At 38.0% G+C, this 144179-nt stretch overlaps 10 protein-coding genes, 3 long non-coding RNA genes, 7 other non-coding genes and 2 pseudogenes across 22 annotated transcripts; 12 read left to right on the forward strand and 10 right to left on the reverse strand.

Annotated features, from left to right (window-relative positions):
* Positions 1-14830: 14830 nt before the first annotated feature.
* LOC141653104 (putative disease resistance protein RGA3) lies at positions 14831-24950 on the forward strand. Of its 3 annotated transcripts, none has more exons than XM_074460753.1 (3): positions 14831-15523; positions 20403-23856; positions 24528-24950. In XM_074460753.1, exons 1-2 carry the CDS (start codon positions 14878-14880, stop codon positions 23843-23845), a joined length of 4089 nt encoding a protein of 1362 aa, XP_074316854.1. In that variant the 5' UTR covers positions 14831-14877; the 3' UTR covers positions 23846-23856; positions 24528-24950. The 3 variants fall into 3 exon arrangements, with proteins under 3 accessions (XP_074316854.1, XP_074316855.1, XP_074316856.1); XM_074460754.1 differs by lacking the exon at positions 24528-24950 and having other exon boundaries at positions 14834-15523; positions 20403-23040; positions 23108-23508; XM_074460755.1 differs by lacking the exon at positions 24528-24950 and having other exon boundaries at positions 14834-15523; positions 20403-22985; positions 23060-23508.
* A 1945-nt stretch (positions 24951-26895) lies between these two features.
* LOC141653956 (U2 spliceosomal RNA) lies at positions 26896-27106 on the reverse strand (annotated as a pseudogene).
* Positions 27107-27823: 717 nt separating this feature from the next.
* On the reverse strand, positions 27824-28019 carry LOC141654445 (U2 spliceosomal RNA). The gene has a single exon (XR_012548004.1). It is a non-coding gene; the product is annotated as a U2 spliceosomal RNA (small nuclear RNA).
* Positions 28020-29443: 1424 nt separating this feature from the next.
* Positions 29444-29998, forward strand: LOC141651118 (PHD finger protein ALFIN-LIKE 4-like). The gene has a single exon (XM_074458841.1). The coding sequence runs from the start codon at positions 29444-29446 to the stop codon at positions 29996-29998; it is 555 nt and encodes a 184-aa protein (XP_074314942.1).
* A 133-nt stretch (positions 29999-30131) lies between these two features.
* On the forward strand, positions 30132-31009 carry LOC141651119 (uncharacterized). The gene is made up of 2 exons (XM_074458842.1): positions 30132-30918; positions 30999-31009. Exons 1-2 carry the CDS (start codon positions 30132-30134, stop codon positions 31007-31009), a joined length of 798 nt encoding a protein of 265 aa, XP_074314943.1.
* An 11000-nt stretch (positions 31010-42009) lies between these two features.
* LOC141651120 (F-box protein CPR1-like) lies at positions 42010-42909 on the forward strand. The gene has a single exon (XM_074458843.1). It carries the CDS (start codon positions 42010-42012, stop codon positions 42907-42909), a length of 900 nt encoding a protein of 299 aa, XP_074314944.1.
* Positions 42910-47130: 4221 nt separating this feature from the next.
* Positions 47131-47326, reverse strand: LOC141654376 (U2 spliceosomal RNA). Its single transcript, XR_012547936.1, has one exon. It is a non-coding gene; the product is annotated as a U2 spliceosomal RNA (small nuclear RNA).
* Positions 47327-49509: 2183 nt separating this feature from the next.
* Positions 49510-49705, reverse strand: LOC141654569 (U2 spliceosomal RNA). Its single transcript, XR_012548125.1, has one exon. It is a non-coding gene; the product is annotated as a U2 spliceosomal RNA (small nuclear RNA).
* Positions 49706-61149: 11444 nt separating this feature from the next.
* LOC141654387 (U2 spliceosomal RNA) lies at positions 61150-61345 on the reverse strand. Its single transcript, XR_012547948.1, has one exon. It is a non-coding gene; the product is annotated as a U2 spliceosomal RNA (small nuclear RNA).
* A 15493-nt stretch (positions 61346-76838) lies between these two features.
* On the forward strand, positions 76839-78222 carry LOC141651121 (uncharacterized). Its single transcript, XM_074458844.1, has 3 exons — positions 76839-77110; positions 77250-77381; positions 77664-78222. The coding sequence occupies exons 1-3, from the start codon at positions 76839-76841 to the stop codon at positions 78220-78222; spliced, it is 963 nt and encodes a 320-aa protein (XP_074314945.1).
* Positions 78223-78634: 412 nt separating this feature from the next.
* LOC141651122 (uncharacterized) lies at positions 78635-79084 on the reverse strand. The gene has a single exon (XM_074458845.1). The coding sequence runs from the start codon at positions 79082-79084 to the stop codon at positions 78635-78637; it is 450 nt and encodes a 149-aa protein (XP_074314946.1).
* Positions 79085-81239: 2155 nt separating this feature from the next.
* LOC141651123 (uncharacterized) lies at positions 81240-82049 on the reverse strand. Its single transcript, XM_074458846.1, has one exon. The coding sequence runs from the start codon at positions 82047-82049 to the stop codon at positions 81240-81242; it is 810 nt and encodes a 269-aa protein (XP_074314947.1).
* Positions 82050-84187: 2138 nt separating this feature from the next.
* Positions 84188-88039, forward strand: LOC141651126 (uncharacterized). Its single transcript, XM_074458847.1, has 3 exons — positions 84188-84329; positions 86548-86567; positions 87458-88039. Exons 1-3 carry the CDS (start codon positions 84188-84190, stop codon positions 88037-88039), a joined length of 744 nt encoding a protein of 247 aa, XP_074314948.1.
* On the reverse strand, positions 85563-85758 carry LOC141654490 (U2 spliceosomal RNA). Its single transcript, XR_012548048.1, has one exon. It is a non-coding gene; the product is annotated as a U2 spliceosomal RNA (small nuclear RNA).
* Positions 88040-89636: 1597 nt separating the features above from the next.
* LOC141651127 (putative mitochondrial protein AtMg00820) lies at positions 89637-89981 on the forward strand. Its single transcript, XM_074458848.1, has one exon. It carries the CDS (start codon positions 89637-89639, stop codon positions 89979-89981), a length of 345 nt encoding a protein of 114 aa, XP_074314949.1.
* A 2233-nt stretch (positions 89982-92214) lies between these two features.
* LOC141653106 (uncharacterized) lies at positions 92215-94656 on the reverse strand. Its single transcript, XR_012547340.1, has 3 exons — positions 94435-94656; positions 94227-94334; positions 92215-92403 (listed from the first exon to the last, which is right to left on the reverse strand). It is a non-coding gene; the product is annotated as an uncharacterized LOC141653106 (long non-coding RNA).
* Positions 94657-95913: 1257 nt separating this feature from the next.
* Positions 95914-96109, reverse strand: LOC141654501 (U2 spliceosomal RNA). Its single transcript, XR_012548059.1, has one exon. It is a non-coding gene; the product is annotated as a U2 spliceosomal RNA (small nuclear RNA).
* A 3451-nt stretch (positions 96110-99560) lies between these two features.
* Positions 99561-99642, forward strand: TRNAS-GCU (transfer RNA serine (anticodon GCU)). Its single transcript has one exon. It is a non-coding gene; the product is annotated as a tRNA-Ser (tRNA).
* A 4800-nt stretch (positions 99643-104442) lies between these two features.
* Positions 104443-106445, forward strand: LOC141652107 (uncharacterized). Its single transcript, XR_012546973.1, has 3 exons — positions 104443-104532; positions 105627-105715; positions 106261-106445. It is a non-coding gene; the product is annotated as an uncharacterized LOC141652107 (long non-coding RNA).
* A 4668-nt stretch (positions 106446-111113) lies between these two features.
* Positions 111114-112301, forward strand: LOC141652108 (uncharacterized). The gene is made up of 2 exons (XR_012546974.1): positions 111114-111564; positions 112117-112301. It is a non-coding gene; the product is annotated as an uncharacterized LOC141652108 (long non-coding RNA).
* A 22974-nt stretch (positions 112302-135275) lies between these two features.
* Positions 135276-135454, forward strand: LOC141654067 (U2 spliceosomal RNA; annotated as a pseudogene).
* A 591-nt stretch (positions 135455-136045) lies between these two features.
* On the forward strand, positions 136046-136573 carry LOC141651128 (uncharacterized). The gene has a single exon (XM_074458850.1). The coding sequence runs from the start codon at positions 136046-136048 to the stop codon at positions 136571-136573; it is 528 nt and encodes a 175-aa protein (XP_074314951.1).
* The last annotated feature ends 7606 nt before the right edge of the window (positions 136574-144179 follow it).

Genomic DNA, 144179 nt, shown 5'->3' on the forward strand with positions numbered 1-144179 from the left:
CTAAATCCATCATATTTCTTCGTTATACAATATAATTCGGATATATAACACGCATTTGGTTTGTTAATTAGAAACTATGCATGAAATTAGTATTGGCTTTTTATTATGTTTGTTGTATTTAGGGTATTGGTTTTTATTGTATTCCATTAAAAAACTTGGATCTGTACGTGTGTCTCATCTTTCGTATCTTTCTCTTCAATCTCCTCATACGCTACTTCTTTCATTACAATATTTACTAATTGAAATTCAACAATTAATTATTATAGTTACATTCAATTACAAAACAACAGGACTCTACCTTTCATATAGTAATAATGGTGGAGTTGTAGGGTGTGGTTTTAGGGAGATGGCTAATCCAACGAGTGAGATGGGTGCTTGTCGGCAATTCGATGGTGGTCGATGAGATGGTGGCCGGTGGGGTTTAAGTGGGTGGGCATAGTGGTTGCAAGTGGTTGGTGATGTTAAAATTGGACTATTAAGTTTTTTTTTTCTTTTGCGTAGTACAAGGAGAGAAAAGATAGAGAGAGATTGAGGGAAAGGCAAATGGGAGGGGCAATATTGGAAAGACGTACTTTATTGAGTAAAAATCGTACTGCGAAAATCAGCATCCAAAATTTATTATATCAACTATTCAAGCATTTAAAATTTATTCCGCTAGTCTTTATTTGTATCCGTCTTAATATTAAAGCGGGGATAGATCTTTTAGTTTTGCAATGCATTTTTTTGTTGTCTTATTTATCCCACGTGAATTTATGCGACTCCTTTTGTGAAATGTAAATATTATTTGAACTTTTTGTAGAATTTAATTTATTTTGTCAGAAATAGTTAATCAATCATACCTGCAAATTGAGGTGTATTAATGCAATGTACATATAGTAATAATACAGTAGGTCTCCCTTGCGACGGGTCGGATATTGCGACGGGTATTATGTGAGTGGAAATGGGTAGAGGGGACAAGGTGGGCACCCACCCCATGTGCTTTGTCTCTCACCCTTATGGGTTTTTTGTGAGATGATATGGTATCCGTCGCGACGGATACCCTCCGTCATAAGGGAGAATTTGTGGTAATAATAATACTTAAGTTGGACTTGTACTAAAGGACAATATTAAATCCATCATATTTGTATGTACATTGATGAGGTGGGGATTCAATTACTTAATTACTTAACAAATCGTTGTATAAGAATGTCTTGCGTACATAAGCAAAGCAATTTTTATTACTAATTATTTAAATCTATATTTCTTGTAAGTATTGAATGCCAGTTGAGGTTAATCTCTGTCTATTAGACTATAGTATAGTTAGTTACACTACAAGACAAAATAGTAGTTTGTTATAAAGTTAGTTAGCAATCTGTTGTATGGTAAATAGGTCGGTGTAGCTGATACTATAAATACTCAAGGTCATATGTTGTATAATTTACTTTTCTGTTTTGATCAATTCAATATACAATGTTCTCTCTCAATACAATTTACATGGTATCAGCCACCAAGGTTGATTGATTCTGTTACGCTTCCGCATACATTCATACATTCAATCACTTTTCTTTGTATCTTCAACATCTTCTTTGTATCTTCATACTTCCTCTTCTTCGTATATTCAAACAAAACATCAATTTTACACATATATCTTCACATAAAAATTCATCAATCATGCCAGAAGTTGAAAATTCTGTTGCTTCTTCATATGAATTCTATGATGATCCGTTGTTCCTTTCACAGTCTGATCAGCCGTCTGCAAAGTTAAGTCCAACCTTGTTTGATGGACATGATTTCTTATCTTGGAAGCAGGATGTTTACATGGCTCTTGCATCCAAGAATAAGGAAGGGTTTCTGGATGGTTCGTGTGCTGAACCTGCTCAAACTGATAAGAAGTACAGGCAGTGGGCAAGATGTAATCTGATGGTTCTGAGTTGGATCCTGAATTCAATGGAGAAGTCTTTAAAGGCTAATTTCAAGTACGTACGTTCTGCTAAAGTTCTTTGGGCAGAATTGAACGAACGTTATGGGTTGGCGAATGCCATTGAAATCTATCAGATCAAGAAGGACATGGATGGAGTCAGTCAAGGGAACTCTTCTCTGGTGGAGTATTACAGTAAGCTCAAGAATTTTTGGGAAACCCTTGATAATCTTGATCCTCTTCCTCTTTGTACTTGTGGTAAGATGGATTCTTGCACATGCTCAGTTGTTAAAAGAATGTTTGAAAGAGAGCAAAATGCTAAGCTCATTCAGTTCTTGATGGGTTTAACAAATGTTTATGATCACATAAGAACTCAAATTCTCTCAATGGATCCTTTGCCCACAATCAGCAAAGCTTTGGGTTTGTTACAAAAGATTGAGAGACAAAAACAAGTTGCTGAAATGGTCATTAACATCCCTGAGACTAATGCTTATGCTGTCTCTGGTCAGTCTGGTTACAATCAGAATTCTTGGAAGAATTTGCAGTCTGGGCAGTCTGTTGATGCACCAGTTGCACCAAAGTTTTGTGTCTCCTGTAAAATAAAGGGGCATGATATATCTGAGTGCTATAGGCATACCACTTGTGCTCATTGTAAGAAACCAGGGCATAACATTTCTGTCTGTTATGATATTCATGGATTTCCTGGTAAAGAGAAGGGTAAAACTACTGCAAAGAACAAGTTTAATGGGCAGAAAGGGAAACGTAGGGCTAATAATGTTGATGTGGTGGAATCAGAAGACTCTCCTTTAGAAGATTATGTGACAATAGCTGCTTCACATGGGTCTGCTGCTCAGGTTGACACAAATGTTGCTTCCTCTTCTTCTTCACTTGATCCTGCTGTTATTGATGGTTTGGTTACCTCTGTGGTGGATCAAGTTATGAAAAGGATAGCTGATTCTCATTCTAATGCTACTGCCCATTTTGCAGGTATGATTCCTGTTTCTTTGGTGCATTCTGTTAATAGACATAATATTTTACCTAATTGGATCATAGACACGGGTGCATCTGACCACATGACTTCAGATTATTCTTCTCTTTACAATATTAGGCAATTGAATACACCCATTCAAGTAGGTTTACCTGATGGTACTTCTAGATTTGTGCATACTGTTGGTGATATTCAATTAACTGATCATATTACATTGTTTAATGTTTTTTATATTCCTGAATTTAAGCAGAGTTTGTTATCAGTAGGAAGGTTAATTGATGATAATGCTTTCAGTGTTTTATTTTCATCCAACAAGTGCATTTTTCAGGCCCATTCAGGTAATCAAATAATTGGGATTGGACGAAGGGAAGGAGACCTGTACAGGATACAACAGTTTCATAAGACTTTGTTGAAGGACACTGTCACTAGCTTAGTTATAGAAACACTGCATAAGAAGTTGTTGATTAATAATTGTAGTTCTAATAGTCTTAGTAAGCATGAACAACTTCAGTTACTGCATATTAGAAGTGGCCATATGTCTTTGGATAAATTGAAACTTGTAATACCTATTTCAAATAATGATAGAAAGAACTTTTATTGTGAATCTTGTATTTTGGCTAAGCATCATAAGCTTCCTTTTCCTATGAGTTCTTCTAGAGCAAGTTTACCTTTTTCTTTGCTTCATATGGATGTTTGGGGCCCTTATAAGGTTCCCACATTATCTGGTGCTAAATATTTTTTGACATTACTGGATGACCATACCAGGACTACCTGGGTGTTTCTTTTCCATAACAAAGACCAAGTTGCAGGGCTTATAAAAGATTTTTTAGTTCATATCAAGACTCAATTTAATGGTATTGTTAAAATTGTTAGAACAGATAATGGGACTGAATTTGTGCAACAAACGTGTGGTAGATTGTTTAAAGACAGAGGTATCATACATCAGACTAGCATAGTGGGTAGGCCACAACAGAATGGGCGAGTTGAGAGAAAGCATAGACATTTATTGGAGACAGCTAGGGCTTTAAAGTTTTATGCTAATTTACCAATAAAGTTCTGGGGTGATTGCATACTCACAGCTGCATATTTGATTAACATGATGCCTTCTAAGATTATAAACTGGAAGACACCACATGAATTGCTTTTTGGCACAATTCCATCTTATGATTCTTTAAAAGTGTTTCGTTGTACATGTTTTGCTACTATGCCTCCTACATTGTTTGATAAGTTTGGTTTAAAATCTAGAAAATGCATTTTTATAGGGTACCCTTATAACCAAAAAGGTTATAGACTGTATGACTTAGATACACATAGAATTTTTACTGCTAGAGATGTTCTATTCAAGGAAGATCAGTTTCATTTTAGGAGTTATTCTGATGATAACAGTACCATTGATACACCACTAGATATAGTCAATCCTGCTTCTTCTACTTTGCTTGTTCCTATAAGTACTTCAGATAGCTTGGAGTCTCCTGTTCATAATGATATTGGACGAATGGGAGAGTTCAATGGTCATTCATCTCAGGCCAATCCTGAGACTCAGTCTTCTGCTGGACAGACTCAGGATAATGATCAGGTCACCACTGGTCCTGTTCTTGTTCAGTCTCAAAGTTCTTCTCCTCAAAATGACACTCAGATTGTCAATGTTAATCCTGTCACTGAAGTCAGGAAGTCCAGTAGACCTAGGCAGCTTTCTGTCTTGCTCAAAGACTTCCATTGTTCACAAAAACTACCTAGTGGTAGTAGTTATCAGGCTGCTGTGTTGAGCAGTTTACAAGGTTATCATTCAGATTACATTGCATCATTAGCAAATGTATTCCAAGAGCATGAACCATACACTTACACCCAAGCATCAAGAGATCCACGATGGGTAGCAGCTATGGAAAAGGAAGTACAAGCCCTTGAAGAGAATCATACTTGGGAATTGGTGGATTTACCCACTGACCAGAAAGCCATTGGTTCTAAATGGGTTTTTAAAATAAAATATAATCCCAATGGGACAGTAGAAAGGTTTAAAGCCAGATTGGTTGCCAAGGGATACAACCAAGTTAAGGATAAAGACTACACTCATACATTTTCCCCAGTGGCAAAATTCACTACAGTTAGGACTTTGTTAGCCTTAGCTGCTATTAGGGGTTGGATGCTTCATCAATTAGACATTAACAATGCTTTTTTACATGGCTATGTTGATGAGGATATTTATATGAAACCTCCAGAGGGTTACAAGGTGGAAAAAGGGAAAGTATGTAAGCTAAAGAGATCCCTCTATGGTTTAAAGCAGGCATCTCGTCAATGGAATAAAGAGTTAACAAAGTATTTACAAAGTTTGGGTTTTCAGCAGTCTAAGCATGACTACTCATTGTTCACCAGATACAATGCTACTTTGGATACTTTTATTTTGGCTTTAGTGTATGTAGATGATGTGTTATTAACTGGGAATTCTGAAAGGGAGATTTCTGATGTAAAGAGAGGACTGGATGCTGCATTCTCTATCAAAGATTTGGGGTTCATGAGATATTTTTTGGGTCTTGAAATTTCAAGAAATGAGACTGGTATACTAATTAATCAACGAAAGTATATCTTGGATATATTAGCTGATTTGAATATGGAAGATTCTACTCCTGCTAAATTTCCTATGCAAAGAGGATTAAAATTATCAATTGATGAAGGAGAATTGCTTGAGCAGCCAGAAGTTTATAGAAGATTAGTTGGCAGATTACTCTACTTAAATATGTCAAGACCAGATTTATCCTACACTGTTCAGCACCTTAGTCAATTCATCAGTCAGCCACGAAAGCCACATCTGCAAGCTGCTATGCATACAGTCAGGTATCTGAAAGCCACCCTTGATACAGGCCTCTTTTATAGTTCAGCATCTGATTTACAATTGACAGCATATTCAGACGCAGATTGGGGTCAGTGTGCTTTTTTCTGTCGTTCCTTAAGTGGTTATTGCCTATTTCTGGGTAAATCTCTTGTCTCTTGGAAAACCAAGAAACAAGTCACTGTCAGTAAAAGCTCAGCGGAATCCGAGTACCGTAGTATGTCATATACTACATCAGAAATGGTATGGCTGTTCAATTTGCTGCAAGATATGAAGGTTACAATTCCCAAACCCATACCATTGCTTTGTGATAATAAGGCCGCTGAACACATATCTCAGAACCCGGTATTTCATGAAAGGACTAAACACCTAAGTATAGATTGTCATTTTGTTAGAGACAAACAACAAGAAGGATTCTTGATAACTCAACATGTTAAAACTGGCTTGCAGTTAGCAGATTTAATGACAAAACCATTGGGATTTGATCAGCATATGTTCCTATCTCGCAAGCTTGGATTGTCTTTTCCATCCATTCCACCTTGAGGAGGGGATATTAGACTATAGTATAGTTAGTTACACTACAAGACAAAATAGTAGTTTGTTATTGATGGGGCATATTCTGCACCCGCTGACCAAGTCAACATATTGACCAAGGTCAAAGACATCCACAATAATTCGACATATCGACAAACCTAGCCGATGCATTTACCCATCGGCTGTCTCTTGGGTCTCCGCCGGCAAACCACCACCGGGGCACATATCCGCGTACTCGTATCCAAGGCCCTCGGCCGCCCGCCATAGGTCCATCGGCCGAGGGTAGAACGGTCTTTCCGCCTGTTAGCCACTTGGCCACTTGGCCACTACGTGACAAAAGGCGAAAGTCTATAAATACTCCTCAACCCTCATTGAGGAAAGGATCCACGATTTAACCTAAGAATCACTATTCATCTGGTAATATCTTCCTTATCTCTCTACAATACATACTTAGCCAAGTAACACACAACTTAATCCTTTAAGTTTACTGACTTGAGCGTCGGAGTGAGTTCGCTCGGCCCAAAGCCGAGCCCTCAGTTCGTTCCTTGTTTCAGGATACCGCAAAGGAGATTCAACCAAAGACGTCATTCTACAAGCACGGGTGGTACAAATAACTGCTCTGGAATTACATCCGGAACAATTGGCGCCGTCTGTGGGGAGAGATACTAGAAGCTAGTCACATTCATTCCCAAACAAAACAAAAACCCACCCAAAAAGCTAAGAAGATGTCGAAAGAACAAGAGGTATTCGTGACTGACGAAACCGAATTCTGCCCAGATGATACCGTCCATAATTCTGGAGTTGCGCAGCCCTCCACCGGCCGGGTAATTCAACGGAGTACGGATGCCAATAGTACCAGATCGCCGCGCGCCCACCAACCAGGTCACCATCATGGGACATGTGGTTGATGCAGCAAAACTGAAGCTACTCTTGGACTTAATTGGTAGTACGCCGGCTCACACTGTCACACCGACAAGAGCGGCGGAACCCGTCCAGGAGATCAGGGTCCAAAATGTGACTCCGAGAAATTTGAACGGAGCACTAGGAGAAGCTGACCCTGTCAAGACGCCGGGGGAGCCCAGAGTGCTAGTGGTAGACCTTAGTCCTTCCCGCACTCGCGGAAGGACGTCGTCGCCGCAAGACCGACGAGGCATGCCCCCTGGAGGAGTGAAAGAAGTCCGACTCACCGAGTCGGAGAAGAAGCCCGACCCGCCACGGGGAACGAGCCGAAAGATGCAATCGAGCAAAACCTCGATCATCTCGGCCAAAGCCGGGAGTGACGGGGGAACGAGCCGAAAGATGCAATCGAGCCAAAACCTCGATCACCTCGGCCAAAGCCGGAGTGACGGGGAACGAGCCGAAAGATGCAATCGAGCCAAAACCTCGATCACCTCGGCCAAAGCCGGAGTGACGGGGAACGAGCCGGTAAATGCAATCAAGCCAAAACCTCGACCACCTCGGCCAAAGCCGGAGTGACGGGGAACGAGCCGAAAAATGCAATCGAGCAAAACCTCGATCACCTCACCCAAAGCCGGAGTGACGGGGAACGAGCGGTAAATGCAATCGAGCCAAAACCTCGATCACCTCGGCCGGCCGGAGTGACGGGGAACGAGCCGAAAGATGCAATCGAGCAAAACCTCGATCACCTCGGCCGGCCGGAGTGACGGGGAACGAGCCAGTAAATGCAATCGAGCCAAAACCTCGATCACCTCGGCTAAAGCCGGAGTGACGGGGAACGAGCTTGTAAATGCAATCAAGCCAAAACCTCGACCACCTCGGCCAAAGCCGGGAGTGACGGGGAACGAGCGAAAAATGCAATCGAGCCAAAACCTCGATCACCTCGGCCAAAGCCGGAGTGACGGGGAACGAGCGGTAAATGCAATCGAGCCAAAACCTCGATCACCTCGGCCGGCCGGGAGTGACGGGGAACGAGCCGAAAGATGCAATCGAGCCAAAACCTCGATCACCTCGGCCAAAGCCGGAGTGACGGGGAACGAGCAGTAAATGCAATCAAGCCAAAACCTCGACCACCTCGGCCAAAGCCGGAGTGACGGGGAACGAGCCGAAAAATGCAATCGAGCCAAAACCTCGATCACCTCGGCCAAAGCCGGGAGTGACGGGGGAACGAGCCGGTAAATGCAATCGAGCCAAAACCTCGATCACCTCGGCCGAAGCCGGAGTGACGGGGAACGAGCCGAAAGATGCAATCGAGCCAAAACCTCGATCACCTCGGCCAAGCCGGAGTGACGGGGAACGAGCGGTAAATGCAATCGAGCCAAAACCTCGATCACCTCGGCTAAAGCCGGAGTGACGGGGAACGAGCCGTAAATGCAATCGAGCCAAAACCTCGATCACCTCGGCCGGCCGGAGTGACGGGGAACGAGCCGAAAGATGCAATCGAGCCAAAACCTCGATCACCTCGGCCAAAGCCGTGAGTGACGGGGGAACGAGCCGGTAAATGCAATCAAGCCAAAACCTCGATCACCTCGGCTAATTAAAACCGAGGGCGACGGGGGAACGAGCCGATATGCCTAGATATTTACAACGGCGGTCGTAACGTAAACTCGATCACCTCGGCTAACTAAGACCGAGAGTGACGAGGGAACCACGACTTGCCCTCGGCTAATTAAGACCGAGCTTAAGAATGTATAAGTACCGTTGAGACACAAATCTGACACCTCGGCAAATTAAGACCGAGCGTGAACGAGGACGCAATCAATAATGGTCTATAGATACGACTTATTTGTCGCGCCAGAACCCCGATTCCCTCGGCCAAGGCCGGGAAGCAGCGGGGCCACAACGATCGATACGCTAACATGTTTACAGCGGCGGTTGGGACACGCTCCTTGCTGAATGCCAATCGACGTATCTTCTTCAACACGCTCCTTGGTATCTACTTGCCAAACGGTCCACTCTCAACCCTGGTCTCGGCCAACGTCTCTCTCTTTTCCACATCGGATGTCCATTACACATCCATGTGGAGGGGGGATAGGGTACGGCCTAAGCAGAACCAAGCCGAGGTAGAAGAAGCCGGGCAGAAAATTTTCAACTTGCGCAGAATACGCTCAACATACATCGGAGCCCATACCACGGCATAGACTACGCTGGGGGCAAATTGATGGGGCATATTCTGCACCCGCTGACCAAGTCAACATATTGACCAAGGTCAAAGACATCCACAATAATTCGACATATAAGACAGCCTAGCCGATGCAGCCCATCGGCCTGTCTCTTGGGTCTCCGCCGGCAACCTTGCCAAAGGGGCACATATCCGCGTACTCGTATCCAAGGCCCCTCGGCCGGCCTGCCATAGGTCCATCGGCCGAGGGTAGAACGGTCTTTCCGCCTGTTAGCCACTTGGCCACTTGGCCACTACGTGACAAAAGGCGAAAGTCTATAAATACTCCTCAACCCTCATTGAGGAAAGGATCCACGATTTAACCTAAGAATCACTATTCATCTGGTAATATCTTCCTTATCTCTCTACAATACATACTTAGCCAAGTAACACACAACTTAATCCTTTAAGTTTACTGACTTGAGCGTCGGAGTGAGTTCGCTCGGCCCAAAGCCGAGCCCTCAGTTCGTTCCTTGTTTCAGGATACCGCAAGGGAGATTCAACCAAAGACGTCATTCTACAAGCACGGGTGGTACAAATAACTGCTCTGGAATTACACCCGGAACAGTTATAAAGTTAGTTAGCAATCTGTTGTATGGTAAATTGGTCGGTGTAGCTGATACTATAAATACTCAAGGTCATATGTTGTATAATTTACTTTTCTGTTTTGATCAATTCAATATACAATGTTCTCTCTCAATACAATTTACACTGTCTTTAGAGAAAAAAATTAAACCAAAATTACTCGATAGAAATGATCGATAAATTAATTAATTTGTACTCTGTATTTTACATCTTCCTTATGGTTATGATTTATGTATTATATTAAGTACACTTATTATATTATCGACAACAATAAGTCAATTGCAATTTCTATAACGATTTATGTATTATTAAGTACTCTTATTATCGACAACAATAAGTCAATTACAATTTCAATAATAAAGAATTACTTAAGGAGAGCTCCATTTCATCTCTCAACGCTATTTTAATTATATTTACTATTTTATGTAAGCTTTGTTTTTTCATAACAATATAAAATCATACAATCATTCTATAATAAAATTGGAGTCATTGATAAGAAACGGACATACATACTTTCCAAGAAGTCAAGAAATAAATGGAGAGAATGAATAATAATTGTACACTACATGCACGGTGCACCCATGGTTACTTTACCTTTCAACATTCATGATGATAAGATGCTAGAAAATGAACAAAAAGGGATAAGAATAACCATCAAGTTTTTCCTGATAAACTTGCGACGGATCAAGTATTACTCATGTGAATAAATAAGACAAAACTTACTGCCTAGGTACTCTGCTTTTGTCTTATTTACCCACACATAAGTAGTACTTCATCCGTCGTAAGTTTGCGACGAATATACTTAAGAACAAGTTGCATAAGCCAAGTAATGATGTCATTTCATCTTATATTGTGATATTTGAAGCCTTGACAAAAGCAACGTACATGCCTACAACTTTAATTTACATGACTACATGTACATGCATGCTTTGCAATTGCAGTAGAGCGAATCAATGATTTCATCACAACCTCACGGACTACAATTACATACATACATTGCAATTTTATTTGTTGCTTCTCTTGACGACAACTTTGACAGAGTAACGTACCAACGTCTGCCAATTTAATTTAGAGAAAGAAAATTGGGTGATTGATAGTTACTTGGCAGGCATATTGTGGGTGTATGTATGTAGTCCGTGAGGTTGAAACATCTACCTTCGAAGGAGGTTTTCTTGCAGATGACACGATTAAGTGTACTGTATATTTGGGGGGTGTCCATTCCTTACTGAAAGTTGTGTCAAAGATGATGTCTCTGATTGGACCAAGATCTCGCATATCCCATCTATTGAGATAAATCGTAAGGCAGTTCAAAATATGTCCAATTTTGCTGGAATTGTCATTTGAAATGCTTGTTCAGGTACAACTTCTTCTGAATTCTTTCCATGTAGACGTATTCTTGAATTTTGTTCTTTTACTCTGATTAAAATTCTTTCCTTTTTACTTTTATTTTTGTAAGGATTGTTGGAGATTGTTGAAATGGGCGAGGATTTATTATGGGTTTGTAATTGTGGTGATGGTGGCCGCTGACCGGTGGGCGTAGGTGTTTGGATAAGTTACTTTAGATTACTTATGGGTAGGACAGTCGGCCACTCGACATACCCGTGTCGGACACTCGACACTTGGATATGGGTAGGACAGTCGGCCACTTCATTTTAGACCGAATACCTGATTTTTTCCCCCTAAAATAGTCGAGTCCGACACTTGGACACGCACACCTGTCGGATACTTCTAAACAAGTTTTAGCAACATAACTTTAGAATTGATGGTTGTGGCGGTAGTGTTGGAATCGGTGAAGCTTGACCAAGGATCGATGATTGTTACGGCAAAGGTTAAATTGAAGAGGAGGTTTGAAGTACGAAGCTGGTCGAAGAAAGAAAAACACAAAATTAAATTGGAGATGCACAAGACTTGAGAAAAAATTTCTCATTAAGTTTCCCATGGTTATTGTTAAAATGTTTGCCATTTAACTTATAAAATTAATGCAAAGTTAAATCACAAATTTGAAGTCGGAAAATGCAATGAACAGAAGATTTTTTTTAGGTGTTTTTTTTTTCTCCCAGTTATTTTAATTGTCATAATAACTAGGTAGGTAAGTTATATTTTGACTTATCCTGTGTTGAAAATGAAGATGCACACAGCGGCGGATTTGGGGGGGAGGGATGGGCACGTGCCCTCACGTGACGGAAAAAAAGAAGAAAAAAAAACTGAAAATCTATGTTTACATAAAAAAAAAACTGAAAATCTATGTTTACATATTTAGAGCGCCTATTTTTAACATGATGATGCTCTTGGTCTGGTGGTAAGAGGCTTATAAACTTCCCTGATGGTCTCGTGTTCGAATCTCACTATTGTTAGGTTTGGCTTATTTTTTTGTATATTCAATGATTGTCCAACACACCAATTACATACTAATATTGTTTGTTAAGCATATATATTTTTATATCTATAGAATTATATACTTTTAGAAGTAGTTCCATTTAAAATTTCCCACTGTCTTATAAATAAAGATTATGGTACTCTTTGGTTAATTTTTTTACTATTTTCATGACGATAATATATGAAATTGAAGGGGTCTCTCGAATTTTTTTTACACAGGACCCCCAATTCTACCGCCGAAAATGGATATTCCCTCTAAAATAATGCACTTGGGCTTGTTGGTATTTGGTTTGGCCGTTTAGGGTTTGTTGATATATTTTTTCTTTACGATTATATTATTATGTATTGACGATGAAAAAATTTTAATGTATAAAAGTTGTCCGCAATATTTTTTTTTTTTGGGTGTGCCCCCCTTTAGTCAAATCCTGCATCCGCCACTGGATGCACACATAATGTTTTCGAATGATCCAAAATGAATTGTCTAGAATTGCATGGGTGAACATTATTTCTTTCCCGTCCCATTCTTAATTTGTTTTGCTACTTCACTGAATGCAGACTTATACGTAAACCTTGATGTAGGTTTTTCTCTTGGTTGGAGCAGGTTTTTTTGGAGTTGATGTGTTTGGTGTGCTTTCTTGCTGCTACTTATAATGGAGTTTTTTTTTTTTTTTGCTTACATTATGGTACAATTAAATGTTGTACCCCCTCCGCACATAAGTGTTCACCTCATTTCTCTAATATGTGAGGAGTATTTTCATAAAATGGGGTGGACATAAGTGTATAGTGGGAGTAAATGAGTAATATATTTTTCTCACTCTGGTTCAAAGTGTTGTAGCACTATTGTTAATGTTAATGTTAATTTTTTTATCTTACTATAATTATAAGAAATAATGTTAATAGAAAATAGTGAAACTCTATATTAGAACAAAACCTAATAAATCAACGCGCGGATAATAATTTTGATTTGAGATTATACTCCCTTCATTGTGTCAAAGGTTTTTTGTCAAACACAACCTTTAAAAAACTTTTTTTTCCAAACACGACCTTTAAAAAAAAAGTTTGTGAAACACAACCTTTAATAATATTTTTTTTGTTAAACACGACATTTTGGCTAGAGTTTGAACACTTTCAATGGGGTGACTTTGAGTCGATGTTTGAGATAGCAAACGGGGTCGGTTTGAGGTGTTTTTAGACTCGTTGGAAAGGTGGGAGTACAAGCTTTCCCGGCATTATCAATACGGCGGTGATAGGTGGCCTTATGCGGGATTTATTAGTGTGTAAAGTAAGGTTGGTCAAGGAGTGAATTGGTGTTTTTCTGATTTGTTTCTCTCTCCAATTCACTCCTTGACCAACCTTACTTTACATACTAATAGACCCCACATAAACCCACCTATCACCGCCGTATTGGTAACCATTGGAAAGCTTGTACTTCCACCTTTCCAAAGAGTCTAAGAACACCTCAAATGGAACTCGTTTGCTACCTCAAATATCGACTTAAAGTCACCCTATTGCAAGTGGTTAAACTCTGGCCAAAATGTCGTGTTTTACAAAAAAAAAATTATTAAAGGTTGTGTTTTACAAACTTTTTTTTTAAAGGTGGTGTTTCGAAAAAAAAGTTTTTTAAAGGTTGTGTTTGACAAAAAAACCTTGTGTCAATTGTTATCATTGTTTGATATCTCACCTGTTTCAAACCTAACAAAAGAATATGAGCGCATAGTATCGTGTTCTAACCACCCTTAAGCAAAAACATAAAAATAAATGGTAAAATATGAACCTTTATAGTATTGAAAAAAAAAAAAAAAGTAAAATGCATAGAAAATCACAAATGACTTGTCTTTATCCTAATATTTTAATTTTATTTGACCCGTCACAAGTTTGTTACGGATATCGACCGTCACAAATAAAAATTTGTGTATTTTTACATGTTATTATTGGAAATGGATCATCTCCATTTCCTTTCTCTCCATTTCCTCTCACAATCTATTTAAATAATAATTACTCCTTCATTCTTATTTCTCCTTTATTTTTATGCGTAAATTTATAACCGTTAGATGTTACTAAAATACGATCCGGACCCTTCATAGGAACTTGTCTCTCCATTTTTTTTTTAGGAAATGGAGAGAAATTGGGCTCGTTATTATTGATGGGAATAGAAAGGGTATTTGATCTTTTCCAAACGTTCGTGACTTCGAGTTAGTTTCTTAAAAACCGAGCGCAACTTGTACATTTGAAATTTGGCGATTTTTACAAAGGTTGTCGAGATCTCCAAAATTTGTGTCTTATTCCAAATTCAATGGGAATATCTAGACAGTAGTCAATATAGTAATTTGATGTGAATCCGACAACTTACTATCTACTCACGTGTTAGCGTGTTGATCGTACAAATTTTATGTCTGCTCACGTGCCTCAACGGCAAAAATCCATTATTATATTCCAAGATTTCCAACTATATTTCCCAATAATCCATCAGTTCTCTTTACTCACTCAAAAATGAAAAGAGGCTGTGTATTACAACAACTTTATAAATAAATAAATAAATAATCGTAAAGATTGCGATGGCTGAAGCGGCGGCGATCAGCTTGGCGAGTGATGCCGCAAAGGCCACGGGTCGGCTTTTAATGGGTCGAACCATCGAAGAGATGAAGATGGCGTGGGGTCTCAAGGATGATCTTCAAAAGCTTAAGACCAAATTCTCGAACCTCCAACTGTTTCTCAAGGACGTAGAGAGCGCAAAGCATGCTGACAAAAGAAGTCAAGTCAACGATTGGGTTTTAAAAGTAAAGGATGCGGCTTATGTTGCAGATGATATCATTGATGATTACGACTATGAAATCATCCGAAGGGAACGCGAGCAGAAAAAGCAATTCCGAGGCTTATTCAGTGGTAACAACAATCCCATTGTATTTCGGATTAGGATGTCTCGCAGGGTTAGGGATGCCTTAGCCATGTTTGATGAACTAGATAAGAATGCCCAAAACATGGGTCTCAAACAAGTGGAAATCACAAAAGATGGGATCGCAGGGATGTCTTCAAACAATGATGAAGGTAGCGAGAGATTGAGTGAAGCTCGACAACATGCAGCTGCTAATGCTAATGAATTTGTGGGAAGGGAGGATGAGATGCAGAAATTGCTTGAAATAATGTGCCGCCCAAGTAATGAGGAAGCTCTCATTTCTACGGTTGCCATCCGCGGAATAGGAGGTAAACTTACAATATGACTTCAGACTTCTATTATTTGTATTCTATAATTGGGTTTCATTATGTCGTAACCAAAATTAGGCCATATTGTTTAATTTCATATAACGAGTAATATATACTTCATTCTATTCACTCATTTCTTTCCCTTTATTTTGCACAAGAAATAAGAAAATGATTTTGTACAATACAAAATACTCTACCCCCTTGTCATAAAGAAAAAAAAAAAAAAAAAATTCTACCCCACATACAATTAAATTTAGACCACACAAAACCTTCCAAAAAAAAGAAAGAGGGAAGAAAATCCGACTATCATGAAAACGGAAGGAGGGAGGAAATGAGTGAATAGGAGGAAGTATATAATTCTAGTCCATTTAAAAGAGATAATATGTTTCTATTTGATTAGACATATTAATAGAATATTCTTATTTGTTACATAAATAAAATTGTACTGATTATAAGTATGACTAGCATAGATCCCGCAGCGCGCGGTATATATAGAGTATTTATTTTTTAAGGTGTTATTTATAATGAAAAACTAATTAAAGTGAACCGAGTAACGTTATGAAATGTGTATTTTTATGAAATAAATATATTTTTTTACCATGAAATTAATGATTTTTTAATTTAAATAATTCTCCAATTGTTTTAATGAATTTTCTATTATCACAAACTTAATGGTAGGTATGCGTCGAGTTATTCTCTAAAATAAAAAATGAAGAATTTACGTGTAGTTTATAGTTTAACATCAAATTTAATTTATTTTGATGAAAAAATTATAACAATTAGTAAAGTTAATAGTTTAATAAAAAAAGAGAGTTCATAATTTTAATCTATACTAAATAGTTTAATAAAAAAGATAATAGTTTGAAGAAGGAATATTTTACTTGTTTCTTGAATTAGATAGATGCATTTGGAGAAAAATAAGAGAAATATTATTCTCTTAGTAGTAAATAAAGGAGATTTTATTAGTAAATATAGATAGTGAATACAAATTAAATAGGAAATAAATATTATCTAGTATAATTCACTTGGGCGGGAAATATAAGCGGGAAAATTTAGAGATGTGTTAATCTTTTAATATATAGGGAATGGAAAAACAATATTTTACTATTATTATTTTTAAAACTAAACTTGATGACTATAGTAATTACTAGTTTGGATGCCCGTGCGTTGCAACGGGGTAATTAACTTAGTAACAAAAAAAATGGTTATAAGGTCTTAAGATTTACATCTTATGTCTAATCATTTATTTAGCTACAATCAAAAGTCAAAACATCTTATTTAAGAGACGCAAAAGATATTGGGTTGATACCTAAGTTTCAAGGATGTCTCATATTTATAATCATAAGACCACCACATCTTATGTTAATCTTTCGATGTGGAACAATTCTATTATTTGTATATAATCCTACATTATTTTTCAATGTGGGACATATAACATACTAAGAAGCATACAATTTTATATATGTACAAATTATATGAAATCTATACGCTTATGAATTATGATAGCATTTTTACCACAAATCAAATTATGTTATTTTCATAATTTTCTTAACGATATTTTTTTGCCAAATGAACTGTAAAAGTTTTTATATAAAAATTAGAAACATCACTTGAATATAGTATAGGAAATAAATATTATAATAATTAAAAGATTCTCCACTTTATTTTTTACATCAAAAAATATTATTTATGATATTTTCCTAAATTAATTTTTAGAATCACCCCCACCTTATGATAATTTTCTGAGGTGGAACAATTCAACTATTTATATGTAGTATATTTACCATACCTACATTATTTTTCAATGTGGGACAAATAACACACGAAAAAGTACATCATCTTTTTTGCACCTATTTCGATATCCAACCCGATTCAATAATGAGAAAATACTATACTATCTATTTATATTCGTACGTTTTTTCCATTTTGTCATAATTAAAATATGTACAAATGATATGATTTAAATTACATTTTTTTCCTAACACGACTTTTAAGATGTAATTGAGGGAGCAATAAAATGTATAAACAAATGCAAAAAAAATTCTGGTGCGATTTTGATTAATGATTAAAAATTATGATGTGTTTTAGTTACTCAAATGTAATGAGGCATAATAATTACCTATATTTGAAAGTTAAAAAGATTTAATTCTACTATTTATCAAAGTAAAAAAGCTCATTATTGATTTGTTTGTGGATTCAAGATCTTTTTATGCAACACTTGATTGTATTATAATTCATAAATTTTCTATTTTAGTGCAGAGATTATCATTATATATGACACATTAATAACCAATTTATGTATATTTAGCACCCATTTTATTTTTTTAATTATGATTTTGTCTTAAATAAAGTTATTATACTATCGATTGTCTTAAAATAAACATTATAATATCATTAATATAGTAATATATAATCACTTTTATAAATATCTACGTGATTAATATTTGCATGGTATTGTTGTAACTAAGGTTTGCCGTTAATACAAACTCTTATAAGAACTCTCTAAGATAATATTTAAGCGATTCAAAAGATTTTGGGTTGATACCCCTAAGTTTCAAATATGACTCCTATTTATAATCATGTAATACCTCACCTCATGATAATCTTTTAATGTGGGACAATATGTGAAAATAATATGATACTATATTCTAATGTTAGCATTTATCTGCCACGAATCTAATTATATAATTTTTCAAAAAAAAATTATGGGATGTGAAGTTCATGCTTTGCTTCGAGTACTAACCTCATACGCATCAAAATGAGACTAAGGGTAGCTTAGTTATTTATCCCTTTTGTTTCTTATTTCCCAAGTCATCAGTATTTATATAAGGGCATTAGCTACCTTGTAATATTCATTCAATGAATTTTATGAATGAACTTGTGAGATTTCATTTGTATAATAGAATCTAGGTGATTCATTCACTACAATTCTATTATTGGGTTAGCCTATCATTCTCGTAATTGAACAAATGTAGTTCTATCCTTTTTGTTTCCGTTCTTAATTTAGATTGTATCATTTGGTTATTAGAGCCAACTTTCCTCAAAAATACAAAAAAAAAAAAAAAAAAACAAATATATCCAGAAATTGTTGATCGGCAGTAATGACACTTTCTGACGACGTTGCATCGCTCAAGTTGGATAGCGTATTCCTGCCTTTGTTATACCACAAATTCTCATTATAGACGGACATTATCCGTCTATACGTATAGACGGATACCATTTCCCCTCACAAAATATCCATTTGCCATAAAGTGGAAAGTACATGGGGGTGCCCCACCTTGTCCCCCCTACCCATTTTATTAGAGGTTTTTACCCGTCTGTTCGCCCCACCCGTCTACACCAAGACCTATTGTTGTTATACTGGGCATTCTACCTCTATGCTTCTGTTTCTATTAAATCTGCTCTCTGAATATTCGACGAGTCCAAATCTCCCCTACTCTTAAGAGAATAAAAATTCTCTTAGTTTTCCCTCCAAAAGGCATCTATCTAAATAAGGTAACAAGGAAAAAAAATTTCATTACATTATTATCTTTTCAATTAATATATTCTTATAATTAAACTCTAATTTTTTTAATTAAAATTCATATTTATAACTTTTTCATTAAAATCCATAATTTATTATGCAATCATTTCTATTTCCATAGATATTATTCTTCATCAGTTTCACTCTAAAATTACGCAAACCTGTTTCTTATGCAATCTTTAACATAATTATTGACATCACTTACACCCTAAAACTACGGAAATTTGTTTCTTATATTATCCTCATCAGTTACACTCTAAATATGGTGTATATTTTAAAGGACGTAACCATTTTTATGTATTTTTTTAATTAAAAAAAAATATTAGTCTAATTATTCGTAAATTGTCTTTTTAAGTGCGTGCTATACTTTATTTACATGTTTTTGTTATATAGTTTATACGCTTTTTAATTAGATTTTACATTTTTACATCACTTAATTGTAATTTAATGTCATAAATTAGTTTCATGCAATGATATAGCATTATAGAGTTAATTTTTATAGTAAAGTAAAAATGGTTTAAGACAAAAATAACTTAACTTAAAGCATCTTTTGATGGTAATAAACTCTCATTTTCTACCTCTTACTAAGATTATATTAGTACATTATAACATTAAATGTACAGTTAATTTATGCAATTAATTTAATGAGTTATGCAATTAATTTAATGAGAATGTCTCTTTGTAAAACAAAACAAAAAAATAGCGTGCTGTAACACGGGGATCTACACTAGTTCTTTCTTAATTCATTTCATATGGTAGTAGGAAGTAATATTCGAAATATTACGGTAATATTGATACTTAAGGGTAGAATATTATTATGATCGTATTCCTGAAAATATGAGATTCACGTTGTACTATATATTGAGACTTTGATACTAAATAAAACAAAATCGAAAGCTTCGACAAAACCATTATATTATATCGTTAACAGCATACATTTTTCAAAATTTCGCTCACGTATTTTGAAAACGTATAAAACCACATGGAACCAAGGAAGTATAATTTTTTAAAGTTGTCTCAGAGTTCAATTTACTTTCCTTTAAGAAATGGTGTTTAAATGATTCTTCTATCTAATGAATTGCCTTAAATATCATTCACGACTCATAAGTTATTTGTGAAGCAAATTGACACCATTGTTTATCTCATTGTGTAATCAACCTCACATGATCACATCCGTAATACTTTGTTTGTGACTTAAATTTTTGAGAGTTAGTAATATCGCATTGTGTAGTCGACAAAATTTATCAAAATACAAATATGAAAAGTTGAAGATAATTTTTGAGAGTTAGTGTATATTTTGGTACTTTGTTTAACACTTTGACCAACTATTTGGTTTGATCCTATACGCGCTAATAGGTCTTGGCAAGACAACCTTTGCAAGATGCCTATATGACAGCGAGGACATTGAAGCTCATTTTGAGAAAAAACTTTGGATAAGTGTGTCCGATAATTTCAGCATCCCGAGAATCCTGAAAGAGATGCTTGAATATGTTCCATCAAATAAAGGAAATATGTCCAACATAGCAGCAATGATAAATGAACTTCAAGAAAATTTGAAGAATAAAAAGTATTTGCTTGTCCTTGATGATGTATGGTGCAAAGACCAAGAGTTATGGAGTTCCCTTAAAAATGCATTGCAGAGGATCGGGGGACTTCCAGGATGTCTGATTTTAATCACCACTCGTCTCAAAGAAGTCACAACGGGATCCCAAGCTGTAACACACTGTTTAAAAAAACTCTCAGAAGAGCAAGGTTGGGCTCTTTTAAAGAAGAGAGTGTCACTGGGTGGGATTTCTCCAAATTTTATAATTTTAGAAGAAATTGGGAAAAGGATTGTTAAGAAGTGTGACGGTGCCCCTTTAGCTATAAAAGCAATCGGAGGTATACTTCAATCGATGGAGCTTCCACATGAATGGGAATTAATAGAAAAAAGTGAGATATGGGATTTGCCACAAAATGATGAAAACCAGATCCTCCCATCACTAAGGTTGACCTTCGACCATTTACCATCTCCTGCTATAAAGCAATGTTTTGCTTACTGTCCTGCTTTTTGTCGTAAAGGCAGCTTGATGAGAAAAGATGGGTTGGTGGCTATCTGGTTGGCTCAGGGTTTCCTTCATGGATCTGAAATAATAAACTTGACAATGGAGGAAATTGGCGAGAAGTATCTAAAGGTTTTGCTGAATTATTCATTGCTAGATGAAGTAAGGGAGTGGGGAGCACTGCGATATAAGATGCACGATTTAGTTTACGATCTTGCGGTGGATGTTTGTGGGAAAGACTTGTTGTTATGGAAACCAGAAGATCGTCAAAAAATTGACAGTTGTCGCCATTTAGTTATTGATAAGAAAGATGTTGAAGCTCTATCCAACATTCCTATAACAAAGACACTAAGGAAGCTGAGAACAATTTCTAATGGACTGCCACACAATGTGATGGCCCATGCAAAGTACCTGCGTACACTTACAGTCGACCGATGTGAGATAAAAGAATTGCCTCCGTCCATTGGTTTGCTTAAACATCTCAGATATCTCAGTCTTTCAGGTAATCCAATCGAAACATTGCCAGATTCAATCGGGAAACTTTACCTTCTACAAACACTCAGACTTCTTAACTGTTCTCATATGAGGGTCCTCCCAGCAATATTATATAGGTTGACTAACTTAATTCACGTCCCAACAACTACTCTTATGCTCGCACCAAGGGGTTTACTAGAGTTAAGTAACCTCCACACCTTACCTCGTCTTGCTTTGCGTGATGATGAAGATGGATGGTCTATTGACGAACTTGGGGGTCTGCATAAGCTTATGGGCGAGATCCATATCTCTGGTCTAGAACATGTGAAAACAAAGGAGAATGCAAGGAAAGCTGACCTTGCTAGAAAAGCTAAGGTTTCAAATATAACCCTAGATTGGAATTACAGAGTTGGAATTAGTGGTGGGAGCTATGATGAAGATGTTCTGGATGGCCTTCAACCTCACCCAAACATAACATCTCTGGAACTTCAAAACTTCTTTGGTCTGAAGTTTCCTTCCTGGATGGTGAGGATGGCAGTTGTGTCCGAGGGTGGAAGTTCCCCCTCGCTGCTTAAAAATCTCACATATTTGAAGCTAGTGAATTGCAGTAGATGCGAGATGCTTCCTAAACTAGGACATCTACCTTGTCTGAAATATCTGTATTTAAGTGGACTCAAGGTGGAAAGCATAGAAAACGATTTCTATGGTGTTCCTCTGAACGAGAGCAATAATAAGGTTAAGCGTGAGTCATTTCCATCTCTGACAGAGCTTGAGATATCCACTTTCTATTCACTGAAGACATGGGTCTTGCCCTCCGCAGGAGAAGAAACAACTATATTTCCTCTTCTTGATGTTATTAAACTTACAAATTGTCCTGAGCTAGAAATATTTCCCGCCTTGGATTATTTCCAATCCCTTAAAACACTACAACTTTCAAATGTTGGCATCCAATCGTTGGAGATTACGACACAAAATTCCTCGTCCATGTTGTCACCTGAAGTGAACTTGAAGCTTGAAACACTGGAGATAGATAACTGTAAGAAGCTTGTGTCTATACCCAGGGAGCTGCAGTTCGATGCACCTCTCAAGACAATGATTGTGAAAGGTTGCCCTGCCTTTACTTCCCTGAGCAACCTCTTTATTAGTAGATGTGAAAAACGCGCTTCTTTAGCAACGTTCACGATAGAGGGTCGAACACCAGATTTCAACAATCGCAGTGTCAATCATGTATCATTTCCATCTCTGATAGAGCTTCAGATTGCTAATTGCAGAGCGTTAAAGACATGTGTCCTGTCACCCTCAGCAGATGCAACAAATGTTTTTCCTCGTCTTGAGATTCTTCAAGTTAGAGATTGTCCTGAGCTGGAAACATTGCCTACACTGAATGCCCAATCCCTCAAGAAAGTAGAGATAAAGAATCTTGGTATCCGATCCTTTTCAATAGCGTCGCCAACTGTGAACATGAAGCTTGAGGAACTGCTATTATGGTATTGTGAGAAGCTTGTGTCTTTACCTAGGGAGCTGCAGTTCGCTGCATCTCTCAAGATAATGAGTGTGACTAATTGTCCTGCTCTTACTTCTCTTCCAAATGATCTTTTCAACGGACTCGCTTCCCTAAGCGGCCTCCGTATTTGTGAATGTGAAGCACTAAGTAATATCCCTACCAGCTTGGAAAAATGCGTGTCTTTGGCGACGCTCGGAATAGAGGACTGTCCATCTATAAAGGGCCCAACGCCAGATTTCAGCAAGTTGAAGGGTCTAAGATTGCTACGTAAACGTGGAAATTCCATAGAGTTGATGATTTCCATGTTGAAGGCGGTTGAACATCTTCCTAACCTAACGAAATTGAGAACCGGCAGGTTCAGTGACGAAGAGGAACAAGAATTATACTTCGCTGATGTGTCTCCCATTCAACAAAATCAATCTCTCCGTGAATTATTTTTGAATGGAAGCCCAAATATGAAGTCTCTACCTGAACAACTTCAACTAATCACTCAGATTAAATCTTTGTGGATATGGGAGTTTGATGACTTGGAAGAACTTCCAGAATTGGTGGGTCGTCTTTCATCTCTCGAGGAATTAAGGTTGGGAAAATGCAAGAAATTGAAAGATATACCATCAAAGGAGGTTTTCTTACAGATGACCCGATTAAGGGAACTGCATATTTGGTGGTGTCCAATCCTAGCTGAAAGTTGTGTCAAAGATGTTGGCTCTGATTGGACCAAGATCTCGCATATCCCCTCTATTTATATGGATCATAAGGAAATTCAAAACATGGAGTGAATCGTAACTAGGTAAGTATATCATCGTGGAATTTTTGTTGTTCTTTTATTCTGATTTAAATTTCATTCTTCTTTATTTTAATTTTTAAAGGAAGGTTATAGATTGCTGGATGTGACCTGTGGGGGCTGTGAGTGTTAAATTTCATTCTTCCTTATCTGATCATCTTTTCTTGTGTAGAAGTTATTTTAAGAGGGTTAATTAATAAGGTCAATTATCCCTTGTTTTTATATTAAGAGTGATTTAAAACCGTTTTACACATTCGCCTTTTATTTTGGGCATATAAAAACTTGGGATTACGATTATTAAATGGAAGATGCACAAGACTTGAGAAAAAGTTTCTCATTAAGTTCCCATAATTATTGTTAAAATGTTTGCCGTTTAACTTGCAAAATTAACGCAAAGAAAAGCTCGTCAGTAAGGTTATATTAAAATCACAAATTCCAAGTCCGAATATGCAATGACCAAAAGATTTTTCTTGGATGTTTTTTTTTTCTCTCAGTTAATATCATCGTGTCATAATAACTAGGTAGGTAAGTTGTATTTTGACTTACCCTGTGTTGAAAATGAAGATGCACACATAATGTTTTCGCGATGATCCAGATGAATTGTCTAGAATTGCATCGGTGAATATTATTTCTTGCCCGGCCCGTTCTAATTTGTCTCGATCCTTTACTGAATGCAGACTTATACATGAAACTTGATGAAGGTTTTTCTCTTGGCTTCTGCTGGGACTTATATTGGAGTCTTGTTATTCGTTGGGCAACTTGATGAAGGTTTGCGTACTGGTTGATTTGTTTTCTCGTTGAAAGAGGAAAGACCGAAGAAAAGATGAATTAAGGCGTTGGCAGAATGAAATTATTCAAGGTGTGCTCTTTTGTGTTCGGAAGTCTTGTAGTGTGGTTTGCGAGATGATTTTATTAGTGATACCTTTTGGGCGACGTGAAAGGTATAATATGTGATGTTTGTTTATTGAATATTGTATCTCTCTTTCAAATACATCGAAAAAAAAGACAAAAAGGAAAATATTAAGGATTGATTTGTATTTCGTGAAAATGTGTTTATAAATTTGGTAATATGATACTCTGTATGATGTTTGTTTTGTTTATTCTGATTGAGGAGAGAATTTGGGGAGAAGATATGTTATTTGAAAAAGAAGGTATGCGTGCCCTCATAGCTGGATAGTTCTCCGTAGGATTCGAACTTCAAAGGCTATAATTCTTCTCTATGTACTAATTTTTTTTTTTTTTTGTGTGTGTGTATATGAATTGCTCTTGTTTTATGTATTTATTTATGTGTTATTCTTCTCTCACAAAAAACTAAGTCAGTCCATCCTCGCTGTTTAATTTCAGATTAGATTCGCTACCCTCGCCATCAAGACCTTATGAACTGCCTCACTCATTGACGTCATTGTTTTCATAGCAAATTTGTATGTTTTTAACTCAATTCACTAAGTTGTAAAACAATCGATCATGGAACATAGAATTCACACTTTATGAAATTAAAGACACAACCAAAATCTTAGAACATGAACTCGTCAACTAGAACTAGTAGTCATTAAACTAAAGGGTAGGCACAAATTCACGGAGTAACTAGATTACTAGACGGGGAATGTGGCTTTTATACCCGGAGTAGCCTTTCAGGTGTACTGCAAGTTTCTGTAATTGGGAACCAAAAGACAACTAGTATAGGCATGACGTGCACAATTTCCGTGTCCTCGTACATCTACCCCGTGGATTTATGGGTGGCCTAAACTAAAATCTTACTTTACAAAACTTATACTAGAAGGTACTAGCCATAATATATTAAAAATTCAATATTAAAATTGTTAGTCTTGAAGTTAAAAATCTTGATTGTTAAAATAAATTTATGAGCTAGATAAGTAAAAAATTTGGTGTAAATATATCATAAATCATAGGTTGAGTATTTTAAAATTTTAAAACCCATATGCTTAAATCAAAGAACAAAGTTTTCAATCCAAACCATTGATTATTCAAGTTGAGACAATAGTTATCAAAAAGTTATTAAGATGATCCACAATCGGTATGTTGGTGACTTGATCGGCGTTCTTTCTGCTATGCGTTTGGTTCGTGGAATGGAGAGTCAGTGAATCGCAAACACAGCGGAGTGGTGGTGGCAGAGATCTAGATGACATGAACGAGGACTGCAATTTATCTGAGCTACTTATTCTTCCTGGGATCGTCCTATGTTATAAGACGGTCTTATAGAAGAATACTAAAGGACAACGACAAAATAATTCCTATAACAAGAAGATACTACAAAGATCAAATACTAAAGGACAATGTATTTGCCTAACTGTCTAAACTTAGATACGAATTACGATCATACAGAGTAATATACATATGTATCTCGTCTCTCTATCGATAGTAATAAGTGAATAAGTTATAGGTTTCAGATTTAAACCATTTTGGGAAAAGAGTGATTTGTATAATTAGGGTTTATGATCGTGAGTTAAGAGTGAGTCTTTGTGAGCATGGTTAAAAATGATTGCTATGCATAGTTGAGACGATTTTATACTCCAAATCACTGTCCATCATAATTAGTTTAATGACGACTGTTTGGGAGCTTCATGATTATCTAAACTCGACTCAAAAGCTTAAAGTTTGTTTATGATCATCCAAACTCGGTTCACATTCATCAAAACTCCAAACCCGACAAATATTGAACACTTAGACACATTTGATCATCATCTCGACAGGATAGCTCGATTAAGCATTACAACAGTTGGTAGGTTTACTTGATTGATAATTTATGCCATGAGAAATACTTCCTCCATTCAACTCCACTCTACCACTTTCTTTTTTCACGTTTGCCAACGCATGTTTTACGCGCTAAATATCGTTAGCTACGTATTTGCAAAAATTATAAAAGTTAGATATTTTTAATGTACTCGTAAAGGCGAATCAAACAAGATCTCACATGAATATATTGAATACGCACTCGTGAATAGTATTCAAAAATGAAATAGGTAGAGTGGAATTGAATGGAGGTAGTACATATACGAATACACTAGAGAACCTTAACTAGAGCTGGAGAGGTGTGCCAGGCCCGTGCAATAGTGCAACGCATGGGCGACGCGTGAAGGCCCAACGCGTGAAGGCCCAGGCAACAAGCTACCTTGATGGACCTCCCCTCTTAAAAAATAAATTTAATATCGTGTGAACCAATGGTCCACATATCAGATATTAAACTGATAAGAACAGATACTACACTTGATCTTAGCCAAAAGGCCGAGAAAGGTATGAGTTGTTCTATGACCAGCTTTCGTTTATATAGTCTTTCTCCAGTTCAATAACCATATTTCTTAGATGTGGGATATAACATGGATAGTATTACTAATGTTGCTGTATTTACATCATGCGGTTGCATTGATAAAGTCTTTCAACCTGTGATTTTTGAACTTTATATGGTGGAGAAAGTCTTTCTGAGCATGGTTAAAAATGTTCGCCATGTTTATCATAACTGATACAAGAAGTCCACCATAATTCGTTTGATGGCTCGACTCATGGCCACGAATTAAAATAACTTGGCAACTATCGAGGGAAATTTACTTGACTGCGGTGGGTTCCCTTCACCAGGCTACTGCCTATGAGTCGCCTCCTTCCACTACTTGAGAGCTTAGAGCAAACGGTTTCATGATCATCCAAACTCGACTCGGCTGGCAAATTATCCGACGACTACTTCTTGAGAGCACGTCACCTCCTCCAGCTGCTTGAAATCTTACAATTTACAGTTTCACGATCATCACCAAGTTTGACACTATTCGACCAACGCTGCTTGAGAGCTTAGAGGGTTTCATCACATCACATCACATCATGATAATCCAAACTCAACTTCAGAACTTGGAGCTTAAAGTTTCTTGATTTATTCAAAAACTCAGACTCCTACTGTGAGCCTTGTTTTCACTTCAATCAGAAATCCATAATGTGACCAAGAATTGCAGAAATTAAACTGGAATTGGAGAGGTGCGCCACTCCCGTGCAATAGTGCAACGCATGGGCGACGCGTGAAGGCCCAGGCAGCAAGCTACCTTGATGGACCACCCCTCTTAAAAAATAAATTTAATATCGTGTGAACCAATGGCCCACATATCAGATATTAAACTGATAAGAACAGATACTACACTTGATCTTAGCCAAAAGGCCGAGAAAGGTATGAGTTGATTATAGGCCTGTCTCCGTTTTTATATTGTATCATGCTCTTCTCTTTTTCTCTCTGAGCGGTGTGGGATTGTTTTCCTCTTATTTGAAGATACAGAGTGTATTTTTCACACATGAATATTGTTCCTTAGATTTTTTTATGTCAATCCATGCGGTATGTTGGAGTCAATTCATTATTTATTATAACAATTTGACCCGCCAATAAGATGGGATGTGCATCTTTTCCACACATGAATATTGTGTGAATATTGTTCCAAATATTTATTTAGATTTTTTTATGTCAATCCAATATTTATTTAGATTTTTTATGTCAATCCATGCGGTATTGTGGAGTCATTTCATTATTATAACAACCCGGCCCGCCAATAAGATGGGATGTGCATTTTTGGGCCTATTATTTGTCCTCATTAACCCAAAAACACAAGCCCTTGTTAGTAAGTGGTGGGTGCAATCTCTTATAAACATATCACAAGTCTCTTATTTCCCCGATATAGAACAACTTTCCTCTCAATCTCCTGAGTAATTTTTTCTATTCAAGCAAAGGCAAGACATGGATCATATTATTATACGAAACCTCAACCAAAAAGGATAAAATGAATGGAATTCAACCTGTTGCTTAGACCTGACAAAACTAATCTGATTTGATTGGCCCGCCTGAATAACCCGACCCGACACCTAAACATAATCTCCGAGTTTGACTCGATCTCGAATTAACCTGACCCAAATGTCGTCTATTGTTGCAAATTGATTGTTCATAAATAACTTGATAACAGCTCAGCCGAAAATGACCCGAACCCAAAACAACCGGAACCGGGCCGGCCAAAACTCTTAAAAACCCGAAATTAACCCGAACCGAACCCAGCCAACCTGACTCACCTGTTTATCAGTTTTACGGTGCTGATATGGTAGTAAATCGTAACCGAGCTGCTGATGGAGTTTAGCATGCAACACCACTCATTTTTGTTTGTTGACGAATGAACGTTCGTCATACATAGATGACATTTTTTTGCTATTATATTATATATGTACCTCCCGTCCTCCCCCGTCATAGATCGGAGTATTAGTTTACGTATACTTCATTTTTGTCTTATAAAATAATGTAAGCGTTACTATTAATTGAGACGGATAAAGTAATAATGAGCTTTGAATAATTATCCCTTGTGAATTAGAAAGAGTATACTATTACTAAGAATGGTCAATATAATATTACGAATTAATCTCCATCTCTTGACATCTAAAGGGCCAATTAATAGGCATATGCATTACTTAGCTGCCACTACTCTTCAAGATCTTGCATTTGTCAACCGTTAATTAACAAGAACCTTCATATTTCATAACAATCACTTGTTGTTTTCTTACATATAAACCAAACAAAATCAATCATTATTATTATATTCTTTGGTTACATAAATATCGCCTAATGAATCCTCGAAATGTAGAAGAAGTTCTTACGGATTTCAAGGGTAGAAGGGCGGGAACAATCAAAGCTCTTACTAAAGATGTAGAATTATTCTACAAATTATGTGATCCTAGCCACCCAAGTTTATCTCTCTATGGCCTTCCTAATCAACAATGGGAAGTCAACCCGTCGCCACCATCACCACCATCATCAGAGCTCCCAGAGCCTCGATCAAGCATTAACCTAGTTAGGGACGCCACGTCAAAGGAGGAATGGTTATCTATGGTGGCTTTGTATAGTGATGCATGGTTGCATGCCCTTGCATCTTATTTTTCTGCTAAATGTAAGTTTGTTCAGGCCGATAGGAATCGTCTTTTTAAGAAAATCTCTGATATGCCTTCAATATCTGAGCTGATCATGGGTGGGACGACCAAGAAAAGAGCCAAGGCCAAGTACGGTTCTTTGCCGGATGAGATATTAGGAAGATATTATACTAAGAGGATATTATATATTCGGTTGCGATATTTTAGCGATATTATTATGATTGCATTTACATTATGCCCTGTAACTATATAAGCCACCTTTGGCTCATTAATAAAATCAAGCCTTTCCCTTATACGTTCTTAACATGGTATCAGGGATCTCACACAAAAACAAAACCCTAACCCTAAAACACCATTAAACCACGAAAATCCTCAATTTTTTCGCCATGACTGGCGATGATGCTTCCTCAACCACAAAAATCGACCCTTCCAGTCCCTATTTCCTAGGATCTCACGACATTCCTAGTGCAAAAATCTCTAATGTTATGTTGACTCGATACAATTATCAAGATTGGCAAAAATCAATGCGGATGTCGCTCAAATCGCGACGCAAATTCGGCTTTGTCGATGGTACCCTTAAGAAACCAACCGACCCTGTGACTCTCGACCACTGGGAGGTCGTCCACTGTACACTTGTACAATGGATTCGGAATATGATTGATTCGTCACTTTTACCTGTTATACCATATGGCGAGGACGCAGCTGCACTATGGTCCGAATTGAAGGATCGCTTCTCTGTCGTTGATGGCGCCTTGATTCACAGTCTCAAAACTCAACTCAAAAATTGCATACAAACCAAAGGTATGGATGTTACCACTTATTTTGGAAAATTACAATCTCTATGGGATGCTTTGCTTATTCATGAACCGATATTTGCGTGCAAATGTGGAGCCTGCAAGTGCGATATTGGTAAGGACGCCGCTCAACGCTTAGATAATGAGCGTCTTCATCAATTTTTTATGGGATTAGATAACACTCTCTATGGTAATATCCGTTCCCAACAACTTCAACTTGACCCGCTACCGAGTCTCAGTCGTGCTTACCATGTCGTATTGCAAGAGGAGCGCCTACGGGTAGAAATCATGCCCGCGGATGTCACTGATGTTGCTGCATTCGTTGTTCCTGCCTCTCGCCCCTCTGTTGATTGGCGTGTTCAGCGAGAGAAGGAGCGGGGTGAGCGGCATCAGAAACTTATTTGCTCTCACTGTGAACTGCGGGGTCATGATGTTGCTGGTTGTTTCTTCAAAAGTCAGCGCTTTCCTGAGTGGTGGGGGGACAGACCGCGTACCATTGCCGAATACAACGATGCACGGGCCGCACGAAGATCCGGAGTGCTCTCGCCTGGTTCGGCCGCGGGTTCTCAGCTGCTGTTGGTCATGATTCCATGGTTCATGCTAACAATGTGACGGTTGGAGTCTCTGCTCATTCCCTTACTTCTTCCGATCGTCTCAGTGGTATGTGCAGTTGGATAATAGACACAGGCGCGTCTAACCATGTTTGTGGCAATTTATCGTACCTTACCTCTCAGCGTATGATTCGTGACCGACTTGTTGGTTTGCCGAATGGCCAACGAGTCGTGTCATCCATCATGGGCTCCGTTTTTATTAACGATTCTTTGACTCTACATCACGTTTTATACGTCCCCTCGTTGACTTGCAATTTAATTTCCGTCTCACAGCTTACTTTGGAACATGACTACTCTTTTGAATTTGCTAAACAACATTGTCTTATTCAGGACCGTTCTTTGAAGAGGACGATTGGAGTTGGTGAGCTGCGGGATGGACTTTACTGGATTTGTGTGGGTGCTGAGACTTTGGTGAACAATGTAAAAGCTGATGGCTCTTTGGATTTGTGGCATCAACGCTTAGGACATCCGTCTGCAAAAGTGGTCAAGGCTATTCCCTTTGCTCGTAATTTTATTTCTAATAAAGAACATGTTTGTGAGGCATGTCACTTTGCAAAACAGCATCGTAGTAGTTTTTATTTGAACAATAAACGTGCTTCTGGGTTATTTGATTTGGTTCACTGTGATTTATGGGGACCTTACCGTATTCCTTCCTCATGTGGTGCAAGTATTCTCTGACCTTGGTTGATGATTTCTCCCGCGCCACTTGGTTTTATCTGTTGGTTGATAAGACGGAAGTTTCTGACATGTTTATGAGTTTCATTTCCATGATCGAGACCCAATTTTCCAAACAATTAAAAATGGTCCGCAGTGATAATGGTACGGAATTTAATAATATGGCCGGTTATTTTTTCAAAGCTGGTATAATCTTTCAAACCTCTTGTGTTGGCACGCCCCAACAAAATGGGCGAGTCGAACGAAAACACCGTCACCTTTTAGAAGTAGCTCGATCATTATTTTTTCAATCTCAATTACCTAAGTCTTTTTGGGGGGAATGCATTCTCACTGCCACTTACTTAATTAACCGAACACCCTCCGCTTTTCTCAATAACAAAACTCCGTATGAATGCCTATACGGAACTCCACCGTCCTATAAAAATTTGCGGGTTTTGGGTGTCTCGATTTTGCACACAATCGAATACAAAAGGGGATAAATTTGCCAAGAGGAGTCGTAAATGCATTTTTGTAGGATACCCTCACAATAAAAAGGGTTGGAAATTATACGACATTGATACGGGGTCCTATTTTGTTTCACGTGATGTGGCCTTTCACGAGTCTATTTTTCCCTATACTACCGAGGTGGTTTCACAGCCTGACACTTCTACTCCCATCCCTGACATTCCGTTTAATGGAACCGAGGAGGTGTTCGATTTTTTCAATACCAATGACACCGCTTGGTCCGATCGTGCTGCGTCTGATGATCCGGGTCCTAGCACTAACGGGCCGGAAACTGGGCCGGATACTGGGCCTACTCCTGAGATTGTCGAGCCCAGCGGGTCTTCTTCTGCCGATGTCTCGGTCTCTGATGGGATTTCGGGGACGGTTTCTGCGACCCATGATACTGATGCTCTTGGTCGGGAAAACGCCCAAAAATACCAAATTCCAATTTGCGCGATTATGTCTTAGCCACCACACAAAGTCCATCCAGCTCTCTCCAATCCGCGTCCTCTTCAGGTAACTCGTACTCCTTAGCTCACTATGTCAATTGTCATTCTTTTTCACCTAAACATCGTGCTTTTATTGCTGCTATTACTAGCGGTGTTGAGCCTCCGTCTTTTAAGGAGGCTATTCGTGATGCTAATTGGTGTACAGCTATGAAAAATGAAATTGATGCTCTTGAGCACAATGGGACTTGGGAATTGACGGATCTTCCTTCTGGTAAAAAAGCTCTTGGATGCCGTTGGGTTTACAAAATCAAATATAACTCCGACGGTACCATTGAGCGATTGAAAGCCCGCCTTGTTGTTTTTGGCAATCATCAGGTAGAGGGTATTGACTACTCTGAAACTTTCGCGCCTGTTGTCAAGATGGTCACAGTCCGTACCTTTTTAGCTGTTGCGGCTATTCAAAAATGGGAGCTTCATCAAATGGATGTTCACAATGCGTTCTTACATGGTGATCTAAATGAGGAAGTCTATATGCGACTTCCCCCTGGTTTTAGTCAAGGCAAGACCGGCAAAGTTTGCCGTTTGAAGAAATCATTATATGGACTGAAACAGGCTCCGCGCTGCTGGTTTGCTAAGCTAACAACTGCTCTCAAGGCATATGGCTTCCGTCAGTCATACTCTGATTATTCCTTATTCTCTTACTCGCAAGGACAGGTTCGTTTATTTATACTCATTTATGTTGACGATCTTGTCATTCTTTTGTAATGACTCTTCCGTTGTTGCTCAATTCAAGACGTATTTGGGAAAATGCTTTCATATGAAGGATCTCGGTCCTCTTAAATATTTCCTTGGCATAGAGGTGTCTCGTCACAATGACGGTATTTATCTCAGTCAGCGTAAATACGCTCTTGATATTATTTCTGAAACTGGCTTGCTTGGAGCAAAACCCGCCCTCACACCTCTTGAACAGCATCATAATCTTAGTCTTGATGATGGTCCGCTTCTTGATGATATTGAGTCCTATCGTAGATTGGTGGGTCGACTTGTTTACCTATCTGTCACACGGCCTGATTTGTCTTACGCCGTTCATATTCTCTCTCGTTTTCTCCACCAGCCTCGGCAAGCACATCTCGCGGCAGCTCTCCGGGTTGTGCGATATTTGAAAGGAAGTCCGGGACAGGGTATATTCTTGCGCTCGGACAGTACCTTAGACATTACAGGATGGTGTGATTCTGATTACGCCGCGGATCCTATAAAACGGCGCTCGGTCACCGGTTGGCATGTATTTCTTGGCCGCTCTCCCGTATCTTGGAAGACGAAGCAGCAAAATACGGTTTCTTTATCCTCCGCGGAAGCCGAGTATCGTTCTATGGCAGCATTATTATGTGAATTGAAGTGGCTCAAAGGGTTATTGGTAAGTTTGGATGTCCATATCCCTCTTCCTATGAAGGTTTTCACAGACAGCCAGTCGGCCTTGGGACTTGCCCATAACCCCGTCTTTCACGAAAGAACGAAGCATATCGAAATCGACTGTCACTTCATACGTGACGCTATTGTTGACGGTTTGATCAAAGCAGAACATGTCTCCACTCATATGCAACTGGCAGACATTTACACCAAGGCCTTGGGCTCTCCTCAGTTTCACGTTCTTCTCCGCAAGCTGGGCATTATCGATCTCCATGCTCCAGCTTGAGGGGGGGTATTAGGAAGATATTATACTAAGAGGATATTATATATTCGGTTGCGATATTTTAGCGATATTATTATGATTGCATTTACATTATGCCTTGTAACTATATAAGCCACCTTTGGCTCATTAATAAAATCAAGCCTTTCCCTTATACGTTCTTAACATGAGATGTTGTGTAACACCCCCATACTCCAAGTGCCTTACCAGGACCACTCAGGTATAAGGATACTACCATCTCGGTTGCCCGAGGTACTGAATATCATAAGACAATAAAGAAACGTACATTTAAAGTAATTATAGATTAAGTGATTACATGTTCAAACCAAAACTAATAAAAGGAATTACAAGGTTCTCATACGGTCTACAGCTAAAACTATCAAAGCTACTAGACTTCGTCTGACACAGCGGAAGACTTCTAACTGCCACGTGATGACTCATCCCAGCTATCCCATACGCGTCATATCACACCCGCTCAATAACTGCTCACCACCCCCGAATGGATCACCACAGTTTTTAAAACATTTAAACGGGGTCAGTACTAATCACACAATTCAATACATATATCAACAATAAGATAAACAGACAGCTGAACTGTCACACACACACACACACACCACCAACTCCCGTCGTCTCAATACTGACTGTCCACTGGACCAGCCCTGCCAGTGGGGGACCGCAGCCGTTCCCACCTAAGCCCCGCTCATCGTACGAGCGATAACCCTGTCCCATTAATGTGCACATCCCCTTCCGTGGCGGGTTCCACGAAGGGCGAAACTAGGGCGTGAGATCACTCCCGCAAGTGACCCCACTCAGCCGAGAACGCATCTCGAGAACCATCAACAAACACAATCTCAATCACAACCACAATCATCATATCAAACAACTAACTACAGCACATCACCAATATCCCATTATGGGACTAATACTGAGTAGGAAATCCTACCTGGAAAGCACAACACGCAGACGGTATCTACAAATTTGTATCAAAACGGCTCCTCTACGAATTCTCCTCCTATCATACAGCACATAAAGACTACACATCACAAACTACACACCAAAACCCCCAATTCCTAAATTAGGGTTTAACCAATCTTAACAAAACATTATAAAAACTATATTAAAAGCTTACCCTCGACGCAAGGAATCCAACGACACGAAAAACGACAAGAACCGACCGTCTGAACTCCGGGAATTGCTAAGAATGCGATTAGGAAGACGAAGTGGCTGCTTTCTCTCTTAAACAGGGTTTTAGGTTTTGTAAAAGTGAATTAAAACAATGACGAATATGTTTAAATACCTTAATCGCATAATTAACAAAACCCGAGAAAACTCCCCGTAAAACCGGACACTCGATCGAGTACCCAAGGTACTCGATCGAGTACCCCCTTACTCGATCGAGTACCCCACCTACTCGATCGAGTACCCAACAGTCGTCGAAACTATTTTATTCGCAACTTACCCTTACTCGACAGAGTAAGGGCTACTCGATAGAGTACTCCAAGACTTATAAATACGAAGTATTACAGTCTTCCCTCCTTAAAAGGAACTTCGTCCCCGAAGTTCAACCCATACATAAAAACAACCATACAGACTCGACCAAGACACAACAACTTAGCTAAGGCCTCAAGAACTCGACCGAACATAGAACATGAACTCTTAACACCCACTCCACCAACTATGTTTACTTCCACAACATGACTCACTATACCGTATCTACCACATACATATCTCTCACGACACCAACTCCATACATAACCAACTACCATCCTCTAATGCTGCTAGCTCCATAATATCATCAACTATCAAATCCAATACCAAGACACTCATAGACATCAAACGGGATGTTACATTCTACCACCCTTAAATGGAACTTCGTCCTCGAAGTTTACTCACACTCGTAACCTCATCATCCAACTGTCAATACTAGCGAAATATTCTCACACTCCTAAACATCACGCTACTACAAGCACGGTCATGACCTTTAATAAAATCACCCACAACACGAATCGATCTTTTATTCTATATCAAGACTCAACTTCCGAATATATTACCATATGTACAACCATCAAAATCTGTTTTATCGCATCCTACTCCTCTTAAGACAAATGTTACGTCCTCGTAACTCGCTAATACCAAACCATATCTATATATCATTACCCTCTGTACCACCACATGTCTAAGATAACCGTCTATAACCCAAACACTCACCATTCTTATATCCAAGGCTCTCATACATAAACATTTCCCATTCCTCAACTCATTCGGCAGCGCACCTAACCTATACCATAAACTCGTAGCAAATCACGATACCCACTCTTCATTATTACTGCCAAACAACATACCTCTCTATGTAAGGCACTTATCTCCCAGAAGCATAACTCATGATCCGCACTCGTTACGTACACGCACACTAGATCCTCAAGTTCTTTCTTTCATTACCGCAAAATTCATACACAACTTAACATGACACTAATTTCCCCAACACCCTACACTCACTGTCTCAACAAAAGATTATGAACTACCTGCCGCTTTCAGCTCATTACAACACATGTTCCACGAATCATTTTCCATTACCATGTCTACCGATGTCTCATCTGAAAACAAGATCAAAATTACCGTAACAACCTCTCACAACCGTGTCCCATCAACAGATTATCACTATCCCATGACAACAACGAAACATATACAACTCTATTTCACATCATACTCTACCTCATTCCCAACTTAACCAGGTAAAGAAAACATGAATAAGCAAGACAACCGTCTATCAAAGACAAACCGAAACTCGCAGAGAGCAACATCAAACAAAACAACAATCTATGTATAATTGGTATGTACTTTCGAAACTCGAATCATAATCATCCCGCCTACTCCACCACAACCGGTGACGGCATCACAACACCGCCACCAACACCCACACCGCAGTGCGAAAATACCCGCATCACAAAGACTATGTACCGTGCCCGGATCTCCACCCGAGGCACCACAACCACACCGATAGACATCACAATTGCATACAATTCCCATAAATACCGACTCAAAGATATAACTTCTCGACAAGAAAAACTTACTCAAATCCACCTTATTAAATCACCACGTAACATATTATATGGATAAACAAGAAAACAGATAACATCTCATGAACATCATCTCTATCATTTCCCGGAATACACATGTGTTATCAATACACATAAAATTATAACTAGCCATGTCAAATCAATCAAATTATTACCTTTTTGGATATCATTCAATTAAATTACCGTGTCCAACATATATATTACCGAACATTCATAAAACAATTTTATAATTATCATACCATACCACTTCTTGTGAGGTCAGAACCTCACACAAACATTTACACATATCATAGACCCGTAATCACAACCAACTAGTCAATCCTGACCATGTAAGTTACCACTCGAAAAAGGTTACTGCTGCCCGAGTTTAACTCATATGCCCCTCATAACATATTCCCCATTCGCACAACCATCACTTCCTGCCAAATATAACCATACCTTCACTATTCAACTAATAGCGTCCGCCTCATCTAACCACATCTTATACCCTCTCACAATCATACACAACAATCAGGTCCCTACCAAATCAACCTCTTTAGAATTGTTACCTTTCTAATATTCCATCACTCTTAACCATTAGTGATAACACCACAATGCCACCCGTCGTATATCAAATCTCTTACACTCATATCAAAATAACATGGTTTTTCTACCATTTTTGGTTAACATTGCAAATAACGAACATCAAACCCATCCACAAAATTACCTCAACATTATTCCCAATGCTATCTTATTTGTATTGTCATCCAACTCTCCACCAAATATCTCGTATCGTGCCAATACTCCACCAACTTCTTACTCCCTTAATTCCTCGAGACTCATTACCAATCATGTTGCCCGGAAACTCCTATATAACCTTTAGCTAACATCCTCGTGATACCATCACATATTTCGATGATTTCTTATCTTTATATCACATAGCTCCGGTGAACATTTTCCTCAGCTTACTTTTATCCTTCTTTTCTCTTTACACTCAATAATACCAATTAATAGTTCAACTCCTTATTCCTTCTAGCTAACTCTTTAGAAATCTGGTTACCCCTTCGTTGCTCCAAAACTCAATTCCATTATTTTCTACCGACATCATCTCACTCTTTCTTACCATGGATCTTCTCTTATTATACTATCACTCATACTTGCCACTAATCTATCCATAGAACCAACGTTTAATGTTCAAACAATTGCATCCCCCTTTTTACATCTCTAGAAATCAGAATTCATTTAATACCGTTAATTACCCAAGGAAATCACACAGTAGTTTCATCTTTTAATAAACCAAACCTCCTAAACTCACTCACTGTCTACAAATACACCCCGCGACATGTCTCCACAAAGTTCACTATATATTACTCTTCTCAACCCCTTTAAACGAACTTTCACTACATAAATCCATAACCCACACGGCTCCTAACCATTTCCCTCCTTAACTCTTTACACATCTCAAGCTGCCACTATCCACATTCTTACTTTCAATCTTTTCATTCTCGCGTTCATTATACTCACATCATCCCTTGTCTATATTCACTTATTTTTACATTACTCAACACACAATCATATCACTCATCCCGTCTCGCAAAATGTGCGCCATGCCTCAATAAACTATACCAATCTCCCTTTTCTTTTTCCACCATCTATCATAATCACATATAACTCATGTCTTCCCCACCGAACTCATACTCATCATAGTGCCACTCTTTACATCATAAGATTGGGTAACTTACGCTTCAGGACCAACACATACGTAAAACAATGCATAAAGAAGTAATACAACACCTTTGAATTACACATAATATGCAACGAATGTCAAAGGACAAACATATGACCCGAAATACGCATATGACTCCGACAGACCCCACTCGATCGAGTACCAGGACCTACTCGATCGAGTTGAGGCTACTCGATCGAGTGCCCAACATGCTCGATCGAGTGCCCGACTCGTAACCCAAACAGACCTTCGATCTCGACTTACTCGACCGAGTAGCCCGGCTACTCGATCGAGTGACCCCATACTCGATCGAGTGCCCGAGGTACTCGATCGAGTGCCCAAAAACACGATTCGGGTCAAAATAACGACAAGTACCCACTCGATCGAATCAAACCCACTCGATCGAGTCATGCTGACTCGTGAATACTACCCGCATGTTATCTCACATACCCCAACGTACTATGCATTCATTATTATTTCAACATTATGATTACAACTACGCATTCAAATCTGCGCGACTCCTCATACAATCAACAAAATAATCTACTTCGTGTTATTAAGTGCCACGTTATAAACAACCATCATGCTTTTCATCCAATTCGTTATATAAAACACATATCATTGAACCTCTATTCTTCATGTTACTACTCACCAAAAGCCAAACATTACCATCTATCATGCTCATATAACATTCAACTTTCTATTACCCGCATGTTTTAAATTTTCATAACTTTTCATAACACAAACCACACCCATACACTACAAATCCTATTCCCATGTTGCTAATACAACAACATTACAAATCCACTTCATCACACATCATCATATACGAACTACTTTCTTTTTCTACCATATCATTCATCATTCTCATATGCTTTTCCAACGATTCCAACCAACATGTAAGCCAACTATCATGCAACATGCTTTCAACAAACCATATACAGCACAATTAACATACACGTCGCACATATACACACGGACTCCACGTTCCCATACCATGTGACTGGCTTAAATATCATGGGGCCAAGATTTTGAAATGAGGGCGCCTACTCACCCAAAACCTAGCATCAGCCGGGGCTCCCATTACACATACACCAGGTTCATTTTATTAGACTCCCTATGTTCATTATGTTCATTAGTTACAGGTTCCAAAATCGTCGCTCTGATACCATTTGTAACACCCCCATACTCCAAGTGCCTTACCAGGACCACTCAGGTATAAGGATACTACCATCTCGGTTGCCCGAGGTACTGAATATCATAAGACAATAAAGAAACGTACATTTAAAGTAATTATAGATTAAGTGATTACATGTTCAAACCAAAACTAATAAAAGGAATTACAAGGTTCTCATACGGTCTACAGCTAAAACTATCAAAGCTACTAGACTTCGTCGACACAAATGGAAGACTTCTAAGCGCCACGTGATGACTCATCCCGCCTATCCCATACGCGTCATATCACACCGCTCAATAATCGCTCACCACCCCGAATGGATCACCACGTTTTTAAAACATTTAAACGGGGTCAAGTACTAATCACACAATTCAATATATATCAACAATAAGATAAACAGACAAATTGAACTGTCACACACACACACACACACACACACCACCAACTCCCGTCGTCTCAATATCGACCGTCCACCTTTGGACCCGCCCGAGTGGGGGACCGCAGCCGTTCCCACCTAAGCCCCGCTCATCGTACGAGCGATAACCCTGTCCCATTAATGTGCACATCCCCTTCCGTGGCGGGTTCCACGAAGGGCGAAACTAGGGCGTGAGATCACTCCCGCAAGTGACCCCACTCAGCCGAGAACGCATCTCGAGAACCATCAACAAACACAATCTCAATCACAACCACAATCATCATATCAAACAACTAACTACAGCACATCACCAATATCCCATTATGGGACTAATACTGAGTAGGAAATCCTACCTGGAAAGCACAACACGCAGACGGTATCTACAGCTGTATCAAAACGGCTCCTCTACGAATTCTCCTCATATCATACAAAGACATAAAGACTACACATCACAAACTACACACCAAAACCCCCAATTCCTAAATTAGGGTTTAACCAATCTTAACAAAACATTATAAAAACTATATTAAAAGCTTACCCTCGACGCAAGGAATCCAACGACACGAAAAACGACAAGAACCGACCGTCTGAACTCCAGGAATTGCTAAGAATGCGATTAGGAAGACGAAGTGGCTGCTTTCTCTCTTAAACAGGGTTTTAGGTTTTGTAAAAGTGAATTAAAACAATGACGAATATGTTTAAATACCTTAATCGCATAATTAACAAAACCCGAGAAAACTCCCCGTAAAACCGGACACTCGATCGAGTACCCAAGGTACTCGATCGAGTACCCCCTTACTCGATCGAGTACCCCAGCTACTCGATCGAGTACCCAACAGGTCAGAAACTATTTTATCTCGCAACTTACCCTTACTCGACAGAGTAAGGGCTACTCGATAGAGTACTCCAAGACTTATAAATACGAAGTATTACATGTTGCTTGAAGTTCTTGCAAGGCTTCCCGTAAAAGATCTTCTTACGTACAGATGTGTATGTACGAGATGGCGATCTATAATTAATGATCCAAATTTTATTTCGACTCATCTAGGGAGTTACAAGGGCAATACTACGAAAAACCAGTTATTAGCCGTCATGGAAGGTCGAAAGACCTGGCAAAATAAAGATCGAGTCTTAATTCGTTGTAGCAATACATTCAGAAAAGTTAAGCAACTCGAAAAATTGGATGACATGGATAGATGTCATGTTTTGAGTTATGTTAATGGCCTGGCCTTGGTTAGAGATGGGCCTTATAATTCATTTGATAGAGATGTTATATCATGGATCTACTATGGTAATTATAGCTCATTAAGAAAGATTTTACTTTGGAACCCTTCTATAAACAAATGTATTAAGGTCCCTAGGCCTCTGGGGATAATAAGTGATCTTGATCTTGGTTTAGGATTCGATGCATCGAAAAACGATTATAAGTTAGTATTACTTATGTATCCGCCGATACAAATTCAAACTGATAATCAAGGTGGTTTAGTCCTGGGATTAGTGCAAATTTATACACTAAGTACCAATTCTTGGGTTACCAAGCCCGATGTCCATCCACCATCACGTTGTTTAGTCGGGTCTCAAGTTTTTTTCAATGGCACGATACATTGGATGGCTTTCGGCAAAAGTGTTGTCGTAGATGGTTCAGTGTCGATAATAAACAATGATCGCTTGTATATTGTTAGATTTGAGGTGGTCGATGAGGTGTTCAGTGACTTGGAGTTGCCAATTCGAGTGGTCGATGTACCAACCGAAGACAGTTTTTTAACGGTTATGGAAGGTTGCCTCGCTATGTTTTGTGGTAATCCTTCAGAACATGATATATGGGTTATGAAAGATTACGGTAACTCAAGTTCTTGGATGAAATGTTACACATTTTCGTTAAAATACAGTAAGCCCTTGTATTTAAAGGGCAATGGGGAGTTCTTGTATGCCAAGGATGGATTGGGCATCAAGTCATATGATGTGAAGAAGAATCAGGTTAGGGATCTTGCAAGACCTTACTGTAAAACTTCTAATTATATGATTTATTATACATATGTCGAGAGCTTAGTACTATCAAGTGCACCCGTTAGGGTCACCGAGAACTAAGAAGCTTAAGATTCGCCATATAGATATGATGCATTTACATTATCATGTACCATGAAACTTCTCATAGTATGTATTAGTTTTCCGTTCGAGGACAACGTTATTGGCCCTAACTGTGTAAAATTAGATAAGGTCATACGGATTACGGAGTACTATACATATGTATCTCGTTTCTATACAAAATAACATAAAATAAATTATTTGAATTGATATTATTTTGGTATTGTATAATATTAAGCTATCAATTAAGCTATCAATGCTCTTTGAATGTTTATTCCTTCTGAAGAATTCGAGAAAAAGTATACTGCTTCTTAAGAATGGTCAATAATACGAATTAATCTCCCTTTTTGACATCTAACCGGCCAATTAAAAGCCATATTCATAACCTCCACAACTCAATCTCTTGCGTGTTGCGTTTGTAAACATTTATCAATTATTAAATTTGAACTTCCATAATATTCACTCTTTACAATCAATCATCATTAGCTCTTTTAATTACCCGGTTATCGCATAATAATCAGTCCTCAAAATATGGAAGATGGTTACTATGGATTTCAAATTTTCAAGTGTAGGTGGGCAGGAATAATCAAAAATTCAACTCTTACAAAACATGTAGAATTATTCTACAGTTTATGTGATCCCAACCATCCAAATTTATGTATGGACTTCCTAATTAACTATGGGAAGTCAACTCGCCGCCGCCACCTTTACCACCTTCAGAGCTCCAAGAGCCGCGATTAGGCATTAACAGAGTTAGGGACGCCGCGTCAAAGGACGAATGGTTATCTATAGTGGCGATGCATAGTGATGCATGGTTGTGCGCCATTGCATCTTATTTTTCTCGTAGGTGTAATTTTGATAAGGCGGATAGGAAACGTCTTTTTAATAAGATCTCGGATATGTCTTTAATATACGAGCTGATCATGAGTGGGAAGACCGGAAGACTGTTGGTTTACTCTATGTATGTAATTTCTACTAGGGGATTAGCAAGTTGGGTCAATAGTTAAGTGTGATTTCCTTGTTATTGACTACTATTAAGAGGATTAGGAGATTTATCTCCATAATAGGGTAATAATATATATTGAGAATTGATTGTATCTTGGATCAACCAAAAGAGGTTCACTAAGTGTGTGTGTTTGTCCAAACTTTTCAAAGTGTTTTTGGACTTATGAGCAAACACATCATATATTTAAAAGTTAATAGTAAATTCTAAAAAGCTCAACTATCATCTTTCCATAAAAAAATATAGAAGCACCAATTTGATGCTTTTGCTTCTTGAAAACTACTTTTAAAAAATTAAACTTAAAAAATAGAAACTCATTTTTATCAAAGTAGACCAAACATGTTCTAATTTGGGTTGGGTTAAGTTTTTTCTCATATTTGATAAATTCAATCAATTACTTGCTTACTTGTTCTCTACTCTTGTTTGAAGTTTAATTTGTCTTTGAATTCAACCAAAACCCCCCATTTTATATACTTGTCTTTTAATTAATTGCAACTATTTTAATTACATATTTGAAAACCATTTACAAATCCCCCTTATTTGGGATTCGACCCTTACTTTTCACTCTATTTTAGTATAATTAGTAGGTAATTAGTGAGATCATAAATAATTAATTTGACTGTTTTAAATAGCGACGTCTTTAGCGAGTCAACTTTTGGTAGAAGTGATTAAACACAATGAACACAATCTCCTTTATACTAAAAAGAATAAGACTTCTCCAAAATTTTCTCGCCTAAATGAATTTGGCTATAATTGGACTTTTATTATATCATATATGTAATTGGGCTTTTATTATATCATATCTGTTATTGGGCTTTCATTATACTCCGTATTATATTTACATCTGGATTATACTGAACTTTTCCTTTTCCACCGTTAATACAAAATATTAACAATAATAATAAATTTACAATTAAATTTCAAATTGAGTTAAATATCAGTTTTATTGTTATTTTCTGTAATTTTTCTATCTAAAATACCGTGCATTCGCGCGGGATCTATACTAGTTAATGAATAATCAACGACTAATAAAATAGCTAAGACCTTCCCGTAAAAGATCTCCTTACGTACAAATTGGTATGTAATAAGTGGCGATCTATTACGGATGATCCAAATTTTATTTAGACTCATGAAAAGAGCTATTAGGGCAATAATGCTGAAAATCAGTTATTAGTCATCAACTCATCATGGATGGCTGGAGTAAAAGGCAAAACAGTGAAGGAGTCTTAGTTCGTCGTAGCGACACATTTAGAAAAGTTACGCAACTCAAAAAATTGGATCACATGGATAGATCATAGATGTCATGTTTTGGGTTATATAAATGGGTTGGCCTTGGTTACTACTGAAATTACATTATGGAATCCTTCTAAAAATACATTATTGGACGTCCCTCTCCCTGAGGTGGTTGTAAGTTCTTTTGACCTTGGTTTGGGTTTTGATTCATCTAAAAACGACTATAAGGTGGTGCTATTACGTATCCTCGTTTGCAATTAAATCATGTGTTACAATCGTCCCTGGATTAGTGCAAGTCTATACACTAAGTACCAATTCCTGGACTACCAAGCCCAATGTTCTTCCTCCGTCACACAACGTGGTTGGGCTCAAGTTTTTGTCAATAACGCGATATATTGAATGGCTGTTGTTTCAAAAACTCTAGGTAATTTTCAATCAATGTACAAAGGTCGGTTGTATATTGCTTCATTTGGGTGGGCAACAATGTGTTTAATAAGTTGGAGTCACCTAGTGATGTCTATGGATCCCTTGGGCACAACTTTTTGACGATCATGGACAGTTTTCTCGCTATGCTTTTTATTCATCATTCCGAACACGATGTATGAGTTATGAAAGATTATGGACTTATGGTTGGACTCAAATTTTTACTATCATCAAAATTCCAAAATTCAGTTCACAATCATCAAAATTCCAAACTTCCAATCACCACATATTGATGAACGTCAAAATTACGAACTCTACAAATATCAAACGCAATGGCTCATATCGAGGTCCATCAAGGCCGAGAAAGGTATGAATTGTTCAATGGCCAGCTTTCGTTTATATAGTCTTTCTCCAGTTCAATAACCATATTTCTTAGATGTGGGATATAACATGGATAGTATTACTAATGTTGCTGTATTTACATCATGCGGTCGCATTGAATCAAGTCTTTCAACCTGTGATTTTTGAACTTTATGCTTGTAATGAGCAAATCGACATAACAGTATCAATTCCGTCATGCAATTATTCGATGCAAAATCGTAAATTCACTTCCCTACCGTCTAATACATATCCTGATCAATTCCGTCATGCAATTATTCTACAGTTTATGTGATCCCAACCATCCAAATGTTGTCGTAGATGGTTCACTTTCGATATAAACAATGATCGCTTTTATATTGTTACATTTGAGGTGGTCGACGAGGTGTTTAGTGACTGGAGTTGCCAATTCGTGTCGTCGATGTACCAACCGAGGACAATTTTTTAACTGTTATGGATGGTTGTTTGGCTATCTTTTGTGAGTCTTTCGGAACATGTTATATGGGTTATGAAAGATTACAGTAACTCAAATTCATGGATGAAATGTTACACGTTTTCATTAAAATACAGTAACCTCTCGTATTTCAAGGGTAATGGGGAGTTTTCGTATGCTAAAGATGGATTTGGCATCAAGTCATATGATGTGAAGAAGAATAGTGTTAGGGATTTTGCAAGAACGTACTGTAAAACTTCAAATTATGAGATCCATACGTATGTCGAGAGTTTAGTATTATCAAGTATCAAGTTGTCCCATTAGGGTCCCAGAGAACTTAGAAGCTCAAGACTGGTCATATATGATTCATATACATTATACCATTTAAAATTCGATACAGTCATACACGGTATATCTCGTCTATTTGTCGATAGCCAGTAATAAGTGAAAAAGTTGGATCTGTAATTATGGTTTTTGATTGTGTTTTTTTTTTGCCAGTATTTAATAGTGTGTTATTGCCATACTTTATCATAGTTGATGTTTGCTAACTTGAACGCAAGAAGCAGGCTATTATGTATAGTAGGTATGTCCATAATTTTTCGTTTGGAGCTTCATGATTATTTAAACTCCACCCTACAAATAATGAGCATAGTGTGGGTCATTTGATCATATATCATCTCAACCCGATGGCTGGTCTTATGGAAACGAATAAAAAACTACATCGCAACAGTATAAGTAAACCTTAACTGATTTGGAGAGGTGCGCCAGGCCCAAGCAATAGTGCAACGCATGGGCGACGCGCGAAGGCCCAGATAGCAAGCTACCTTGATGGACCTCCCCTCTTAAAAAATAAATTTAATATCGTGTGAACCAATGGTCCACATATCAGATATTAAACTGATAAGAACAGATACTACACTTGATCTTAGCCAAAAGGCCGAGAAAGGTATGATTTGTACAATGGCCAGCTTTCGTTTATATAGTCTTTCTCCAGTTCAATAACCATATTTCTTAGATGTGGGATATAACATGGATAGTATTACTAATGTTGCTGTATTTACATCATGCGGTTGCATTGAATCAAGTCTTTCAAGTTTCAACCTGTGATTTTTGAACTTTATGCTTGTAATGAGCAAATCGACATAACAGTATCAATTCCGTCATGCAATTATTCGATGCAAAATCGTAAATTCACTTCCCTACCGTCTAATACATATCCTGATACACAATTTCTCTTTCAAAAATCAAGTATTCTATACAAGATAAAATAAAATTATTTATTTGAATTTATATAATTTGGGATTATATAATACGCAAATGACGATATTAAGCTAGCAATGCTCTTTGAATGTTTATTCCTTGTGAAAATTTGAGGGATTTTCAAGGGTTTATGTTTTGTTTCGATTAAAATACCATTTTGTTGGGGGGAAATCAGATATGTGTGTGCTGTGGACTGTGGTGGATGTGGGCTGTGAAACTGTGTTATATGTGGTGGGCTAGTGACACTTGTTAAGTCATGTAATTACGGATTTTTAAGAAACCGTCTCGTATTTAAAAGACTATTCATCTCATACTTGTAGGGTTGTAAACGAGCCGATTTGAGCTCGAGCTCGCTCGGCTTGAATTTTTTAGCTCGAGCTTGGACTCGGCTCGAAACTTGTCGAGCCAGAAAAATTGAAGTCCGAGCTCGTTTTGTCTTTATATTATTTTCACTTTCTCACCTTTTGAATCAAACTAAATATAAATAATTTTAAAAAATAAATAAGATTATAAAATACTAAAAAATATTATATTATAATATACTTATAAATGGCTATATAACATAATTTAAAATAAAATTAATATAAAAGTGTAAAAATTATTAAAAAAAAAATTAGACGAGCCTAAACGAGCTTCAGTGCCGAGCCACTATGAACTCGGGCTCGACTCGTATTTAGCCAAGCTCGGCTCGAGCTCGAGCTTGGTTTGACCGAGCACAAATCTCAAGCGGCTTGCCGACGTGGACACACTCACATTTTCAGTAACGACGCCTCTACGAATCTCAAGCGGCTTGCCGACGTGGACATGAAGGACATTGTTTCCCCCTGCAGTTTTCTCATGTTTCCAGTTATTAAGCCACTTTAGTACATCTACAGACCCGTTTTCTGCAGCCTTGTAGACATCACGTTTCATCCCGACTGGCATTTGACAGCCATTTCATGAGAGGCGCTGCAGGCTCGGAAGAGAATAATGAGCCATCAGCCATAGTTCCTGCTTCTTTACTTCGCTCGTATTTCTTTGACAGACCAAAATCAACAACGCTAGAGGACTACTCTGCAAGCCTTAGAGTGTCAAAATAATGTTGCCCTACTTATTCTAACTATGAAATCTCTGGTGCAATTAATACTACAAACCCGTAGTCGACAATTGTAGTGTTTTAATACCATAAGTATCTTTAACAAGATTTATCATCGACCAAAAAGGGACAAAAAATCTTGTTCACAATTATCTGTCAAACTTACAAAACGGAAAACGAAAAAAAAAGTAAAATGTCCACCATGTATAAAAGTAAAATGTCCAGATGTTTGTCATCATAATTCGTTTGATGATTCCACTCGTGGCCGCGAATTAAAATATAACTTCTCAACTATTGAGGGAAGTTTACTTGACTGATCACATATACGAGGACTCCGGTGGGTTCCCTTCACCAAGCTACTGCCTATGAGTCGCCTCCTCCCACTACTTGAGAGCTTAGAGCAAACGGTTTCATGATCACAGATCATCTCATCTCGACTCGGCTGACAAATTATTAGACCACTGCTTCTTGAGAGCACGGCCTCTCCTCCCGCTGCTTGAAAGCTTACAATTTACAGTTTCAAGATCATCCAAACTGGACTCGCCTCCCGCTTGTTTGAAAGCTTACAATTTACAGTTTTACAATCATCCATACTCGACTACGTTGACTGTTAAATTCAACAACGGAGGAAAAGAGGCTGGGTTTGAGATTTATTCTCAACATTGACACTATTCAACCACGCTGCTTGAGAGCTAAGAGCTACGTACGGTTTCATGATTATCCAAACTCGACTTCAGAGCTCAGAGATTATTACGGTTTCTTGAAGAATAGGAAATTGTAAAAATTAAACTGGAATTGGAGAGGTGCGCCAAGCCCAAGCAGTAGTTCAACGCATGGACAACGGGTGAAGGGCCAGGCAGCAAGCTACCTTGATGGACCTCCCCTCTTAAAAAATAAATTTAATATCGTGTGAACCAATGGTCCACATATCAGATATTAAACTAATAAAAACAGATACTACACTTGATCTTAGCCAAAAGGCCAAGAAAGGTATGAGTTGCTCAATGGCCAGCTTTCGTTTATATAGTCTTTCTTCAGCTCAACAATCATATTTCTTCGATGTGGGTTATAACATGGAAAACATCACTAACGTAAGTATTCTAAAGAGTGCTACGGTATTTACATCATGGAGTTATTCAGTCTTTCTACATTTGATTTTGAACTTTATGCTTGTTATGAGCAATATGATTACCCTTTCAGCGATACAATTAGGCAAAAACTCGTCTCATATTTATAACTAAAGAAGTAAATAATTAATCTTACACGCTTTTGTCCTTTTAGCAAGAGAGAAGTTTCATGGAAAGTTCGCAAGCAGAGCACCCGATGATATTTGCTATTTTCGCTATATGCTGTAATGGTGAACTGTATATCTGATGCTCTTAAGTGTGTGTAAAAAAATCGTTATACAAATAATACAATGCTACATTTAGGGTTTTCATATTTTTTCCTATAACTTGTGTAGCAGATTTTGTTTTACCAGTTTTCCAGAGAATAAAGTAAATTGTTATACGACATTTTGTGGAGCGTTTTTTTGGACTATGTAATTCTCGATGCAGTTATCATTAAATGTCGCTGAAACAAATCAATTGCGCTCTTCTTACATATAAGTAAGAATGTATTATTGTTGGGGGTAGCTAACTAGCTAAGAAAATTTGTCTAACTTGTAGATTCCAATATGCAAGCTACCTCTAATGTAGTACTCCGTATGTAGCTAGATGTTAAGGTGTTCGGTTAGTTCAAATCTCATATCGAGTCTTTGCAAAACTTCTTACAATTTGTAACTGATATTAAAGCCGCCTTCATCAATATGACAATACTCCAATTGAGTAGAATGAATTTGAACCGAATGAACAACAAATGCGATAGTACATTTTAAGACATGTATAATCCGGTAGAAAAAGTTCTTGATGCATTATTTGCGTATGGCTGAGTTCTTATACAGAGTATTACCTAATTACATACACAAATTCTTGTTTTAGACGGACACTTTTAGTCTTATTTGTCAGACGGATAAAATGTTGCCATTTTTTAAGAAAATGTAACCAATTAATTCACAAAATGTTATGACTAGAGGTGTCATTTTTTACCCTGAAAATGATGTGAACAATAATGGTAACATGTTATCAGAAAATAACAACATTTTATTGTAAAATGATGACATGTTACCCGTCTTATTTCAGACTAAAAGCAATGGTCTTAAGAAAAATGGACTGAATTGTAAGAATATTGGGTCCAATACTATTTATGTGGACACACTATTATACAGATTGTATTTGTTTGCTATCGTTTAGGTTTAGCCCAATATAGTGATCCATCCGGATAATATAATACGGGCATATTAATCACGTCTTATAAAGTATGGGCCGGATATCTTAATTGTGTAGATACCCATTAGGTTACTAATGCATGATGGGCGCATTAGATTAAGGAGACTATATATGAGTCACCTGGGTTATGGTCCCTGGTAGCACACAATAACCTAATCTCCCCGCATCCCATCAGTAGAGAGATCCTATTGGTATGTGTGTCTACTAGAAGACCTAATCCTGAAGACCGTCCCTCCCGGCGGTTCATCCCAACCATTCGTCATGTAATCAGGTACGCTTCCGCATCTAGTATTTACCGAATAATTTAGTATGAAGTTTATGGTCTCTATTCGGATTAATTCTAACAAGTGGTATCAGAGCCACCTTCATATTAAATTATTTGGGTTGATTAAAATCATACGGTGTTCTTTGTGGTTTAATGCTCTTCGGTCTGTTAGTTGTGCTTTTCGGTTATCAAGCTATGTACAATATTATTTATGCACTTTATAAGTGCTTATCATCCATGTTGTTTGAATTAAGATTTGGTGATGCTCTTCCTTCAACATGTGTGAAAGTTGTTTTGACAATTATGGTAAATTGGTGACTATGGCATGAATACAATGGCAGAAAGTAAGTAATGAAGGGTTTTGTTTTAACGCTATTGTTTAAGAAACGAAATTTAGACATATCAATACTGTGCCGCCTGGAATAATAATGGATAAAGTAACCCTTTGAAAATATATTGACTGTCCTATTTTGATCCATGTCATGTAACTAATGTTTTGCATGTTTGGCGGCTTTAGGCTAAGTATTTTATGGGTGCATTATATGACATGTGATGTTCATTAATATGGAATCTTCATACATTTACATGTCGGTTAAGTTTGGCCATAATATATATCAAAACCCTTATTTTTGTGCAATAGAATTTTTACTGGGGTAAGATAAATAATGCTGAAAGTGGCATATACTGATATACTCATGAATATGGCCGATCCATCGTGGTTGTGTTTTGGTTTTATGGTAACATGACTTTGTCATGTTGAATTATGGATTTTAGTTTTGGTTTAGTATGTTAATGATCTTATAGTTTTTTCTCATGAATTAAGCATGCGGTTTCAAAATAGTGGTTTATGATCCGTGTGCATTTGGGTTTTAGTTCTATGCAATTCAGAATGACACTCGCTCTTGGACTCCTCGTTGTGGGGTGCTTTTGGATAATTTTTATTTGACGAGTTTCATAATGTGAAGTTTGTTTGGTTTATGGATATGGTATAATTATGTGTCCATAATTTCATAAGAGAATGTTTAGGGCTTGGACAAGTGAAAAATAAGGATATATACTTGTATGGTCTATTAATTTTAAAGACTTATATGACTAAGGAATGATTTTGATATAATTTTTTGTATATTATCACTAAAGGTTAGTCACTTGTCAATTAAGGACTTGTGTTTTCAGATTTAATAATTGGCCAATCGGATTTATAATAACGGGTCTAATATTTTAGGTTGTTTGATCGACACAATAAGTTGCCAAAGTAACCTCTATTGTGTAAGTTGAATGATTTAGAATATTATGACTACAGTGTGTGATTGAGTTTCATGCGGATAATGGTCGGCCCAAAGGAAGGCTATTATTTGGCCGAAATTCAATCATGCTTGTGGTGGTAAGTATGTAACAATTGTAAGGTTTCCATGTGAATATTAAGTCGGCCCAAAGGAAGACTTAATGTTTGACAGGAATTTATTGTTAATACTTGATCACTACACCAAGATGACCACTTACAAGTTAATTTTATGTCCAAAGACTAAACTTAATGTTGTGCTAGGTGTCTTGTGTTGATGGGAATGCCAATATTTGAATCTGAAAATCAAGTTAAGGGAGTGTCATTATGTTTATGACACTCATAAGGATTATGCCCATACAGTTTGTTAGGGTGAATAAATTTAAATTTTCAGTTTAGTGTGTGTAATTCATGCGAATAATGGTCGGCCCAAAGGAAGACCATTATTTGGCAGAATTATATACACGTAGGGTAATAAATATGTGACGATTATTCGGATTTTCATGTGAATATTGAGTCGGCCCAAAGGAAGGCTTAGTGTTCGACGTGAGCTTATCGTCAATATTTGATTACAATTACTAAAGAGTGATGTCTTTAACTAGTTAATATTTATGTTCACTAACTAAATATTAATTTCGGAAAGACACTTTAATTATTTGAATTTATTCAAAATATAAGGATGTTGTTTTGTTCATTCGTTTGACATTTATGGTTATTATATCTGTCATTTCAGTTACATTCTCAATTCGGATGAAACTATTTATTAAATGAATGGTAAGAGAATGTGAATTTTATCTCTGGTTGCTTTGATCTTACCTTGCTTTAAGAATGTATAATTCTGCTTCTCATAAGGTAAAAGTTATCGTAAGGACTAAGGTATGTAACTTTGAGAAGTATTACATTCAAAATGCATGAGTTTAGTGATTATTCGAATTTAGGGAAATATCTAAGGGCATTGTTTGATTAATTCGGTTAAGTTAATTGATTAATTAAGAAGCGCAAAAGTCAAACTCAAAGAAATAACAACAAACATAAGGTTAGACCTTTTTAGTCATTAGTTTGTTAAGAGTTTGGACACATAAGGAAAATCTAGTACCAGTTTTAATGCTTGGCGTGTCGGTAAAGTTAAACTTCTCATTCGGTTTGTCTAAGGTTAATTTTTATATCCAATCATGTTTGGTGGGTGAATTTGGTTTTTCCACCCACATAAGTATATTGATGCAAGTATAATTGAGATGTTACAAGCCAATTGATGATGAAAGATTCATCTATTTGGGGCATGTCATCATCCAAGTTATTTGAGACAATCAACTAATTTAGTTATTATTAATGACTTATTCTTTTATTTGTATGTGGAAAATACTTTCGGCACCGCCTTTAGGTGGACAGGGTTATTTTTCGTATGGACAAATTTGGTTTCTTGTCTATTGAGAAATAATTAATTTTGTATTTTCCTAATTCAAATAATAGTGAACCCATCATTTTTAATAACTTTATATAGTTTAGATTGGAATCTCTTTTAAGTAAACATGCATTAAAGTTCAATGGATATAAAGAAAAATTAAGAAATAACAATTTCTTTTCAGTATGACACATTAAAAGAAAATTAATGTTTTGCGTCAAAATGAAATTGTTGAACCCCTTTACTCCGGATATTCAAATTTAAGGGGATAAAGATAAACTAAGGGAGATTAGATATCAGTTATTTTTCGATGTCTTATTATTAACATATACGGAAAGGTGAACCATTTTATACTTAAGTATTAATGGTTTATATTATTATGTTAGTTTGTAGACGGAATTTAGGCATGGATATCTAAATCTCATTTGTGAGAAGTTTTAAGTTCTTGACGTTTTTAATGATATTTGACTGAGTTTTTTTTCTCAGTAAAGGAATAATTATGTCATTTTGCTCATAAGTGTTAATACTTTGGCAATGACTATTAAGGATAACAACGCCAAGGTTATTTTAAAGAATTTCTAGAGGAGTTTGATCTTGTATTTGATATTATTACAGCATATGAGGATTCTTAATATGGATGGTGTAGTATGTATGCAAACAAGATCCTAAGGCCTGGTAAGGAGTGTGATTATTCATACTCTTTTCTATATTATTCTAGTTATAAGTTCTTAAGATTGCAGCTATCTCTGGATAAATTTCTAACAATACCATTAACTATTTAATCATAGTGTAAATAATGTACACATCCGGTATGTCCAACTAATTAAGGTTGAGGTTTAAAAGTCATAAGGTTAATAGTTGGACTTAAGGATAGTCAATGACTATTTTGTTGGATAGTACTTAAAGTTTTAAGGGTAATAAAGTAATGATCCCACAATAAAGCTATTTAAGACGGAAATTAAGGGGTTCATTGAGAATATTGAGTTTGAGTGGGAGAAAAGGTAATTGACATTGTTTTAAGTCTCCTTATACATGATTATAAGATCAATTTGGTTAAACAAACTCAAATATCTAAATAACCAATTCATTAGAAGATCCACATAATAAGGTAAATACAACTACAATAATTACATTGTTTTCCTATATGGATAAAAATGGACAACAATGTAGTGACGGACTAATTAGTTGTAATAAGAGTTAGAAAATGGAATGATAAAGATGATTTAATCGCCTTTTGCCAAACCATTGAAGGTCCTAACTCATATAAGTGGATTAATGCCATAAAGAAAATAAGTCATTTGATGAATGATGATATTTGGACTTTGTTCCATTACCTAAAGTGTGAAATATTTTGGTTTCAAATATTCATTTGTTACCAAGAAGGGTGTAAAAGGTAATGTGACAATCAGGATCATCGTGTCGGTATTGACTATAAGGACTTTTGGGCAAATTCGATTTTTTGGTTATATTGGATGAATGGTAAAGGTTTGTTTTGCAATTGTGACATTGATGAAACTATTCAGTGCAGTAACTAGAACTTTGATTCAATAAATTCAAAGTAGATTTTCTGCAATAAGGGAATTCATCCAATAAAGCTCAAGTAAGGTTTTCCGTCATAAAGATTACAAATCTGCCTTGCTGTCATCTTATTCGTTTTAGATGAATGGGTAGATGATTGTAGATACTCAAGATTCAGTGGGAGTAAGTAAATATTTCTAGTTAATACCCTTTCAGTAAAGGAGACAAATTAGTCTCAAGTGCTCTAAGGAAAATATTCAGAAAAATTCATTAATGCTTAAATTCATGTGTTTCAGGAAATATTTAATGTGTTTAAATATTATGATATATATTTAGCTTGTATGCGTTCGGATATTGCGTACATTCTAAAGTTAGTTGGACAGATATTAAGGCAATACGGATTAGGAAATTGGATCCACTAAGGGCAGCCAAATATATTGTTGGTCATTTATATTTGGAACAAAACATTATTTATAGGAGATCGATTCAGGTTGAGATCATTTGGTATTTCGACTCCTAGTTGGTTATGAACATTTGTCATGAGGCTGCAAATTCAGTACGGTATTGAAAGACCATTTAAGTTATTTTGCGACAAATGTACAATTGTAAAGTTTCTAATAACAATATAAGTGATGTATTGTTTAAGAAACAATTCAGAGTGAAAAGGTGTCAATTATACGTGTTGATACAAACTCCATTTTGCGGATCCGCTTACTAAGGAATTACCACCCACGGTCTTTCTTGAGCTAATTGCTCAAATGGGTGTTCGGTTTTAAGGAAATTCAGTTTAAGTGGGAGTTTGTCATGTTAGACACATTAAAGTTTACGGTTATGAAGTTCTGCAGAAATAAGGTTTTCGGTTTCACTCTGTGTTATTTTGGTTGATCTCACTAAGGTGGACCAGTTGGAAATATACATATTTTGGATCACATTTGGATGTTGTTTTCATGCTACGCACCTATATTAGATTCATGTCGTTGGTTATATTGGCATACGTGACCATTGAGGGTCCTGTTACGACAAACTGTAGCAAAGGCCGCTTTGATCCTATGTTAGTATGATTGATGAACCGAATTGCATAAGACGGTTGGAATGTTGATAGCACTGTTGAGCGTGTAAGGTTATAAAATGAATACAATTTTCAGGTGTCACACAGTATCTGTATTTGACCCAAGTGGGAGATTGTAAGAATATTGGGTCCAATACTATTTATGTGGACACACTATTATACAGATTGTATTTGTTTGCTATCGTTTAGGTTTAGCCCAATATAGTGATCCATCCGGATAATATAATACGGGCATATTAATCACGTCTTATAAAGTATGGGCCGGATATCTTAATTGTGTAGATACCCATTAGGTTACTAATGCATGATGGGCGCATTAGATTAAGGAGACTATATATGAGTCACCTGGGTTATGGTCCCTGGTAGCACACAATAACCTAATCTCCCCGCATCCCATCAGTAGAGAGATCCTATTGGTATGTGTGTCTACTAGAAGACCTAATCCTGAAGACCGTCTCTCCCGGCGGTTCATCCCAACCATTCGTCATGTAATCAGGTACGCTTCCGCATCTAGTATTTACCGAATAATTTAGTATGAAGTTTATGGTCTCTATTCGGATTAATTCTAACATGAATTACATAAAGTACACAAGTATAATAATTTAAAAAGTATTTCCATTTGTTGCTTATATATCTCTCTCAAAACAATGCAAGTAGAATTAACCTTAAAGTCTTGTTACTTGAACCACAACCATAAGACTAACCACCATATATAGGACAAACAACCGTTCTGCACTGATGCCGGTCTATTACCATGACCTTAATAACATGCATTGCAACATCCGCTGTAATCTTCCGTTCATGAGCTAAAACACGACGTCGTTTACCTGAGAAGGATAAGAGAACTAGAACCATGATCCAAGCAACCATTGTGGTTCGAGCCACTACGACTAAGCATATTGACCCTAAAGAAACCATGGCTATTATTAACAAGGCAGTCCGTAGGGCGGATGGTTTGGTCGATGAGGTGGAGGAGAGGGTGTATGACACAAGAAAGATGATGCGTAAAGCGGAGCGGAAGACTTAATTGTGAATTCAAGTGAGGCGAGAGATCTGAATGCACTAGGTGCAACCCGACCAAATCGTTTCACTTGAGGTGAATAATGAAGGATATTTGCTTTAAGGTTAGGGATAACCTTAAACCAATGGGACAGTTGCCCAAGCTAGACCTATAGCTTGTTCAATGAAAATTGTATTCGATAAACTCTTCGAATAGCAATCGAGTGCTTTAATCGAAACGCGTCAATTAAAACGGAAAAGATTGAAACAATGAGTTTCTCTCTCTAGAAAAGGTTTTGATTACAACTTGGATGATTACAAATGAGGATTTTCGCCCCTTATATAGCCTAGGATGTACTTTGGCTCCAAGGCAGCATTAAATGCTAAAAACCATTTCCTAGGTGCTTATTCAAAGTCCTTGACTTTGTAGGAAATAATGCTAGACTTTGTAGAAAACTAGGTGATGAAAACTAGAAGAGAAAAACTAGGTGCATCCTCTTCTTTTGGGCGGCACACTTGGACCACACGGTTCTTAGTGCGTTCCCACGCGGGTCTCGTATTCTTGAGTCGAGATCATGCATACTTCTTGTCCCTTGTTCGTGCCAATCCACGATTGATGTGCTAAAATTGATGGGCTTGGGTTCGACCCATTCTTGCTGCCCATAGGACCTCCTAAAGTCCTAATTCGAGTACTACCTCGCCCAAGGTGTCGATATTCGCATCAAAAGAAGCACACAAGGGATAGTGATATGCTCTTGGTTGATGGTTTTGTTTTACTTGTGTGCTCATTTGGGATTGAGATTAGGAAGATTAAGAAGGTTTTGTGAGAGGTTGGAATGGGTTAAATAGGTTGGAATTAAGGGAGAATTTGGATTAATAATGTGGTGCACATGGGCAGGTTGGAAAATTAGGGTGTACGATCATGATCTCTAGAATGTTAATTAACTTTGACCTTGTTTGATTGTCTTTGTAAATCATGAAAATTGAAAAATTCCATGAATTATAAAAAGAGGAGAGTGTTTGGTTGCCAATTATTTAGCAAAATGTAATCATTTAATTTGTGAATTTGCATACAGGAAAATAATTCACACGAATTGTATTTTCCTGTGTCTATTCAATTCCGGGATCAACCAAACGAGGCCTTTGTGTCTAATGATTCGTCCCGATCAATTGTTTACCTATTTCATTTTGTGGCGTCTCAGTTTTTTCCGTCGTTCCGATCAATTGTTGTTCTTTGGTTTTGACACAAAGATCAAGGAAAGAGAAGAGAGTCAATTACTAAATGACAACTGGGCCAAATTGAGTATGATTGATTAAATTGCTCATCAAGTTCATTCATTCTTAGAATAGAAAGGACAACAAATGACTGAGACACCCCAAAATGGAATAGGATAACAAATGACCGGGACAGAGGGAGTAATTGTTCACCTTTTTATTTTATAAATGCCTGTGATAGGTAATTTGATCCTCCATACTCAATCTGATTTACTTGTCATCCAACAATTGGTTCATTTATCTTTCCTTGATCTTTGTGACAAAACCAAAAGTAAACAAATGAACGGAATGAAGGAGTAGTAGTAGACTAGTAGTGGGAGTTAATTTGCTTGATATCATCATTTGTTAGGAAGATTATAGTGAGATTGTGACTTGTGAATGTTCTCTTAGGATAGTTTCAAATCAATTCATGCTATTTTTTTTTAATTTAATTTTTTATTCATGTAGTCACGCCTATCCAATTTTTTTTTTTTGTTGTTGTTTAAAAGAGAGCTGTAAGGGTAAATATGATGTTGACGCGGCTTGAACCAAAGTTATGAGTAGTTGAGCACCACCCCTCAGCATACCTATCAGATTATTAAAGTTGATCTTTGGCAAACAAGTTTATTGTCCAAATGTCGGTCAACAGTGACAACTCATAAAATCAAGCGATCTAATAAGAGTGCAATTGTATACGGTTTTCAAAATGCTTATTGCGTATAATTTGAAAAATGAAAGCAACTCAACAATTACTCGGTATATAAATATAAGAAAATATGGGTAAAATGTTAAATCGGATCGAGACGGTACTATGGTAAATTGTGTAGTACACTAGTATAGTTTTATAAATGTGTTTGCAATGATATAGCAAGTTTAAGTTGAACGAAACCAATGCAACATTTTGAAAACAATTCCAGACCAATCCCTTTGAACGGTAGCCAAGTCACTGACCACAACATCAGGGAATTGACGAGCCTTAGACCTAGCTGCATCATCACAGACACTAAGCAGAGTTAATATCTCTTGAACGTGTCCTTCGGTACCTCTGAAATCCCTCTTATCCGCGCTTGCTCCAGCTTCGATAACTGGTCTTTGAATAACAGCCTCGACTTTATTGAGGCAGACCGTCAAGGCTTCCTTTAATGCGGGCTCTGTAGTTTTTTGTACATTTGCAAGCAAGTCGGAGTGCAGTGCGCCTACAGCCCGAGCACCACATGTCATGACTGCTTTTAGTACACCGAGGTCTGTTGAGACGTTACGGCCAGCAACAAAGTCTACACAATCACAACATTCTTTGTAAAAGTCTGTTGTTCGACAGTACATTATTATTAGATCAGCATCTCCGTGTGCTAACTGTAGATTTTGTAAACAAATGATCGAGAGGAATAGAACTAGGATAGTTTGTGCGGTTTTGGAGTGCATTTTGCAGGGAAAACAAATATCAGATATTCGTATTTTTCGTGAGGGATGGTTGAATTGAATATGCTTATGCAATGTCGGGTTTTATATAAAACAAATTGATATCATTTAAAATCAAATGTTTCTTTGTAAATGCGATTTGATTATGTGTATATGCATGGATGATACTATTCTTAAGTTGGTAAGAAATGATTTTATTTTTTCCCTAGACAGTTTATATGATAAATTTATGAGAAAGGGAAGAATCGCATACATTCATTGATAAAATGGAGTACGATAACTATATTTAGAAATTACAATAACCATAACAATAACCATAACGACAAAATAATTCCTATAACAAGAAGATACTACAAAGATCAAATACTAAAGGACAATGTATTTGCCTAACTGTCTAAACTTAGATACGAATTACGATCATACAGAGTAATATACATATGTATCTCGTCTCTCTATCGATAGTAATAAGTGAATAAGTTATAGGTTTCAGATTTAAACCATTTTGGGAAAAGAGTGATTTGTATAATTAGGGTTTATGATCGTGAGTTAAGAGTGAGTCTTTGTGAGCATGGTTAAAAATGATTGCTATGCATAGTTGAGACGATTTTATACTCCAAATCACTGTCCATCATAATTAGTTTAATGACGACTGTTTGGGAGCTTCATGATTATCTAAACTCGACTCAAAAGCTTAAAGTTTGTTTATGATCATCCAAACTCGGTTCACATTCATCAAAACTCCAAACCCGACAAATATTGAACACTTAGACACATTTGATCATCATCTCGACAGGATAGCTCGATTAAGCATTGCAACAGTTGGTAGGTTTACTTGATTGATAATTTATGCCATGAGAAATACATATACAAATGCACGAATACACTAGAGATCCTTAACTAGAGCTGGAGAGGTGTGCCAGGCCCGTGCAATAGTGCAACGCATGGGCGACACGTGAAGGCCCAGGCAGCAAGCTACCTTAATGTACCTCCACTCTTAAAAAATAAATTTAATATCGTGTGAACCAATGGTCCACATATCAGATATTAAACTGATAAGAACAGATACTACACTTGATCTTAGCCAAAAGGCCGAGAAAGGTATGAGTTGTTCTATGACCAGCTTTCGTTTATATAGTCTTTCTCCAGTTCAATAACCATATTTCTTAGATGTGGGATATAACATGGATAGTATTACTAATGTTGCTGTATTTACATCATGCGGTTGCATTGATAAAGTCTTTCAACCTGTGATTTTTGAACTTTATGCTTGTAATGAGCAAATCCACATAACAGTATCAATTCCGTCATGCAATTATTCGATGCAAAATCGTAAATTCACTTCCCTACCGTCTAATGATACACAATGCTCTTTGAATTTTTTCGGTGAGATTTTGACCGGAAAAATAAAAAGGGCTTAATTTCACATATGAGCAAAGTTAAGGGGGTTGTTTGCTACAAAGTAAACTTAAGGGGTTTAATCTCACGTCATAGCAAAGTTAAGGGGGTCGTTTACCACTTCCGCGAATTCGGAAGTGCCATCTTATAAAAATGAGTAATTGTCGAGTGTACGATCATGATCTCTAGAATGTTAATTAACTACTAATGTAGTCATTTGTTAAGAAGATTATAGTGAGATTGTGATTTGTGAATGATCTCTTAGGATAGTTTCAAATTGACTTGGTAAAATTGATGCGACTCGAATGACCCGAGTGAATAAACTAATTTGTATCCGATTTGACACCCGAATTTGACTCCGAATCCGAATTGACCCGAACTTGTATGGCCTAACCTGAATGTTTATTGTTAGAAACTTAATGTTATCTCTAAAGAACTTAATAATTGACCCGAACTTGTATGGCAAACAAGCGTTATCGTTCTAAAGTCGGTCCAAATTGACAACTCATAAAAGCAAGCGATTCAAGTCATTCAACAAAAGTTCAATTATTTACGATTTTTAGAATACTCATCACATATAGTTTACGGTTTCATGATTACCCAAGCTCAATTTCATGATTACGGTTTCATGACTTTACCTGGCTGATTCATTCAAAGTTCACTTGCTACAAGAATTAGAAATTGTAAAAATCAAACTAGAATTGTAATACCCCGTCTTTTAGTAGCTTAAAAGTTACATTAAACGGTAATTTGAATAATTAATCGTAAATTATATAAAACCGATAATAATAAGATACGTAATTTATAATCGATATTTAACCTTGTGACACGAATTTAGCTTGGGCCGAGTATAGCTGTTTGACCCAAAAGATGTGAGCCTATTTAATTGGACCGTGGGAACCCTAGTACACTCACCACCCTTACCTTCCTTATAATTATTATATAAACCTACCCTAATCAACACTCACCTCACACACAAAAAACAAAAGGAAAACACACGGTTTTGGGAAGACAATAGCTAGGGCTTTGGGGGCACTCGACATTTCAGTTGCAGGCTTAACATTTCGTTTTCCCGGCTAAGGTAAGGTCACGATATCGCCTTTATCATCATTTTCCATCCGATAACCGTAGAGCTTATGATCGTATATTTGTATATCCGTAGCGATAACTCGTTTACCATTTCGCATTTCGTTTCGATAACCATTTCTGATTTGTATGATGAAACCTGGTGATGACCCATTTTATTTTAGTTTGACCCATTTGTAATGAACGGATATGGGCTGGTTGGGGTGGCTATATTGGTTGTTACAAGGGTTGCGGGTAAGGTATGGAGACGGCATGCTGTGTGTTACACCCGTCATCTCGTGTTTGGTCTGACCTGGCGTGGTTGGGTTGGTTTCTGGGATGATGTCGGACTGGGTGGTGGTCGTTGGGTGGACGGGGACGAACCAAATAGTGCTACTACGGTGGCTGTTTGGTTCGTTTTATAAAAAACAGGGGAGGTAGGGAAGTTACTGTAATGAGTGTTCGTATTGGTGTTTGGTGAGATTGCTGGTGGTCGGCGGCGAGAGGGACCACCTCTGGAAACACCGGGAATCTGTGGCGATCATGGTGGTGGCCAGAGGTGGTGTAGGGCCGGTTTATGGTGGTGTCGGGTTCTTTGTTTGGTGTTAGGCGGTATGCGAAATAGGGGTGTTGAGGGTGGCGATTGTGACGGTGGCGGTGGGGACGACGGAAAGGAGGTGGTCGGGTGAGGTTCCCCGTGATCCAAGCACCTGACCGTGGTGGGCATGGTGTAGGTTGGCCGTGTATAGTGTCGGGTTCAAATTTGGAAAAGCAGGCGAGAATGTTTAGAGGTTTGCGTTTTGCGACGATCTCATGTATATACTATCGCTTAAGGTTAACTCGTATATATTTTTATAAAATTAGCTAGTAATAATAATAAATTGAATTTGATGAATAAAGGAATTAAATTTTATAATTTACTTTATAGGAAACCATAATTATTTAATATTTAAAGGTATGTAATTGATATAATATAATTGGGTTTTGTAACTAGTAATTATATTTCCCTTTAATATATAAAGGCAAAGAATTTTATACAACCTATAATACGGTAAATGGATTAAATCAATATTCGATAATTAGTAGTGTGATTTCAAATAATTAATGGTTTATTAGCAAGAGTTAATAGAGAATATTATTGTTTTAGAAAACGAGTTTGTGGTGGAGTACTTCTGACCGATAGTTGATTTCTGTGCCAAGACGTGCTTACTACGAGGTAGGATACTTCATCTTTTGGTGTTTCAGTAATTATACTAATCGTATGCCACGTCAGTTGTTCATTGGATTGGTTTATTACCTGGACTGTGACGTTATAAGTTGTGCATTCATAATCATGGCATATATATTACGGAAATCATTTTGGATTTTGTTTAAGGCCCAGGCCGGTTCTGCAGACCTGTCTCTGGTGTACTCGGCTGTTATGCTGGTTATACCTCGGCCTAGGGAATGGCGGGGTATAATACTAAGTATTTATGAGTCTTTGGGTACTCTATCGAGTAGGCCTGACTCTGTCGAGTAAGGGCGAGTTGCAGATTAAAATAGTTTCTGACCTGTTGGGTACTCGATCGAGTAACGTGGATACTCGATCGAGTAAGGGGGCACTCGATCGAGTACCTTAGCTACTCCATCGAGTAGCCGGTTTACGGGGGATGATTTATCGGGTTTTGTTAATAATGCGATTAGAGTATATAATACTTCCGTCATTGTTCTTAAAACATTTTTTAAAACCTAATCACTGTGAGAAGAGAAATCAAACTACGTCATTCGCTTTAATCGCATTGTTGGCAAATCCCGGAGCTTGGAAGGTCGGATTTCACCTTTCTTTATACCGTTGTGATCCTCGCGTCGAGGGTAAGACCTATATACCATTTTTATGATGTTTCTTTAAAGTTGGTTAAACCCTAATGTTGGGAATTGGGGGTTTTGTGGTACTTTATGCTTGGTAGTGATTATGTGTTTGTATATTAGGAGGAGGATTCGTAGAGGAAGCATTTTGATATCAACTGTGAGATCGTCTTATTGTTGTGCTTTCCAGGTAGGGTTTCCCTACTCAGTATTAATTACATAATGTGTGGTGATTGTGTTGTAGTTAGTGATTGTTGACTGATTCAGACGGTTGTTGATGTTGTATTGTGATTGCTGATTGTTTGTCTCTGGTTCTCGAGATGCGTTCTCGGCTGAGTGGAGTCACTTGCGGGAGTGGCTTCACGCCCTAGTTTCGCCCTTCGTGGAACCCGCCACGGAAGGGGATGTGCACATTAATGGGACATGGTTATCGCTCGGTATGATGAGCGGGGATTTAGTGGGTACGGCTGCGGTCCCCCCTTTGGCGGTGGTCTAGTGGACGGTCGGTGACGGAGATTGATTGGAGTGGGTGATTGTGTGTGACTGCTTGATTTTGTCTTGATTCTTGTATTGTTGGTTATATAAATTGTGTGAATAGTGCGACCCGGTTTGTTGTTTTAAAACTGCAGTGATCCATTCGGGGATGTGAGATATATTGAGCGGTATGAGTTGAGTGCGGGATAGCTGGGATGTACCACCGTCTCGATGATAGAAGTCTTTCGCGTAGCTTAGTAGTTTTCATAAACATTTCGGTTAGATCGATGAAGCGAGTTGGTTTGAGAACATGTATATGTATTTTGGTTTGGTTTTTGGATTGTAACCTTTCACTAAAGTATTTCTATTTAAACGTTGTTTCATTATTGTTTATTTGATTATCATTGCCTCGGGTAACCGAGATGGTAACATCCTTATACCTGGGTGGTCCTGGTAAGGCACTTAGAGTATGGGGGTGTTACAAAATGGTATCGAGCGACGATCCCGAAACACGTAACCAATGAACCTAATGAATATAGGGAGTCAATTAAAATGAACCCGGGGTAAAGGTTGTAGGAGCTAATGCAAAGGCTTGGGAGACGTCCTAAAGTCGCGAACTCGCCCTACAATTTTGAACCGGTCACATGGGGGGTGTATGTCATGTCGTATGTGTTGTTTGTTCGCTTGTGTGTGGATGTGATGAAGTATGTTATAATTGTTGGATGTTTGGAGTAGAAGGTTGAGAATATGAATGAAAGATTGATGAGACATATAGAACTGTGTTGAAATAAGAAGCATGTTGGATGTTTACTATGTGGTGTTTGATAACATGATATAGTTGTTTCGTTAATCATATGAAGAGTTGAGTGGCATAGTATGCTTAACTATGATATAATGTTGTGTTTATAAAGTTGTTTTATATGTTGGGATATGATATAGCATGCGGGTAGCATATTCGAGTTAGCATGACTCGATCGAGTGGGTCTGACTCAATCGAATGGGTATTTGACGATTTTGTAACCAGAATCGTGTTTTTGGGTACTCGATCGAGTATCTCGGGGACTCGATCGAGTAGGGGGTCACTCGATCTGGCTACTCGGTCGAGTATGTTAGAGATCAGAAGGTCTGTTTGGGGTCTGATGTCGAGGCACTCGATCGAGTATGGGGGGCACTCGATCGAGTAGCCTATTACTTGATCGAGTAGGTTTAGGCACTCGATCGAGTGTGTTCTGGGCAGTCCGCTTTCGTGTTTTGAGGTTTCAGTGCGTATGTTTATGTCTACCCTTTCTTATATAGTTTCAAGATGCCGCCCAAGAGAAACGCGTATTATGCGAGAGCTGAGACCATGAATATGGATGATATCGTTAAGATGTTGGAGCACCAAGATGCTCTTACTGAGGCCTTAAAGAAAGTGAATAAGGATAAGGAGGTTGATCACTCTAAGATCAGTCTCTATATAGCGAGGTTTAACCCAAAAGAGTACACGGGAACCGGGGAACCAAACCTTCTTGACAACTGGCATCGTGAGATGGAGAACATACTAGACTGGTTCCTTTGTCCGATGAGATGAGAGTAGAACAAGCTGCGTTCTACCTGAGGGAAGCAGCTGGCAAGTGGTGTGATACGGTGAAGGTGAGTGCTAGGGAGATGTATGCGAACCAGGGCTTACCTGCTATACCTTGGGAAGAGTTTCGGAGGGCTATGAGGAAGGAGTTTGTACCGGAACATGTGAGGAGTAAGCTGAGAGAGGAGTTTGATGGGTTTAAGATGACATCTGACATGTCTGTGGCTGAGTACTACAAGCAGTTCAATGAGAAGTCTAGGTATGCTAAGGATATGGGTTTGAGTGAGGAGAACCTGACGCTGATGTTTGAGAGAGGGTTGACACCCAAGATTATGGATAAGTTACCCGTGGGAGTCCTTACCGATGTTAAGGAAGCTTATGAGAGGGCTGGGAGAGCTGAGAGGTTGGTGGAGATGGCTTAGGAGAGAGTGAGTGAGAAAAGAAAGGCTAAGAGTGAGGGTGGTGGTCAATCTAGTCATAAGAAAGGCAACCACACCCAAGCTAGAGGGTTTTCTTCTGGGTCAGGATTCAGTGCTGAGGCTTCCTTTGGGCGTGGCCGTGTGAGTGGTAGTGGTAGTTGGGGGATGACCTGCTATGGCTATGGTGGTGTAGGCCACAAGAGACATGAGTGCACGAGTGCACCGGGAGCTTTTCAGGGATCGGCTCGGGGGAGCTATTCTCAGGGACCTGCACAGAGTTATGCGAGTAATAGACCGTCTGGGTCATGGTCTAACCGGGGAAGTCAGAGCTATTAGGGTGGAGGTAACCACAATGGCGGTAATTCTTATCAGAAACCAGCTACGAACAACAATAACAATCAGGGGTCGGGTGCTAAGCCGACCACATCAGCCAGTACTGTCCAGGGAGGTGGACAGAAGACCAGTGGAAAGCTATTCATGATGGACAAGAAAGCAGCTGAGGAGGATGCACATGTTATCACTGGTACTTTTATTGTTAACGGTATTCATACCTTTGTTTTGTTTGATTCGGGGGCGTCTCAATCGTTTGTATCTTCGAGTCTTGTTAAACGGTTGGGTTTGAGGGTATATGAGTCTGTAAGCGAGAAAGTTTTTATACCTTCGGGTGAGTCTGTATCATGTGGGAGGTTGTTTAGAGATGTGTCTATGATAGTTGGGCAAGTTGATCTACCTGTAGACTTGTTAGAGTTTCCTTTTGACGGTTTTGAGATGATAGTTGGGATGGATTGTTTGGGAAAGTATAAAGCTAAGATAGACTGTCATCAAAAGAAAGTGTCTTTGAGAGGGCCTAAGGGTGTTAGTGTGTCTTATCGTGGGTTTCTAGTCAAATCCAAAGTTAAGTTGATTGCAGCTGTCACCTTGAAGTCTTATCTGAGGAAGGGGTGCCCTTTGATCTTGTGCCATGTGAGAGATGACCGGATAGAGAGTCCGGAGTTGATCGGATACGGTGGTGGGAGAGTTTGCAGATGTTTTTCCAGAGGAGATTCCGGGGTTGCCACCGAAGAGGGAGATAGATTTCACCGTTGAGTTGAAATCGGGGACGGGGCCAATCTCTAAGGCACCATACCGGATGTGTCCTAAAGAGATGGAGGAGCTCAGGAAACAGTTAGATGATCTAATAGAGAAGGGATACATTAGACCTAGTGTATCACCGTGGGGAGCACCAGTTCTTTTCGTGAAGAAGAAAAATGGGAGTTTGAGGTTGTGCATAGATTACAGGGAGCTGAACCGAGTGACAGTGAAGAACAAGTATCCTTTGCCAAGGATAGATGACCTGTTTGATCAGTTGAGTGGTGCATCGGTCTTTTCTAAGATTGATTTGAGGTCGGGATACCATCAGGTGAAGATTAGAGAGATGGACATACCAAAGACAGCTTTCACGTCGAGGTATGGTCATTATGAGTACGTGGTGATGCCGTTTGGGTTAGCTAATGCACCGGCTGTGTTTATGGACTTGATGAACAGAATCTTCAGACATTTTTTGGACAAGTTTGTGGTGGTGTTTGTCGATGACATCTTAGTCTACTCTAAGACTAAGGAGGAGCATGAGGAGCATCTGAGGATTGTGTTGCAGACTTTGAGGGAGCATGAGTTATATGCTAAGCTGTCCAAGTGCGAGTTCTGGTTAGAGAAAGTTGCATTTCTGGGACATGTGATCTCTAAGGAGGGAGTAGCTGTGAATCCGGCAAAGATTGAGGCAGTGACAAAGTGGGAAGCACCAAAGAATGTTGCTGAGATTAGGAGTTTCTTGGGTTTAGCTGGATACTACAGACGGTTCGTGAAAGATTTCTCCAAGATAGCTAGACTTATGACAGCTTTGATGAGGAAAGAGAACAGGTTTCGTTGGGATGAGAGTTGTGAGAAGGCGTTCCAAACATTAAAGGAGCGTTTGACCACAGCTCCTATCTTAGCATTGCCTGAAGGGATCGAGAACTTTGAGGTTTATACAGATGCCTCAAAGAATGGGTTGGGATGTGTGTTGATGCAGAACGGTAAGGTGATTGCCTATGCTTCTAGGCAATTGAAGCCGTATGAGGAGAACTACCCTACACATGATCTAGAGTTGGGTGCAGTGGTGTTTGCTCTCAAGATATGGAGACATTACCTTTATGGGGCGACCTTTAAGGTATTTTCGGATCACAAGAGTCTCAAGTACATCTTCACTCAAAAGGAGTTGAACATGAGACAGAGGAGGTGGATGGAGCTGATTGGCGATTATGACATGGATATTATCTACCATGAAGGGAAAGTCAATGTTGTTGCAGATGCTTTGAGTAGGAAGAGTGTACATTCCTTGTGTACATCTCTATCTTTGATGAGGTTGAGAGATGAGGTGGGGAAGTTTGGGATACATATGATGCAGAGAGGGGATGCTGTGGGAGATTTGACAGTGCAGCCTGATCTTTATGATGATATTCGAGGTAAACAGGCTATGGATCCTAAGATGGTTGAGTGGAAAGCTGGAGTAGAGAAAGGGACAGTGTCTCGATTCTCTATTCATACAGATGGTAGTTTGAGGTTCGACGGTACGTGGTGTGTCCTAATGATGAGGAGCTGAAAAAGACAATCATGACATAGGCACATTGTACACCGTATTCAGTACATCCAGGTGGTGACAAGCTATACAAGGATTTGAAGAACACGTTTTGGTGGCCTGGGATGAAGAAAGAAACAGCTGAGTTTGTGGCCCGTTGTTTGACATGCCAGAGAGTTAAAGGGGAACAGCGACGACCACAAGGTAAGATTCAGTCTTTAGAGGTACCTGAGTGGAAGTGGGAATCCATTTCTATGGATTTCATCGTGGGTTTGCCAAAGAGTCAACAGGGTAACAACATGATATGGGTAATAGTGGATCGACTGACCAAGTCAGCTCACTTTGTACCAATGAAAGATACATGGACTAAAGCACAATTAGCTATGGCTTATCGGAAGAATGTGCTTAAGTTACATGGAGTCCCTAAGGATATAGTGTCTGACAGAGATGCGAGATTTATCTCAAGGTTTTGGAAAGAGTTGCAGGAATCTTTGGGAACAACTTTGAAGATAAGTACAGCTTTTCATCCTACGACAGACGGTCAGACTGAGAGAACAATCAAAACTCTTGAGGATATATTACGAGCTTGTGTGATGGACTTTGGTGGTAGCTGGGAACAGAGGTTGGATTTGATAGAGTTTTCTTACAACAACAGCTACCACACTAGTATTGGCATGGCACCGTTTGAGGCTTTATATGGGAGGAGATGCAGGAGTCCGATTTGTTGGGACCACAGTGCTGAGGCAGTGGTTCTAGGACCAGAGATGGTACATGAGATGGTTGAACAGATTAAGATGATCGGGGAACGGATGAGAGCAGCTCAGGATAGGCAAAAGAGTTATGCAGATCTACATCGCCGGGATATAGAGTTTCAGATTGGGGATAAGGTTCTTCTGAAAGTGTCTCCTATGCGTGGGGTTATGAGATTTGGGAAGAAAGGCAAGCTGCGTCAGATGTTCATCGGGCCTTATGAGATCTTAAAGCGAGTTGGGGAGGTTGCATATCGTCTGGCTTTACCGGCTGCGTTAGAGAGAGTGCATAATGTGTTTCATGTATCGCAGCTGCGGAAGTATGTGAGTGACCCGTCACATGTGTTAGAGGCAGAGAGTTTAGAGTTAGATGAGTCTTTATCATATCTTGAGGTACCTAAGCAGATCCTTGACCGGAAGGTCAGGAAGACTAGGAGTGGTGAGACAGTCTTGCTTAAGATCCTTTGGTCTAACCACGAGACCGAGGAAGCTACATGGGAGTCAGAGGATACCATGAGAGAGCGTTAGCCTTTCCTTTTTGATCAGGTATGTATGGTTACGGGGACGTAACCCTGTTTCTTTTAGGGGGGTAGGAGATGATCGTAAAGAGTTTTTAAGAGTTTTTACACCCTTTTTATGTTGTGTCGGTATGGTTGTTGTCGTTGAGTCGGGTTGAGTTTGGGTTAGTAACATGTTTTATGTTGAGTTTTGTTTTGGTTGTTGAGTCGGGAGTGCATAGGGTGTGTCTTTGTTTTGTTGTGGTTTGAACTTCGGGGACGAAATTCTTTTTAAGGAGGGAAGACTGTAATACTACATATTTATGAGTCTCTGGGTACTCTATCGAGTAGGCCTGACTCTGTCGAGTAAGGGCGAGTTGCAGATTAAAATAGTTTCTGACCTGTTGGGTACTCGATCGAGTAATGTGGATACTCGATCGAGTAAGGGGGCACTCGATCGAGTACCTTAGCTACTCGATCGAGTAGAATAGGTTTACGGGGATGATTTCTCGGGTTTTGTTAATAATGCGATTAGAGTATATAATACTTCCGTCATTGTTCTTAAAACACTTTTTAAAACCTAATCACTGCGAGAAGAGAAATCAAACTACGTCATTCGCTTTAATCGCATTGTTGGCAAATCCCGGAGCTTGGAAGGTCGGATTTCACCTTTCTTTATACCGTTGTGATCCTCGCGTCGAGGGTAAGACCTATATACCATTTTTATGATGTTTCTTTAAAGTTGGTTAAACCCTAATGTTCGGAATTGGTGGTTTTGTGGTACTTTATGCTTGGTAGTAATTATGTGTTTGTATATTAGGAGGAGGATTCATAGAGGAAGCGTTTTGATATCAGCTGTGAGATCGTCTGATTGTTGTGCTTTCCAGGTAGGGTTTCCCTACTCAGTATTAATTACATAATTTGTGGTGATTGTGCTGTAGTTAGTGATTGTTGACTGATTCAGACGGTTGTTGATGTTGTATTGTGATTGCTGATTGTTTGTCTCTGGTTCTCAAGATGCGTTCTCGGCTGAGTGGAGTCACTTGCGGAAGTGGCTTCACGCCCTAGTTTTGCCCTTCGTGGAACCCGCCACGGAAGGGGATGTGCACATTAATGGGACAGGGTTATTGCTCGGTATGATGAGCGGGGATTTGGTGGGTACGGCTGCGGTCCCCCCCGGGCGTGGTCGGGTCCAGTGGACGATCGGCGACGGAGATTGATAAGAGTGGGTGATTGTGTGTGACCGCTGAAATTTGTCTTGATTCTTTGTATTGTTGGTTATATAAATTGTGTGAATAGTATCGACCCGGTTTGTTGTTTTAAAACTGCGGTGATCCATTCGGGGATGGTGAGAGATATTGAGCGGTATGAGTTGAGTCTTCGGGATATTTGGGATGTGCCACCGTCGATGATAGAAGTCTTCCACTTCGTAACTTAGTAGTTTTCATAAACATTTCGATTAGATCAAGAGACGTTGGTTTGAGAACATGTATACGTATTTTGGTTTGGTTTTTGGATTGTAACCTTTCACTAAAGTATTTCTATTTAAACGTTGTTTCATTATTGTTTATTTGATTATCATTGCCTCGGGTAACCGAGATGGTAACATCCTTATACCTGGGTGGTCCTGGTAAGGCACTTAGAGTATGGGGGTGTTACACGGGGTGAGAGTTTCGGGATGCTGAGCTCAGTTGTTAGATCATAGCATTTGCATATCTCATTCTTATTTGCATTTTATGTTGATTCTTATCCTACTAAACCGCGAGGTTGACCGTGTATACTTTGAACACCTATGATGATCCATATTTGGGGAGCAGATTTAGCAGGTCAGTGAGGCAGATCAGATAGGAGCTAGGATGGGCACGAGAGCATGGAATGACCGACCTAGCCTTAGTTCACTTATAGAAATCTACCACTTAGTTATCATTTTATTTCCGTTGCGTCTTACTTTATTTCCTTTGGATTTGGTTGGTTAAAAATTTGTAATAAAACTTTTATCCACTTATATTTATATTTCTGAGTTTTCTTCCCTTTGAGTATCTACTACCTTGGCTAATCCAAGATAGTGACAGTCTCATTTATCTGAGGTCCTAGTACAGGCTCTTGGATAAATGGGGGTGTTACAAAGTGGTATCAGAGAGAAACGATCCTCAGGCCTAAAACAAATAAATAATAATGAACATAGGACGAGTCTAATAAAATGAACCCCGGGATAGAAACTGATAGGAGCCCCATTAAGGGAATGGGATGAGTCAGGGGCTCCCTCACACCAAGACCATGGGCCCTTTCAGCTCTAACTCGGGAACCCTATGAGAGGAAACCTAAGGGTGGGGTAGTTAAAGTAAATGGTTGTTGGCTATTGATATTATGCTAACTTTTTGCAGGGAAGGAATGAGGTAAGTAAAATGGATGGTTATTTACGTGGTCCAATGAATTGGAATGATGTGGCAAGTTGTGGATATTTATTCAAATGTGATGATACGTTGTAGTATCACGTCTAGAGATATGCGGTTATGTGATCCTTAAACCCTTTGACAGTATGAGATAGCTAGTAATATGATTTAATTAAGGCTTGATAGTATACCTATGATATATGGGAGTATTATGGATGGGGAGGTAGTAAAATGAGCTTTACTTATGACCATGGTAGGCTGGGAATGGCTAGTCCAGTCAACCATACTATGTTTTCACTTGCAGGGTAAATGTTTAAGTTGTTTTGGCTAACATCCGATCGTTAATCACTCTATATCGCTTTGTTCAAAATCTTGTAGAAACATGCCTCCAAGGAGAAACATCCCAAATGCTGCTAACATCACACAGGCAGAGTTGGATAGGATCATAGCTACTAATGAAGCTTTACTGGCGATGGCTCAGAATAAGGCGATGGTGGACTTAACAAAAATGAGTTCAATCATATCAAGGCACAATCCGACTTAGTTCGATGGAGAGGGAGAACCACATCTTCTGGGGGAATGGTGTCGGGAATTTGATAACATCTTCGAGTTGCTATCTTGTCTAGAGGAGCTACAGGTAGATCAAGCTGCCTTTTATTTTATGGGTAAAGCTGGGTCGTGGTGGAATAGAACTAAAGCGACGATCAGAGCTGCAGCAGAGAATACTGGGAGTGAGTATGTGAACTGGGAAGGTTTCAAAAGGATCTTGGCAAAGACCTTCGTTCCGGAGCATGTTAAGAGTAAGATGAGGGCCGAGTTCGACCTATTTAAGATGACAGATGAGATGACCGTCGAAGCTTACCACAGCAAGTTTATGCAGTTGTCAGAGAGTGTTGCTGATTTGGGATTCACACCTGAGATCCTAGCTATGAGGTTCGAAAGGGGACTGACTACTAATATCAAGAAGAGGTTGATGGTTGCTGAACCAACAACCGTGGAGGATATATACCAGAGGGCTGGGTAAGCTGAAAGAATTGCCAATATGGTGAAAGAAGAAAAAAAGGAAAAGGGTGAAAAGAGGAAAGTTGAGTCTGCTAGTGAGGGTACTGGGAACAAGAAGCAGAGTTCGAACCGATACAATTCTTACTTTGCTAACAGCGCGCCTGTGGGTAATGCCAACCGTGGAGGAGGGAGCCGAGTAATGACGGGGCTGAGTGGAGGAGGACTTAGTTGCTTCAGGTGCGGGAAATTAGGGCACAAGAAAGTGGATTGCAGAGTGAACTTGAGGAACCTTGAGGGGAGTAAGTCGAGTAACTTCAAGGGAAACCAAAGTGGTGGATACAGGACACCGGCGCTGAGTTATGGAGGGAGTATGAGGTCTGGGGCCAGTAGTAACCAGAGAAGCTATAACAACTACTCGAACCAGAACCGTAACCATGACAATCAGAGCAGTAACACCGGGAACTTTCAGAAGATGCTAAATGATGCCAGTCATCCGAGTGGTGCAGCTTCAGCCAGTCAGAGTGGGGTAAAGAGCAGTGGGAAGCTTTTTATGATGGGGAAAGAGGTAGCTGCGGAGGATGCACATGTGGTTACGGGTATATTTCTCGTACATTCTAAACCTACCTTTGTCTTATTTGATTCTGGAGCATCTCATTCCTTTATTTCAACTGAGCATGCTAGAGCAATAGGATTAGAAGTCTACGATAAAATTGTGGATTCTGTGACCATACCTTCTGGGGAGTTTATACCTTGTAGTAGAGTCTACAAAAATGTGGTTATCAAAGTGGGTGAGGTAGACTTCGAGTCAGACCTAATTGACTTTCCTTTAGGGGGATTTGAGGTAATTTTGGGAATGGATTGGTTGGGCAAATACAAAGCTTTTATTGATTGTCACCAAAAGAAAGTCACCTTGAAAGGACCAAAGGGGAAGAGAGTATTGTATAAGGGGTTTGTAATGAGACCAAAGTTACAGCTTATAACTATAAATGCCTTAAAGACTTGTCTGAGGAGGGGAGATGAGTTGATCTTATGCCATGTAAGGGATACCCGGGGGAATGCGCTCCAAGCATGCGACAACAAGGTCGTGAGGGAGTTCCAGGAGGTGTTTGTGGATGACATTCTTGGGTTACCACCAAGGAGGGATGTAGATTTTAGTATCGACCTGAAACCTGGTACATGACCAATTTCAAAGGCACCATATCGTATGGGACCTAAGGAATCGGAAGAGCTTAAGAAACAGTTGGAGGAGTTGTTGGAAAAGGGTTATGTGAGGTCGAGTGTGTCACCATGGGGAGCACCTGTGTTATTTGTGAAGAAGAAGGATGGGAGTATGAGGTTGTGTATCGATTATAGAGAGTTGAATAACGTGACCATCAATAATAGGTACCATTTACCCCGAATATATGATTTGTTCGACCAGTTGAGTGGGGCTGGAGTATTCTCAAAGATTGATTTGAGGTCGGGATATAATCAGCTGAGGATTAAGAGCGAGGATATTTTTATGACCGCGTTCAGGACCAGGTATGGACATAACGAGTTCGTTGTTATGCCATTTGGGTTAATTAATGCACCGGCAGTCTTCATGGACTTAATGAATCGAGTGTTTAGTCCCTATCTGGATCAATTCGTGGTGGTGTTTATCGACGACATCCTGGTGTATTCCAAAAACAAGGAAGAGCATGAGAAACAGTTGAGGTTAGTCTTACAAACCTTAAAGGAGAATCAGCTATATGCCAAATTGAGTAAGTGTGAATTATGGCTAGAGAAGGTGGCATTCTTGGGTCACGTGGTTTCTAAAGAGGGCGTTTCCATGGATCCGGGTAAGATTGAGGCAGTTGCTAACTGGGTAAGGCCAAAGAACGTGGGAGAGATTCGAAGCTTCTTGGGCTTGGCAGGTTATTACAGGAGATTTGTTAAAGACTTCTCAAAGATAGCTAAGCCCTTAACTTCGCTCATGAGGAAAGAAAACAGGTTCAAATGGGATGAGGGTTGTGAGCATGCATTCCTGACTTTGAAGGAGCGTTTGATTACAGCTCCTACACTTGCTTTGCCCGAAGGGAGTGAGAATTTTGAAGTGTTCACCGATGCTTCCAAGAATGGGTTGGGGTGTGTGTTGATGCAAAATGGCAAGGTAATTGCTTATGCTTCACGACAGTTAAAACCATATGAAGAAAACTATCCGACCCATGATCTGGAACTGGGAGCAGTAGTTTTTGCACTTAAATTGTGGCGCCATTATCTTTACGGGGCTACATTTAAGGTATTTTCTGATCACAAGAGCCTAAAGTACATCTACACGCAGAGAGAGCTTAACATGCGGCAGAGGAGGTGGATTGAGCTGATAGGAGATTATGATATGGAGATTGTTTATTGAGAGGGAGAGGCTAATGTGGTGGCAGATGCACTGAGTAGGAAGTCTATCAACGCTTTATGTTCTGCCATGTCGAGAGCGAGATTGTATGATGAGCTGGGAGAGATGGTAATTGTCGTGATCAAGAAAGGAGAGGCTATGGGGGACTTAACAATTGAACCTGAATTATATGATGAGATTCAAGACAAGTAAAAGGGAGACCCGAGGATTCAGAAATGGCGCAAAGCAATGGCTGGGGCCGGTGAGACCGAGCCTTGTTCTAAGTTCGAGATTCATTCGGATGATAGTTTAAGATTTTCTGGAAGGTGGTGTGTACCTACGGATGAGGGGTTGAGGAGGAAGATACTTACTGAGGCCCATTCTACACCTTATTCCGTCCATTCTGGAGGGGATAAGTTGTATAAAGACTTGAAGGTTAAAGAAGACATTCTTGTGGCCGAACATGAAGAAAGAGGTTGCAGAGTTTGTGTCTCGATGTTTAGTATGTCAGAGAGTAAAAGGTGAGCATAAGAGGCCGCAAGGGAAAGTTCAACCTTTAGAGGTGCCAGAGTGGAAATGGGAGAGCATTTCAATGGACTTTATTGTGGGTTTGCCTAGAACTCAGAGGGGCAATAACATGATATGGGTGATCGTTGATAGGTTGACCAAATCGGCCCACTTCATTCCTATGAAAGACGCATGGAGCAAGGCTGAGCTTGCTAAGGCTTATATCAGATATGTGGTGATGCTACACGGGGTACCCAAGGATATAGTTTCAGACCGTGATTCCAGGTTCATCTCTAAGTTTTGGCAAGAGTTGCAATCTCTGATGGGGACACAGTTGAAGATGAGTACAACATTTCATCCAGCCACTGATGGTCAGACAGAGAGAACTATTCAGACATTGGAAGACGTGCTACGAGCTTGTGTTCTGAAATTTGGGGGATCTTGGGAAGACAAGTTGCATCTGATAGAGTTTTCGTACAATAATAGCTATCACACTAGCATTGGGATGACACCTTTCGAGGCGCTGTATAGGAGGAGATGCAGGAGTCCAGTCTGTTAGGATGATAGGGCTGATGTGGTGGTATTGGGACCTGAGATGATCCAAGAGATGGTCGAACAGGTACAGGTAATTCGGCAGAACATGAGAGCTGCTCAGGATAGGCAATTGAGTTATGCTGACCTGAAAAGGAGTGGCATAACGTTTGAGAAAGGGGAGAATGTCTTACTAAAGGTTTCTCCGATGAAGGGGGTAATGCGGTTTGGGAAGAGAGAGAAGCTTAGTCAGAAGTATATTAGGCCATTTGAGATCTTGGACAGAGTTGGAGAGGTGGCATACCGATTAGCTTTACCTCCATCTCTAGCCAAGGTCCACAACGTGTTTCATGTTTCTCAGTTGAGAAGATATTTGAGTGATCCTTCGCACGTGCTGGATTATGAGGCCATTGAGATCGATGAACAGATGTCCTATGTGGAGATGCCCAAGGAAATACTTGACAGGAAGGTGAGGAAGACCAGGAATGGTGAAACTGCCTTAGTGAAAGTTTTATGGACTAATCACAATGTTGAGGAAGCTACTTGGGAGGCTGAGGCAGCGATGAAGGAGAAGTTTCCCAACTTGTTCATTTGAGGTAAGTTACGCGGACGTAACTTTCTTTTTAGGAGGGTAGAATGTAACATTTCATGTTTTAACATCTACGAGTATAACCTCTCATAATAAGCCTATATAAATCATGCTTTTTGTAGTGTGGTCACGGTTTTGAGTGGCAATTTTGAGCGAACTTCGGGACGAAGTTCATTTTAAGGGGGGAAGACTATAATACCCCGTCTTTTAGTAGCTTAAAAGTTACATTAAACGGTAATTTGAATAATTAATCGTAAATTATATAAAACCGATAATAATAAGATACGTAATTTATAATCGATATTTAACCTTGTGACACGAATTTTTTTTTTTGGTGAAATGTAAAGCTTCTATTAAGCACAAAACAGCTATTACAAGCTACAATTTGAACAACCAATTACAACAACCTTGAAGGTCATTACACTAACAATTGCAAACTAGCAAGCCAATTTTTGCCACTAATAATGATGGCTGAACTAAGTCTAGTGTGCACCCACAACTTGATTTCCTGAAAAATCAAACTACCAAGAATTTCCGGTCTAATTAGACAACCTTCAATCCTTGCTTTGTTCCGTTGCATCCATAGATGATACTGAGCAGCCATAAAGGCACACAACAGTACCCCCTTCTTCAACTTGGACACTTGACAGCTTCCCAGCCAAAGAAGAGCATTCCCAACTGGTAATGAAATGCCACATCGTCTGGCTAGTTCCCCATAGACTTGTCTACTATACTCACAACTGTGAAACAAATGCTCATGAGTCTCAGACGCATTCCAACACAGCAAGCATGTATCATCTTCTGCAATATGTAATGCAAACAACTTGTCCTTCAAGAGCATGACATTCCTTGCAATTAGCCAGCCCATAAACTAATGTTTAGGCATAAACCAAGAGTTCCACACATTCTAATGCCACTGTACAGTCTGAAATTTTTGTCTCAGCATCTCATAACCACTGCTCACCGAGTAGCCTTTACTGTCCAATGTCCACTGCCCATAAGAGTAACCAGAAGCTAGTTGATCCCTAGCTTTGCAGATACATTTCCACCCCCAGCTAATATCACCTGTGGGGGTGTACTAATCCCAAGATACTCCTTTTAAATAGACTTGGTTGATCCACTTCACCCACAGCCTATCAGGACAGCAATATATCCACCAAACCATTTTTCCAATAGTTGCCAAGTTCCAGGTAAGACTATCCCTGATTCCCAGTCCTCCTTCCTGTTTAGGGCAACAAATTTTTCCCAACTCACTTTGGGCACTCTCATATACTCAGAAGTCCCATCCCAGAGGTAATTCCTACAGAGAGTATTGATTTGGTTTAACACTCCCTTAGGAATAATAAATATGTGAGCCCAGTAATTATATAAGGACGAGAGCACTGAATTGACTAACACAAGCCTGCCAGCATATGCCAATTTTTTGGAGCCAAAGTTTCTGATTCTAGTTAGCATCTTCTCCACCAGGACTGTGCAGTCAACCTTTTTCAATTTCCCACAAGTAATAGGGATCCCAAGGTACCTAAAAGGCAGAGTACCCTCATGGAAGCCAGACACCTGCAGAATATCATCCTTAACCATCCTAGGCACTCCATTAAAATAAGCTGTGGTCTTGGAAGCATTCATTTGAAGACCAGAAGCTTTGGAAAAAGTAGCAAAAGATCTGAGTAGGACCATGATGGAAGGAGTATCTCCTTTTGAGAACAGCAAAAGATCATCCGCAAACATTAAATGGGACAACTTTAAAGAGCTGCACAGGGGGTGAAACTTGAAAGGCATAGTAGAGGTAGTAAAATCTAAAACCCTACTCAAATATTCCATAGAAATAGTAAAGAGGATAGGGGACAAAGGATCCCCTTGCCTCAAGCCTTTAGCCCCTTTAAAGTGTCCAAAAATCTCACCATTAAGGACAAGAGAGTAGGAAGCAGTCCTAACACATTCCATGGTCAAATCAATAAATTTCTTTGGGAAATTGAGGGAAGACAACATTTGCTCAAGGAATTCCCAACTTACAGAGTCATAAGCTTTTTTAAGGTCAACTTTGAGCATGAACCTTGGGGACACTGCCTTACTATTATAGCATCTAACCACATCTTGACAAATCAGAATATTTTCAACTATACTTCTACCCTGAATAAAACCCCCTTGGTTATCACTAATCAAACTAGGTAAGATCTTAGCCAATCTGTTGCAAAGAAGTTTTGAGACACATTTATAAAGAACATTACAACAAGATATGGGTCTAAATTGGGTAACATTTTGAGGGAGATCAACTTTAGGGATAAGGGAGATGAGGGTATGGTTAACTTGTTTAAGGAGTTGACCATTAAGGAAAAAATCATGTATGGCAGCACAAACATCCCCCCCCCCCCCCACACAATGTCCCAAGCATCCTTAAAGAAACCACTGGAGTAACCGTCAGGTCCAGCAGCTTTATGATTTGGAATAGAGAAAAGAGCCTGTTTAATCTCATCAGAACTAACTGGAGAGAGCAGCAAAGCATGATGCTCCTCAGTGCACACCTTGCCCCTTTGAATCACACTGCTGGACACAGGATTACAGTGAACAGGAGATCCTAGCAACTCAGTATAGAAATCTAAGAAAGCATGCTGGATATCATCCACCTCCTCACAAAGTTTCCCATCCACTGCCTCAATTTTCAGAATTTTGTTTCTAGCCTGCCTGTTCTTAATCATACCGTGGAAATACTTGCTATTAGTATCACCATGTTCCAACCAATGAGCCTTAGATTTCTGAGTTAAGAATTCATGACAGGCCTTATCCAAGAACCTCACACTACTAGCAGCCTCCATTTCTTGCTGGATTAACACAGGATCCATAGGATTATTCCTTAAAAGCTTTTGAATGTGTTCCAGATTCATCCTGGCTCTAGTAGAATTATTCTCCACATCATTAAAATCATTTGCATTGAGCTGTTTTAGAGGGAATTTCAACATCTTAAATTTCTTCACTACCTTGAACATATTAGTGTCATTAACCCTAGTACCCCACATATTTTGCACTCAGGGTTTAAAGTTAATAGAACTGCTCCACATATTAAAGTACTTAAAGTTTCTTCTCTTCTTACCCTCCACATTCACACACTGAATAACACATGGAGTGTGATCAAATGTTCCTTCACAATAGAAATGAGCATAGATATTACTATTCTCAGCCAGCCACTCATGATTAACCAGAACCCTATCTAACCGACTATAAACTCTAGTCTCAAGCTCTTGCTTATTACTCCATGTATACAGTGAACCACTAGCTGGACAATCAGTGACTTCACATTCATCAACACAATACTTAAAGTCATCCATTTCCTCCATAGTACTATTGCCCCCCAGTCTTTCAGCAGGAGCTAGCACTATATTGAAATCACCACAAATTGCCCAAGGACCATTTATACTATTTTTAAAATGACACAACTTATTCCATAAAGCTTTCCTTTCCATGGTATCATTAAAAGCATAGACAGCAGTCAAGTGAAACAGCTGCCCCTTCCCCAAATCCTTAACCATCATATGCATAAATTGTGCATTATATTCAATGAAATGAACACTAAACATTGTAGGCTTCCAAATAATCCATATCCTACCACCCTTATGATACTGAGTGTTAGTAGAGATACACCATTCAGCACACAAATTATTTCTAACAGTTTTGAGAGCCAAAGGTTTGACTTTGGTCTCAAGGAGGGCAAACAGACCTATCTGATGATGATTCAAAAACCATTTGATGCTCTTCTGTTTTGATAGACTGTTCATCCCCCTAATGTTCCAGAAACCCCAATTAGACATTACCCCCAGAAGGAGGTAATGCGCTACCATTTATCCCAATTCCAACTTTTGGGGTCACATTATTCAAGGATTCTAATAAAGTATGAGAGCCAAATTTAACAGAACTCAGACCAGCATCAACTATCTCCTATCTACTAAATCTGATGATATTACGACCAGGAGTGTGAACCATATGATACTTACCATCACGCCCCCAGGTAACATCAAACTGATTAGGCTTTTCAGTAGGGACTGTAACAGCAGGAGGAGTAATAACAGACGAGGGAGAAACAACTGCAGTGACAGCAACCGGAACCAAAGGCTGGGTAGTAGCCACAGTCTTGGCAGGCTGCTTAACAGGTGGTTGTTTAGGTCTCCACTGTTTCTTCTCTTTCTGAACACCACCCTTCTTTGTTTTCTCAGGAGAACCTTTCCTACACTTACTAGTTTCATGACCAGAGGTAGAACACAAGATGGGTTTCCATTCAAATTCTATCTTAATAGTCACAACCCTCCCATCTTCGTCCATAAATTTCACACAATCCGGCACTGGTTTACCAAATGGGACGTCTACCATAACACGGGCAAACCTAAGCCGAGTTTTGCCAGTAGTAGCATCATCACATCTGACATATGAACCCAGTAGACCAGTAATCTTAGGAAGACACTTACCCCAGAACTTAAGGTGTAGACCATGTAGACGTACCCAAACAGGTACATCCTTAATATCTGCCTTCACCAGCTCAACATCCTCACTCCACGGCCTCACAATTAGGGGCTTGTTGTCGAAGAGGAAATGACCTTGCTGGAGAATCAATTTCTGGGTTGCTTCCGTCTTAAACTTCACAAGAAAGACACCATTTGGGCAGAAGGCTATCTTTTCCATTGGGAACTTAGCCCAGAGTCGTTTAAGAAATCCCTCCACAACTTCCACTGGAGGGTTTGCTCCTAAAACGAAACCATAGACGGAGTTCTTCCAGTAATCCAACTCTTCCTTCACATCCTCAGCCGTAAAGCGGAGCATGTCCGCAGGTTCTTCCGGAATGCTTGCCATATGTTGTTTACCTTTACGACGCCTCTGAACTTCCCGGTCCGAAGCAGCCTCAGGCACCAATGAATCCAGGTCATAAGGAGCAATTCCAACAATATGGTTAACATTCCCAATTTTCCGATTATCACAACTCCCTGGTCCACCAACTACCACCTTCTCAGTTGATGAAACAACAGGAGGGACACAAACCGGATCCTTGATTATAGTTGTATTAGAGCCTAGAGGGGGAAATTGAACAGTATCTGAACAATCGATCGACATTTTTTTGGGAATTTTTTGATTAGGGTTTAAGAAGGTTTAATCGTATTTTGTTTCTCTTTTTTTTAGGTTTTATGTTCTCTCTCTATCTCTACGTGACACAAATTTAGCTTGGGCCGAGTATAGCTGTTTGACCCAAAAGATGTGAGCCTATTTAATTTGACCGTGGGAACCCTAGCACACTCACCACCCTTACCTTCCTTATAATTATATAAACCTACCCTAATCAACACTCACCTCACACACAAAAAACAAAAGGAAAACACACGGTTTTGGGAAGACAATAGCTAGGGCTTTGAGGACACTCGACATTTCAGTTGCAGGCTTAACATTTCATTTTCCCGGCTAAGGTAAGGTCACGATATCGCCTTTATCATTTCATTTTCCATCCGATAACCGTAGAGCTTATGATCGTATATTTGTATATCCGTAGCGATAACTCGTTTACCATTTCGCATTTCGTTTCGATAACCATTTCTGATTTGTATGATGAAACCTGGTGATGACCCATTTTATTTTAGTTTGACCCATTTGTAATGAACGGTTATGGGCTGGTTGGGGTGGCTATATTGGTTGTTACAGGGGTTGCGGGTAAGGTATGGAGACGGCATGCTGTGTGTTACACCCGTCATCTCGTGTTTGGTCTGACCTGGCGTGGTTGGGTTGGTTTCTGGGATGATGTCGGACTGGGTGGTGGTCGTTGGGTGGACGGGGACGAACCAAATAGTGCTACTACGGTGGCTGTTTGGTTCGTTTTATAAAAAAACAGGGGAGGTAGGGAAGTTACTGTAATGAGTGTTCGTATTGGTGTTTGGTGAGGTTGCTGGTGGTCGGCGGCGAGAGGGACCACCTCTGGAAACACCGGGAATCAGTGGCGATCATGGTGGTGGCCAAAGGTGGTGTAGGGCCGGTTTATGGTGGTGTCGGGTTGCTGTTTGGTGTTGGGCAGGCTGTGCGAAAGAAGGGTGTTGAGGGTGGCAGTTGTGACGGTGGCAGTGGGACGACAGAAAGGAGGTGTTCAGGTGAGGTTCCCCGTGATCCAAGCACCTGACCGTGGCTGGGCATGGTGTAGGTTGTCCGTGTATAGTGTCGGGTTCAGCTGGAAAAACGGGCAGAATGTTTGGAGGTTTGCGTTTTGCGACGATCTCATGTATATACTATCGCTTAAGGTTAACTCGTATATATTTTTATAAAATTAGCTAGTAATAATAATAAATTGAATTTGATGAATAAAGGAATTAAATTTTATAATTTACTTTATAGGAAACCATAATTATTTAATATTTAAAGGTATGTAATTGATAATATAATTGGGTTTTGTAACTAGTAATTATATTTCCCTTTAATATATAAAGGCAAAGAATTTTATACAACCGATAATACGGTAAATGGATTAAATCAATATTCAATAATTGGTAGTGTGATTTTAAATAATTAATGGTTTATTAGCAAGAGTTAATAGAGTATTATTGTTTTAGAAAACGAGTTTGTGGTGGAGTACTTCTGAACGATAGTTGATTTCTGTGCCAAGACGTGCTTACTACGAGGTAGGATACTTAATCTTTTGGTGTTTCAGTAATTATACTAATCGTATGCCATGTCAGTTGTTCATTGGATTGGTTTATTACCTGGACTGTGACGTTATAAGTTGTGCATTCATAATCATGGCATATACATTACGGAAATCATTTTGGATTTTGTTTAAGGCCCAGGCTGGTTCTGCAGACCTGTCTCTGGTGTCCTCGGCTTTTATGCTGGTTATACCTCGGCCTAGGGAATGGCGGGGTGGGAGTTTCGGGATGATGAGCTCAGTTGTTAGATCATAGCATTTGCATATCTCATTCTTATTTGCATTTTATTTTGATTCTTATCCTACTCAACCGTGAGGTTGGCCGTGTATACTTTGAACACTAGTGATGATCCATATTTAGGGAGCAGATTTGGCAGGTCAGTGAGGCAGATCAGATAGGAGCTGGGATGGGCACGAGAGCATGAAATGACCGACCTAGCCTTAGTTCACTTATAGAAGTCTACCACTTAGTTATCATTTTATTTCCGCTGCGTCTTACTTTATTTCCTTTGGATTTGGTTGGTTAAAAATTTGTAATAAAACTTTTATCCACTTATATTTATATTTCTGCGTTTCCTTCCCTTTCCGTATCTACAACCTTGGCTAATCCAAGATGGTGACAGTCTCATTTATCTGAGAAGTCCTAGTACCGGCTCTTGGATAAATGGGGGTGTTACAAGAATTGGAGAGGTGCACCAGGCCCAAGCAATAGTGCAATGCATGGGCGACACGTGAAGGCCCAGGCAGCAAGCTACCTTGATGGACCTCCCTTCTTAAAAAATAAATTTAATATCGCGTGGACCAATGATCCACATATCAGATATTAAACTGATAAGAACAGATATTACACTTGATCTTAGCCAAAAGGCCGAGAAAGGTATGAATTGTTCTCAGGCCCATCTCCGTTTTTATATTGTATCAGCTCTTCTCTTAATCTCTCTGAGCGGTGAAGGATAGTTTTCCTTTTTATCTTTACATTTTTTTCAGTTTTAATGGTGCAAAACACACCCACTCTTTAACTTAATAAGCACATATCATAAGAACTAAGGGGATGTTTGGTTGGCATTATTGGAATGGATTCAATGTTTGGTTGGAGCATTTTGGAATGGAGTTAGATACCCAATGGATTCTAACTCCATTCCAACCCTTTGGAATCTCATACCCATCTTTTCCTCATGGTTTCAAACTCTATACCTTTATGTTTATTTTTCCAATGAACCAAAAAAATTTTAAATGGTTTGTCATTCCATTCCACACGGTAGAAGTGTGTCGATATATATAATCTCGACTCTATTTCCACAAATTGTTTCGTTACTTATATTGTGAAATATACGGCAGGATTAGTGTGTTGATATAATCTCCACACTATTTTCAATATATAGTTATTAATGAACTACGGATTATTGATACGATCTCGACATTATTTCCTTTATAACTTTTATAAGTCATCAATTTACCGTAGATTTTCGAAACAAGAATAGTTTCTGCTATTTTAGAGTGGATTTTGGAGGGAAAACAAATATCAGATATTCGTGTTTTTCATAAGGGATGGTTGAATATGCTTTTCAAGTACAGTGTCGGGTGGGTTTTATACAAAACAAATTGCATCATTTAATATCAAATCACGGATGTGTTTCTATATAAACGCGATTTTGATTGTATGTATACAGATGATACTATTCTTAAGTTGGTAAGAAATTAAACGATTTTATTTTTTCCATAGGCGGTTCATATGAAATTTATCAAACGGGGGAAAAATTTCATACATTCATTGATAAATGAAAGTACATCAACCATATCTAGAGATCACAATAACCATATCTAGAGATTTTTTGTTGGGAATACCAAGCCCAATGTCCATCCACCATCGCGTTGTTTAGTCGGATCTCAAGTTTTCCTCAATGGCGCAATACATTGGATGGCTTTAGGCAGAAGTGTTGTCGTAGATGCTCACTATCGTAATAAATAATGATCGCATGTATATTGTTACGTTTCAGGTGGTCGACGAGGTGTTTAGTCACTTGGAGTTGCCAATTTCATGTGGTCGATGTACCAATTGAGTGTTGGAAGTATTGCGTAGTTTTTGCTTCAAAAGAATCCCACATTGATAAAATATGTTGGAGTATTATAGTTTATAAGTGATCATTTGTATCGGACTACTAGATATGTAGTGGTAAAGGGACCGTACCACCACACACGCGCGGTAAGTTTTAACGATTGTTGTTTTCTCAATAGTGATACCGCCTATAGTCTAAAGTTGAAATTCTTAAAAAAAAATTACTTTCTCGTTAAATTTTTATCGTAGGCGATATGGCTATGCCAATTTCTGCTGCTTCTTTTAATCCGACTCTTATGCCTACAGTTTTTATCCCTGATATGTCAAAATTGGATCTACTTGATGGTAAAAACAATAGGATTTGGTCCGAAAAACTTGATTTTCTTTTAAGCCAGTTAAAGATAGATTATACTTTAACCGGAACTGAAGCACCAGGAAACAGTGAACGGGATTTTCCAGCAGACAATAAAACTTGCCGTGGCATTTTACTGCACTATATGACAGAACCTTTATTTTTGATATAGAGCAAACTTGAAACTGCTAAAGACATCTGGGACGCTCTTAAAACAAAATATGGAAAAGATGATTTTGGCACTAAAAAATATGCTTGTATTAGATGGTTAAATTTTCGTATAACCGATGAAAAACCTGTGTTAGATCAAGTTCATGAGTATGAGACTTTATGTGCTGATATTATCGCGGAGGGTATGAAAATATGTGAAACTTTTCAAGCTAATTGTCTACTCGAGAAACTCCCTTTGTCTTGGCAGAATTATGTGCACTCCATGAAACACAAACAAAAGAATTTCACTCTTCTTGAGTTAGTGTCACACATCAAGATTGAAGAGCAAAATCGAATCCAGTTAAGAGGTAAACAAGTTGATCATTCCTCTTCCAATGCCAATCTCGTTGAGACAAAAAATCGCAACAAGGGTCTTAGACATAATAACAACAACAACCACAACAACAAGAGACCAAACCAGATCCACAGAGTGAAAAAACAAACAAATTTCAAACCCAAAAGGCCGTTCAAAGGAGAATGTTTCACTTGTGGTGAAACAGGACATTCCGCAAAATACTGTCCGCAAGGATCCCAAGAAAAGTAAAAAAACAAGCATCAAGCTCATCTCACCGAAATAGATGAAGTAATTGCAGCCGTTGTATCCGAGGTAAATTTGGTAAGCAACATCACAAAATGGGTCTTGGATACCGGAGCTACGAGTTACATATGTTGTGAGAAAGAAGCGTTCAAAGAATATGTGCCAGAAACTAACGGACAATGCGTGTTCATGGGCAATTCTAGCACTACACGCGTTATTGGTAAGGGAAAGGTACAACTGAAGCTAACTTCCGGTAAAATTCTCGAACTTAATAATGTTCTTCATGTTCCAGAAATTCGTAGGAACCTTATTTCAAGGTCTCTACTTAACAAGGCCGGTATAAAAGTCACTTTTGAATCTGACAAACTTGTACTCACTAGAAACAATAATTTTATTGGAAAAGGTTTTTGTAATGGCGGGCTTTTTGTGCTCGATGTGGTGACTATTAATAAAAACTCCACCGCTTCCGTTTATCTTGCTGAGTCTATTACTTTATGGCATGCTAGATTAGGTCATATAAATGTTGATTATGTTAAAAAATTGAAACATCTTGACCTTATACATGGCTTTAGTAATACGACTTTTGACAAATGTGAGATATGTGTAGAGGCTAAACATTCCAGGACACCGTTTAATAAACAAGTCCATCGTGCCTCGACTCTTCTTGAATTAATCCATTCGGACTTGGGAGATTTCAGAAACACAATGAGCCAAGGAGGTAAGCGTTATTATATCACTTTTGTAGATGATTTCTCTAGATATACTAAAGTGTATTTGTTAAGTACAAAAGATGAAGCCGAGCAAAAATTCATGATCTACAAAGCTGAAGTTAAGAATCAATTAGACCTTAAAATCAAACGTGTTAGGTCTGATAGGGACAGTGAATATGAGGGTTATCCACTTAAAAAATATTGTGAAGAAAATGGCATTATCCATGAGATCACCGCCCCATTCACACCTCAACAAAATGGAATAGCCGAAAGGAAAAATCGATCTTTGAAAGACATGATGAATGCTATGCTTATTAGTTCTGGAATGGCAGTATGCCTACTAACATGTGGGGCGAAGCCATTCTTTCTGCTTGTTTTGTACTTAACAGAGTTTCACACAAAAAATTGGACAACTCCTTATGAGCTCTTGAAAAGCCACAAGCCTAATCTTAACTACCTCAAAGTGTGGGGGTGCTTGGGAAAAATTGGAATACCTGCATGTCAAAGAAGCAAAATTGGACCAAAAACAATCGACGGTATATTCATTGGTTATGCTTCTAACAGCACGGCCTACAGGTTTATTCTAAAGGATGGTTCAGGTTTTGGTTCTATTAAAGAATCTAGAGATGTTGTATTTTTTGAGAATATTTTTCCGATGAAAACTAACCTTGAACCTCGTTTACCACTTGTTTCCAATAATGTTGATAATGCTTCTACTAGTGCAATAACTAATGCAGATGCAGTGACTGAACCTAGAAGAAGCAAAAGGGCTAGAATAGCAAAAGATTTTGGCCCAGACTTTGAGACAAGTTTGGAAGAAAAAAGAATTTCTTGATGAGGAGGATATTCGTGCCTATGTTCTAGAAAATGATCCGCGAACTTACAAGGAGGCCATGAATTCCATCGATTCTACTTTCTGGCTGGAAGCTATCAACAGTGAGATAGATTCCATCAAAGGTAATAACACTTGGATTCTCACCGATCTGCCTAGAGGGTGTAAACCTCTAAGCAACAAATGGGTCTTCAAGAAGAAACTCAATCCTGATGGATCTATCGACAAATATAAAGCTAGATTGGTTGTATGTGGTAATCGACAAACCAAAGGTTTGGATTTCTTTGACACTTACTCTCCTATTACTAAAGTTGCTACTATTAGGGCCTTAATTGCATTAGCTTCTATACATGATCTATTTGTGCATCAAATGGACGTTAAGACAACTTTTTTGAATGAAGACTGATTGAACGAAGAAATATACATGAAGCAACCAGAGGGTTGTGTAATCTCAGGACAAGAAGACAAGGTATGTAAACTGGTTAGATCATTGTATGGTCTAAAGCAAGCTTCGAAGCAATGGTATGACAAATTTCATCAAACTATTATTTCTTATGGTTTTCATGTAAATGATTCGGATGCTTGCGTATATGCTAAAAGTGACAAAGATGGATGTGTCATTGTCTGTCTGTATGTTGATGACATGCTCATTTTTGGCACTAATATGAAAGTAATCAATGACACCAAAGCCTTCTTAAGCTCTCGTTTTGACATGAAAGACCTAGGTGAAGCCAATGTTATTCTTGGTATAAAAATTTCTAGGACCAAATGGGGTTTGAGTTTGGATCAGTCACATTAAGTTGAGAAAATTCTTGAAAAATTTGACTGTTTTGATTGTGCACCAGTCAAAACCCCATATGATCCTAGTATAAACCTAAAAAAGAATGAGGGTGTCAGCGTGAACCAAGAAGAATATGCTAAGATAATTGGCAGTGTCATTTTTTTAATGAATTATACAAGACCAGACATTGCTTATACGGTAAGTCGTCTTAGCAGGTATACACATAGTCCAAATCAGTCACACTGGAATGCTTTATATAGACTTCTAAAATACCTTAGGGGAACAATGGATTGGGGTTTGCACTATTCCAAATCACCATGTGTTTTAGAAGGATATTGTGATGCTAATTGGGTGTCTGATAATGATGAGATTCATTCTACTAGTGGATATGTGTTTACTTTGGCTAGTGGTGCTATCTCTTGGAAATCTTCTAAACAGAGTTGTATTGCAAAATCAACAATGGAATATGAGTTTATTGCTTTAGAATTGGCAGGACAGGAAGCCGAGTGGCTAAGGAACCTGTTAGCAGACATTCCATTGTGGGGGAGACCGGCTCCATCAGTTTCAATGCATTGCGATTCTCAAGCAGCCATTGGTGTGGCAGGCAATCAAGCTTACAATGGAAAGAGGAGACATATACGCTTGAGACATGCTATAGTGAGGAATCTGATCAGAAATAATGTGATATCACTGGATTATGTAAAATTGGAGAGGAATATTGCGGATCCTCTCACGAAAGGCCTCTGCAGAAAATTAGTGCTGGAGTCAGCATGAGGAATGGGTTTAAAGCCTATTGGGAGTGAATCGTGATGGGGCTCCCTCACTTGGGTTTACCAAGTTCAATGGGTCAAACGAAGTCACGAGGATCTCATGTTGTAATACTACTACCATTCATATTTTAATAAAAGTGATGTAGTATTCTTTTTATTGTGTTATTTCTGTCATGTGAGGAAGGTTGAGCTAAGCTCTTAATAAGTCCATAGTCCTTGCTCAAGGATGGTTTGTGACAGTCAAACCTGATGGACTTACCTATGTGAATGTGGGGCAAATGCCCTACCCCCTATGAGGTTCTTAGGCTTTAGGACCTCTAGAGCGTTCACGAGATCCCAGGCATGTGAGGGGCACCTTTATGACATTTCGCGAGGACGAACACAGATTCGAATGCAGGTTCGTGCGCAGTTATCCGTTACAAACCACCGTGGAGAGTCCAATGTCGAGAGCAACTCGATACGGTACATGAAAGGTAATTGTATGCCTTTGGGTGACAATTCAATTCCTCAGGAACATTGTCATCTTAAGACTTACGTTCCGTTGCCTTAATCAGCTATTTCTCTTCTTCTTCTTCTTTTGAATCATGTGGGGGATTGTTGGAAGTACTGCGTAGTTTTTACTTCAAAAGAATCCCACATTGATAAAATATGTTGGAGTATTATAGTTTATAAGTGATCATTTGTATTGGACTACTAGATATGTAGTGATAAAGGGACCGTACCATCACACGCGCGCGCACGACGGGCCGGGCTCGGGCTCTCACAATTTTCGAAACTGATTGCTAGTCCTCAATCTGAGTCTTTGTCGTACATCTTAGACTCGGACGTCGTGTAACATGATATATGGATGAAATGTTACACGTTTACGATAAAATACAGTAAATCCTTGTATTTCAAGAATGGATTAGGCATCATGTGACACCCTCATTTTTTTAGCGTAAAATAAACACGTAAATTCTACGGAAAAACTGGCAGGATATGTTTGTAATTGGTTCAACTAGATAAAACCTGTAATTTTTAAAACTTTTCTAAACCATTCACAAACATTTCCAAATGAAGAGTGCCAAAACCTGCAAATACTAACAAACTAATTTACATAACAATACTAAGTCGTGAGAATATAGTGATACAAACCAAAGTATGAGAGGGAGACATATGTCCCTCCAAAATATATCACAACCATATGTTTAAAGGTTTACTACAAAATATAACCAAACTAAGTCCAAGGTTCTTTTGCTCACTAGCTCGTCTGTGTACCCCATCTAAACATCATCAACCTGTCATTCGCATTTTATACAAACACGAAAGCCACAATTCAGTGGGGAGTAACTTCGAGTCCTCCCAGCCACGAAATGTCATAATTAATGTAACATGAAAACATAAGAATATGAATATGAATAACACAAAGCCTTAGCATATAGATGCTAGACAATCGTGCTTATCATGTGAACAACAATATAACAACACATAGTCCTAGCATGTGAATACTAGACCGACTCATACTACACTATCATGTGAATCACATAACATCCAGGAATCCAAACTCTATCAACCATAGCCGGCTTGCATCTCACCTTCTATGATTCATAGAATCACCAAACAAGAAAGGGCAATATATCAAAGACAGGCATAAGTTCTTAGCACGGTCAATAGTCACTTTGTAACTCAAGTCTATACCACGAGGTAGGGAAGGTAATCGAACCGGTATCTTGGCTCAGCGGTTACTATTAAGAAAACATGGCCAAGAGACAACACAACCCTAGCCTAAAATCTGCGCAGACCTAGACATGCGGATACACACCACCGCACCCAAGACTCACAACTTTTTTTAAAACCATGAAGTGAGTACCCTAAGGACACCACCGAAGGGTTGGCTAGTATTTAAGGCCGACCCCATCTTGTCAAAATCGACGAGGTCATGCCCCAACTTGGATAAACATCCACTAGTCAGGAACACAAAGGCTATCAAGCAGTGAACATATACTCGTCAAAGACTATAAAGACCTATCTATGATGAAGGCCGAAGTACTCACCTAGAACCTAGTCCCAGCTAGTCCCAGCTTGAATACTTTAGCCCACACCACACAAGTAAACCACACCAGTCAAGTAAGACACCCACTTTACCATAAGAGGGCAATAAGTCCTACTTACAAACATAAATTCTAATATTCTATCATGTGAAAGGCTATATAAATGTCTAATCAGCAGACAACCCAACAATACATGTGAAATAAAAACATAATAAACGGCCTAAAACAAGAATAAGGCCAAATGTCATCCAACCGAATTTTTACCCGCAACCCCAGCCCTGCGACAGGTACGGGTTAAATTGCGACTGACCAATCACTCAATTAACTGACATCGAATCAGTCAAAGGGACCAAGGCTCAGTTTTCGGCACAATCATCAAAACATTACAATTATTACTATAAAATTCATTTTGAGTCTATTCATTACAATTTTATTTTATAATCTATCCTAACATGTGCAACTACTAATATAAACTTAATTTTTACCATTAACATAAATTTTACTACTAATATGATTCAATTCAAAAGCGTACTCATATGTGTCTTATACTAACTATAACATTAATGAACCCGAAATAACAAATATTGCATGAAAAACCGCGAAACAAGTGACGGACCAACCCGGGCCAAGCACGGGCCTGCCGCGGCCCATCACGGGCCTGTTTCACTGCTGTGAACAGTACCGCGGGTCTGTGAACAGTAACTTTTCTATAAATTTTTCGGTAAAACGACGCCAAATACTCATACGGACTCCGAATTGAGTGATTCAAGTGGCTAAACCACCTAATTTTTCGACGCCGTTCAATCTGTCATATTTTTGGAAACATTGGAAAATGTCTCGGTCCGGTACTGACACGTTCCAGCCAACACGCGGACTTGACACAACATGTATTTACTCATCCAAATATGTTCTAAACAATAATATACCAATGGTTAACATAATTTAAACATAATCATACTCATCTTACTCCATTCATTTATTTATCAACAAGATCGTCTCAAAACAACAACAAACAACAAACACAACTACTAATGTGACATTAAATCGTCGAGTAACTCGAAATATGTTACCTTAAGCTAGAAAAAGGCAAAATAACCCTTGAGAAAATCCTAAAAACAGTAGCTACCCATCATCCTCTACTATATAGGAGTCCCCCACATCATCCTCATAATCTTCACCTATTAAAAACAACAAAAACACAACAAAAATCACCAAAACCGAAATTATACCCAAAAATCGTCTTAAAGCAACTTCAAGAAAACTGAAATTAAATTATACCAGGTTTTAGATCTCGGCGAGAGGATTCCGGAAATGTAAATTTTGCGAAAAACGGACTAGTAACGAAGAAATTATGATGAAAATGGTGTTTTGGGTGATGATTATGATAGAATGACGATGGAGATGATGATACAAAGAAAAATCAGAAAAAATGAAGGGGAAGGAGGTGTGGTGTGCGTGAAAGGAAAGGAGAAAAGGAGAGGAGGAAGGTGCGGGATTTTTAGTCGGGATTTTTACGAGTCGGGTTTGACTCGTTTCGATAATAATTAAACGTAGTAAAGTCAAATCTGAATTCCGACAAGACCAAAGTTTTTAAACACGAGATTACAAGAAAATTAAGTACCCCTATGCCCTATATCCTAACTCATTTACCCAACGACCGTAAGAAATAGAAAATCCCATGTTTACGACTTTTCATCGAAATAACCTTTTATTAAAGAAAAGGTTCAAATATAGTTTAAATTACTTTTAAACATTTCCAAACTATCAAAAATAATTATATTACCTCAAAATAAAGTAAAATTATATTTTATCGAATTATTATTATTTCAAATAAATTAATATTAAATTAAAGTTGATTCAAAATATTACTTTTAAAATATATTAACGGTCCAAAATTACGGGGTGTTACACATCAATTCATCATATGATGTGAAGAAGAATCGAATTAGCCTATCTTGCAAAAACTTACTGTAAAACTTCAAATTATAAGATTTATATATGTCGAGAGCTTAGTACTATCAAGTCTACCCGTTAGGATCATTGAGAACTCAGAAGCTGAAGATTGGCCATAGATATGATGCATACACGTAAGCACCCGTACCGCGAAAGTTCTTATAGTATGTTATTTTTCCGTTCGATGACATTGTTATTGGCCTAACCGTCTAAATTAGATACGATCATACGGAGTACCGTACATATGTACCTCGTCTATTTGTCAATAGTAGTAAGTGAATACGTTATAGGTTTCAGATTAATGCATGTATAGTTAGACAATTTGATCACAAGTTATAGCCTTCATCATAATTGATACAAGGCTGCGTACCTCCAAATCACTTTGACCGCCTTATATAAAAGTAAAATGTCCAGATGTTTGTCATCATAATTTGTTTGATGACTCGACTCATGGCCGCGAATTAAAATAACTTCGCAACTATTGAGGGAAGTTTACTTGACTGATCACATATACCAGGACTCCGGTAGGTTCCCTTCACCAAAGCTACGGCCTATGAGTCACATCCTCCCACTTGTTGAGAGCAAACGATTAACGATTTCATCATCATCATCTCATCTCGACTCGGCTGACAAATTATTAGACCACTGATTCTTAAAAAATTGCAAAAATTGTAAAAATTAAACTGAAATTGGAGAGGTGCGCCAGGCCCGTGCAATAGTGCAACGCCCTCGACTCGGCTGACAAATTATTAGACCACTGATTCTTAAAAAATTGCAAAAATTGTAAAAATTAAACTGGAATTGGAGAGGTGCACCAGGCCCGTGCAATAGTGCAACGCATGGGCGACGCGTGAAGGCCCAGGTAGCAAGCTACCTTGATGGACCTCCCCTCTTAAAAAAATAAATTTAATATCGTGTGAACCAATGGTCCACATATCAGATATTAAACTGATAAGAACAGATACTACACTTGATCTAGCCAAAAGGCCGAGAAAGGTATGATTTGATTTTAGGCCCGTCTCCGATTTTATATTGTATCACGCTCTTCTCTTTTTTCTCTCTGAGCGATGTGGGATAATTTTCCTTTTTATGAGTAATACTTAGTTGTCATTATCTTTACATTGTTGATTGTTTTCAGTTTTAATGGTGCAAAACTCTCACTTTTTAACTTAATAAGCATAATAAGAACTAAGAAATAAAGCACAGGTATCAAAACGAATAGTTTACGTTACTCATATTGTGAACACACACGGTATGAGTGTGTCGATATATATAATCTCGACTCTATTTCCGCAAATTGTTTTGTTACTCATATTGTGAAATATACGGTAGGATGAGTGTGTTGATATAATTTCAACATTATTTACAATATAAGTCATTAATAAACTACGGATTATTGATACGATCTCGATATTATTTCCGTTATAACTTTTATAAGTCATCAATTAACTGTAGATTTTGGAAACAAAATGTCGAGAGGAATAGGACAAGAATAATTTGTGCTGTTGTGTAATGCATTTTGCAGGGAAAACAAATATCAGATATTCGTGTTTTTTTGTAAGGGATGGTTGAATTGAATATGCTTATGCAATGTCGGGTTTTATACAAAACAGTTGCATCATTTAAAATCAAATCGGAAATGTTTCTATGTAAATGCGATTTGATTGCATTTATGTATACAGATGATACTATTCATCTTAAGTTGGTAAGAAACAATTTTATTTTTTCCCTAGTTGGTTTATATGACATTTATGAAAAGGGGGAAGAATTGCATATATTCATTAATAAATGAAAGTACATCAATCATATCTAGAGATAACAATAACCATATCTAGAGATTGTTATTGGGATTACCAAGCCCAATGTACATCCACCATCGCGTTGTTTAGTCGGGTCTCAAGTTTTCCTCAATGGCGCGATACATTGGATGGCTTTAGGCACAAGTGTTGTCGTAGATGGTTCACTATCGATAATAAACAATGATCGCATGTATATTGTTACGTTTAAGGTGGTCGACGGACGACGGGTGTTTAGTGACTTGGTTGTCTAGCTATGTTTTGTGTTGATCTTTCGGAATATGATGTCATGATATATGGTTATGAAAAATTACGGCAACTCAAATTCATGGGTGAGATATTACATCTTTACGTTAAATTACACTGAAACCTTGTATTTTAAGGGCAATGGGGAGTTATTGTATGCCAAGGATGGATCGGGCATGAAGTCATATGATGTGAAGAAGAATGGAGTTAGGGATCTTGCAAAAACTTACTGTAAAACTTCAAATTATAAGATTTAAAAGTATGTCGAGACGCATCACGAAAGTTAGTCTAAGTTAGATATGATCCTACGAAGTACTATACATATGTATCTCGTTTATTTGTCGATAGTAATAAATGAACACGCTATAGGTTTTATATTTAAACCATATGGGAAAAGTTTGATTTGTACTTATGGTTTCGGATCATGAGTTTAGGGCGAGCCTTTTTGTTAGCATGGTTAAAAATATTTGCTAACTTGTATGTATGTCTTTCCTTGATCTTTGTGCGAAAATCAAAGATAAACAAATAACCGGAACGAAGGAGTAGTGGTAGTTAATTTTCTTGATATCATAATTTGTGATTTAATGTTCTCTTAGGATAGTTTCAAATCAATCCATTGCATGCTACTTCTTTTTATTTATTTAATTTTGATTCATGCGGTCACACCTATACTATCGAATTGTTCTTTTTTTCGTGTAAACAGAGTCGTAAGGTTGAATATGATGTTGATGGGGCCTGATCCAAGGTCATGAATACCAACCCTCTTTGGCAAACAAGCGTTGTCGTTCAAAATAAAGTCGGTCCACATCGACAAGTCATAAAAGCAAGCGATTCAAGTCCTTCAACAAAAGTTCAATTGTTCACGATTTTTAGAATACTCATCACATGTAGTTTGAGAAATAAATGCCACTCAACAAGTACTCGGTACATAAATATAAGAAAATATTAGTAAAATGTTTAAATCGGATCAAAATGGTATTATAGTAAATTGTGTAGTACAGTAGTATATTATAGTTTTATAAATGTGTTGCAATAATGATAGCAAATTTAAGTTTAACGAAGAAGATGCAACATCTTGAAAACAATTCCATACCAATCCCTCTGAACAGTAGCCAAATCAGTAACCACAACATCAGGGAATTGAAGGCTCTTAGACCTTGCAGCATCATCACAAGTACTAACCAGAGTTAATATCTCTTGAACGTGTCCTTCGGTACCTCTGAAATCTCTCTTATCCGCGCTTGCTCCAGCTGCGTTAAGCGGTCCTTGAATTGCCTCGACTTTATTGAGGCAGACAGTCAAGGCTTCCTTTAACGCCGGGTCTGTAGTTTTCTGTAAATTTGCATGGCCGTCAGAGTACAGTGCGGCTACAGCCCGAGCACCACAGGTCATGACAGCTTTTAGTACACCGAGGTCTGTTGAGACGTTACGGCCAGCAATAAATTCCACACAATTACAGCATTCTTTGTAAGCGTCTGTTTCTCGACAGAGCATTACTATTAGACCGGTATCTCCGTGTGCTAACTGTAGATTTTGTAAGCAAATGGTCGAGAGGAAAAGAACTAGAATAGTTTGTGCTGTTTTGGAGTACATTTTGCAGGGAAAACAAATATCAGATATTCGTGTTTTTCGTAAGGGATGGTTGAATTGAATATGCTTATGCAATGTCGGGTTTTATACAAAACAAATTGCATCATTTAATATCAAATCAGAAATGTTTCTATGTAAATGCGATTTGATTGTATGTATTCAGATGATACTATTCTTAAGTTGGTAAGAAACGATTTTATTTTTTTCCCCTAGACGAATTCATGAGACGTGGACAAATTGCATACATTCATTGATAAAATCGAGAGCACATCAACCATATTTAGAGATTACGACAACGATAACAAAAAAATAATTCCTATAACAAGACGATACTACAAAGATCAGATACTTATATATTGATTTTGGCCATATGGTGTTTACATAGAAAGCAATGGCCAGCATTCCTATTTTGTTGATTAGTACCTGAAAAATGCATCAATCACTGATTCACTGGTAATCTAAGTGACACCTTCCTTTGTATAACAAATTTGTATTATGGACTCGTCTAGCATTGCTGCGCTTTCTCCTGACCCTCCCCCGTAAATCTTTGCTGAAACCCATACTTAGTTCATTTACCAATAACGAAGAACAAACACTTATACTAAATCTTTGCTGAAACCCGACTATATTTTGGGTTAATTGCCATAATGTATTGAATTTAAGAAAAAAAATGGTAATATTTGGTCCATATTGTTGGCAGAGAATAACTTGACCTATGGAGTAGTATATCACGAATGAAAAATATAGTCGTGCATGGAAAAAGTCAACAAATCTTAGTGATTATATAAGTAAATAACTGTACAATAATTGTTCAACAAAGTCGCTTTGGCCGAGTGGTTAAGGCGTGTGCCTGCTAAGTACATGGGGTTTCCCCGCGAGAGTTCGAATCTCTCAGGCGACGTTTTTTGTTTTTATTTTTATTTTAAGAAAAAGGAATTCCCTAACCGGCTTCCCCTTGTGCAAGTATACGACTTTCTGCCGGATATGTACTGAAATCTCAAATACCGCAAATAAGGATAAGCCGATAACAAGTTCAGAGTATAAAACTTAAGGACAACTGCTAAGTACATGGGGTTTCCCGCGAGAGTTCGAATCTCTCAGGTAACATTTTATGTTTTTATTTTTATTTTAAGAAAAAGGAATTCCCTTACCGGCTTCCCCTTGTGCAAGTATACGACTTTCTGCCGGATATGTACTGAAAACTCAAATACCGCAAATAAGGATAAGCCGATAACAAGTTCAGAGTATAAAACTTAAGGACAATTAGGGGGGCCATATTTGCCAAAAATAGCCAAGAGAAGTTTAAGATCAATCCCAATTTGAGGCAAAAGTGGCGACAAAACATAATAATATATAGGTCATGTTTGGTAATCAGCAGATTGATATTAGCATAAGCAGATTGGTCAAGCAGATTGTAAATGACAGATTGAATTAACAGGTTTGACTAGTATATTTCAATTAGCAGATTTAGTATAAGTGTTTGGTAATTAGCAGATTTTGGTTAATAGATTGTTGTATTGATGTGTAGATTATGGACGGATTCATATTTCACAATCTGCTAATGTAAATATGCTGGGTAGAGCAGTATATTGGAAAGCAGTAGATTGAGCTCCAATCTACTCTTTCAATTTTACCAAACACTCAAAATAGTAGATTGGTGAGTCAAACATGCAAAAAGTCTTGAATATGCTGAAAATTTCTCAATCCGCCGTTTACTAAACACCCTCATAAACTTTTCAGTTTTCAACTCCGCTCTTAATAATGTTGCAACCATCTGTGGTTGGAGGTGGTAGGTTTGGCTCCTTTATGGTAGGCCAATAAACCATTAACTTTTGCGTCGGTATTCTCTCTCTGTTCTGATCAACTGTTTACCTTTATTTTTGGGGTAAATGATCAATAACTCCCTTTTAAAATACATTTTTTAAAATTTACTCCCTTTTAAAAAAAAGTTTAAAAATTACACCCAGAATAATGCAAAAAAATTAAAATTGCTCTCAAACCCCTATTTTTACATATTTATGATAAAAATGCCCCTAAATTTTTATTCTCATATAACGAATATGTTGGTGGATTTTGGGTGAAGGATTGTGGTGGTTTACCGTGGAGTTCTTGGGTGGTAGAAAGGTGGCCAGAGTTGTAATGGAGGTAGATAAACATATGAGAAATAAAAAAATGAGAAGCATTTTTATTATAAAAATGCAAAAATAAAGATTGGGAAGTAATTTTAAATTTTTTGCAATATTTTGGGTGTAATTTTTAAACTTCTTTTTAGAAGGGAGTAAGTTTTAAAAAGTATATTTTAAAAGGGAGTTTTTGATAATTTACTCTTATTTTTGGTACAAAGACGAAGAAAAGGGGAGGAGACTGTGTGACGGTTGTTAGTGGGTGACAACTGACAAGTGAGCGTAATGGATATGTTATATGTATGATCAATTTTTCCATAAAAACTCACCTAATATAGATGAGCAAAAGAATAAGACACCACAAAACAAAATACGTGAACAAATATCAATAGCGAGACCCCTATTCACTCCCAAACCGCTATTTTTACATCCAATTGTGTAGTTAGCTTGTTAGTTACCATTATTAAGCTTCCTACCTTTTTATTCCCGTAAACTTCATTTCTTTTTAGTTTTTTTTTTCTTTTTTGGATTTTCTACATGTCACCTTTGTATTTTTTCGAATTTTATATACATCTCTACGTTTTTTAAAAATATTATAAGTGCCCCCTAAACTTATTAAATACAGCGTAGTTCTTAAATATACCCAAACTACTAAAAACGACTTTTTAAACAGTTAAATTTTGTAACAAATGTATGTTCACGATTCCGTAAACGATATTTATGTTAATGGTATGACAAAATGACAAATTATTGTCAAACGATCAACAAAAAGTGTAAATAATTAAAATAGACAAATTAGAGTACTTTAGGTATTGTAAGAGGTTTTCATGAATTTTGCGGGTATCAATGATGTTTTGACAAACATGGGATACCGCGTAAAATTCAGAAAAACACAAGGATATCATGCAGAAACCCCCTTTTTTGAGTTCAACCAAACCGGGTATTACAAACCCGTTTCGCACTTACCCATTTGTAGAATATAATTTGTACAGCAGTCGTAGATGTTGAACCATATAGATATATATATATATGTTTATGTTTTGATAATGTCAAGAGTGTTTTATATTCTATATACTCGTTGCGCGTAATTGTTTGTTTAGTCTTTTAGACTGGACTTACTAATCGCAAGCATTAAAGAATTGTGATGAAAGTATACAAGAACATATTGTGATCAAGCCCTTAATCACGGATCAATATATTACAAGATAGTGAAAGAGTTATTCAAGCGTCATGAGAAGATTAAGCTCATCTAAAGATTGATCAAGCTTGAATAATGAAGTAACCTACACTCGAAGATCTCCTAACGAAGATTAGAATAGCGTAGGTGATTATCTCGTAATGGTAACGTAAGAATGGACTTCTTACATCGGTAAAGTTATGGCCTCACAGCTATAACATTACTTATATAAGAGCTCAATGTTATAGCTCTTTTACTATAACATTGAGATGTGAAGTTTATAAAACACACGACAAAATAGTTTTTAAAATTGTTTTTGGAAAACCATTTTAAATGTTTTAGTAAAAGTATTTATTTTACAAGGGAGCTTATTTTAATATTGAGTATGGTTCTACTATGAACTTATAATTAGTAATTATGATTGAATCAACTTATGAGTTGAGGCATCTTGCTAATTAGGGTTTCTAGTTTCTACATACTCTAAAAAACCCTAAACCTAATTTATCTTACCTAGGGTTTTCGTGAAAGAGGATTGGGCTTATGAGTCGTTTTTTCCTCATACACGGTTACTCTTTGTACAAGTTAGGGTTTTATGTAAATCTTTATAATATTTGATTAGAGATTTAATATCTCTTTTATATTATTTTGATTTATTATTTCCTAACTTATAAGATATTATTTTTGTAAAGATAGAAGGAAAAGATTGAGTAAATCTTCAAAATAATATTTGATTAGAGATTTGTTATCTCTTCATTATTTGATTTATTCATTTCTATATAAAAATATTAGGGATGAATAGTGCTGCATGAATAGTAAAACGTGAATAGTGTTGTGAATAGTAAAACGTGAATACTAAGATGAATAATGCTGCATGAATAGTAAAACGTAAATAGTGTTGTGATAGTAAAATGTGAATAGTAATTTTGGTCTTGTGGAATAAGCCTTTGTTTGGATAAGGGTTAAGATATTAGGATAATATTTGTTAGAGATTTTTTTATCTCCTTATATTATCTTTCCTAATCTACAAGATATTGGTGAGTTGTTAAGATAGGAAGATATTGGCCATGTTTGGTAATCAGCAGATTTATTATAGCAGAATCAGATTGGTCAAGCAGATTGTAAATGACAGATTGAATTAACAGGTTTGACTAGTATATTTCAATTAGCAGATTTAGTAGAAGTGTTTGGTAATTAGCAGATTTTGGTTAATAGATTGTTGTATTGATGTGTAGATTGTGGACGGATTCATATTTCACAATCTGCTAATGTAAATATGCTGGGTAGAGCAGCATATTGGAAAACAGTAGATTGAACTCCAATCTACTCTTTCAATTTTTCCAAACACTCAAAATAGTAGATTGGTGAGTCAAACATGTAAAAAGTCTTGAATATGCTGAAAATTTCTCAATCCGCCGTTTACCAAACACCCCCATTATTTATTAAGGCAAGTCTTGGAAAAGAATTAAGAAAAGATTTAACCTAATTCTTTCTTACTTTACAAGACTTCCACGGCACTTAGGGTTTTTGCTAAACCGAAACTCTTGCTCCTTTTTTACTATAAATACTCCATACTTTACATCATTAAAAGTTAAGACCTTTGAGCATAACTGTAACATTTCGTATTTGTTATGTTTAATTGATGTGTCGAAAGTATGCGTTAACAGTGTTAGAAATGCGTGACGTCCGTAAGTACAATATACAATACCTTTCTGTTGTTGAGTATGGGAGCGAACTTCGGGACGAAGTTCATTTTAAGGGGGGAAGACTGTAATACCCCGTATTTTATATTACTATTTAAGTTGGGTAATTTGTTGAGTCGGTAATTATGGCAATTTATTTTATTTAACTCGCATTGTATCGGTCCTAGTTAATTAACACGGGTTTGTACGGAAATTGAAATCGACCCATTTGGGCTGGTTAAGTTGGGTAATTTGTTGAGTCGGTAATTATGGCAATTTATTTTATTTAACTCGCATTGTATCGGTCCTAGTTAATTAACACGGGTTTGTACGGAAATTGAAATCGACCCATTTGAGCTGGCCCAATTAAATGACCAGCCCAAATTATACTTAATTAATAATAATACTCTAACTTTAATTAAAATAATAAACTAACTTTAATTAAAATAGTAAACTAACTTTAATTAAAATAATAAGTATACTTTAATTAAAATAATAAACTAACTAGCCTATACCCATCACTACCTCTCGTCATGAACAACACACCCCATACCCTACCTTAATTATATTATAGTAGCTACTTTAAGTAAAATAATATGCAAACACTCCCTACAAATACCATCACCAACCTAAGCATAATGAACACACACACACACTTACGACCTTTCCTTTCTCGAGATCCAATCGCACCTTTTCACGCATTTCGAGGGAGCGAAAGTGAGCGTGGGCCTTGACAGTGCAGCAAGGGTTAAAGTAGGGTGGTTGTCAGCGTGGTAAGGCGGCCCTAGGTGGTGGTTTTCGTGGCGGTTTGGGTAAGCACTCGACCCTTCCTCTGTTTTTCTTCTTGTTGTCGGGTTTCGTTGCGGGTATTTGCGTGTCTATTATAGGTGTTTCTGGTGGTGGTTGTCGGGGTAAGGTAAATGGGTGGTCAGGGTAGAGTGTAAGGGTGGTGGTTAGGGCGGTTATAGGTGGTGGTTGTGGCTGGAATAGGCGGCTTTGACAGGGGTAGTCAATCACGTCTTTTTATGTTTTTCAGACGGGTTTAGGTGTTTAGTTTTGGGGTGGAGCCACCGTGGACTCGGGGGAGGTCGAAATGGTGGCTCCATGTTGTCGGGGTTCGTGGGCTGGTGGCGACCAGGTCTGTGGTGGTTGGCAAGGGAATAGTTGTTGGCTGCGGTGGTGGTGAAGGGAGAACAGAGGGTGTTTGGTGGTGTTGCACGGTGAACGCGTCGGTTGCCAGCCCTGGTTCGACTCCCGTGCGATCGACCAGGCTGGTGGTGGTTGTTGGTGGTGGGGTCGAAGTGGGGGACATGGTTGGTGGTAGTCGTGGTGGTGTGAGTGGCGTACGGTGAGGGTGAGTGAGTGTAAAGGGGACGGGTTGTTTAATGCGGGTATTCGAATTGTTTCGAAGCGGGTTTGCATAGTTTAATCGTATAATTCTTTAGTCGGTCGTGTCTTAATTAATTAATGTAGTTTCCGTAACATTTAAGTAATTTAATCAATTTAACTTCCGAGTTATTTAAATAATTGGAGACGGGTGTTGAATTGTTCAAATGGTTGATTCGGGTACTTAATCGTATAATTCGTTTAAACCTCCAATTATCGTTTTGATCTAAGTTCCGAGTTATTTAAAATAAAATAATAATTAATAATAAGTAATTAATTAAAGACGGATTTTGAGTCGGGTTTGTTAAAAGAGGAAAATTACTATATCGGGAAAGCTTCCATTTTAAGAAATTCTACTTTAATAACTTCTATTTTGGGAAGTTGGGTCAAATACTAATCGGGTTATTTTAGCTATCAATTGGGCATAAGTTGGTGTCGGGATTGTATTTCGGGAAAGCTTCTATTTTGGGAGATATCTATATTTAGCAATTAGTAATTATAAATATTATAATTGTTTTAGGTGACGGATTCGTGAAGGATCGATAATCAGATTCGTTGCTTTATTTCTGAACTTCTTAACTGCTTAATTGGATTTGCTGGCACTATGAGGTAGGGAAATACACTTGACTGATTATCGTTGTTGTTGAATTGTGTTGACTTGTTTCATGGCTGTTGAATTACGTTATCATTTATATTCGGGAAGGTGATTGATTGATTTGATCGTATTGAGTATGATATCACAACATCGGGTAACTGGCATGATTTTATGATTTATCAGTTCCATATATATATATATATAATGTGTTGCATCAGTTCTTTTGAGCATTCATATGCATTGGAGTTGGAGGATGATGTGGTGATGACGATATTGAGATACGATGTGATGTTGTGATAAGGCCCAGGCGGGTTCGCAGGACTTGACTGGTGTCCTCATTGTTGAGTGGCGGATCGACTTGGTCGATATATATAGTCTACCGGGATCGGTATGGTGGCGTTTCGGGTTATGAGATGTGTGTGATGAGATGAGATGGAGATGGAGGTGACGGAGTATCATGCATATCATATTTTATTGTTTTATTGTTTTCCCTACTCAACCTCGCGGTTGACCCTGTGTATTCGTGAACACCTGTGACGACCCAAATATTGGCGAGCAGACTTGACAGGTTTAAGAGATAGGACGGGAGCTTTATGGGCGTGAGACACTGGATCAGACGACCTAGTAGCTAGATCATCATCTAGAAGACTTCACTTTTATTTACGTCAGTTCTTGTAATTTGGGTTGAAAAGAGTAATTGTAATAATTAAGTTAAAATTTTACATAAATTGCCGTGGAGTTTAATTTGTTATTCACTACCTCGGGAAACCGAGATGGTAACAGTCCGTTTTATTAGGGAATGTCTTGACGAGGACTTCTTTAATAAACCGGGGTGTTACAAAGTGGTATCAGAGCGAACGATCCTCAGGCCTGAACCAATGAGCCCAATGAACATAGGATGTGTCTAAATAAAATGAACACCGGGATAGAACTGTTAGGAGCACACTACGGTAAGGTATGAGTTAGGGGCCCCCTCACACCGAACCAGTGGTCCTCTCAGTTGAACCGGAAACCATGAGTGTATACGAGAGAAAAGGGTAGAAAAGTTGCTTGAGGTTGAACAGAAATTCATATATCGTTGCCTAAGTGTTGACTGATCGATACATTGATTATTGCAGGATAACGCTACGGTAAGTAATTGTATGAATGATGTGTTGATAGCACTACTATGACTAAGTAATATGCGGTTATGTGATCCCAAAGCCATGCTAGTATAGTCTTGTGATAGTAATAAGAAACACGATAGAATTTCATATCTTTAGTCATCACAATCGTGATTTAGATGTAATGAGTAGATCGAGATGCGAAGGGATTCTATGGGGTATATGTTTACGTAAGTACAGTGTGAGATCTAAGTTGGTATGAGTTAGTATCGATAGTCTAGTTGTAAGAATTGGGACATTAGAAATGAATGACTTAGTGCTCAAACTCGTTTAGTTGATGTTACACTTTAATTGACCTTACTGTCATTTCTTTTCTGTTATTGGCCTACGAATGAAAATTTTATGAGAGATAGTTTCGCGAGTTAGTGTCCAAATGGGCGTTGGTTTCATACTTATAGGATATACGGATTAGGAGTAATAAATATTTTAGTAAGTTGTGGTTAGGAAGTTTCTGTGCAGTAATGTTTGATCAATGATTTTATAAAATCCTCACTTAAATTATATTAATAATTTTCTCATAATTCCAACTCCATCGATCGGAAGATTCGCATATATTTTCAAATTGATAAGCCACGAAAAATCATGATGTCTCTATATTAAATAATAAGTTTTGCAAACTGACCCAAATTTTAGACCAATTGCTGTCACATGTTTGTTTGGACCAACTAAGTTGTAAAATTCTTTAAAAATGGAATTCTTATGCTTTAGGCCTAATTATTTTTCCCCTGTGTTTTTAATTCTCCGTGTTTTATAAAAGTAATATGAATCAAGTTTTAATCGAGCAATTATTCATTCGTGATCTTTGAGAGTTACAACGTGAATCATGACTTGTAAAATGTGTATTCTAGGTTGAGTTTTCATACATTTGTTTGGTTAATTCATGAGCTTTAATATTGCGAATTTATAATGTTTTATATGACGACAGTAGCACGCATGTTCAGTAATTATGTATCTTAACAAGTGACAAAAATTTAAAACTTAGTTGATAACATGGTTGGCATAATAGTATGAGTAAAATTGAATAGCTTAAATTAAATTTTAATCGAGGGTGAAATGTTTATAAGAGTCCAGTTGTTTGCATATTTTAAATACAATTGGCATGTTATAATATTTCTGGCGTGTGCATCATATTGACATAGTGGTCGGATATATATATAAATATAAAAATGTATTGTCATATTTTGGTAAGTGGATGGCGTTAAAAGTTAATTTGATTTTTTTTTAATATACTCGCATGAAAGTTATAATAATTATGTTTAAAGGTTTACACATGGATGGTAGTAATGATCGTGTCTAAATGTCCACCCATGTAGTATGTCATCTGAGTTTTTAAGGCCTTTTATGTGAGTCTGTGTGCCTAAAGTTATAGCTATTACTTTCATTATATTAAATTCTTTCAATTGAACCTAGAACCTATAACATGATAATAAACTGTGTCGTTATTCCATAATGAATATGTTCGTTATTACAGTGTCATAAAATGCTAAAATAATCTTGCTATTGTAGCCCGACATTTGACATATCTATATTCTCGAATCGTTACTATCAACCATATTTTAATAAAGATTGTTATGATAATGAGATTGGCAATTATAATGGGATAACCCTTTTAGGATTCACATGATATGCATTGTTTTAAATGATAGTCGTTATAGTTACGTTTAATTGAGCCGTGAATATAATTGAGTAAAGAAGTGCAACTAAAATCGTGATGTTGAAGTAATAGTCGTTCAATAATAAAGATAGGATTTGAATTGAATAAGATGAACCAGGTAAATTACAATATGTGAGTCGACACCTAATTTGGTTTTGTTTAAAGGAATTAAATTAAGTTTATCTAATTTTGAGTTCGTAGTAAGTTTTGGACCCTAATACTTTTCTCATGTTGATTGATTCCCTATGTTTCTAAGGTAAAAGATTACAATAATTGGTAAAATGAATAATTACTAATGATTTTTACGGGTAACGGTTGCCTCTTTCAGTTGTTAGCAGTAGTTTGAGAACTTTTGTCATAATAATGAGGGTTACGAGGACGTAACCATGTTTTAGTTGGGGAGGATTGTAAAATCTTAACGCTTAATTTGCACTCGTTTGTAGATTGTAGTTTTGACCAAGTTGATGTTTCGTTGTGAGGTTACCTATGCAAATAAGTCCTATATGTTTTGTTCCTATACATTAGTTGGTTGATGTGAAAAAGGAGAGTGTAGTTAAACTTCGATATTGAGTTATGAGTTGTGGGGCCTTTGTGCCGAGTTACGTTTGCGGTCCAGTGCGACCATTGTTATTGAGTTATTTGAGTTTGAGATCGGAATTGAGATGGAAAGATGATGGTGTTCTCATATGATTATATAGTGTTATACATTTGTGTTCGCAGGTAATTATTAGTTGTAGTTAATTGGATTAAGAAAATAATGAGTTAAACTTCGGGACGAAGTTTATTTTTAGGAGGGCAGAATGTAACATTTCGTATTTGTTATGTTTAATTGATGTGTCGAAAGTATGCGTTAACAGTGTTAGAAATGCGTGACGTCCGTAAGTACAATATACAATACCTTTCTGTTGTTGAGTATGGGAGCGAACTTCGGGACGAAGTTCATTTTAAGGGGGAAGAGCGTAATACCCGTATTTTATATTACTATTTAAGTTGGGTAATTTGTTGAGTCGGTAATTATGGCAATTTATTTTATTTAACTCGCATTGTATCGGTCCTAGTTAATTAACACGGGTTTGTACGGAAATTGAAATCGACCCATTTGGGCTGGTTAAGTTGGGTAATTTGTTGAGTCGGTAATTATGGCAATTTATTTTATTTAACTCGCATTGTATCGGTCCTAGTTAATTAACACGGGTTTGTACGGAAATTGAAATCGACCCATTTGAGCTGGCCCAATTAAATGACCAGCCCAAATTATACTTAATTAATAATAATACTCTAACTTTAATTAAAATAATAAACTAACTTTAATTAAAATAGTAAACTAACTTTAATTAAAATAATAAGTATACTTTAATTAAAATAATAAACTAACTAGCCTATACCCATCACTACCTCTCGTCATGAACAACACACCCCATACCCTACCTTAATTATATTATAGTAGCTACTTTAAGTAAAATAATATGCAAACACTCCCTACAAATACCATCACCAACCGGCATAATGAACACACACACACACTTACAGCCTTTCCTTTCTCGAGATCCAATCGCACCTTTTCACGCATTTCGAGGGAGCGAAAGTGAGCGTGGGCCTTGACAGTGCAGCAAGGGTTAAAGTAGGGTGGTTGTCAGCGTGGTAAGGCGGCCCTAGGTGGTGGTTTTCGTGGCAGTTTGGGTAAGCACTCGACCCTTCCTCTGTTTTTCTTCTTGTTGTCGGGTTTCGTTGCGGGTATTTGCGTGTCTATTATAGGTGTTTCTGGTGGTGGTTGTCGGGGTAAGGTAAATGGGTGGTCAGGGTAGAGTGTAAGGGTGGTGGTTAGGGCGGTTATAGGTGGTGGTTGTGGCTGGAATAGGCGGCTTTGACAGGGGTAGTCAATCACGTCTTTTTATGTTTTTCAGACGGGTTTAGGTGTTTAGTTTTGGGGTGGAGCCACCGTGGACTCGGGGGAGGTCGAAATGGTGGCTCCATGTTGTCGGGGTTCGTGGGCTGGTGGCGACCAGGTCTGTGGTGGTTGGCAAGGGAATAGTTGTTGGCTGCGGTGGTGGTGAAGGGAGAACAGAGGGTGTTTGGTGGTGTTGCACGGTGAACCACGTCAGTTGCCAGCCCTGGTTCGACTCGCCGGCGGCAGTCGACCAGGCTGGTGGTGGTTGGTTGTGGTGGGGTCGAAGTGGGGGACATGGCTGGTGGTAGTCGTGGTGGTGTGAGTGGCGTACGGTGAGGGTGAGTGAGTGTAAAGGGGACGGGTTGTTTAATGCGGGTATTCGAATTGTTTCGAAGCGGGTTTGCATAGTTTAATCGTATAATTCTTTAGTCGGTCGTGTCTTAATTAATTAATGTAGTTTCCGTAACATGTAAATAATTTAATCAATTTAACTTCCGAGTTAATAATTAGAATCCGTCGATATATCGTATTAATTAATTAATGTAGTTTCCGTAACATGTAAATAATTTAATCAATTTAACTTCCGAGTTAATAATTAGAATCCGTCGATATATCGTATTAATTAATTAATGTAGTTTCCGTAACATTTAAGTAATTTAATCAATTTAACTTCCGAGTTATTTAAATAATTGGAGACGGGTGTTGAATTGTTCAAATGGTTGATTCGGGTACTTAATCGTATAATTCGTTTAAACCTCCAATTATCGTTTTGATCTAAGTTCCGAGTTATTTAAAATAAAATAATAATTAATAATAAGTAATTAATTAAAGACGGATTTTGAGTCGGGTTTGTTAAAAGAGGAAAATTACTATATCGGGAAAGCTTCCATTTTAAGAAATTCTACTTTAATAACTTCTATTTTGGGAAGTTGGGTCAAATACTAATCGGGTTATTTTAGCTATCAATTGGGCATAAGTTGGTGTCGGGATTGTATTTCGGGGAAAACTTCTATTTCGGGAGATATCTATATTTAGCAATTAGTAATTATAAATATTATAATTGTTTTAGGTGACGGATTCGTGAAGGATCGATAATCAGATTCGTTGCTTTATTTCTGGACTTCTTAACTGCTTAATTGGATTTGCTGGCACTATGAGGTAGGGAAATACACTTGACTGATTATCGTTGTTGTTGAATTGTGTTGACTTGTTTCATGGCTGTTGAATTACGTTATCATTTATATTCGGGAAGGTGATTGATTGATTTGATCGTATTGAGTATGATATCACAACATCGGGTAACTGGCATGATTTTATGATTTATCAGTTCCATATATATATATATATAATGTGTTGCATCAGTTCTTTTGAGCATTCATATGCATTGGAGTTGGAGGATGATGTGGTGATGACGATATTGAGATACGATGTGATGTTGTGATAAGGCCCAGGCGGGTTCTGCAGGACTTGACCTGGTGTCCTCGGTATTGAGTGGCGAGATCGACTTCGGTCGATATATATAGTCTACCGGGGATCGGTATGGCTGGGCGTTTCGGGTTATGAGATGTGTGTGATGAGATGAGATGGAGATGGAGGTGACGGAGTATCATGCATATCATATTTTATTGTTTTATTGTTTTCTCTACTCAACCTCGCGGTTGACCCTGTGTATTCGTGAACACCTGTGACGACCCAAATATTGGCGAGCAGACTTGACAGGTTTAAGAGATAGGACGGGAGCTTGATGGGCGTGAGACACTGGATCAGACGACCTAGTAGCTAGATCATCATCTAGAAGACTTCACTTTTATTTACGTCAGTTCTTGTAATTTGGGTTGAAAAGAGTAATTGTAATAATTAAGTTAAAATTTTACATAAATTGCCGTGGAGTTTAATTTGTTATTCACTACCTCGGGAAACCGAGATGGTAACAGTCCGTTTTATTAGGGAATGTCTTGACGAGGACTTCTTTAATAAACCGGGGTGTTACAATAACTTTCATATATTTTCAAAAAAACAAAACCCGTGTTTTAGAGCAAAAACCGTTTTGATATTTTTCGAAAAAGGTCGTGTAATTTATAAACTTGTGCATTCGTTCTTATTGTTATCGTTATAAGACAATAGTGCTTATTTGATTTCTTACTCGTTCATTAACGTGAACTTTTAGTATAATCATTAGTGCTTTCTTATTAGCGTAAGTTAGTCACTCGAGTATTTAACGGTACTCATTGAGTTACAGCTAGAGTTAGTTGTATGAGTTGGGTTAGTAAATTTATAATCCGTAGAAAGGTACTAAATTTATTAATCGAGAATAGTGGACGTAGGTTTCGATTTGTGAAACTGAACCACTTCAAAAATCGTGTGTCTCCTTCTCTTTCGGTCGTTTGTTTACTTTGTTCATACTTGATCATTAGTTAATTAGTTAAAGTTTAATCAATAAACTTTAAATAATTAATTATATTCATACAATCGAAAAAGCTTTAAAAGTTTTAAATCCCCAATTCACCTCCCCCCTCTTGAGTATTTTGGATCTATAGACTCTTCAGTAGAAAATAATTTGCCTTGGAATAGTAGACCTGTTAAAAGGGGCGAACAAGCGGGTTACGAGTCGAGTAACTTCGGGTCAAGTGTATTTTGAGTCGGACAACATACAAGCCGAGAGTCTATACAAGTTTCAGATGAAAAAACGGATTGAACAACTGTTTTATGGCATTTTAACAACAATTTTTTTACTACATAATTTCTATCTTATATAATTTGTCTCCTCTAGCTCATCTTAAGTGCCACCAGTCTCACCACCACCGTCATCATTATCATTATCTTCACTAACTCTTAGGGGTCGCCTGGTATGGCTGTAATGGGCCTGAAAATGTAAGGGGGAAATATTCTGGCTCATTTTCATAAGTTTGGTATAGAAGTAACTGTTCAGGTCCAGTAACAATTACTCCCTGCAAGAGGTAATAGATTACCCACCTACCACCTCCGTAACAATTACTGGAGAAATATTTTTCTCTCTCTCTTCAGTTCATCAACACATTTACAGAGGCATATTTTCTTCTCTCTCCTCATTTCAATGTAATTATTTGTCAAATTTGATGTATTTTTTTATAATTTACACACTATTAATTGCTCTTACCCATTATTTTAGAGAATTTTATCATCAATTTGTTAATACTCATGTAAAATCGATTCAAATGAAGTTAATTAAATTGATACCTACCAATTTAAGTCGTAGGTTTTTTTTTTTTGGTTTATATATTTAATTTTTGTTGAGATTTCATGATGTTAATTTCAATTGAAATTTCTCATAGGTATTTTTTTCTAGTGGAATTTGATTTGGGAGTTTCAATTGGATTTGTGACGATATGTTGTTTTTGAAGATTTTATTCGTGTATTTGGGAGCGGTTCGATAAATTTGTGTTCATATGCTTGATTTGAGTTGCAGCTACGACTCGTAATCATTCCTTTCACATGCCAAACCATGTATCCATGAAAAATCCCCCCCAGTAATAGCTTCGCCTGTAATCATTCCCCCATCAAAATCTCCCCCTATAAAGTTCCTTGGATTCCAGGCGACCCCTTAATGTACAAAAGTGAGGCTAAAATAAGACGACAATGATGAGTTGGCATGCGGATCGTGGTCAGTAGGTGGCATGTGGTTCAAGATCATAAGGTGGCTATGTTGACTTGACTGCCACGCGGTTATTCAATATGATAAGGTGAAACTGTGAAAGTGATGACGTGACATGTGTATTTGCATGATGCAATAAGAGTGATGGCTTTGGATGACACGCGTTTTTGAGATGATGATGTTATAGTGATAACGTGACTTATAAACATATTTTTTTATCGGAATTTTAAAATACCTATTTGACACTGTGCACTTAATTAAAGAAATATATGTTGTCTTGATCCAACGAGTCAACCTGCTATGTGTCGCTATCATTTTCGCTAAAGCCTCTAACCAGAGTTGTAGAATTATTAAGTCTACTTTAAATTCCGTGGAAAATTTCTAGTATTATCAAGGATGTGAAATTAGACCTTCATTTTTTTCGATGAAGTGATAATTAAACATTGCTTTCGTGAAGCCAACAAGGTTGCTGACTTCATGGCTTTTGTTGGACATTCATGTCCAACTCTTTCGATGTGGTTTGATAGCCGGTGGCTTCAACTTACCTCCCTCATTCGAAAGGATGAGATAGGTTGGTCTTACCCTAGAGGATCAACCTAGTTTTCTTACCTAATCAAAAAAAAAAAAAAAAAAGTCTATTTTAGATAAATTTTGCACGATTTTCGGACAATTTGTTAATTTTGACAAATCTACTTTTCAATGCACTAGAAATATTGAGCGTTCTCTTCGTGAATCCTTTAGAGACATTCTTCACATGAACGTGGAAGCTCATTTTGGGTAAGTATTTAGGATGTCCTTTAATTGTTAGCAGAGTGACTAAAAATACTTTCGAGAACATTATTCAATCTTCTTGCACTCAATTATCGAAATGGAAAGCGAATTCTCTATCTCAAGCAGGTAGATTAGTTCTTGTCAATGCTTATTTAGCCGCGAAGGGAACTTTTCAGATGCAAAGCTTCCTCCTCCCTTCATCGATCCATAATAGATTAGATAAAATTAATAGAGACTTTCTTTGGAATAAGAATCATTCCCAGCATTCTCCTAATTTGGTTGGTTGGCATAAAGTTTGTTTACCAAAGTCGGTTGGTGGTTTAAGAATTAAATTTTCTGAAGCAGCTAATAAAGCTTTGCAAATGAAACTTTTATGGAAAGTTCTTATGAATAAGGAAAGTATATGGGTCGAAGTGGTATCTAAAAAATACTTGAGAAATTGTTCACTATTTGATCATAAGCCTAATCCAACCTCTTCTTGGCAATGGCTTAAACTAATGAGTCTTCGGACTCTATTTAGAAAAGGATTGAGATGGCAGGTAGGTAATGGTAGCAACATTAAGTTTTGGTCTGATAATTGAGTTTTTTCACACCCACTTACAAGTAGTATGGTTGATGATGATAGTAACCGTGATCTTAATCTTTTGGTTAAAGATTTCATAACCTCAGACAAGCAATGAGATGTTGGTAAATTATCCAGTTTAGTGAATAACGATATTGTTAATCAGATTACTAACATTCCAGTGCCACATAATGATATTCCAGATACCCTAATTTGGAGGTTGTCCGTAGATTGAAATTTCTCTACTAAAACAGCAACTTGGTTAGCACAAGATTTGTTCGATCAAGCTCTTGACAAATGTGAATTTCAGTGGATTTGGAAATTGAATATTCCTCCTAAATTGAATTTTTTTATTTGGAAAGCCTGTGTTAACGGCTTTCCAACGAAAAGTAGACTTCTCAAGAGTCATATTGATGTCACACCTCATTGTGTTATGTGCAACAACCCTATTGAAAGTAAAGATCATTTCTTTTACGAATGTCCCTTGATTGGGTATGTCATCCAAGACCCGAACATTATGTGGGTAAATATCCGTATACTACCCTTAAATTGCAGGACTATAACGTAAATTTAAACATGCAATTTATAGTCATAAAACGATAAGAACAATGGAAACGATAAGTGTATAGAAATCAACCTCGGGTCCTTTAAATTGCGGCGTAAAGAACAGAAATCAAAGCAGATTTCCTCCTAATCGTTGCACCCAAGACTTTGTCCGAGATATGCCCTTGTGCTAGAACAGTGTTCTCCGATTGCCTTGCAATATAGGGAGAACTGTTGTGAGTTTTGTTGAGATGAGAGATCTCGGGTTTTTCAGAGAAGAATACTCTTCAAAACCCTAGTTTTTGTTTCAAAATAATGATTAGGTTTAACAGAAGGGGGAGGTCTCCTTTTGTTCTCCTTGTTCGGCCGAGAACCGTGACCCACAAGGGGAAGTGGGCTTCCACTTCCTCTTCGTTTTAACTCGAGGTCCGGTTCGTTAAATACTAAAATGTATATGACGGGTTTGTATTATAAACTGTTATCGGTTATCGGAATTTAATGCATCAGCTAATAATTCGGGTTAGCTGAATTATTAATACGTGTCCGACAAAACAGTATTGTATAATTATTTTTAATATACATTTAATTAAATATAAATCACGTATATTTAATTTTACGAATTAACTGGTTAATCCGCCTTAGCCCATGATATTTAATCCGTATTAAATATAATATCTCAACATCACATATTTGACTAATTACTAGTCAAATAACTCGGACTAACTGGTTAGTCAATTTTTGGCATCTACATGACAGTATTTTCGTACCGTCACATCTCTCGAACGTATCCTATAGGTGTGACTTTTAGGGACCGATTGATCACGCCATCCGTATGACAATAACGTCAAACTTATCTAGCAAGCCAACCGTTATTGATAAACGTGGATCAACTGATAATAATACCAAAGTATGCCCTTTGATCCTTTTAGAGGTTTATAAGTCCTTGCACTAACTGTTAAGGACACTAACCCCAACAAGCTCCCACTTGTCCGTACAAGTGTGTGTGCAATGACGTTATCCGCACTAACTGGAGGACACAAGCTCCAACAAACTCCCACTTGTCCGTACAAGTGTATGTGCGATAACCGATTCTCATATTCATTTAAAATTTCTCCCACTCAATGTAAAACAATTTGCAGATCTGGATCCACAAAGGTCGTATTTTACAATCGATCTGTATCTAGAGTGGTTTCCCCGACTAGAGAGTAACTTAACTGATAAAACGAATCCGTATCCGAGCATGGCCATGCATTTCGATTCTGACTCCTCGAGTGGCCCCGAGAAATATCGAGTACACGATAAAGGCTGAATATTTCCTTCAACTCGACTCCTTCCGATCTAAGCACGCATGAAATGACCGAGAAAAAATCTACTTGGCCCCTGTTACGGATGACCGTGAGAAAGAAACCAAAGTCACCCAAAATCTGCCGTAGTCTCAAGAGACAGTCGATAGTCAAAGAATCGACTCTTAGGATCACCATGGAAGTCCTATCCACGACCGGGCAACGAATGTTATAAAACATTTAGGACTCCACGTCGATGTCACGATAGTGTCCTACGAAATATCCGTATAAATCGCCTCTGTGATTGGTCAGTCAACCGGTTGACTTATGGCTCGTTGAACCCACCATCAACCAACGTCACAGAATAATTGCCAGAGTTATCAGCTCATGTGGGCAATTAAGGACTAACAAGATATGATGTTTGTTCAGTTCACTTTGTGGTGTTCAAAATCGTCGTACAATTCCACATGAAAAACAAAATATATATATAAAATATCAAAACGATGATGTCGTATAGAGTACAAAGGAGAATGAATCTGATCCATAAAAGAGTACTACAACTCAGGAACACGTTTGATTCCCATGGAATTAACGTGCCCTTCATGCTTATCTTGTCGTAATGCTTTAGTGAGAGGATCTGCTATGTTATCATCTGTAGCAATCTTTTCTATCACTACTTCCTTTTGCTCCACGTAATCCCGGATTAGATGAGCTTTCCGTTGTACATGTCTAGATTTGTTGCTAGACTTAGGCTCTTTAGCTTGGAAGATGGCACCACTATTGTCGCAATAGATGGTGATCGGGTCATTCGAACTAGGCACTACAGATAGTCCATGTAAGAATTGACGCATCCATATCGCTTCCTTTGTTGCTTCAGACGCGGCATAGTACTCGGACTCGGTCGTAGAATCTCTTTAACAGTTTGTTTCGAACTCTTCCGGTGATCTGCAGCGCCATTAAGAGTAAAAACGAATCGATCGAGATTTCGAGTCATCTCGATCCGTTTGGAAGCTAGCATCACAGAATCGGTTGCGCATAGCGTTTGAGAGCCTCCATAAGTCAATGCCCAATCTTTAGTCCTCCGTAGGTACTTAAGAATGTTCTTGACAGACAACCAATGTGGTTCCTGGTTCTTTGTTGGAATCGACTTGTCATACTCAATGCATATGCCACGTCCGGACGTGTGCATATCATGGCATACATGATTGATCCTATTGCCGAAGCATAAGGAATCCGTGTCATGCGCTCTTTCTCTTCCAGTGTGTCTCCGGTGCCGAGATCGGCTCAAATGCACCCCGGAGCCATAGGAAGGAACCCTTCTTGGAGTTAGTCATACTGAATCTCTCTAGGACTTTGTCTATGTAAGACTCCTGACTGAGAGATAGCATCCGTCGTGATCTATCTCGATAGATACGGATGCCTAGAATTCTCTGTGCCTCTCCCAGATCTTTCATCTGGAAATGGTTCTTCAACCATACTTTCACCGAAGTTAAGAGAGGTATGTCATTCCCAATCAGGAGTATGTCGTCAACATACAATATTAGGAAGACAATCTTGCTCCCACTCGACTTGATATATAGACATGGTTCCTCGACCGATCGAGTAAATCCATTTTCTTTTATCACTTGGTCGAAGCGATGATTCCAACTCCTTGATGCTTGCTTAAGTCCATAAATGGAACGCTTAAGCTTGCATACTTTCTTAGGATGTTCAGGATCTATGAAACCTTCGGGTTGTACCATGTACAACTCTTCCTCCAAAAAGCCGTTTAAGAAGGCGGTTTTCACATCCATTTGCCAAATTTCATAGTCATGAAAAGCGGCAATCGCTAAGATAATCCGAATGGAACGCAGCATAACTACGGGTGCAAAAATCTCATCGTAGTGCAAACCTGGCACTTGGGTGAAACCTTTAGCAACTAGTCGTGCTTTGTAGATATCTTCTTTGACCTTCCAGAATGCTTTATCTTGTAAAGCCATTTGCATTGAAGGGGACGAACCTTAGCAGGTAAGTCAACAAGATCCCACACGTTGTTCTCATACATGGAGTCCATCTCGGATTGCATGGCCTCAAGCCATAGCTTTGAGTCGAATCTGGTCATGGCACCTTTATAGGTTGCGGGTTCACTACTCGTTAATAGTAGAACGTCATCTATGTCATGTTCCTCGACCATACCGATGTATCTGTCCGGAGGAATAGAGACTCTTCCCGACCTCCTAGGTTCCTCGGGAATATTCACATGCAGCCGGGATTGAAGGAATTGGTTCCTCCAATGGTTGCTCGGTGTTTGGTTTTGGAATCTCCGACAGGTCGAAGGTTCTATCACTCTTTGCATTCTCGAGAAATTCCTTCTCTAAGAATGTCGCACCAGCCGCAACAAAAACGCGTTGTTCGGTTGGCGAATAGAAGTAATGACCACGTGATCCTTTAGGATAACCTATAAAGTATGTCTTGACCGATCGCGGGCCGAGCTTATCTTTAGGTCTCCACTTGACATAAGCCTCGCAGCCCCAAACCCGTATAAAGGACAAGTTGGGGACCGTTCCCTTCCATAGTTCATATGGAGTCTTTCAACAGACTTTAGACGGACTTGGTTAAGTATTAGAGCGGCGACAAAAGAGCATAACCCCATAACGAATCGGGTAAAACCGTGTGACTCATCATGGATCGAACCATATCAAGTAGTGTTCGATTTCTCCGTTCGGACACACCATTCAACTGAGGTGTTCCAGGTGGAGTTAACTGTAGGGCAATCCCACAGTCCTTCAGGTGTTGATCAAACTCGTGAGAAAGATACTCGCCACCACGGTCTGAACGCAGTGTTTTAATCTTTCTACCTAATAGGTTCTGCACCCTATTTTGGTATTCCTTGAATTTCTCAAAGGATTCACTTTTGTGCTTCATTAAGTAGACATAGCCATATCTACTCAAATCGTCCGTGAAAGTGATGAAATACCTATAGCCTTCTCGTGCGGTGATTGACATAGGACCACATACATCCGTGTGTATGAGTCCTAATAGGTCAGCAGCGCGCATTCCAACACCTTTGAAGGAAATCCGAGTCATTTTACCGATGAGACATGATTCACACGTGCCAAATGATTGAAAATCAAAGGCCGAGATAGCTCCATGTTTGATGAGCTGTTTTACGCGTTTCTCATTAATGTGTCCCATACGGCAGTGCCATAGATACGTTTGATCTTTGTCACCAACCTTTAACTTTTTATTCATTACGTGTAATATTTCCGTGTCCGATCTAAAACATAAATTCCGTTCATGGAGACGCCTTGTCAGTAAATCATATCGTGTAATGAGAAAATGCAAGCATTGTTTTCTATTACAAATGAAAAACCAAGTTTATCAAGCGCAGAAACTGAAATAATGTTTTTGGAAAGACTAGGAACATAATAGCAGTCAAATAAAGACAACTCAAATCCGCTAGGAAGCTGGATCACATATGTCCCCTTGGAGATGGCAGCTACTCTTGCTCCATTTCCAACACGCAGGTCCACCTCACCCTTTACGAGGGGTTCGATGTTTCGGAGCCCCTGCACATGATTACACAGATGAGAACCACAACCAGTATCAAGTACCCAAGTTCCGTAACTTGCGTGGTTAATCTCAATCATATGAATAAAAGTAGAAGAGAGAGAAGACATACCAACAGGTTTAACACGACCTGCCTTTAAGTCCTCATGATAAACAGGACATGTGCGTCTCCAATGCCCAGTCTTGTGGCAATGGTGGCATTCCATGTTTTCACTCTTGCTCTTTGTCATGCCTGATGAGTTGCTTGCCTCACCAGGACCACTCTTCCCTGAACCTGACTTCTTGAACTTCGCCTTTACCTCTTTGTTAGGTTTTTGCCGGAGCTTTGCCCTTACCTTTCCCTTTGTTTGACACAACGAGAACATCCTGTTTCGAGCTCCCACCGCACTTCATGTCCTTCTCGGTCTGTACGAGGAGGAGTGCGATTCATGGGGAGTTTTCTTCAAATCATTCATATAGTAATTCGCTCTAAATTGCGAAAAACCATCGTGGAGTGAGTGAAGCATACGGTCGATAACAATGTTCTCGCTGATGTTACAGTTAAAGGTCTCCAGTTTCTCGACATTCTCAATCATGCTGAGAATGTGTGGGCTAACCGGTTGGCCCTTCTGGAGTCTCGCATCAAAGAAGCGAGTGGTATGCTCATAGGTCACGATTCTCGGTGCTTTCGAGAATTCCTTGGTGAGCGTGGTGAAAATCTTGTTTGCACCTTGGGCTATGAAGCGTTTCTGCAAATTGGGTTCCATTGCAAAAATAAGTACGTTCTTTACCGCACCCGCTTCTAAAGCGAAATCGTTATACTTGTCGATCTCGTTTATTCCAGCCGTGGGGCCTGGGTTTAACGGCATGGGCTCAGCAGATATTTGAGCTTCCGTCGGCGGCAGCATTCCGTAATGCCGCCTCCCAGTCCGCGAAGTTGGATCCGTCATTCTTCAGTCGAGTAGACTGATTCATCTGACTCATGAAGATCCTAAGCCAGGACTCACGGTCCAATGTGGCACTTGGCATTGGGTTATCAGGAGAACCAGCCATTTGTTGTTTAGCAGTTTAAAACGTGATCTACACTGAAAAAGAAAGAAAAACAAAACGAAATAAGCAACTCATCGAGGTGATTTAAGTCTATTTTAAAATTCATTTTAAACATGTAGACTCTAGCACTTGCATAATTGATCTCCCTCAAGAATGATACAAGTGATCCCAAGACTCAATTTCAAGTAAATTGATAAGCCAACCTGTTTAGCTAATTCTTAGGAAGAACTCTTGGTCGATAGATTTCCGTAAATCCTATCTATAGTCCACCATGATCACAGGATCGTACGAGTGACCATAGTGTTGAGATAAAATAGGTCAATCGGTTCCAACTTACCCGACGTAGAAGGGGTCATAGTATGCCTACCGACGAAGAAGGGACTCATTGGAGTTTGACCTATAAAGACCGTTCTCAATTTTGGTTTATACGAGGAAGATCCCATCAACAAAATTATAATTCATTTTAAGTGAACGAATAACTAGCGTCTGTCGTGAATGAATTAATTTAGATGATGGCTTAAAACCGTGTGACATGAGAATGTCAATGAAAACTAACTCGTGACCTCTATATGTGTCAGTTTTCATGCAATAATTAGGTGGTTTGGTTTTAGGCGGAAAATGATGCAAATTATCGTAACAATAAATAAATAAAGTAATGCAATACGTAAATAAAAATTTCCTAGTGTGGCCTATCCTAGTAAAAGAACATAATACAACTTTGGAATCCACCGTTGGACCCGAAAAGCTTGTCTTGATGTTCCATCTTGATCCAGGTAGCGGGAGTGAGCATCCGGTCTCCATCTTTGGTCTTCTCAAAAATTACAATTAAAATTACAAAATATAAACCTATTTACATTCTAATTAAAACTGTAATTACAAGTGAAAAATCCAAAACGGAGATACGAGATCTCAAAATACAACCAAGACCGTGTTCCATCATTACGGTAACACGTTCTACTAAGGCCACACTAAGTTACAACCGTTTGCAAAAATTAAATACGTAATAAAAAAGCATTCACGGCATTCATAAATTACGATAAATAAAAATGCATCAACTAAAAAAGTTCATTCGTGACATAATTCCGTAATTATGTTAAATTTATCCAAACCACCTTTTAATGATTAAGATTAATGTGATAAAACCGGTTCTATCATTTAATTTTAATCCATTATAATCCGTCATTTTAAAGATGCTTTAAAACAACTATATGGTACGTGAGTGAACCGATTCACTATTAAGCGAGTGTACTATATCCGTATAAAGTACATATTGAAGCCAAAAGAAAATTTAAATCAAAAGAAACAAATTTTCAAAGCTGTTAAAGACGAAATCCCTCGATCCAGGGACATAAGTGCTCGATCGAGGGACAAAAGGGCTCGATCGACTGAACTGCAAGTCGATCGAGAGGTATGCTAACCAGGAGGTGCTCGATCGACTGAACTGGTGGTCGATCGAGTACCTATATCAGCAAGACTACTCGATCGAGTACGAGGACAACTCGATCGAGCAGCAGGGTTTAGAAAAGGAGTCGATCGAGTACAACAGGGGCTCGATCGAGCAAAAGGTTTTTGAAACAGGGTCGATCGAGTACAACAGGGACTCGATCGATCAAAACCAAGACAGAAACAGCACTCGATCGAGTAGAAAAACGCTCGATCGAATGCCAAAGTTGCTGAAACTTCAAAACCCTCGTGAAAACTCTTTGTCGAGACAAAATCAATTGTAATTTTGATCAAAAACGCATCAAAACAAATTTAACAATTGACAAAAACTTGACACGTTGCTATAATCTCCGTATAAAATAACAACATGTAAAAACAACATGAAATTTGAAACAAAACAGCCGTGTAAAACATGGCACGGTTTGGTTTTCGAGACAAAACAACAACAAGAGCAACCGTGTAAACAAGACACGGTTCCCAAAACAACCAAAAAACGCAGCAAATTAAAAAAAAATTTCTGCCGAGTGGAAAAATTGGCTGCCGCACGGATTTTTATGCAAAACAAAAATCGTTTCAAGATAGTTTTATGAAAAACACATGAAAAATTCACGTGGCCTCGCTCTGATACCACTTGTGGGTAAATATCCGTATACTACCCTTAAATTGCAGGACTATAACGTAAATTTAAACATGCAATTTATAGTCATAAAACGATAAGAACAATGGAAACGATAAGTGTATAGAAATCAACCTCGGGTCCTTTAAATTGCGGCGTAAAGAACAGAAATCAAAGCAGATTTCCTCCTAATCGTTGCACCCAAGACTTTGTCCGAGATATGCCCTTGTGCTAGAACAGTGTTCTCCGATTGCCTTGCAATATAGGGAGAACTGTTGTGAGTTTTGTTGAGATGAGAGATCTCGGGTTTTTCAGAGAAGAATACTCTTCAAAACCCTAGTTTTTGTTTCAAAATAATGATTAGGTTTAACAGAAGGGGGAGGTCTCCTTTTGTTCTCCTTGTTCGGCCGAGAACCGTGACCCACAAGGGGAAGTGGGCTTCCACTTCCTCTTCGTTTTAACTCGAGGTCCGGTTCGTTAAATACTAAAATGTATATGACGGGTTTGTATTATAAACTGTTATCGGTTATCGGAATTTAATGCATCGGCTAATAATTGGGTTAGTTGAATTATTAATACGTGTCCGACAAAACAAAAGATTGTATAATTATTTTTAATATACATTTAATTAAATATAAATCACGTATATTTAATTTTACGAATTAACTCAAGTTAATCCGCCTTAGCCCATGATATTTAATCCGTATTAAATATAATATCTCAACATCACATATTTGACTAATTACTAGTCAAATAACTCGGACTAACTGGTTAGTCAATTTTTGGCATCTACATGACAGTATTTTCGTACCGTCACATCTCTCGAACGTATCCTATAGGTGTGACTTTTAGGGACCAGTTGATCACCGCCATCTGTATGACAATAACGTCAAACTTATCTAGCAAGCCAACCGTTATTGATAAACGTGGATCAACTGATAATAATACCAAAGTATGCCCTTTGATCCTTTTAGAGGTTTATAAGTCCTTGCACTAACTGTTAAGGACACTAACCCCAACACATTATTAGTTTCAACGAGTTTTTGCCAAATTATAATACTATTACAAGTCAAAGTTTTCTAACGAAACTTAATTATCTCAAGGATTTAATTCCAAAAGATGACTTTATAAAGATTATTTTTATTTGGTGGAATGCATGGTTTCATATAAATGATATTATCTTTAATAATGTTAATTTAAGTATTAACAAACTTATTACTTTATGTAATAATAGTACTAAGACATGGAATGTGACTAGATTTAAGGATCTCAACAATCCCGAGGTTGAAGAGTCAGCTAGAAACAATTATAGTAAAGAAGAGATTTGGTGGGGAAAACCTACAAACGGTTTCCTAAAGCTAAATTTTGACGGATCGAGAATAAAAGGTAATAAAGCTGCTTTAGGATATTCTATAAGAGATCACAATGGTAAAGTCGTTTTGTTGGGAGCAAAAAAGTGCGGATCCAATAGTATCCTTGTTGCGGAAGCACTTGCTTTAAAAGAAGGTATTTTAGCAGCTAAATACTTAGGAATCTCAAAGTTAATTGTGCAGGGTGCTAACTTATGTGTTATTAACTCGATTCGAGGTACTTGGTAAATTTCGTGGGAAATTTCTAGTATTATCAAGGATGTGAAATTAGACCTTCATTTTTTCCGATGAAGTGATAATTAAACATTGCTTTCGTTAAGCCAACAAGGTTGCTGACTTCATGGCTTATGTTGGACATTCATGTCCAACTCTTTCGAGGTGGTTTGATAGCCGGTGCCTTCAACTTACCTCCCTCATTCGAAAGGATGAGAATTGAGATAGGTTGGTTTTACCCTAGAGGATCAACCTAGTTTTCTTACCTAATAAAAAAAAAAAAAAAAAAAACTTGCTATGTGTCGAGTTTTGATCCTCTATTTACGGGCGAAAAAGGTTTGGGTATCTTTCGGGTTCGAGTTAAAAATAAAAAGGGGCTATGTTCAGGGCGGGTTAGGTTTAGATAGGTCTACTCGGATGTGTTTAGAGTTTTAGCTATGTCAAATTCTGATCGGATTCGTAAACCAACTTGTTTTTCAACGTTAAAGATCCGGATGTCTCGACCCGCGATCCGTTCGACATGAACTCCAAATAACTCGTTAATTTAGGGTCGAAACCTGACCCGACGTGACACATTGGTCAAAGGTAATTAGTAGGGGAGCTCGGGTTAGAAATTTCAAAATTTTTAGTTAAAATTTTCTAACTTTTTTCGAGTTTCTCTTACACCATTATCCGTTCGCTCCCGCTGACATTTTTCATCTCCGCTGGTATCAATTTTTGGCTCCGCCAATGATATACTAACCAAAATTATGAGAAATGAAATTTGTTTGAAAGAAAACCTCTCTAGACGAACTAAACTATTACTCATATTTAAAGTATTGATAATTAATAGCAGGTTTGGATTTCTGATTTTCTTTAAATAGTGCGTATGTGTTTATGTCTCATCCTATACCTCAGAGAAAGGAGAGGATTTTTGTGTTTTGTCAAAGTTAACTATTATATGAAAACTTTAATTATCTTGATTGCTCTAAATAAGAGACTTATGTTAACTGAAACAATATTATCGAATGAGTCAACTCACAAACTCCCTCCCGTCCCATTCAATTGTTAACCCTTTTATTCTTTACCAGACATATTTTAACCAAAAGTAAATAAATGACGGGAAAAAATAGAACATCAATTAGAGTAGTCCATAATAAATACTACGGAGTACGGAGTAACATTTTAAAAAAAGAAATCTTATTCATTGGATGAACTACAAAGCATTAATAAGTACATAAATTCTTAAGGACATTTAGGAAGACCACATTTTGGAAAGAGAGCCGTAAAATATTTTGGATCTTTGCCAAATATTTGGCGCATAATTTCCGACGAAGCGTAAGAACATAAACACTTTTCATCGGTGCTCTTAATGATGTTGCAACAATCTTGGGTCGGAGGTGGTGGGTGGTAAAGTGTGGCAGGCCAACAAACCAGGAACTTTTCGACCGATACGTTACATACCTTTAACGTTTCCCCATTTACTCCCTGGATCATTAGACCCCCAACAATAATTAACATGTTAATTACCATTATTAAGCTTCCTGCATTCTTCCCCTTTAGCCCCATCTTCTCCTTAATTTTTTTTTTTTTTTTTTTTTTTTTTTTTTTTGGGTTTTGTTCTTGTTTATTGAATGTATAAGTGGCAAAGCTAATAGGGGATTATATAGTGTATAAGTGTAAATACTAAATATCTCATTGGGGGATTATATCTAAATATCTAATGGGGGATTATATCCAATTGTGGATGATATGGTTTTTTGTGGGACAAAATTTTAACTACATTAAATGCACACGAGAAACAACATCAGTTGAGATCAATTGTTCTACTTTTTAGTCCCATTTTATGTCTCACTATCTTTAAATTTTGACACATCACATTTTAGATAATAGAAGTTTTTGTAATGGTCATAATATATATGAAAGTGCCTCTTATACCACAAATAGGATTATACATCCAGTTGTACCATAAGCATGATACAACCAAGGTATAAGAATCCGAGCTTATATGTATTCTTTTTTAGCTAATTTAAAGTTCATGTTTTTAATGTGTAAATGGATTAGTTCAATACTTTCTAATAAAGCTCATATTCTTTAACATAAAGCTCGGATACTTTGTCACAAAGCTTAGATTCTACACCATACAACATATACAACTGATTGTATAGTTCATAAATTGCTCTTATGCATGTGTCAATAGGAGAAGTGATGAGATACAAAATGAAATACCAAATAAGACAGAGAATCTGAGGTTGCATGTTTTTTATCACCTTCATAGAATCATAGGGGATTACTTGCTTTTCTCCTTGACAATCCCATATCCACAGAAAGATAGAGATCGATGCTGGAAATTATGTAAATTTTCCGCCTAAATACTAATGGTTATAATTGAGCCTAATTTGTATACTATTTTAGTCGTTTCGGTTAATTGTTTATCTTTGATCTTTGATTTTGGTATAATAAAGAAGGGGTGAACCAATTATTGGATGACAAGTAGACGGAATTGAGTGTGGAGGATTAAGTTAACCATCAAATGCATCATTCCTAAAGTAAAAAGATAAAACAATTGAGTGAGACACTAATAAAATATACTCCTATATAGGTAAAGAAAAGACCGATACAACGGGAGTATAATCTTTTAAATTGAGATATTTTAAAAACTTAAAAGCTCACAATTTACATTATTTGCCATGTATAAAATTTGGGCCTTGTGATGATAAAAAAATTCATTGAATTTTTATGATACAAGTTGTAGCTAAAAAACATGATCTTAATAAAAATTAATAAAATAATATTATTAGTTTTATGCTATTAAAAGACACTTTACATAAGACTCTTAATTCACTTGATTAATTTTAAAAGTATCAACTTTTTTTCCTCAAATCAAAATACAAGAATGGAATTATAAAAATTTATGAGTAGTTAATTTAAAATTTATAAATAATACGAGTAATTTTAAAAGTAAAATCTATATATAGTGCATGCATTGCACGACGTCTATAATAGTACTAGTCATTGAATAATACTACTCTCTCCGTTTTTATAATACGACGTTTTGTTTTTTCGAGATGAGTCTTTGATTGTGATATTTACAAAAATAATATATTTGTTCTAAAATTATTAAAATTCACCATTAAATTCCTTATAAATACGGTATAGCTCTTTTATGCAAGTATACATACATAAAACTTAAAATTACTCGGATTATTTATAGATGATTCACTACGGTCAACAATGCTTGTTCGCACATTGTTTCATTTGAGGTGGGCGACGAGGTGTTTCATGACTTGGAGTTGCCGCCTATTTGTGTTGCTGGACGAGCTAATGACAACTTCTTGACCGTCATGGAAGGTTGTCTAGATATGTTTTGTGTTCATCTTTCACAACATGATATATGGGTTATGAAAGATTACGGTAACCCAAATTCATGGACGAAATGTTACACGTTTACGTTACAATACGGTAAACCCTTGTATTTCAAAGGCAATGGGGAGTTATTTCATGCGACAGATGGGTCGGGAGTCAAGTCATATGATGTAAAGAGGCATCGGGTTAGGGCTCTTACAAGAACTTACTGTAAAACTTCGAATTATAAGATTTACCCTTAAGTCGAGAGCTTAGTACTAACAAGGCTCCCTGTGAGTCACAGAGAACTAAGAAACTCAAGATTCGCCGAAGTTACAACGCATATAATTTCGAAAGTTCTTTTGTTATGTTATTATTTCATTTCGAGACAATTTGTTATTGCCTAACTAACCATCTAAGATTATTAGATACTGTGACAATATAAGATGGTCAACACTTTGACTTAAGATAGTTAGTTAGATTACAACTATAAATAGAAAATGTGTAACTAACTCAACTCACTTTTGTGTAATCTCTTTATCTCTCTATAACAATATTACTTCTCTCTATAACAAACTCTCTCTCAATACTAAGCTTTACTCACATCAACAATGGTGAAGTTCTATGTTATTCACATGGTATCATCGTGCACGTGACGATCTTGAGCTGTATTTCGCTTCCGCAATTGTTCTCTGTTCAGGATTTCTCCATTTTTGGTGTGAATTATTTGATTCTTCTACTAATTCCGTCGTTTTTCTTCTCCCTTTCTCGCTGTTATCTTCGTTGTTTGGTTTCCTTTAATCTGCAAACATGCCTGAAACTGTTTCTTCTTCATCTGATATTCCTGCATCTTATGAAGTTTTTGATGATCCGCTGTATATTTCTAATTCTGATCAACCTAGTTTACGTTTAACTGAGACAAAATTCAATGGTGAACATTTCTTGCAATGGAAACGTGAGGTTTATCAGGCATTGCTTGCTAAAAACAAAGAAGGATTCATTGATGGATCTCTTAGGATCACTGATAAGAAAGATAAGAAATATCATCACTGGAATAGATGTGATCTGTTAGTTAGGCGTTGGATTACAAATTCAATGGAGTCTACTATTGCTGAAACTGTGAAGTATGCAAGTAGTGCTAAAGAACTGTGGAGTGAAATCTTGGAAAGATATGGTCAGACTAACGGTATTGAGATTTATCAACTGAAAAAGGATTTATGTCAGATTTCACAAGATAATTCGAGTCTCATTGAGTATTATAGCAAGTTAAAGAACGCCTGGGAAGATTTAGATGCAATAGATCCTATTCCATATTGTTCTTGTGGTGCTCTTGATGCTTGTTCTTGTCAATTGCTTAAAAGAATTGTTGATAGGGAGACAAATTCTAAGCTGATTCATTTTTTAATGGGGTTAAACAAGGGATTTGATACTGTTAGAACAACTGTTTTATCCATGGAACCCTTGCCACCTTTGAACAAAGCATTAGGTCTTCTGCAAAAAATAGAAAAACATCGTGAAATTTCTGAAGTTGCTAGTATTAATGCTGAGGCAACAACCTTTGCATCTGCAAGGTCCTCTGCAGTCACACAGGGTGACTGGAAGAGACAGAAGGTGGAAGGAGTTGCTGAAAAGGAAGTAAAGTTTTGTACTCACTGTAAGAAAGGAGGACACAATTTGTCTAGTTGTTTTCAGTATAATCCTTGTGAGCACTGTGGTAAGAAAGTACATCCTCCATACAGTTGTTTTCAAAGAACCAAAGGCAACAATGGTGGATTTGCAAGAGGAAGGGGCAGGCACTATAATTCTGGTGGTAGAGGAAATGTCTATCATAGGAATGTCAATAATGTGGATTCTATACATTTTCCTGATAATCCTCTTGAAGTTAATGTTGCAGATCAGAATGTTGTTCCTCCTGCAGCTGTGGGGACATCTCAGGTGCAAGGAGTGGATTCTGCTGTGATGAATTGTATTATGCAGAATGTAATGCAACAGGTCTATAAAGCTTTATCTGACAAGGCTAACTCTGCAGGAGCTTCCTCATCTGTCAATTTTGCAGGTATAGATCTGTATTCACAGGCTTGTACTGTTGCTCACACTTATGGTCAGATGTCTTGGATAGTTGATACAGGAGCCTCAAACCACATGACCTCTTCAGAAGAGATGTTATATGACATCAAATTACTAAGTAAACCCATCATGATTGGTTTACTAGATGGAACTATTAAATTAGTTCATAAGATTGGGAATATTGATCTTACCAAGGAAATTAAGTTGAAGAATGTATTAATTGTACCAGATTTCAAGCAAAACTTACTGTAAGTCAGTAGGTTGATACAACATTCACCTATGATTGTCTTATTCACTAATAAGTACTGTGCTTTCCAGGACCTTTCCAGTAAGGTTCCTTTGGCATTAGCTGAGAAGAGGAGAGGTTTGTACTGGTTTGAACCACTTTTGAAGAATAAAGAGCAAGGGTCTTGTCATGCTCAGTCAATTTCTGAAATGCAGCACATTTCTTCTTCCAATGTTTGTAATAAAGCTTGTACTGTACCTCTATTACATTCAAGGCTTGGTCACAGTTCTCTAGACAAACTTAAGCATGTAATGGATATTTCTACTAATCAACAGTTGGTTTGTGAGACTTGTATTTTGTCTAAATTTCATGTTCAGTCTTTTCAAAGAAGTTCTTCTCATGCTGCCAGTCTTTTTGAGCTGGTATATTTGTTTCAGAACAAATATCAAGTCCCAGATTTATTGAAGAATTTCATAGCTTATGTTGCTACTCAGTTTAACTCCAAGATTAAAACTTTCAGAAGTGATAATGGCACATAATTTTTCCAAGATTATTGTCTTCATTTATTTCAGCAACATGGCATTGTGCATCAAAGAAGCATTGTGGGTAGGCCACAACAGAATGGACGAGTGGAGAGAAAACATAGACATTTAATAGAAACTGCAAGGGCTTTGAGGACTCATGCTAATTTACCCATCAAGTTTTGGGGAGATAGTGTTATGACTGCAACATATCTCATTAATAAGATGCCAACTGCTATTCTGAATTGGAAGACACCTTATGAGTGTTTGTTTAAAAGGAAACCTACATATGATGAACTCAGGATTTTTGGCTGTCAATGTTATGCACCAATAGCCAGATCAAACACTGGTAGAGATAAATTTGCAGTCAAAGCAAGAAAATATTTGTTTATAGGGTATCCTTATGGACAAAAAGGGTATACTTTATATGACATGCAACAACACATTACTTTCACAGCAAGAGATGTGATATTTCAGGAGGAAATCTTTCCCTTCAAACAGCAAATCTCTGCCACTGTTAGTCCAGAAGAGATGGTGGATTTATTTCATGATACAGAAGACATTGTCCATGTATCAGCTAAAGATACAGCAGTTAATACCCCTGATGTATCAATACAACATCCAACAGTTAATATCCCAGAATCTGGTAGTCCAGAGAGTACTGCAGTGCCTATCACTGATGTTAATACTGAGGCTACTACAGCTCCTGAGCACCCTGCAGTGAATCAGGGACAAGCCCCACTCATCAACAGTCATCCTCATAATACTGGTCATCAGAATGTTAGACAATCTACAAGACCAAGGCAATTATCCAGCAGACTAACTGGTTATCAGGTGTCTCATAAATTGCCTATTAATACACCTCGGATAAAGCATATATCCAATGCTGTCTATGCAGCACTCTTTACTGATCTGGTTGATTTCTCTTCAGAATATATTCAATCTTTGGTAAATGTTATAAATGAACCAGAACCAGTTTCTTTTTCTCAAGCTAAACAAGATAGTAGATGGGTAGAAGCCATGAATAAGGAGTTACAGGCTCTGGATGAAAATCATACTTGGGAGTTAACTACCTTACCCAAAGGACACAAACCTATAGGATCTAAATGGGTGTACAAAATCAAGCATAAAGTAGATGGAACTGTAGAAAGATTTAAAGCTAGGTTGGTGGCTAAAGGATATAATCAAGTCAAATATAAAGACTACACTCATACTTTTTCTCCAGTTGCAAAATTTGCAACAGTAAGAGTGTTATTAGCCTTGGCTGCTTCTAAGAACTGGCCAATTTTCCAGTTAGATATAAACAATGCATTCTTGCATGGCTTCATTGATGAGGAGGTATATATGACTCCACCAGAGGGATATGTTAAAGCTCAGCCAGGGAAAGTATGCAAATTAAAGAGATCACTATATGGTTTGAAGCAAGCCTCAAGACAGTGGAACATTGAGCTCACAAGATTCTTGCAAAAACATCATTTTATACAGTCCAAACAAGACTACTCTTTGTTTACAAGGAAGGATCCAGTCACAAATAATTTTACCATAGCTCTTGTATACGTGGATGATGTTCTACTTACAGGGGACTCAGTACAAGAAATTGATCAACTCAAAAGAGCTTTACATGAGACTTTTACAATTAAAGATCTAGGACCAGCTAGGTATTTCTTTGGCCTAGAAATTGCAAGGAACAATACAGGAATATTGGTGAATTAGAGGAAGTTTATTATTGATATTTTGAAGGATATGCACATGGAAGATTGCATAAGAGCAGATTTCCCATTATCAAAGGGACTGAAGCTGTCAACAGATTCAGGAGACATCTTTTCTCACCCTGAGCAATATAGAAGATTAATTGGTAGACTTCTCTATTTGAGTATGACTAGACCAGACATATCATACTCAACTCAACATCTCAGCCAATTTCTGCAGGAGCCTCGTGTTCCTCATATGCAGGCAGCAACACATGTTGTGAGATACTTGAAAAACACAATCAACACTGGTCTTTTCTATCCTGCTAATACTTCACTAACAGTCAGTGCGTATAGTGACTCTGATTGGGCAAAGTGTGCGTTTTCAGGAAGATCATTAAGTGGATACTGCATTTTTCTTGGAGAGTCATTGATATCATGGAAAACTAAAAAACAAAAAACCGTCAGTAAGAGTTCAGCAGAAGCCGAATATAGAAGCATGTCATTCACTACTTCAGAAATGGTCTGGGTTAGCAATCTTATGAAAGATTTACAGGTTGAAGTTCCCAAACCAATTCCTTTATTCTGTGATAGTCAAGCTTCACAACACATAGCACATAACCCCGTCTTCCATGAAAGAACAAAGCACCTGGAAGTAGACTGTCATTATGTTAGAGATAAGCTGCAAGAAGGCTTTTTATACACTCAACATGTTAGAACAGGACTACAGTTGGCAGATTTGATGACTAAAGCTTTGGGTTCGCAACAACACAAGTTTCTTACAGCCACGTTTGGCCTCAGATGCCACAATATGAGTCCAGCTTGAGAGGGGGGTGTGACAATATAAGATGGTCAACACTTTGACTTAAGATAGTTAGTTAGATTACAACTATAAATAGAAAATGTGTAACTAACTCAACTCACTTTTGTGTAATCTCTTTATCTCTCTATAACAATATTACTTCTCTCTATAACAAACTCTCTCTCAATACTAAGCTTTACTCACATCAACAATGGTGAAGTTCTATGTTCTTCACAGATACTACATACAAGTATGAAGTATCTTATATCTCCATTTTGGAGCAATGGCGAAGCCTGGATTTGAATTTAGCGGGAGCAAACGGGTAATAATATAAGGTCGCCTTTGGAAAAATTCGAAATTCGATTAGAAACTTCGACATTTTCGTCAAAAAAAAAGTGCAATTAGTTGAGATCATATCAATTGCTTGTGAAGTGGGATTGTTTGCGACTTGCATTGTCTGGCGCTATTGGAGAAGGACTTCGCCATCTCCATCCGAGCTGAAAGAATCATTGGAATATTCATGTTGTGCCTCTTTATAGTAGGCTTTCTGGCATTGATCATCAATGAATGGTATGCTTTGTACAAGCAAGTAAGGAAGCTTGACACCTCAAAAAACTCGTTCCAAGTGGGTTTAAGAGCGGCCTTATTTGGGTTCATCCTGATCATCTTTCCTGAGAAGTTGGTCAAAAACCTAGAAAAATGGTTGCAGAAGATAAAGCAGGGTCAGGAAATGGAGATGTGAGTCGGCTCAATCGAACAGGAACTAACTAATACTTACAAGACCTCAAACAGCAGAAGCTCAAGCACGTCCAATAAACCATGGTTAAGACAATAGCTTTAAGGATGCTAGTGCAAGTACTACTGCTAATGATACTTCAAGTAGTAACCCGAGATGGAGCGGCTTTTGGCGGAGGAAGCGGACTGGTAGTTCATCATCTAAGACTCCTTCACATGATTACAAGTCCAGGCCAAAGAGTTTGTACAATATACTGTTTCTTTTTGGCAACTACAATATACTGGTGTAATATACTCCGTATACAATTTAATGTCAATGATTTTGTATTTTTGTTTGTGTGTGAAATTTGATATTATAATTTTAACTAATTTTATTTTAACTTAGTCAGGTATGAAGTGTTTTGTTGTGTAATCCTAAGATTCATGTCTCGGCCTGAATACATATTGTTCCGATGGAAAGCGTTATTAAAGCGGAGGGCAGCAGCACTTTATTCTCAACCATTCTTAGCCCCACGCTAAAATCAAGTATAGTATCTGTTCTTGTCAGTTTAATATCTGATATGTTGGCCATAGGCTAGCATGATATTAAAAGTATTTTTTAAGGGGGAAGGTCCATCACGGTAGCTTGCTGCTAGGGCCTTCGCTTGCACTGCTGCACGGGCTGGCACACCTCTCCATAACAAGTTAATTTTCGATTGTAATTGATTCTCGATTGGTTTTTGCTGCTAAGTATCAGTATTCCGTATAATGATTAAAGAATTAACTTTGAATAATTATTCCTTGTGAATTAGAAAAAGTATTGGTTAATAAGAATGGTCAATAATACGAAATAATCTTTTTGTTTTGACATCTAAATGGCCAATTACAAGCCATATTCATTACTTCCACTCTTCTAGCTCTTGCATTTGTAAATTTTTTTCAAGAAACTTTACATTTCATCAAAATCATTTTTCTATATATAAACCAAACAAAATCATTAATTGACAAGATACGTTTAATAGGATATGTATATATTTAATATGGATTGTTTCCTATTCCTTAGGTTAAGCGTTGGGTAGATGGAGCATTAGTCTTTTATTAGATGTTTAATTCCTTAGTTTAATGTATGGACGTTGTATATATATTGTATATCAGTAGAAGGAGAAATCATTAAGAATTTCCCAAAAATACTTTTCCCTGTTTCCATTTTATCATGGTTATCAGAGCAATGATCCAAATTATTTTCTAAACAAACAAAATAGGGAAATTACAAAAAAAAGGACCACAATGACAGGATCACAGGATCAAAACAAGAAGAATGGGGAGAATGAAAAACGTGTCATATCTATGGCATCTCCGCTTTATCTTCATCCCTCCGAGAATCCCAACATGTCGCTAGTTCCGTCCAAATTCAATGGCACCAATTATGATTTATGGGCTGATGCCTTTAGGAACGGACTGGATGCGAAAAATAAGTTAGGATTCATCGATGGGAAGGTCAGAAAACCGCCTGGGGATGAAGGAGAAGATAACATTGAATTGGTAGCATGGAGGCAGTGTAATGCCATGATTAGGGGATGGTTGAGAAGTTCCATTGAAGAGAAATTACACCCGAGTATTTCCTTCTCGGGAGAGGTAAAAGAAATTTGGGATGAATTACGTGGACGTTATACGGCTGGAAACGCTCCACGAGTTCACCAATTGAAGGGTGAACTTGGCGAATGTAAACAAAAGAATGAGTCAGTGACGAAATATTACACACGACTCAAAGTTATTTGGGATGAGCTTGCGAACTATTCGAAAGTTCCACCGTGAACTTGTGGATCTGCTGCTGCTTTGGCAAAGGAACGAGAAGATGAAAGAGTTCATCAATTTTTGATGGGACTCGATGACAAAAAGTATGGGCATCTCCGTACTAATATTCTGATGGAAGACCCCATCATTTCTCTTACTCGGGCATACGGTCTTGTATTAAGAGAAGAGACACATGCCAATATGGTAAAGGCGAAAAAAGAACCAGTGGAGGCGGCAATGGCCGTGAAGACATATGGGACAGGTCGAGGAGGTGCTGACATGAAAGGACAAAGGACTGATCAAGAGGAGAAAATTCCACACTGTACAGCATGCGGTAAGGATTGGCATACAAAGGATGTTTGTTACGAGAAGCATGGCTATGAGGCTGTGAAAGCTCGCGGACGAGGCAGAGGAAGAAGAGGAGCAAACGGAGGAAGAGGAAGTTTTGGCCGTGGAGGAGGAAGATTTGGAGGCCGAGGGACATACCAAGCAAATGCTGTTGGGACTTCCTCAAACTCAAATACCACAGATACAGGAAGTTTGCCTTTTAATGCCGAGGAAATAGAACGCATTCGGATCATGCTTGCATCTAGTCCCGAAGGCAATGACAAGCTCACAGGTATGCGCGCTAAAATTGATTTTGAATGGATTGTTGACAGTGGATGTTCACACCATATGACGGGAAGGCGAGAATGTTTGACAAACATTCGAAGGATGGAGAAATCTATTGTTGGATTGCCAGATGGGCGCACTGTCAATGCCACGGACCATGGAGAAGTCGTATTGAATAAAAATTTTATATTGAAGGATGTGCTTTACGTACCGTCTTTACAATGCGACCTTATCTCAGTTGAACAATTAACCCGGGAGAACGATTGTGTATTAACGTTTCATCGTGACTTTTGTGTTATGCAGGACCGGTTAACGAGGACGGAGATTGGACGGTCTGATGCTCGCAATGGGGTTTATTATTTCAGAGGAGGAGAGAAGAATAAAGCTCATGCCGTCACTACATCCAAAGAATCAAAACTCTGGCATGCGAGATTGGGACATCCTTCAAGCAACGTTCTATCTCAATGCTCAGATTTGGTTGGTAAAAAATTATTTTGGAATTCTGATGAAGTTTGCGATGCTTGTTGTAAGGCTAAACAAACTAGAACTCCCTTTTCGCTTAATAATAAACGGTGTGGAACATTGTTTGGCTTACTTCACTGTGATATTTGGGGTGGTTATAACACCGCTAGTTTATCCCAATGCCATTATTTCTTAACTATTGTTGACGATTATAGTAGACACGTATGGGTACAATTGATGCGGGATAAAGGCGAGAACGGGGACAAATTAAGGACCTTTCTTCAAATGATTAAAACCCAATTTAATACTTGTGCTAAAATTATCCAAAGTGACAACGGGACGGAGTTCTTGTCCGGTGAAATGAAATCGTATTATGCGACTAATGGTATAATTTTTAGAACAAGTAATGTCGATACCCCACAACAAAATGGTCGGGTCGAAAGAAAACACCGACACATTCTCGAGAAGGCAAGAGCGTTGAGATTTCAAGCACATTTACCAATAAAATTCTGGGGGTGAGTGCATTTTGACAGCAGCGTACTTAATTAATCGAACCCCGACGCCTCTCTTAAAAGGTCGGACACCCCATGAGTTACTGTATGGTGAGAAGCCATGTTTCGACAATATTAAAGTGTTTGGATGTCTTTGTTATGTGCATAACAAGGACAGAAATCGAGATAAATTTGCGGAACGTGGGAAGCGATGTGTGTTTTTGGGCTACCCACATAGTAAAAAGGGTTGGAAAGTTTTTGATTTAAATGAAAACAAATTATTTGAATCAAGGGATGTTCAATTTTTCGAAAGCCACTTACCCTACTTGACTGAGAAACCAAACCAAGACGATCAAGACGGATTATCCACTGTAAATTATCTTGGGAACAACGGAGTGAACTGGGATGATCACGAGCATCCAGACCTGCACACTCAGGAAAGTAGGGGGAGTGAAGGTTGTCTTGAAATCGAAACACCGAGAGAAATAAAACAAATTGAAGAAAATGCAGGGGAAGATCAGACGGAGGAAAACGAAGGAGAAGAGCAACCTGAGGTGCTTGGCAGGGGAGCTCGACAGAAATTCGAGCCCTATTGGCGTAAAGATTATGCTTGCAAGTCCACCTGGATAATAAACCCTACGAAAGATGAACATCAGACCGTCCAGTCCGAGTCTAAGAGGCCAGGTACTCGCTATCCTTTAGTCAATTACGTTAATACAAATTGTTTTTCTGAGTTACACAGGAACTTCTTGGCGGCCATTGATGAAATTCAAGAGCCACGAAATTACTATGAGGCAGCTCGGGACCCGAAATGGTGCGATGCTATGCGCAAAGAAATTGATGCTCTCGAAAAGAATGGAACTTGGAAGATTGTTTCGATTCCCCATGATAAGAAACCCATCGGATGCAAATGGGTATACAAAGTAAAGTATAAAGCAGACGGGACGATCGAGAGATACAAAGCAAGACTTGTTGCGCAAGGGTTTACCCAAGTTGAGGGGATTGATTACCATGAGACGTACGCTCCTGTGGCAAAAATGACGAGCGTGCGATGTTTGTTAGCTGTGGCAACGGCAAAGAGGTGGATTATTGAGCAATTAGACGTGAATAACGCATTTTTACATGGCGATTTAGAGGAAGAAGTCTATATGCGCATTCCACAGGGGTTTGAAAGGCAAGATAAAAGCATGGTATGTAAATTACAAAAGTCTTTATATGCGTTGAAGCAAGCTTCACGAAATTGGTTCTCGAAGTTGACTACATTCTTGCGTGGACTCGGTTTTGTACAATCATGGGCTGATTATTCGTTGTTTACTCGGAACCAAGACGGAATTTTCATTGGTGTCCTTGTATACGTTGATGACATGGTGGTCGTGAGTAGCAACAATGAAGCATGTCGGATTTTCAAACAACAACTTGATAAACGGTTCGGAATAAAAGATTTGGGTCGTCTCAAGTATTTCCTTGGGATCGAAGTGGCACAAAGCTCGAAGGGTTTGTTCCTTAATCAAAGAAAGTACGTAATAGACATCATTAAAGAGGCAGGAATGGAGCACGCAAAGCCTGTTTACACGCCAATTCAGCAACATCATAATTTAGCGTTGGCAAAAGGCGAGTTCTTGAAAGACGTGATGAAGTATCGAAGGGTGGTAGGGAGGCTGGTCTACTTGACGATAACACGACCAGACCTCGTGTATGCTGTCCATGTACTATCTCAGTTCGTTCATGAACCTCGAAAGGAACACTAGGACGGTGCAATAAGAGTTGTTCGCTATTTAAAGGGAAATCCGAGTAAGGGAATCGTCATAAATGCTAATTTGATTTACAAGTGGGGATATTGTGACGCGAGTTATGCGTGTTGCCCATTAACAAGGAGGTCTTTAAGTGGTTATTTTGTTTCCTTGGGAGGTGCACCAATTTCATGGCGATCCAAGAAGCAAGTGACGGTTGCTCGGTTTACAGGGGAGTCGGAGTATCGTGCAATGGCTGGTATAACAAGTGAGTTAATTTGGATAAAATCTTTTTTAGCCTCATTGGGGGTCTTTCACACACAACCTATCGACTTATTTTGTGATAATGAAGCTACCCTTCATATTCTGAGAAACCCGGTTTTTCACGATCGAACAAAGCACATCGAAATTGATTGTCATTTTGTCCGACAATACTTGGTGAACAAAACGCTGAAAGCACGTCATGTATGGAGCAAGGAGCAAATTGCGGACATCTTTACGAAAGCTTTAGGAGGCGAGGCCTATGACTACCTTCAAGGCAAGTTGGGACTTGGTTTACCGAGGGCTCCAATTTGAGGGGGAGTGACAAGATACGTTTAATAGGATATGTATATATTTAATATGGATTGTTTCCTATTCCTTAGGTTAAGCGTTGGGTAGATGTAGCATTAGTCTTTTATTAGATGTTTAATTCCTTAGTTTAATGTATGGATGTTGTATATATATTGTATATCAGTAGAAGGAGAAATCATTAAGAATTTCCCAAAAATACTTTCCTCTGTTTCCATTTTATCATTAATCATTAATTTTTACGTTTACATAATTATCGGGTAATGAATCCTAGAAATATATTAGAGGTTCTTACGGATTTCAAGGGTAGAAGGGCGGGAATAATGAAAGCTCTTACTAAAGATGTAGAATTATTCTACAATTTATGTGATCCTAGCCACCCAAGTTTATGTTTGTATGGACTTCCTAATGAACAATGAGAAGTCAACTCGCCACCATCGTCAGAGCTCCCAGAGCCTCGATCAGGCATTAACCTAGTTAGGGACGCCACGTCAAAGGAGGAATGGTTATCTATGGTGGCATTGCATAGCGATGTGACGCGCCTAAAATGTCGCACTAAAAGACGGCCAAATTAACAATTTATATACCACTAAACACACTAATTAGCACTAATTATAAACTAGTAAAATAGCAAGCAAGGGGTCGAACCCAAGAGAAGATGGGTTTTGCAATAGTGAAATTAAAAGAGTAATTAGAACAATTGTGAAGAAGTAACAACAAATATGTAAAAAGGGGGGGGGGGGGGGTTTGGTTTGGTTTTTAATTGTAACAAAAGCAAGGCAAATTCAAACAAGAGTGCAAGGCAAGTAAACAATCAAGAGTTTAAGATGGAAATTAATCAATATTAAGAGAGACTTAACCCGACCCAAAGTTTGACACTTTAGTTGACAAAACCCCTCAATCAATCCTTCAATTATATATTATCACTCTATTGTGAAGATAAATCTTCTAAATCTCCTTAGTAATGACCAAAAGACAAGGAAATCACACTTAATCAAATAACCCAACTTATCAATTCTACCAAGTAGAAATCACATACATTGGTCAAATTAACAAGAAGATATGAGCACAAGAGATTCAATAGAGGTAATTAGACACAATGAAATCACGATTAATGCCTAATTACAAGTTAATCCTTTACTTGCTAATTAAGCCAAGAAGAAATCACATTCATTAGCATAATAACAAGGTGTTGCAAAGATGAGATTACAAGGAAATCACACTTAATAATCCCTACAACAATAAATTAAGGAACTTGATTTATTAAGCAACAAGGAAATCACACTTAATTACTTAATATAAACAAGGATTCAAATATTCAAACAATAAACACAAAAGGATTAACAATGATAATGAAAATTAAGGAAGGATTAAAGGGTCTTACAATCAAAGATTAAGCCTTGAGTCGGATTAAGAAGGGAGATTAGTTCTCCATAATTAGATCTAAACCCCAATTCAAAAGATGAAAATATTCCCAAATTACAACTTGATTAATTAAAGTGAACAAAAGATCTTCAAAACCTAGAGGCAATCATCTATATATAGTCTAGGTATGAAAGGGATTAATGGGCCATAACATGGTGCAAGCCCGTAATCAAAACATGCTAAAACACGCTGAAACCCAGATATTTCGCACCGTGCGAAATATGGGTCCTGGAATTTCGCACGGTGCGAGTTCCCTGCTGGACAGCATTTTTTTCGAAGGCCATATCTCTCTCGTTACTTGGGAAAATGAGGCGTGTGACCTACCGTTGGAAAGCTAAGAACATAAGCTTTCACCTCCACTTGGCCTTGCATCGATACGAGCTCTAGAACTCAAGATATACCCATTTGAAGTCGATCCTTATGCAAACGACGCTTCAAATCTTCAATTGCTTCATCCTTTCACTTCTTCATGTCTTAGCTAGTCTTCTTTCTTGCTTGTAAATGTTTTATACCACGGTAGACTTCAAGACATGCCTTTACTTCCGATCATTACTCAAAACTCCATTACTTACCCGGCATTGAGAATATGGTAAATGTGACGTAAATCATGTGAAACCACGTCCCAATGCCGCTTTATTATGCATAAAATAAGCTAAATATATAGTAGAAATACGAGCCTATCAAATACCCCACACTTAAGCCTTTGCTCGTCCCGAGCAAACTATTATAGAACCAATCAATCAACAAAAGGCTCGCAAAATAAGTATGGGCAAGCTCAATCGATTCATCCCTCTTCTCTCACACCTCATCCTACTTATATCTCCCTCATCATTTTACCTCATGGTCACTATTCTATCTCCATATGTTCCTCAATAAGATAAATGACCCAAATCCTCCATAAAGAGTCGTTCTTCACTCACGCGCCCTCCTTATACCTTCCCTCTTCAAAGATGATCCTAGTCCACCGATTCTTCATCACCAACTCTTCACCAATAACAACTACTCTCCTTATTTCTCTCCCTTATCACTCCGCTCAATTCAAACCCAAGGTCACCTTAGTCATCAAAACATCTCCTAACACATCAATTAGGCAACCTCAATTTCCTCCAAAATACTTCTCAAATCATTCATTCAAAACAAAACCACTCACTTCTTCATTCACCAAGTGTGTCAAGCGCTAATTAAAGATTCGGCCTCCAACACCCCCCACTTAGCTTTGACACACTTCTATCCTACCCTTCCGGCCTTCTAGAGCTCCACCACTTATGTCACCACCATCAAATAGAAGTAGTCATGTATGTGACATGATTTCAAGGCTTCAAAGAGTCAACAAGATTTTCCAATTTTTCCTAGTTCTCTCATTTTGCCTAAACCGCCCTTTTGGGTTTTCAGTCTAGCTCTTTTCCTCACCTCTACTCTCGTGGCTCGCACTCATTTTTTCATTTTTCTCGGAGTGCCCTTTCGGGTTTTTACTCCGACCTCGGCCAATTTCCCATTTTTGCCTAGGATGCCCTTTCGGGTTTTCATCCTAGCCGGGTTTTTTTCTTTTTCTTTCTTTTCTTTTTTTTTTTCGTTTTTTTTTTTTTGAAATGCATGAAATGAATATATTACAATATATACATGATATTACCAACACATGTCCACCCCACACTTTGTTTTTCACTTTGTCCCCAAAGTGAAGGGTGAACATCACAATCAACCTCAATGAAATGACTTGAGGCACCCACTTTCTCTTCAAATTAGAACAAGTTCAACTCCATCTCACAAGCTCACTAACTTACACCACCAAACACCCTCGACTCTCGATTATGAGCTCAAAGATTCACACTTTACACCTCCTCTTCATCTACTTCACTTGGTATTATCATGGTGTACCAAGCACAAATCATGGGCAAAATGATAACTCAACATACTTCACCATTTTTCCAACAAAACTCTTTCATATTTGAACTTTTGATTGTTTCTTTTTCATTGTTTGATTTGGGGAAGTGAAAGTGGGAATTCTTTTGCAGGTGATTCCACATGATCGAGGTAATGATAGGGAAATAAGGTGTTTAGACAATTAGGCAAAGAAGAGTGGTGATGTATGTAGTGATTGTGTCAAAAAATGAGATTGGGAATAATGAGGCACAAGGGTTGCTTGAATAGGCTTGATAAGGAGCATTGGTGGAATTGTCAAGTATGATACTTTTTACTCTTAAGCAAGGACTTATCAAAGGATTTTAATAAATCACTTGCACCATTTCACAAACACCTTGTGTGCACTACTCAAATCGTTGAGTTTTACACACAAGTACAAATACTAGTAGGAAAAAAAAACTAATAAAACATTAAAGA

Source organism: Silene latifolia, chromosome 4 (genome assembly GCF_048544455.1).
Source record: "Silene latifolia isolate original U9 population chromosome 4, ASM4854445v1, whole genome shotgun sequence".
Lineage (NCBI taxonomy): Eukaryota > Viridiplantae > Streptophyta > Magnoliopsida > Caryophyllales > Caryophyllaceae > Silene > Silene latifolia.

Bases quoted from the DNA above. Each gene is read 5' to 3' on its own strand.
- LOC141651119 (XM_074458842.1), top strand. From the start codon at position 30,132: ATGACTGGCGATGATGCTTCCTCAACCACAAAAATCGACCCTTCCAGT.
- LOC141651126 (XM_074458847.1), top strand. From the start codon at position 84,188: ATGGTGGTGGCCAAAGGTGGTGTAGGGCCGGTTTATGGTGGTGTCGGG. The intron at 84,330-86,547 runs GTGAGGTTCCCC...GTATGTATACAG, and splicing joins GACAGAAAGGAGGTGTTCAG to ATGATACTATTCTTAAGTTG. The intron at 86,568-87,457 runs GTAAGAAATTAA...TTTTTGATATAG, and splicing joins ATGATACTATTCTTAAGTTG to AGCAAACTTGAAACTGCTAA.
- LOC141651122 (XM_074458845.1), bottom strand. From the start codon at position 79,084: ATGGGCTGGCTAATTGCAAGGAATGTCATGCTCTTGAAGGACAAGTTG.
- LOC141651118 (XM_074458841.1), top strand. From the start codon at position 29,444: ATGAATCCTCGAAATGTAGAAGAAGTTCTTACGGATTTCAAGGGTAGA.
- LOC141651123 (XM_074458846.1), bottom strand. From the start codon at position 82,049: ATGGTAGCGCATTACCTCCTTCTGGGGGTAATGTCTAATTGGGGTTTC.
- LOC141651120 (XM_074458843.1), top strand. From the start codon at position 42,010: ATGGATAGATGTCATGTTTTGAGTTATGTTAATGGCCTGGCCTTGGTT.
- LOC141651128 (XM_074458850.1), top strand. From the start codon at position 136,046: ATGACAGGATCACAGGATCAAAACAAGAAGAATGGGGAGAATGAAAAA.
- LOC141651121 (XM_074458844.1), top strand. From the start codon at position 76,839: ATGGCTGGGGCCGGTGAGACCGAGCCTTGTTCTAAGTTCGAGATTCAT. The intron at 77,111-77,249 runs GTGAGCATAAGA...GATCGTTGATAG, and splicing joins AGTATGTCAGAGAGTAAAAG to GTTGACCAAATCGGCCCACT. The intron at 77,382-77,663 runs GTTCATCTCTAA...TTAGGATGATAG, and splicing joins GTTTCAGACCGTGATTCCAG to GGCTGATGTGGTGGTATTGG.
- LOC141653104 (XM_074460753.1), top strand. From the start codon at position 14,878: ATGGCTGAAGCGGCGGCGATCAGCTTGGCGAGTGATGCCGCAAAGGCC. The intron at 15,524-20,402 runs GTAAACTTACAA...ACGCGCTAATAG, and splicing joins TGCCATCCGCGGAATAGGAG to GTCTTGGCAAGACAACCTTT.
- LOC141651127 (XM_074458848.1), top strand. From the start codon at position 89,637: ATGAATTCCATCGATTCTACTTTCTGGCTGGAAGCTATCAACAGTGAG.